The sequence below is a fragment of the Rhinolophus ferrumequinum genome, chromosome 28 (assembly GCF_004115265.2).
Source record: "Rhinolophus ferrumequinum isolate MPI-CBG mRhiFer1 chromosome 28, mRhiFer1_v1.p, whole genome shotgun sequence".
Lineage (NCBI taxonomy): Eukaryota > Metazoa > Chordata > Mammalia > Chiroptera > Rhinolophidae > Rhinolophus > Rhinolophus ferrumequinum.
Window position 1 is genome coordinate 7,737,897 of NC_046311.1, and position 144,179 is coordinate 7,882,075.

The window sequence follows — 144,179 nt, forward strand, 5'->3', positions numbered from 1 at the left end:
AAAGGTGCTGACCTCCAAACCCCAACTTTGTCAGCTATGAGCAAACCAATGCAGTTACTGCCCTATGTCCAGGAGAACTCTGGTATTGAAGGTGTATTAGCACTGAGGATTGATTTAAAAGTGTGTGTCTATCTGTTTGTCTGTCTGTCTGTCTCCTTACCTTACACAAACACATGATCAGGTCAGGATTAGAAGAAATAAGAAGGTAGAGAGAAACCAGGTCAGCAGCTCCCCATTTTTCCTGCACTTAGTCTCCCCCAGTTTCTGTTTGTTTTGTCCTAACCTAAGCATGGACCTCCTTCGGGTTTGAGATCAAGACTGAAATATATAGGGAGGCAGGAGCGCGAATTGAGGATTGCAACCAAGCCCAGTTTAACTCTGGTTCTAGCTGTGAAGCAGGGTGGTGGCCAGTGTCTGGGAGTCTTTTGTGAATTAGAAAGGCACCCTCGGGGCACCGTTTGACAAACAGAGCATAGCTAGATCTCAGCCCACATTTGTCCACTTGGCCAAGAGCCCTGATGCAGGGTACAAACTGCAGGACTGTAAAAGGTGTCCAGCTGTGAAAAGGGACTTCCCCTCAGGAGCCCTGGGTTTTTCTTCCTTCTGATAGGATGGTAGGCCGAAGCCCCGGGGTTGTTGGGCAGATTACATGAGATAAACCATATACAGTAACTAGCCCGTGGTTGGTACCCAACCGGTGTCAGTTTCCTTCCAGATTTCCTTTTCAATCAGTGAGGGTGGCCGAATGGGTGAAGCCTCTTGGGCTGCCAGGGAGTCATCTGCCTCTCCAAATCTTGGCACAGTTGCCACTGCTTGGCGTTTGCAGCGGCATGCCTGCCGCCTCTCCGCCAGCGTCTCATTGTCTGCCACAAGGAAACTGTGCCCGGCTCCTGCTGCAACGTGGAGGGCAGCAAACAGACCAGCTGAGCTCCGCGGCCAGCCCATTAGCTGCCTTAATGATGCCAGCTTCAGGGGTCGCAGAGCCCGATTGCAAGTCTGGAATCCCAGTGACTTCCCTCCCTTTTCATTAATTTCCGAAGCTCCAATACCACAGATGCAATGCCCTTCCAGGTGCCAAGCGCTTCTCTAAACCACTTTGCTCACCCACCCAACTCACCGCGGGGGCCCTGGGCAGCTTGCTCAGGTGCTGGAGAGGCCAGAAAGGGCAGGGACATCTTTTGAGCAAGTCCTGTAGGTGTGAGGTGATGTGGAGGGCTTTAGCGCTGATGGCTGTTTCTAAAGGGCCCAGCCAAGAGGCAGAAGCGCCAAATCCCAATTAAATCACAAACGAAATGGGAGTAGCCTGAGGATGAGTGGGGCGCTGGAGAGAAGGATGCTGATTCTCTGAGGGCCACTCACTCCCCTTGCCTCTGGCTGAACGAGAATGGCTGGCTGGGGACTCTGCTCAGCCCGTGCATTAGTGTCACAAATGCTGAACAGTCCGGAGGTGAATAAGCGCACAGTTTTGTCAGGGAGCCAGACCATGGCCGGCCATATGACACGTGCTCTAATAGAGATCACACTGGGCGTCATGAGTGCACAGAGGACGGGATGTCTAACTCTGCCTTGTGCTAGAGGGGAAGCCTCAGAAAGAAAGGGGCATTGGAGCTGGTGCAAGAAGGATGGGTAGAAACTGGCCAGGCAGAGGAGACGGGAACGGCGTTCCAGGGCCAGGGGCAGCAAGGGGCAAGCGCCGAGGCGGGAAACGTGGTGCAGGGCACTGAGGCCAGAGGGGCTGCGTAATGAGACAGAGAAGGTCCTGTACCTGACAGTCTTGTCGGAGCGTGGGGTGAGGGGCAAAGGTGGAAGAAGGCTTGGAGACCGACCAGCAAAGAGGAAACTCTTGAAACTGTTTTGTCACACACTGTACACGCACACTTTTCCCCGCCACGTTTTGTGGGCTAGGGAAGGGCAGGCAGTTGGCATGAAGACATTCTAGGCAGTGGGTGCCTGATAAGCTGTCCAGGCTATCAAGAGGCAGGGGATAAATCCTAAACTCTGAGATGAAGGAATATTTTGCCAGTGCTCCAGTATCTGAACCACTGGGGAAGGAGACTGCGTTAATATTCACCCAGGTTGCCCCAGACCAGTCATACCAATGGTTCAAATGTTAAAAATTGAACTGTTAAAATATTTCTATTCCAGTTGGTCAATAACTCCTGTCCTCAAGCGTCCAAGTGCCACTCTTCTATGCCTCCTTGTGATTGGTTGATACCCAAGCCTTACTCATTGACAAAATATATTTAATATACCCCTAGAAGAAGAAAAAGAAGTTTCACAATACTAGGATGGACATAGACGTTTAACTGCTACCTCAAGCTACTGATGGTTCCGTAAAATAATAGTCATTTTCTGTAACATTAGTGAGACGACTTGCATGAAAGCACAGAACGGAATGCCTAACACACAGCAGGTGTTCACTAAACATTAGCTGAACTATCATCTAAGTTTTGTTACTAAAAGTGTCCCCTGAGGGAGAGTTTGGAGCCCAACAATTCTCAGAGTTGATAGAGCTGACGCATATCCCTCTAGGAGGCAACAGGAGAGAAATTTCCATTGAAGTCCCTGAAGCGCAGCTATGAATCAGACATGGCGAGAACTGCAGCATCTGGACAAGCTACAAAGCAACTGCCTGGCCATCGGAACCACTAGACCTGAAGGGGCTCTAGCTGACAGGCAAACGCAAAGTGAAATAGGAAAGACGTCTCTGCCAACAACGCGAGCCAGCTGTACTCACCACCACGTCTTCCCCATGGACACCTGTTGGGGACCGACATTTACTGAGCGCTTTACCCTCCCTGAATCCACAAACCCACTATAGACAGGGGGACAACATTCCCACTTTTGATGTTTGGAAACTGGAATTCAGAGAGGGCTGGTAACTTGTCCAAAGTGCACAACTATCGAGACACGGAGTCAAGAATCCCATCCATTCTCTCTGGTTCTAAGGCAGTTAGTCTCTTCCCTCCGCCATGGGCCCAGATGTTTCCCTTTATACGCTGCAGTGGTTTGTTTTAACAGACCCTTTACAAGGAAATCACCACAGTAATGGTTCAAACACTCACATATTTCAAATTAGGTATGTTTTTAATAGGACCCACCCACAATCCAGAGAGGCCAGCAAGGTCTGTGATGACGGGAAGACAAAGTAGTGAGATGCTAAGAACAGACAACACAGCCACACACCTACAACTGCCAAAGGAAGCCCGAGAAGGTGGACGGTAGCAGTTGACAAGACTAGTGACAATCAAAGCCTCTTAAGTGACCGCATTGTGGGGCGGAGAACTGAGTGCCGCCCAGGATACACTTTGTCAGTCAGCGACGGCCCCGGCTAAGCGGACTCGGCCTTGGCTTGCATGGAAAGGAGCTGTGAACCATGAGGCACATGAATGAACTCGGTGAGCCTGGTGGCTGGATTGGTGCCACAGGAGCCCACGTCCCTGGACGCTGCATATTTACAACTGGCATCAGCACAAAGGGGGTGGGCTGGGTGCAGACCCAGGAGGAACTGCAGCCTGGAGTCCGTCTGTGCGCTCCCACAGCATCTCTACCTACCGTCCAGCCTGTGCTAATCTTTGAATACACAGCTCTCCTCATGGATTTCAAAATCGGTCTCTCAGATGGGATGGCTTTTTAATTAGATGAGGATTTTTGAAGACTCTCTGATAATGTGGGTCACTGGAGCCCAGTCTTTTCATTAGGAGACAAATGAGTGAGGTTTCTCTTCTTCCCTTCCCCTCCGCCCAGTAGAATTAGCTACTTTCTAACTGGTCTCCGGCTTGACATCACCGTGTCCGTCCTTGAATCCACTGCCTGAGATACCTTCAGAAACGCAGACCTGACTGTTTGTAGCACGCTGCTCAGAAATGCTCTGAGGGTCTCCACGGCCTGCTCGAGTCTACCCTGAGGTGAATTTCTGAGCATGGAAACGGTGCCAAATAAGTTTGGGAGATGCCGCAAACCAAATTCTCCCCTTTTGTTTCCCAATGTGTGTTAATACAGCATATTAAAGAGAGTACGTGGAGCTGTTTTTCTGCAGTTTGGGGAAGGGGTGTTCTCAACGAATTGGGCTCTAGCAATGGACTTCCTTGGCCCTCTGAAACATCTGCTGAAATCTAAAGACTGTACCTCAGAAAACACGTTTTGGAAAAGGCCTGCTTAAAAGATAATATCCAGACGCTTTAACTTGACATTCAAAATCCTGACCTAATATTCTTCTCCAATAGTGGGAAGAGTTCAGGCTCAAGAATCAGATAAATCCCACTGTTGGCATTTAATCGTACGTAACTGTGGCCTTAGTTACTCTCCCATTCTGGGCGGCAGACTCCGTATAAATGGCATTGCCTGCCCCTATCTTCCAAAGGATGGCATAAGATAATGAGAATGTAAAGCCCATTGTAGAATATCTGGCCTACAGAAAAGAGCTGGATCAATTTCTATTATGAATATCTTTTGAGGTCCCTTTGCCAACCCGCTGTGACTCACTCCAAGCAATCTGCTTGCCTTTCCCCAAATACTGCCTGGTAGTTCCAAATGTCTTTTGCCTGGAGTTTCCAGGTAGAAGGCCCTCTCTTCCCCATGTCCACGAATCAAAACTCCTTCCCATTTTTCAAAGCACAGGCAAAGGGCAACCATGCATGCAGCTCCCTACTGTGACACACATGCCTTCCACACCGGATTTCTTTATCTTTGAGGGGACTTAATCCTTCCTACCAGTGTGGCGTTTAGAGCCACACTTTGTCCCCTGCTCGAGAGGCTTGAGGAGGCCTTGCGATGTGGTGAGATGGGCTCACACTTGGCAGCCAGACAGGACTGAACCCCTCTCCCCCGAAGGGCTGGCTCTGCCACACTAGATAAGTATATTTCCCCATCTACACATGGAATGATGATGCTGGTAGAATTGCTACAAAGACTGCAAGAGACAACATGTGACACATCTAGCATTAGCGTTATTAACTTGTGTGACCTTCCCTCAGCATTCAACATCACCCCCTCCTGCAATTGTGCACATAAACCAGCACATGTGAGGGGTTCAAGGAATACTGAGCTGACTGGGCAAGCAGCCTTCCTAAATCAATAGTATCTTTTAAATCCATGTGGATGAACACATCTATTTGTCTAGTCTCTCGTTTACTTGCTTTGAATGAGACCCTTTCTGAGCACACAGTACCTGGCTTCCCCGTAAAACGTCTACAGAAGCAAAGAATCAAAGACCCCTGATTCAAGCCACTGTCCACCTCCCAATGGCTCTGGGCTTGTCTGGCACCTGTGCCTAGACACCCCAAAACTATGAAGGCAGGAGAGGGGGTCCTGGCCTGCTTGACTTGGGCTGCGTTCCTGGTGGTTTTAGGAAGAAAGCATCTACCCATCCAATCCGGCTTCTTAGCCTGCTGCTAGCAAATGCTTGCCATGCCCAGGCTCTTTGCAGCCTTTCCAGGCGAGTTTTCAAACCTAATTAAGCTTAGCATTATCATTGTTTTTATCACATTAAGTTCCCACTTGGCCCTCAGCAGCAGAGACCACAAAGTCAGCACTGCATCTTTAAACAGAAACAACAGATTTTGGTTCAATTAAAAATTCATTAAAATGCAAATTAGTTTGTAAATTTCTCCCCCCCTCCTTCCGATGATTCCTCAACATGGCTTTTTAATCATAGCTGGCACTGAAGGAAAGCTGAACCTGTGGCTAGGAAGGAATAGCGAAGACGAGCCAGAATGCTAGGGGCCGCTCACTGCTGCAGGATGAATGACGTCCCAACGGCCTTACTCTTTCTTCATCCCTCCAACAAGCCGTTTCCTGTCCAGAGGGGACTGGTTTCATTCTCATTATTCCCCAGTGCTTGACTGATAAACTCAATCCTTTTTTCTGATCTCAGTCTCACTGTACCACGTTATCTAACGGCAAACACCAAGATAAAATGAATAATTAACCTTATCCACCTACATTCCCTGGCCATCCTGTAATATTTTGATAGTGCTTTCAGAGAGCTTTCTCCACTAACAAGACACTGAAATTTGACTAGGGGCTCCTGCAATGATTTCCAATGACAATTAACGTCCCTCCCCCAAGTGCTTAGCCAGGTAACCTCTTTGCTGAAATCCTTCAAAATCCCAGAGCCGAACGAGAAACATCTAGAAACTAATAACAGTGTGTACTATGCACAGGACCTGGAAGGTTTTACCCTACTCTCACCGATCTACCCAGGAACCTTGATGAGCTCCCTATTTGTTTTTATGCCTAGGATAGGAATGGGGAAACTGAGGCTCGGAGATTTGGGAGATATTTGCCTAAAGTCATATCACTACTGTGTTTCCCCGAAAAGAAGACCTAGCCAGACCATCAGCTCTAATGCGTCTTTTGGAGCAAAAATTAATATAAGACCCGGTCTTATTTTACTATAATATAAGACCAGGTCTTATATAATAAATATAATATAATATAATATAATATAATATAATATAATATAATATAATAATATCATATCATGTAATACCGGGTCTTATATTAATTTTTGCTCCAAAAGATGCATTAGAGCTGATTGTCCAACTAGGTCTTATTTTCGGGGGAAACGGTAGGAAGCAATAGTCAAGACCTAAACCCATGTCCCTTGGACACCAAAGCCATTACTCTTTCCAGGACACTAATTCTTGGCGTCTGCTTTCAAAGAACTGGTCCAGCTCATTGATTCAGTGGTCGACCAGCTCTCACATTTAGTCTATCCTAAGACAGGTTGGGCGTATACAGGGACACTAGCTTTCAAGAAGACAATGCCATGCGGCCTCAGATACAAGGGGGAATGTTCTCATCCTGCTGCTTGCTGCTGCTGTGGGAAGAGGCAAGCAGCTCCTGCAAGTTCTCAGATGCCCCCAATGGCTGGGAACACATTCAGGAAGGACGGTAAATGCAGCTTAATTGAGAAAGAACTGACGCGTTGTAGTTATCTTGTTACACGGCAATAAAATGTCTAAATATTCTTTTCTTCTCAGATAAAGGAATGAACAAAAAGAAAATCGGTGATGAAACTGGGTCTCCAAGTAAAAGAATTCCGGTAGTTGGCCTTGGATAGGTGTCAGCCCTGCAGGGGCAGCCATGGGACCGTGTGGTGCTAAAGAACCAGTCAAACTCATTAACGCCAGTTTAAAGGGAGACGTTCAAAGGCAGTGGGCACATTTGGACTTTCAGAGGAACTCTCCATTAAATCTGCTGTAAAATGGGATTTGGCCTCAAAAGCCCCAAGAGGCAGGACCTGGCAAGGCCTGTGCCTACTGCTCGGCCTCTCTCTAGCTATTTAAGTTTGGGCTTTGTATCCCGTTGTTTGCTTCTAATCTGCCCTTTTCTATGACAATCCAGAGAAGCCTTCCACCTAACTGCATGCTGTTATCGGGAGCATTTTGCCAGGCAAAGCTCAGTGTCAGCTCAGCTCCCAAGCCATCTTTCCCTCTTAATCTGTTTTCAATGGCAGTGTTGTTTAACCCTCTCCTCTGCCGACTTTCCAGAAGCTCTTCCAAGAAGAGAGTGGAGGAGCTGAGAGGTGCCTCCACGGAAGACCAGGAGAAAAATGGAAAGCTTATTCTTTTTTATAAGTCCCTTCATAGCACTTGCCATTCAGCCCTGATGTTTCTTTCTAAATTATGTCTACTTAAATGACAGCAAAGAGCAAATTCTGTTTGTTCCTGTCAGAAACTAAACTCAATATCCCGGCAGAAGAGGGCGTGGGAACCCGTCCTCACGGCTCGTCACTGGCGGAAGTGATGGGCCAGGGAGTCTGAGCGGCCTTACTGAGACGGGTTGGCGTCGTATGCGGAAAGGACGTACCTGGTTTTTCACCTCAATGAAAAGCAGGCACGGCTGCTTGGAAATGCTCCACTTGACCCCCTCAACCTGAACAGTTTGACACCTAGTGCCCTTTCCAGATCTTTCTGGCTCCCTGTCTCGCTGGAAAATGTCCCAACCACATCGTTCCCAAGGCTTTTCCATTCTTCCTTTCTCCCAGCCAATGCTTATTCCCTGTTTGGGGGGTTATCGTGCGAACATACTTGCAAGCATTTCTAGAAATGAGAAAGAAGAGAGAGAATGGGAGGGAAGTGAGAAGGCTGAAGGCCCATTGTCTAAGGGGTTCTGCTTACCTGGTCTGCCCCCAGGCTGGCCATCCAAACCCCTCAGTCCAGGTACGTCTCTAGGCAAGAACCTGGTGGAATTCTTTCATGCTGGCCTTCGTGAAGACAACTAACGAATTCATTGCAAATGCTGAGCCCACCCTGCAGAGTGAAAAATGATAAACCACTTATTCTACAGTCAGTTTCGGAAATGGTGCATACAGCCAACTATAAATAACACACAATGAGATTCTGATATGAATTTCCAATTTCTTCTCACTACAGCACCCGTCCTGAGTATCACTAGAAGCTTGCGTGCCATCTGATTTATCTGGGTTTTGTGGCATTGCTTTCACTGCCCAGCTAGGTTGGGCTGCTTTATTTCCACAGAGCCTCGAATCCCTTTCTTGTTCCATCTCAGTCTGTGCTGGGACGTGACTTCTCTGTTAGGAAGTCCTTGCTCCCTCCGCTTTGCAGAAAACACTCGATCTCTGCTGATGCATTTGTTCAAAGTTCACTTTAAGTACAGAGTATTTGTCAACTGTATTGCTCTGCAAAGCGCCTGCCGCGGGTTACTCGTTACGGGGAATGGCTTCGCTTCCTATTTTGCATGGCCCTGCAGCTTTCTGTCTGTGTCTCTCCAATTTGAATGCTCAGTTTTCTTTGGCCAGCTGTGTCTGTTGTCATCCTGCCACCTGATGATCGGTGGCAACTTTCAAACTCTACTGCTTGAGGGTGGGGAAGGTAGCTCCCAGTTTGGGACTGACACTGAAAGTGCTCTGTGATTACATGAAAACATGGTTGTTCTGTTAAAATTATCCTGGTGGAAACAGGCCTCTGCTGATGGAGGTTTAACCAAAGCTTTGGGGATGTGGATAGAGGCAGGGGCCCCAGGGAGGTGTCGTTTCTGCCAGAGAGTGGTTCTCTCCGCCCTGGGTAATGACCCATGCAATCCCCTGCGGAGCATTTGAAAATTCTGTGCCCCACCCCAGAGATGCTGGTTGAATGATTGGGGAAGTGGGAGCCTGAACCAAGGTTTTTTCAAGTTCCCCCAAGTGAGACTGAGAACCACTGGATTTGAGCCAAGCCAGAGTAAGCAAGAAAAAGCTGGGCTTCAAATTCAGGGGAGAGCAAGTCTCAACCCCAAGTCCCAAGGGCCAGCACTGGAGTCCAGACTGCAAAGCCGAGAGTTCAAAGTGCGGCAGCGATGGAGCAAGTGTAATAAAGCCGAGCAGACAAGAGCCACAAGGATTCAGAGTGACCTCTGCAAGGGCTGTGGCCTGACGGGGCCCACAGCTCCACCTTGAAGGTCAAGGTGTCTGGAGAGCCAGCCGGTCAGCTCAGCCTAATGTCTGAGGCAGCATCCATAGGGGTCTGTGATTTCCTGCTTCCGGTGCTTAGGCAGCATTCTGCAGACAGCAGCTGAGTGTTGAACCTCTTCAGACCATCGCTACACAGATTATAATGACAAATACGATTATGTAAAATCACAGAGTGTTCACGCTGGAGGAAATAATGGAGTCCAACCTCCTCCATTACATCAAAATCTGAACAGAGCCGGTTTCTCCTGCCCCAGACCTCCCAATAAAGACTTAAAACACCAACGTGAGATGCTCATAGAGACAAGCAGAAACGGTCGGAAATTTGAGCAAGAATGTTTCAATCATCATTAACAGGGCGATGGGAAATGGGAGAGAATTCCTCCCTCAGCCTTTCCCAAACTTCAGTGTGCTTGCCAAGAGCCTGAGGCGGGAGGGTGGAAAAAATGCAGTCCTGGGCCCTCTCCAAAAAATCTGACTCAGTGGATCTGGGATGAGGCCTGGGAATCTGCATTCGTAGCACGTGAGATGCTCTGCTCCCCCAGGCATTCTGACGTGGGTGGTTCCAAAGCCAGGTTTTCAGAAATGCCAGTTCAAGAAGTGATACCATCATCTGACTCCCGGGCAGAAAAGCAATATTCCAAATTGGCAGGTATCCACCCCTGGCTGCACGTTAGAATTAGCCGGGCAGCACTTTGAAAGATCCGAATGCTTGGACCTCAACTCAAACCAAATAAACCCAAATGTGTTACGGCTGAGGCCTTGTAAGAGTTAGATATTGCAGTCATGATGCGGCGTAGCCAACATCTCAGAACTCAGGGGCTTGAAACAAGCATGTATTTCTGATTCACAAGTCTGTGGGTGGACAGCCGCTGGGCTCAGCTGGGGAAACCCTCCAGACGGCAGGTGGTGTTCAGGTCCGCTTCATGTATGTTTCCTTCTCCTCAGGCCAGTGGCTACCTCGGGGATGTTCTTCTCGTGACAAATCACTGGAGTGAGAGAGACAAGCCAAACTAAGCACCTGTAAGGCTTCAGCGGACGTCATGTCCGACAACAACCCATTCACCGAAGCAAATCCCATGGCCAAGTCCGAAATCAACAGGATGGGAAAAAAATACTCTGCTCAGTGGTCCAAACCACCACAGGGCTCCTTCCCAAACTGATTAAAGAAAAATGTCTGGGGTGGGGGATGGGCACTGACAAAGCCCCTACAGGGTGCGGCTAGGGTTGGGACTCCTCCTTCTAAAAGATGACTTCGGTTCCAAGCCAACCATTGGAGAGGCCATTCGCCCTGCATGAAGGAATGTCAGGGCTACGTACGTAGAATAAAACATAAAGTGGCACTGTGGCAAGAGGAGTATCAACTGAAGGTAGAGAAAGTGATAAAAATCAAGCTAAGTGCATTATTTGTTCACGTCGGGCCCTCTTGTGTTCTGCACCGCTGACCTCTAGCACCTTGAACTCTTCAAAATGTGGGTTCCATGGCTTGTTGTCCACAGGCCACGCTTCAGGTCCCCTCACCATCTGGTCTCACTGTCATACAAATGCACTCTATGTATTTTATGTGCACCCCATAAATCTGTCCCCCCCGAATATCCCTCAGTGCTCCTTAACCCGAGGGGAATAAAATCACGTCTCTTGTCCTTTTGTCCTTGAAACCAAATTCCTGTGAATTCAGCCCAAGTTTACCCACCAGGAAGGGGGCAGCACCTGCACACCCAGCTCAGATGCAGTGTTGCTGACCAATTTCTCAGCCAGTGCCCTTCTTTTGGGGTCTGTTCCCGGCTCCCCTGAATTTCCTCGGACAAGTCACTTCTTCCTCTCTTGGTTCCAGTTTCCTCATCTGGAAAAAGAGGGCTCTGGAGACAGCCACACCCTCCCCCTCTGACCGGGACAGGTGTGGGATTGGCCCAAAAAGCAGCTCTGTCATAGTCAGGGGTCCTGAAAGAAGCCCAGACGCTTAGTTGGGATTAGTTCCCAAAAGCACGCTGGTGAAATGCTCAGGCTCATGCAGCTCCAGAAAAATTAATTGCTTTGTTGCTGCTAATGGAACCACCCACTAACCACACTCTCCCGCGTGTGCGATGGCAGGGCTCCCAGCCGTGGAGGTGGTTAAGGAAGCGCCTTCACACAGCCAGCCCATGGGGGCCATCGAGGATGCGGTTGCCGTGGCTTTGTCCCCACCTGCTACAGCGTCAGGAGCGCTCGCAGGCTTCACTCCCTTTGGCAGGACAGCCCTGCCCCTGTAGGTATCGCTCCCTGCCTTCCTCATCTCCTTGCATCTGAACAGGTAAAGACCATTCATGCAACTGTCCAACAAGGCCCTGCGTGGCCTGGCCCAGCCTCCCTTCCGTGCCTGTCTCCTCTCTCCCCCGCTCTACCATATGCCTGTCACATGGGCCTCCTGGACCTTCCCAAAACACACCAGGCTCTTTCCCTCTTACCAGCCTTTGCACCTGCTGTTTCCTCTGCCTGGGACACTCTTACGGAGGGGACCAATCATCCCAGTGTGCCGAAAACTGTCCTGGTTTTAGCACTGAAAGTCCTACTTCCCAGTTAACGGCTCAGTCTTGGGCACACAGGAGTGTTGATAACATGGCTGGTCCCTTTATGTCCTCAGGCTCTGCTTCGATGTCACATCCCTTAGAAAGGTCTCCCTACACCCTTTATAAAACGGCCCACCTAACTTCCTGTTACTTCTCAGCACTTACCGCAGGCTAAACTGGACTGACACGTATTTATGGTCTGTCTGCCCGCCTCCTCCATATAGTGAGTGGGGACCTACTCTTATTGCCCATTTAGAGGATAGTCTGGCCCATCGAAGGTATTCTGTAAGTATTTTCTGTTGGACCGCTTTTAGGTCAATTGAACTGATGTCTTTTGGTTCTTCAGTCACAGAATCAGAGTCCAGAGGCACTGGCGTCAATGTCACACTTTCCTAGGACATTTCAGGAGGCCGACTGGCCCTTGATTTCCCAGATCTTGGACCTCTAATCACATGGTGACGTGTTTAAGTACAGCCCAGGCTGCCCAGAGATGCAGTGGCCATGGCAGCAAACAAGGCCACGAGCTCTTTAAACCTGCAGCAAAGTTTCCCGGAGAAACATGGGATCTGCCATACCCCGATTTAAAGCCGAGAGTTACAGGGTGCCCAAGAATGGGAGAACAGCTCAGGACCACGCATCCGCTCTGGAGTCATCGCAAAGATGGAGTGTCAGCCCTTCACGCACGTTCCCTTGTTTAACTGTCGCATACCTCTATGAGAGGTAGATGATATTACTTTGTTTTAGAAATGAGAAAACTGAAGCACAGAGAGAACAAGTAAATCACGTCAGCTGGTAAGGGGCAGCAGACATTGGAAGACAAGTTTGTCTGCTTCTAAAGCCTTCAGTCTTCTCTCCATACTAGACTGCCTCCTCACGTTACTAGCTGTGCAGTAATTTTAAGCTAGAGTGTGATGCTGCCGTAATAGTTTGGAGAATTCTATGCTGTCACCAAAAATTCAGATACCAACACGTATGCACACTTTCTTAATATTTATATTTTACATTGTTTACATAGGAAAAGGTATTAAGCTAAACCAAAGTGACATAGTGGTTGCATTGAGTGATTTTTAAGTAAATTTTAAAAGAATTTCCAAGTATGTATTACTTACATACTTTTTTTAAAAAAAGAAATCAATGTGTTTATTCAGAGGGAAAGTTATCAACACCCTGTTTACCTGAGAAGAAGCCGGAGAGAGCTCTGGAGGTCTCAGATGTATAATTTCATTTGGTTTCACGATGGCTGGAGGGCAAAAGTGAGGATGGAAGAAAAGGTCTTTCAAGCAAGAAGCTGGAACAGAGAAAGGTCGATAGGACTGGACAATGTCTTGTTTGGCACCAAAACTAAGACGGGGTTTCACTGACAAGGACTGAAGACCCCGGTGGCCAGGATACCCTGAATTACTGCACAAGGGCAAGACCACCGACAGGTGCAGGCTCAAACCAAGAACATGCCAGAGGGAAGGTGCTCGGCGCCCTTTCACTTACAGGCGGAGAAAATCAGAAGGAATCTGCTTTTTGGAGAGGTGTTTGGACCTGATCAGTTCCCTGAGAAGCTCTCCCTGTGTCGCCGCCTTTAGATGTTCTGACAAAATGTAAGATCAACCCTGAAGAAGCCTGGTGTGTACTTTCAACCAAGTCTATTTTTCAGAGGCAAAAAATGGGGAATAGCGAAAAGAAAGACTTCTCTGTACGGGGAAATTCTGTTGTTTAGGATGTTTCAATAATTTCCATGAGAAGTTTTATAGAATCCAGGACCAGGTGTGATAGGTGGCCTTCTGTGGATGAAAGAACTATTGATTATGAACTCCTGTCTTTCGAAGGAAGGGAATTAAATGAAACATTCAGTCCATAATACCCAACCTCACCAAGCCACATAAGCTTTCTGAGTCTCAATTTTGTCACCTGGAACACGAGAGACTCGTCGGCTAGTGGTCAAGTTGAAGCGAGCGAAGGTACATGAAGAGCTCGACTGTCCATGGCATAGGAGCCTCCTTAGAAGCACCCCAAATATGTTACTGGCAGCAGAATACTATTCTTCATAAACAGAAGTAGGATCTAATCAGATAGCCAGGGCAGAGGTGCTTCCGCTAAGACATCCCTTCCCCTGCAGTCCCACACGAGGACCCAGACTTCACAGAACACTGGTTTAAAACCATTCATCTGGCACGACGCCACACATGTGCTGGGTGGAGAGCCCATGCTCGCTTCCAGGCATGCTAAATAGAAAACACACATGCATGGGAAGACACTGTCAGCTCCAGCTAGACGGGACTCCGGCCACATCCACACCCTCGGAACTGCTCTCCGCCTCTGAACCTGCATCTCATACCAGTGCCTCATGTTTCCTCTTCATTGTCAGTGCCATGCCCCCCTCTCCAAGCGTGGGCTTAGAGGGAACCCCAATCCCCTTTCAACAGAACCTGGATGGAACCACCCCGCATCCACACACAAAAGGAAAAGGAATCCAAAAGACCGATTTATTTCGCGCTCTGGGTTAATAATTTGGAACAGCACAGTGTGTGTATGCACCCACAGGTCTCAGTTTAGACAAACTTACTAGATCTAGGAGTCTTATTTTCTGTTAAGGAGCCAGACAGCACGTTAAAAAGTGTATGATTCATAAGTTTTGCATTCATTAGTATCATTGCCTTGCTGCCAAATGCGTCATTGTGACTCACAGCTCCCAATGAACCTATAAGCCAGAGGATTTATTTTATCGTTTCATTTTATTCATCGCTTTTCCTTCCCTTTCAGTGCTTCCCTGGGACTGTCTCATGGGCAAACTTTCACCTGTGATTCTATCCGGGATTATAGTGGTAGGAGCTGGGGATGTAGGGACCGGCCTCCCACGGGCTGCCCACAGCTGGGTGGGATGTTTTTCAGGAGGGTCGAGACCCCAGCCAAGAGGGTTCTTAGCCAGGACAGAGGAAAGCCTTAGTTTCCAGAAAAAGTCACACCGCTGATGCCAGTGTCTAAACCTTAGCCCCAAGGTAGAACCTCCTCCCTAATATTTTGTGATTTTGCTCAGTAGCGTAGACGACATATTTTGTCTTTAACCTGACTACCCTAAAATTCTTAAGTGGTCCTCATCACGAACAGGCACTTTATAGAAAAAGCATAAGAAGAGATGTTTGCTCTCACATATAATGAAATAATTTGCATTTAAAACAACAAAATACCAATTTCTTCACCACCTAACAGATGGCAAAGATCAACAGCATTGCTACGATGCTGTATTAGCAGGTGTGGAAAAAGATTTTGAAGGGAGAGTGCATTTGCATCATCCCACTGGCAATAGCCACCACAGTGTAAAAGGTATACGATCCCTGATTCAGCAATTCCACTCCCAGGCCTCGATCCCTGAGTGACAACGGCCCACGTGAACACTGCTGAGGAAACAGCCAGGCCTGTGCACGCTGGGCTCGCTCTCAATTTAACCTCAGCTCTCCCACAGGCAGCAATTCTACCACCCTCCTCTAGTCAAATGACTTTCTGCTCCTCTAAACGACCTGTCACACAGGCCCCGCACTTCGGAAACCTCCAGCTTCTCGGCTGGAGATCCCTCCTCGGTCTTCGTGGAGAAAGAGAGGCAGAAACAAACTTGTTTTCCCAATTGAAGAACTGTGGCAGGTCTACCACAGGGAGGGAAGATAGCACAGATTTGACAGCAGCCTCAGAGGTAAATGGATTTAAATGTCACACAGGAGCAAGAGACGTTAAATGTCACATTGGGGCAAGTCATATAAACTCTCTAAAACTCAGGCTCTTCGTTTACGTGATGAAGATCCTGGCCCCAGCCATGAAGAAAACAGAAGAATCAAAAACGGCTCCTAGGCTTTTGGCCTAAGCAATTGTATAGATGGCGGCACCATGAACTGAGATGGTGAAGGGTTAGATCGATGGTTCTCAAAGGGTGGCCCCACGGCCAACAGCACGGTATCACCTCACCTCCACCCCAGACCTGCTGGAAGTATGTCGTTACAGAAGATGATAAGAGACTCAGAACCGTGCCCTGGTTGGCCAGAGGAGGGGGAAACAGTCAAAAGCAAGAGAAGAGAGGGCCACCCAGGAGATGGTTCTGTCCAGAAGCCTAGAGGTGGAAGTCATTGAAGTGGAAGGGGGTGCTGACCGAGTCAGAGGCTGCCGGGCGGTCTGGTGAGATGGAGCTAGGAAATGGACCTCCAATTGGCAAGACGGAGGCCACTGGCGAGGTAGGTAAGAGCTGCTTCAGAGGAACGGGGGGCAAACGACTGCCTGGCGTTGGCTGAGGAGGGACTAAGAAAAAAGGAAATAGAGACAGAGAATTGACAGCCCATTCAAGGACATTTTTCTATGAACGGGGACAGAGAAATGGGCCACTGCCAAGATCTTCATTATTTATAGGAAGAAACTGAATTTCCGAGAGTTTATATGACTTGATCCGAAGTCTCATATGAAAAGGTAGCATTTAAACCCACTTACCCTTGAGGCTGACTGTCACCAAAATCTATGCTATCTTCCTTCCCCAGACAGACCCGCCATAATTTTTCAGGTTGTTTTTTTCTTCTCTGGGTTGTTTTCCCGTAGATATTGGAAAGAAACGAAGTTCCCCAGTTACTCCTCCAAGCCTCTTGTCAGGCGGTGACTTGTTTTTATTATTATTGGAAAAGAGATCTTAGTAGACAGAAGCAGGGGTGAGGCCCCAGGCCGGTCTTCGTACCTTCAAAAGCAAAGGCCTCCTACTCATTCTCCCCCATAAGAACTTTCACAGAAGGAGAACATTCAAAGAGATAACAAGGAGAAGAAAGATCGACCCTCCCTGCCTTTGATTGTTTCAAATTAACAAACCAGTACTTCCTTGTACAAATGGATTGACTCTGACGGCCTCGCGAATCTGCGGCAGCCGAGGAAGATAACCCCCAAATGAGCACAGCATGGACAACTCAATGCGACCCTGAGATGGGGTCATGACTGGCCTGTCACTCACTGTCTTCCTAAGGACATCAGATGGTGTTCCCTCCCAGCGTCTGGGCCATCAGATGGGATATTAAATCTGAATTCATCCTGTGTGGATGCAAAAGGCACTTGATGTAGTCAACCCAAGAGAGGCTGAGAGCCAGCAGTGGATGCCAAATGAGGTATTAAAATTATCTCCTGATCAACAGGTTTGGCTGATTTTACCCCTTTCGAACCAGATGTTTGGAATCTTGATTGTACAATGCTACTTTACACCCTTGAAATTATAACCAAATGACTTGAAACAAATAATCAAACTAATGAAACATAATCAAATAACCATGAAACAATCAAACTAGGAAAAGGAGATCTGATTTGATTTGCACCCTGAAATTAAAAATAAATGTTGTCTGATGTTCTTTCTTTCGTTGCAAAAATAACACATGAACGTTGTAGAAAAACAATGAGGAATCCCATTTCAGCAGTGTGGCAGACATGGAGATATCCCGCCCTCCCACCCCCCAAGTCCTGTTCCAGGAAAGACTTGCTGTCCCTCTGGGATGTGATCAGCAGAAGGTTCCAGATGTCAGACCCAGCTCGTTTGCCTCAGTTCGAGTGCTCTCTTGCCCAGGATCACGCTCTCCCCAGGGAAGCCCATGGCCAGAGACTCATCACTGATGCCAGGGCCATTTTGGCCCAACAGGGGACAACTGTGATGGGCCATGCATGCTTCAGAGCTCTCTGGGGGTCGGCCAGGGCCAGTGTTACTCTTTGCTTTGCCTCTCACAGGTCTGGGAGCCCCACAAAACTCCCATCTCAGCGTCTGCTTCCAGAGAACCTAAGCTGGGATAATCAGCACTGAGTGTGGTCCAAGAAAACAAGCGATAAGACGGAAGGTCACTGGATGACTGGTTGGCAACGAGGGCGCCATCACCGGCAGTAGGTGGAGTGCAGGCAGTTTTGTTGCTAAAATTCTCACCTTTGATGAACTGGGTTGGTGAACCAGCTGAAGGGAATACCTTAGCTAGTGTGACATATCAGAAGAGTGTACCAGGGTGGGGGTAGGGGACAGGAACTACAAAGACAGTGGACTGGATGACTATTACGCACCACTGATATCCTAAACATGTCAAAGGAGAAGGTGCTCACCCATCCTCAGTGAGGGACACACACCTGGGTTCTTTTTCCTAATAACAATGTGGGTTTCATGTCGCTCCACTTCTTAGATGCCCCTGCAGCTTGGCAGGGATCACGAGTGTGTAAGTCAGACTAGATGTAAAGCAACAGGGAGGGCTGGACCCTGTTGAGAGCCGGACAGTGTGTGTGGCCTTCCGGCTCAGAAGCATTTATAAACACTTTGCTGGCCCAGGAAAATATTTGGGGGGATTGCATCAAAATTGGGCTATGAGTTTATGTGCCATGATTTATACTGGAGCAGCAGCTGGTGAAAAATAGTTATTGCCTCCAAATATGGGGGGGGAAAAGCACTCTGTAGGCAAAACCAACTACCTGATACAGTGACCTACAAGCGGTAAGTCTTTACTACAAAAAAAAAATCAGATGAAATGGGCTAGCAGGAAACTCCGAGATGGACCAAGTGCACAAAATTTAATCAGCGTTCCCTTCTTGGGAAGCAAAACAAGCTGTCTTCAAAAGCATACATGAATGAACAAATGAGGACAGCTTCTGGGTCCAGGGTTTGCTTTCTCCTTACGTGCTACAGGAGTAGAGCGCTCTCACTTTCAGAGCCTGGGAGTAATCAGAGATGCATTTATAAATACACCCACACTTGCTGTAAATCTCAGAAGCTCCACTCCCCAGCCCTGGAGGGCTGACTATAGGAATCCATTAAGTTAATGAGGGACTGGGTGCAGCCATGTCTGTGCAATGCGTTCCAAGCTTCAGCCCATAACTGAATCGGGAATCGTTTGCAAAGCTCTTGCTTTTATTTCTTAAGTATCGGAGCCCTGCACACAGAGCTGGGCATATAGGACAAGGTATTTAATATCTTGCATGAGCCGTGAGGACACAAATGCTGTACTAACGTCACCCTCGTCCTCTTCTCCAAGGAAGTGGACTTGCTGTTTTGTACACCATCTGCTTCTTGGTCTACTTGTATCAGGATAACTAAGGAAAGGGGACATTTCATAACTTTTGGATTCAAATCGCTAGAAGTGTGCATCTACTTTGGCTGTGCCCAAATCAGGCACAGTGCAAGGTGTTGATCTGTCACTGATTTCTATTACTCATTACCTGAAGAACTGCTCAAATTTCATTTCTTCACCAAGTCTAGAAGGGGCGTTAAGAAAAGGACCTTTAAAAAAAAAAAAAAAGACGACGACGATGAAGAAAAAGACAAGCACCCTCTGCAGGGGTAACTTGGATTTTCCAACCATCTTTCGGTGAGCCGTGTCCATCTCCCTTCAGTGTGTTTGTCTTTCATACTGATTGCCAGAGATACTGTCTACTTTTCAGCTCAATTCCAATTATGTGGTGATTGAAACTGGCTTCTGTTGAGTCTCCCCAGGTCAATGAGGAAAATGCAAGAGTGTTGCAATTCCTGTTCTCATCATCTCACTTGGACCCTCAGGGCTGACGTAGCCCAATAATTCCACTTTATTTTCACACCTCTCTCTCGCACAGTGCCACCTGGTGGCTCCCCTTAGCTATTACAGCAGGCCAAAAAAAAAAAAAAAAAAAGCATGGACTAGCCTACCAAACCAGCGAAAATAAAACACTGGGGATTGACCACACAAAAGAAATCAAATGATTGAGAGAGAGAGAGAGAAAGAAAAAATCTCCTTTCGTGGAACAGCCCATAAATTCACAAGTTGTGTGAAAGCAGAACAAGGATTGATTCTGCGCAGAGTGGAGACTATTTTACAAACATCAAAACCATATTATTCCTATCCAGGTATTCTCTGAAAATACCTTTTATATTGTATTTTGTCAATGGATGAAGATGACCTTTGAATGGTTAACCATTCTCTGTGGAAGCCCTCTCTTTACCAGCTTCTGAAAGCAAGACTGTACAATGGTTTGCGATTATCTAGCAAATTATGATGAATCATCAATATTATTGATACTTAAGGGTTTATCCTTTCAAATAGCTGCAGGGACCTCAGAACCGCAATTGTTGTTTCACACAAAACGTTTTGCTCTCTCTCACAATGGCTAGCTGTGAACAGTAGTCTTGGGTCCTGGCTGGTGTTTTGCCATGTGAAAGGAAAAAAAAAAACACAACAAAGTGGCAATTATCTATTTTAGCAGTTATCTTCTTTTAGCTGAAAATGTTGAAAATGACAACAAAATGTTTCGCGCGTGTGATTTTTAAATTTCTCTATTTTTTTTTTAAATTGGTACTGCTTAGTGATTTCCATCCCATCGCTATTTGCAGTCAATTCCTTTCTAGAAAGGGAGAAAAAGAGTTCTTTTCCTGCCAGCTTCATCTCTCCCATTGATTTCCTCACCCAACACATGCCCCTAATGGAGCTTGAAATGAAGGCAGCTTTGCTTTTGCTTTCGTCCTCTGTCAGCACACCTCTGCTAGAGGCCAGCTATGGTCTGAGCCCTGGACACTCATCCGGCAGGAAGGGCATCTGTCCCTCCCAGATGCTGGCAAACAGAAGGTAAGGCAGGGGAGGGGGAAATGCATTCCCCCTTTGCTAGGCCTGGAACCATAAGAGAACATGATCCTTTGAAATGAGCTGCACTACAGAAAATGAAAAGCTTTATAAAATTGGTGAGAGCTGGCAAGTTAGCTATCCAGGTGGAAAAGGAGAATGACGAGGCTGGGAAAATGGAAGGTCCTTATAAAAGGCCAGATAAAAGTCCCTTATACCTTACAAAACTGCAAAATAAGCATTACAAAACACACCCGAAATGGTCCAAATGGGGATGATTCACACAGAGAACAAAGAGAAAGGAAGGACGGCTGCGAAGGAAGCCTTCCAAGTGGTTCTCCCTTCCTTTCCGACCTTCCCTCACACACTTAGAAACCACAATCTACACTAACAGCTGAGACCGTGGGCTTGAGCCAGTGAGTCCCTCCGGTAAAATTTAGAGTTTGGCTGAGGATCTTATGGACACTTAGAGAGATATAATATCCCGCCATGAATCTTCCCAGGTCTGAGACCCTGGCTGTTTCCCTTTGAAAGAAAACAAAAAATTCAAGCTGGCCTTCCTAATCTCTCTGGGACCTGGGCACTGCTATATTGGGAAAAATCACGAGGCATTTCTGTGACTCACTCTGTGAGTAGCTTAAGTGCTCACAGGGGTTGCCATTATGTGCCATTCTACCTCCCCCTGATGTCAGCCGGCTGGAAGCCACCATGGCTCCCGGGGCCACTCAGGAAAATTTACAAAACTGCTCTCAGACCAAGAGTGACCCAGCACTCATTTGTCATCTCAATGAATTTCCAGAAACCTGCAAAACAGGCTATATTTACTCCATTGGATCAAGGCAATCGTGGGGGGGTTCTGTGACTGACCAAGGACTTGGAAGCAAACAAATCGTAGCTATAACCAATAATCTGTTGACAGAAAGGCAGGTATACAGCTACAAATCTCTATAGTCATTTAGGATTGTCAAAATTATCTCCCTGTTGGTAAACATTTACGCTAAGCTTCAGTTATCCATGGGATTCTAATGTACCATAGAGAACATTTGTAAAAGGAAAACATGCAACCCTACTAGGTCGTAAACACAGTATTTCAAAAAAAAAAAATGCTAACTCTAATGAATGTTAAGTAGTAGTAATGCCCTTTTAGACTTTGGAAGAATTAGAGATAATGTGGATTTCATAAATCTCTCTAAAAGAAACAAAAAGCTGTCTGGAGAAACTTAAATCACTGCCTTCTTTTCCATCTCAGTAAATTTCCTCCTGCAAAAAAAAAGAAAAAAAGAAAAAGAAAAAGAATATCCCGAAATATGTAGTGGTCACATAGCTGCCCTCCAAGAGAGGACGATTCTCCTGAAAAAGAGCAGTGCATGATGGGATGCCTTGAATTCCTAGCCAAGGCCTTTATTTGTGAAGATTTGATCCTCGCGTTTGCGTTCCCCCTTCACCCGTCACTTTACTATATCGTCGGTTTTGTTGCCTGCACAAAACCACGGCACCAGAGTTTGAGCAATGGGACAGCAGAGAGGGGAAGTGACCGGCAGGACGTGGGGTGTCCTGTGGGCATGAAGCCACCTCCTCTCCCTGCACACGGCTCTCTGAACTGCCCCTTTACTCCAGAAGCTGGGGTTTGGCTGTCACCCAAAGCAATCAACGGAGAAGCCCAGGTTAGGTGATGACCAGGTGACATCAGGTGAGAAGAATATGAGAGCGAAGGATCGCCAGTGCCACCAGGGCAAAGCAGTGCCGACTGTGGGGTTTTTTCCCCCCATCGGAAATTGCAATCTGAATATTAGGTAGATACTTACAAAACATCAAAGAAAGCTAGGAAATTGTGTGCAAAACCAATTTTCTTTACTAAATATGTGTGTGTTTATATTGGGTTGTTGAGAAAGAATATTAAAACCTGGCAGGAAAAAAAAATTCAGCGCAAATAGGCACAACAAATTTTAATGACTTTTTTTTCCCTGATTACAGAGTAATTTATGATCATTGTAGAAAATTTATAAAATGGAGAAAAGTATGGAGAAAAATAAAGAATCACCCCATTTCACCACCTCAAGAGAACTACTGCTTGCACTTTGTATATGCCCTTTCCATTTTTCCATTGTTCTAAATAATAAATAAAAGTCGATATGGAATGATCGCTAACTTTATGCGAGCATTCTGCTAAGGACTTGAGGTACCATTAGTTCATTCCTAACTGAAACTTGCAAGTTAAGTACGATTATCTTCTCCATTTACTGTCAGGAAATTGAAAGGCAGAGATGTCAAGATCACACAAAAAGCTGAATTCTGAACAATGATCGCAAAATCACCTCTAAACCACTCCTACTCAAAGTGGGATCGATGGCCCAGCACTGGTCTTTGAACAGTATGTTACTGGCCCACGCTGAGATGCCATGGAACTTGAAGACAAGCAGTGAGAAACTGTTATTTTGTGACATCTGTGTGTGTGACCCCTCTTGATGAAGAGGGCTTGCGGGCCTAACATACGAGTGGCACAGGGTGTGAATTGCGTACTGGCCGTGCGGGGGCATATATCCTGGTGGGCAATCGATGAGACATTTAAAAACAAACAAAAACCCTGGCCCTGCGCCACAAATATTTTGAGATGCACTGCTCTAAATCATGTTTTTAAATATAGGTATTGTCAATATTCAGCTATGGTGACCAGCCAGTGGGTCAGGAGACAACTGCCACTGAAAAGATAGTTTGTTGCCCACAGGGGCGGGCACACCATGCCAGGCAGCCACAGGAGGAAGCACCTGGGTTGTCAGGAGGCAGAGGGAGGGGAAAGGAAACATGGGAAAGAAGCTTTGTTGTGGTTTCCGTGAAAAGGAACAGGTGACACGGGGTAAACGCCTTAGGATTGGCTGGTTTGCATAATTTCAGTGGGCTCTGGGGCTTGGGGCTGTTCCTGGTCGTCTGGTACCTGGCCTTAGGGTGATTTGTCCAATCTAGCGGGGGATAGTGGCCCAGAGCCCATAAAGGAAGTGGGGGGTGTGGGCTCTGGGTTGGTTGGTTTGTATCTGAAAGGCACACTCCCAGGCAAATCCTGTACTGTCTGTGGGAACTGACTAGTTCTGGGAGGAGTACTTTCCGGGGTCAGAAAAGTCCTACATGTCAAAGCATTAGAATCAAAAGAGCCGCTTAATCAAACTCCACTGCCTCCCTAGGGTGATAACAATGAAATGAATGCAGCAAAGGAGGGTGCTAAGAAACAGAAAGTCGCAACAGTCTGCAACTCAGCTGCAGAAACAGCTCTGTTGCCCACACACTACATGATTTCTGGTCAGTGACTAGGCAAGCCCTCGCTCCACACAGTCATCTTAAAGGGGCGGATAAGGACGCGTGTGCAGAGCTGGAGACCGACACAAGAGAAAAACCTGCCGTGTTCCTTCCCACTCCCATTGTGGCAAAGCCTGCCAGTTGTCCCCATGTCTGCCCTTCCCTCTTCCGTAGTAGACTTCTTCCTGAGCACACAGAAGGCCAGAATGAAGACTTGTTGCACGCTTCCCTTGCAGCTAGGTGTGGCCAAGTGACAGTGTTCTGGATAAAAGGGAGTAAGCAGGAGGACTGTGTGGCAGCTTTCAGGAACTTTCCTCTCTTCTTTAGCTCTTCCTCCGTTCTATTGCTTGGAACCTGGATGTGATGGGCTATGAAGAGAGGGCTTCCACATGGGGACGGTGGAGAGGAAAGCAGGGAAGACAGGAATCCTTAAGGACTGGGGACCACATGGCCAAACCAGCCTGGCTGGGGGAACTGTACGTGAGACAGACATCAACTTCTGTCTTGAATAAGCCATTGGCATTTGGGGTTTACTGCTGCTGCTGGTAGCTAAACCTAATCCAAACTAATGCACTCATGCAGCCAAAAACACTGGTCTCTTGATCCTCCCCCAGTGTTTCCAGTCTGCTTTGTCCAATCTGACTGGGGGAACTGGGAGGAGAGAATGCACAACCAGAAAGACTCCATTTGAGGCAGGGGAGAGGTAGCAAAAGACACCCAGCGGGGCCTTTTATAAGAAACCCACTTGGGGCCGATGGGCACCCTGCTTGGACCTGTGTTTTGTGCTAAGATCCCAGCAGGCAGACATTCTGGGGAATGCAGGCAGGATCTGGGACACGATCCCACCTGGAGATCACTTAGAAATGGGATTTCACCAGCACACTCACCAAGGTGACCGTGACCTTCGCAACTTCTTGTTACCACTGGTCACCAGGGTTGTGCTGCAGAGGACTGATGCTGGTTGTTCGCAAAACCCTTACCGAAAATGACAACATACACACTTACAATTCAATAGACTGGACTAAAAACAAAGGCAACACATACTTAGAACTCATCACTTCCTAGTTTTAGTTTCTGCCTTTTACTATGGGTAATAGTAATCACCTATTACTATTAATAGCTAATAGTAATTAATAGTACTATAGGTAAGATCTTTTACATAAATGTGCTCTTGACCTTATTTCACTTATTGCATGTATGTGGTAGGAACACTCTGGCTAACTGTATCAGTGCACACCTCTTTTCAACGTCAGCTTCAGTTACGTGATGATGGTGGCTGGAAATTGGCCGTAGCTGGAACAGGCATAGAATGGGTTTCTATTAGGTTGGTGCAAAAATAACTGCGGTTTAAAAGGTTAAAAACTGCAAAATCTGCAATTACTTTTGTACCAACCTAATACTCTTCTAGACAATGTGGGACCAGAAGAGGAATAAAGGTCCCCACCCCGTGGGAGTTTCTAATCTCATTGAAATGTCATGACAAACAAAATAAAACAGTGTATGTGCCAGAGAACTAGCACTGAACCTAAGCAGGAGGCGGGAGAGCTCAAATCTGTTCTCAGCTCTGAAACTAGCAGCGGGCCTTGTGGGCAATTCTCTGGGTCTCTGGGTCCCCAAGGTTTCCATCTGTAGGATCCCACAGGAATCTAAGCTCCACAGCGGAACCATGCCTGTTGACTCACGCCTGCATCCCAGCCCTCTAGCATAATTCCAGACACACAGCAGGTGAAGCAACAACAGGTGTTACGTGACTGAATGGACAGGAATGCATTATCTCCACCCAACCCTTCCAACTCTAAGAATGGAGAGGCCTGTGGTCCACAGAGAGGCTAAGAGAAGTGACTCAAATCTGACACGTAGGGATGACTGACACCAGCCAGCTTCCTGGGATGCCTCATGAGAAGGCGGGGTCATGCTAGACTCAGACAAAGCTGGGTGAGCTGATGGAGAGGAATCTGATGCAGACATCACAGTGACAAGTCCACTGACGCACTGTGGGGGGAATCGTGAGAGGACGCCCCTTTTTCTTTATCTCTGCCTTCTGGTACCTGACTTTGCGCTTTGGTTCAAAACCATTTTTAGTCCCAACCAAAGAGTCTGGAAAAATCCCAGCAAAAAAATGGAATCATCCCCCATCTCCACTATCACCTCACCTCCACCTCCAGCTGCTGCCCGGGTCCATCCGAGATCTCTTGCTGATAATCCCAGAAACATTTACAGCGCTCGCTTGGGTGCATTTCTTTTCTTTCTTTGGTTAATACACAATTTTGCTATTTACAAAAGCTACAAATGGAATGCAAATGTGCCCATTTACTTTTCTACCTTGTTACCACTAGGATTTTGATTCTGAATGGGAGAATGTTGCATTTTCGAGAACATTCAAATTTAGTGTAAATTTTAAGAGAAGGCAGATTTTCTCAGTTATCGGAGGTGCAGAAACACAATAGCCTATTAATCTATTCTGACTATGATATTCTATCTCTTTACACCCCCACTACACACACCTCTTCCCCCCACAAAGAGCTGTTCACAGGTCCTCCTTCACAGATGATGGAAAACAAGGCCATTACCACTTTGTACTTAACATTCTAAACTGCTTTTTGAGCGAGTGCAAGGGTGTTAGGTGCTAGATCAGAATTTTAGATAATAAAATTATTTATTGACTATTATTATTTTAGGTTGGATTGACTGAAAGTACCAGTCTCTTCCACGTGGAAAGGTGAAAATTGAGATTTATGATTACGGTCTCACCAATGATGAAGGGTGTTCACTGAGCAAAGATAAATTTGTTCCCTAAATCCTGACATCCTGGAACTAAGAGGATTCAGTCAAACTCAAAGATGGTGTCTGTTTACAAATCCATCTAGAACTGCCCGAAGAGCTGGCCGGGTCCTTGGCCAACCTGTGATCCCAGAAGTCGCTGAGACCAGGGGAGGCCGACAGAATTAAAATTCCCTCTCTGACAACTGAGCCATCTGGGGCAATGTAGCCTCTTTTAAGCCTCAGTTTCCACAGATGTAAAATGAAGACAATGGAAGCCCTGTGAAATACTGCCAGGAGGATTCTTTATTACCCCCAGGAAGGAGTTCAGGTGAAAACTCCACATACCTGGGGCTGAGAGTTGGGTGTGTGTGTATAGTTTAGTTAGATGTGCAAACAGTAGATACAGTGTTGGGGTTTTCCAATTTGAGCTCTGGGCGGCAGTCCTCACTGGGGCTTGGTAGCTGGAAGGAGAAGCATGCGTGCCTTAGCCAGTGTCCAGATAAGGAAGGGCCGTCTGGCTGCTGACCCCATTCATGGTGTGACCCCATTACGCCCCCTCAGGCCTCTGCAGAGTGGCGCCTCTACCCCGCCTGGATATGCACTTCCCGCAGCATTATTAATTGTCTGATTAGCTAATATACGCTAGTAATTGAGTTAAAATGTTAATGAATGGTAACGACTTTTAATTGGCTGCCACTCCTGTATTACACTCCTCTGTCTTAACCCAAACATTCGGTGATGTAGCCTACAGCAGTGATTACGCGGGATCTTCTGGTATCTTGGAGAAACCAAGGCAGAAAAAATAGGACTTGCTTTGACAGAGGGATCAGACGGAGAGGAAGGAAGGGTCGGGGTGGCCAAGCCAAGCGCGTGCCCATGTGGCCGCTTACCCAGCATCAGCACACATGACACTTGGCTGCCAATCTCATCAGGCGTCCTCCTCCTTCCAGATACCAGTACAAGCTGTGTTCGGAGCCAGCCGCTCAGATCACCGTTAAAGCAGCTAGCCCACGTGGACTCAAACCTTAAGTGCCCATAGGAAGTATTTCACGGTCAACTATCACAAGGAGGCCTGAATACCCCGAGGAGAAGCCCATCTCAAGTACTCTCGGTGCGAGAGTAGCCTTTACATTACCAAGCTCGCTCTATTTCCCAGCAGATGGATTGAGGGACGTCGCTCTGTGCGTCTGGCAATGAGGCTTGCTCCCTAAAGGGTGGAATTGCTCAGAAAGATTCCACTTTTCCTGGCTGCTCTTAATGACTCTTCTCAAGTGGATCCAAAGGAGGAAGGCTCTGAGCCTGGGATGATAACGTGGGCCATCTAACAGGAAAGGGAAATCAACGCTGATGGAACAGAGCCTGTAGCAATGAGATGTACCTGACCTGGAATGAATTTAGGATCACGGCAATCTCCCCGTGAGGTACAGGACAGTCAGAGTGTAATTGGTAGAGAAGCAAAGAGCAGAGGAGAGAGGGGCCAGCCAATTTCTTTTTTGCTCTCTTGGGTGATCTTATTAATCAATTATAAGCTACTCCAGGGACCCTAGTTCTGTTGTAGCTCACAATCTCACACCTTCATTGTGCACTTGGACATCTGTCTTCCTTCTGAACCATGAGCCACTAGAGGGCAGGAAATGTGTGTCTCTCTCCTTTTAGTATCTCTGGTCCCTAGCTCAGAGCCTGGCACAGGGCAAGTGCACAATAAACATTGCTGAGTGATGAAGTGAATGAATGAGTGACTGAAATACTATGCAGGGTAACAGCTGTACCCTGTTCTTACCTCTCCTTATTCAGATAACCCCAACCATTCATCTCAGAAAAACAAGACAAAACAATGATAAATACAGCTCCACAACTCTTAAACCACCTATCAAGCAAGACAGAGGGAAAGATCTAGGCACTCAGAAAACTCAGAGGCAGGATGGTTAGACCACGTGGCCTAACCGCGGCAGGCAGGTGCAGCTGGGCAACCATCTTTTGATGTCTGCTACCACCTTTACAGGACAGGGAATGTGACACGCAATACTGCGCTCAGCTTCAGAAAGTCCCACTCTAAGGCAACTACGTGGTGTTCCAGAGAAGCTCACTGAACCGGGAGCAGAGGTGCATGAATCCTGCAAGGGACTGAGGGAAAAAATGAAATGCTCTCAAGGGACTTGGTACACCCTTCCTCTGGGGAAGGCACATGTGCTCCCACACACTCTCCAGTTTCTCCTGCTGCTTCCTTCTCCTGTTCCTCCTGCAGGCTGTCCAGCAGCCACCTAGCTGGACAACCTCCCGCCTGCCCCTCCTTTCTACACACTACGAGGCAGAAGGACCCAGGGCACAGGCAGTGCTTTGGTGGGGAAATCAAAAAGGGCCTCTTCCCTTCCCAGCGTCCCCCTGAAGTTTTACCACTGCCAGCCCCTCCCCACGACCCTCTCAGGCCTGGCTCTGTAGGGGTGGCCCTGGGGGCACAGCCAATCTGCCCCGCTCATTCATTTGGGAGTGCTTTCCAGGCAGTTAGGACATTCCATATAAGCTTTTTCAACAGGACTCTTTTTCCCCAAACTCAAATCCCAGGCACCCTTTCAAAAACCAGACGATCATTTCTGGAGAACTACATTTTCTGATTTCAGGATTGGTACAATGAACGCAAAAAAAAATAATTATCTAATTCCAGTAAAACTTAATGGGGCCCTTCCCACTAAGGATTGGTGCAAAATGTAATTTGAGTTAAACTGCCTAAGGCTGGGAAAGCCTAAGGTATTTGGGCATGGGGGCAGGGGGCCTTGTGGGAGCCATGTTTTCCAGCAGACCTTTACATCAAGATAGGACTGGGGCAGGAGGCAGGGGGGATTGCTTTTGCCAGGAGAGGGCTAGAGCTGGGGAAATGAAGCCCAGCCGTAGGTACCGGGAGGGCCAGGCTGGGGCAGGCGCTGAGTCTGCCACTGTGGGTAGGGCAGCCACTCCAGGAGGCGCCAAGGGTTCCAGCCACGGCTGCGAGACCTGGGGTTCCAGCCAAGGGTTCCAGCCACGGCTGCGAGGGGATCCCCGGGCTGAGGAACTCAGAGAGGCTCTCTGAACCCAGTCTGTCCTACCAATGGAGACAAAGATGACCGCCTGCAGGGGGTGGCTTCTCGCGGCTCAGCACCGTGCCCACAAATTGCAAACTGGACCTATGCCAAAGTTGGCCTGTCTTGGATATTTCTTCTCCCCTCCCCTTCCCCCAACCTCCCCTCCTAACTCATCGATTGCTGAAACAGCTGCCTGGCAGAAACCACCTCCTCGCCGCACTCTGGGGCTGTCCCGAGGTGTTGGTCTTTGTGTTGGGAAAACTTTGCAAGAAAGCGAAGGCGCTGGACAAAGAGCGAGCGAGCGAGGGCGTTTGCCAGCCGGCAGGGTACCGGGCGGTGCGCGCTCTTCCCTGAGCTCAGCTCGGTACTCGGACGCGCGCGGTGCCCAGAGCTCAGCCGCCCTAGGCAGGGAGTGGCAGACTCCGGCCACATCCCAGAGCCCTCGGGAGCTACAAGAAGGCAGGCGGGAGAAGCCAAGGCGGGTGGCTGGACATTGGAGTTGTCCTGAGGTGGGAGGAGGCGAGCAGAGGCACGGAGCAAAGCTGTCAAACTGCGTGCGGAACCCCACGCGGGGCGGGGAAAGGGAGGGGAGGGGAGGAGAGAGGAGGGGTGGGCGGGAGCCGAGAGGGAGCGAACGGGCTCGTTGCGCCTGAGCAACCCCTGTCTGCCGCTGTCGCCGCCGCCGCCACCACCACCGCTGGCCCGGACTCGCCCAGGGTGCAGGGTGTGTGCCCCGCTGCGCGCCGCGCGCGGAGGCTCCAACGCCTGCCGCTGCGCCCTCCAGCCCCGCTCCTCGCGCCGGCCCGTGCGGGTCCCGGCGGGCGCGAGGCCACCATGCAGCTGCAGTTCCGGAGCTGGATGCTGGCTGCGCTCACGCTGCTCGTGGTCTTCCTCATCTTCGCAGACATCTCGGAGATCGAAGAAGAAATCGGGTAAATAGCTGCGCCCGGGCCCGTGCTGAGCCCTGGCGGGATCTCTCCGTCCTCCATACTCTCCGCCCCCCCCAGCCCGCTTTGTGTGCGCCGCACCCCCCTATTTCTCCCCGGGAGAGGTGGGGGACTGTTGCGGCCGGGGGTGGCGGTGCCGGGGGCCCGGGACGGTTTGGCGAGCGGAGGGTGGGGGCGCGGCTGTCGTGGGGTGTCTCCCAGCGGGGAGCATGGGCAGCTTCCATCTGACCCTCGTCAGGGAGCAGACTCACCCACCCGGCCCCCGCTTCCCCAGAGTGTCCGCGCACGACGTCGCGGGGGTTGAGGGAGGGCGCCGGGGAGTGTCTGGAACAGGCGGAGGGGCCGAGAGTGGAGGAGGCAGGAGTTTCTTTGTCTTCAGCTCGGCCGCTTTCTCGCCTTGGCAAAGTGGGCAGGGGACGCGCGGGGATCTCTGCGCTGGGGGAGGGGATCCCCGGGCCGAGCAGAGGGCGGGGGCTCTGCATGGGCTCCCGGGAAGGGGTGTGTCCGCAGTACACAGAGACACGCACACGCGCCTCTCGTGGACCCGGGAGCCCGGCACTGGGGCGCGCGCTGGAACCACTAGAGGTGGAGCGCGCGGGGCTTGGCTGAGATCCCCGCCCTCGCCTGGCTTTGGACACTCAGCTAAGCCTGCGGGCGCTCTTTGAGCCCCCAGGTTCCCGTGAGCTCTCTGCACGGAGACAGAGACCTTTCCGGAAAGTCTGTACCGCTGCCCAGTGGTCTTCAGGGCCCCCTGGCGTGAGGTCTCGCCCTTGCTTTTCTCCGGATGGCTCCAGAGGTGGGGCTGGACCGCGAGCCCTTGCCCTGGCGCGGGACTTCCGGGAGCGCGCACTCGCAGCGCGGGACGCACCCGCTGTGGGTCCGGGAGGCTGGTACTCACGCCCCGCCCGGCAGCCTCACGCAAGCTGGGCTAGCTCCTCTCCGCTTCGGCGCCACAAAGAGCCTCCACCCCGCGGCGGGCAGTTGGGGAGGCAGCGAGGGTGTGGAGGGGCCGGGAGGAGAGAGCTTCCTGGCCCCGGGCAGGGAGCAGGTGGGGTCTCAGAGTGGGCAGAAGGTCCCTTCCTGCGTGGGGGCTCTGCCAAGCTAGGCGCTCTGCACGAGTCCCGCGCCACGCGTGCCCATCCTTTGTCCCGTTTGTTATTTCATTTCATCAGCACGAGTTGAGGCACATACTACATTGGCCGTCCCCTCGAAAGGGAAATGCCAGCCCTGGGCCCGGGATGCCCAGGTCCTAGGGACCCAAACCTGGCTCACTTCCTGCTCTCTCCTTTTCTCCCGGCCCCTTCTCGTCTGCACAACCCTCGAATTCCCTCTGGAACTCACCCCACTTCAAGAACCCTTCTCTCTGCCTCTTCTCCTCATGCTCGGTTTCCCCAAGCGCTCCGAAAACTTTTACAAATACTGCTGAGTTAATACACGATGTGCCTGCCACCAGCTCCCACGTGGAGATAGAGAAACACGCTCCTTTCTGTAGCTGTTCAGCTCAAAACCGCGGGTAGGAAAGGAACGGCTGCGAGCCAAGCCTTGGGTATGGAGGCCGCAGCGCAGAGGGCCGTCCTCAGACTGCCCCTCTTCTCCCAGGTGAGGGCTCTGCCTGGCCCAGACCACTTGCTGACCTTGACATGTGGGAGGGGAGGACGGGCAGCTGTCCACTCTTCTGCTCTAAAATCCTAACAAGGGCTGTGCTCATTCCGGTTTCCCTGGTCCATCCATTCACCGAAGTTTAACTGAATACCTACTACATGCCAGGGACTTTTCATTTTGAGCATGCAACCAGGAAACCACCTTGCACAGAAGGCTGCACTTGCCCACCAAGTGCATTGTCAAGCCCCCCACTCCCACATCGCATTGTTTCAACAGGGCGCCCAGGCATATATCTGTATTTAAAACCCAGGGCTCTTGTGCCCGTGGGACATGTTTCCCTGGGGGTCCCTGCCTGGGCTGACCCTGGGAAAACTGTCAAGTTGGTGAAATGTGTTCTCTTCCATGACACTGTCCTTCGCTCTGATGACCCTGTCCTCAGGCTGACCAGTCCCCACCTGAGACACCCGCCTTCCCCAGTACCCCCAGGTCTGCCCCCCACATGTGTAACGCAGAGGAGTGAAGGCCTATGTGGGACTGGCCATGGCGGGGGGAGGAAGGATAGGGGCAGAGGATGGGGACCTCAGCAGCCTGTGGTATCTACTCAGAAGCCAGGTTTCAAGCTCGGTCACTTATTTAATCCTTGGAGCAGCCAGAGGGGGCTCTGCGTGGCAAACGCCCTGGCATAGTGACCAGTGAGGGGTGCCAGCTCTGTCTTCCTCACCACACGCCTTTCAGGAGACCTTGAGGCCCTGCCCACTCATCCCCTACTCCATCCCAACCTGTGCTAGGGAGGCTTAGAAATCACCTGCCTGCGGCACTCCCTGGGAGAGCACCGTGGGTCTATAAGACAATGGCCGTTTTGGAAGACAATGAACAGTGGGCTCCTGTTAGAAAGGAAGGAAGGAACCTCTTTGGGGAGTAAATTTTGCAAAGATTAAGGAATGAGACGGGGAAAGAGGAAAGAGAATTACACCGGCATTGTCTGGAGGAACAAGACAGAGATACACTTTTCTTAGCTCTTCTTTCCCTGTCTTAGAAAAGGAGGCTTTTGATGAGATGGTCTCAGAGGTCCGGCCCTGCCCCCGGCATCACAGGTGCTGTTAGGAGCATCCAGGCTTTCTTCCAGGACATTTTTCTGAGAGACACCGCTCTTCTCCTAAGTGGTGATTTTCAAAGTTACGTTTCTAACACACTTACTCCTGGAAATGCCTCTCTGGGGCTGAATGAGAAAAAGGGAATGTAGAAAGACGAGTTCTCTGCTAAGCTCCCCAAAAATAAGTAAGTTGAAATCCTAAATCAGAGGTTGGGTGGGGCTTTGGAGAAATGGCCCCGATTAACTGATGGAGCACCCCAAGTTTTAGCACTCATTGGGCCAAGTTCAAAGCTAAAATCATTTTGTGATTGTTCCCTGGACTTTAGTTTTGAGGGTAACCCCAAGTTGGTGTCTTGCCCACTGCGATGACCCCAGAACCTGGTGCTCAGAAGGCATTCAATAAACACCTGTTGGATGAATATCCTTCCTGGGCCTGGCCCAGTGATGGACACTCACCAGCCTTGGGCAAGGCTGAGACTCACAGACCCTCAGGCCAGGAAAGGAGTATCGGGCTCCCTCTAAGAAACGTCCTCTCCTTTAACAATTAGGGTCAAGTTGACCCTGAAAAGCAACATCACGGCCAAAATCACACCAAGCGAGCTAAGGACAGGGCCGGCCTGCCCAGGTCCCCTCATCGTAAGGCAGGGCCCTCGCCCCCAGAGGAGCTTCTGTAACCCTAAGGGAGCACAGAATTCTGGTGAAGAGGAGGTAACTAGTCTCAGTGGTAGATAAAGGTAAAGATGGCGGTGATGATGGCTGTTATCACCGACTGATTGAACGTGCGTGCTGTGAGCCAAGAGCTATTCCACGTGCTTTACACACATCAGCATGTCATCCCCATGCCCATCCGGCGGTCACCTACCAGTGACACCGAGAGGTGCTGTTTGCTGAGCTCTGTATGCCAGGTACGGTGCCACCTGCTTTGAAGCGCTAGTTCACTCAATCCTCACCATCCTCTCTAAGCTACGTACTGGGGCTGTGTTCCGCTTATCAGTGAGGAAACTGAGGCATAGAGAGGTTCTGTAACTTGCTGGTGATGAAGCAAGAGACTTGACTTCTCCCAGAAGTCCAAGCCCAGGCCCCTGACCGCCAGGCTAGACTGCCCTGAGCCCAGAATTCCTTGCCTCTCCTGCGGTAATATTACAGAAGCCGTCTCAGAACGAGCCTTCCCGACGCATTCCCCAGGCTTCTTCCAAAGGCTCAGCGGTTTCTAAGCGCCTGGTCTGGCCTGAGTAGCTTCCCCACAGTGGTTTGGAAAGACGGAAGGTGAACGAAGAGGACGGGAGAGGGACTCAATTCAGTGTGACTCGACAGCACTATTCTCTGGCTTTCCACACAAGGTCACCTGCCATGGGCATCGCAGACTTTCAGGGGAGTCCCGGGGCTGCCTGGAGAAGGAAAACCCCCCAGGAAAATTCCATCACAACCCTGACTCTGCTGTCAACTGACGGCACCTTCCCCTCGGCCACACACCGTGTGATGGCATCTGGGGGTCTGGAGCAGAGGTGACAGTACAGATTTTCAACAAGCGGTCCCTCTTGCACATTGACTCGTCAGCATGGACATCCAAGTGGTCAGAACATGTGTCACCTGGTACACCGTGGCCCGGGGTCCTGCTGCACCCCAGCCAACGTCACTTGTCTGGGTAAGTACCAGACGAGATGGAGCCAGCTGTATCATCAGCCGTGACAGGAGACCTGAGAAGGTACCAGTTTCTCCCATCTGCCAAGAATGAGGGGAACCACCTCTCGGTGGCAGTGTCCAGCTGTATGTGACAGAAAATGACCTATTCTTTGAGCTGTTACAGTCAGGCACTCTGAAAGGAGCATACATCCTTGTTTGAGACAATGCAACCTTTTTTTTTAAGCCTATCTTTCTCTTCAGTCCTGGGAACTCCACTCAAGTATAAACATGATTAGAGAATAAAATAGGAAAGAAAGAGGCTCTGGTTTTTAACTCATTTGTTCCAAATCCTTGTTACCAACTGTTCCTAGCACCAAATTTAAATTGTAAATAGATATCCATCTTAGAAACCAATTCACCACTCAGGGCCTTTCTCCTGGTATAAAGCAGGGTTGCTAGGTTTTAATACTGCTTCGCTTTTAAACAGTGGGGACGTCACAAATTGCAAATTATAACTACTTCTCAGAGAGAGTGGGATTCTCTGTGGGCTCCCACTGCTTTTATCGTGGCACCCAGGTAAAACATAACCTGGCCCCTGCAGCCCCTCTTCAGCCTCCCTGGGCTCCAGCCATTCTGGAATGCACCGTGACCTCACGCCTTTGCACATGTCTTCCTCCTCGATGCACACACCAGCCCTCCTGACTCCCACTCATCCTGCTGTCAACTGACAGCACCTTCCCCACGGCCAAACGCCGTGTGATGGCATCTGGGGGTCTGGAGCAGTGGTGACAGTACAGTCAGACCTCCTGAAGGTCTGGTATCACCTTTCCAAAGCATTTCCAGACCCTGAGCCGCCTGGGACAGTCTGGGGCAGCTGCCCCTGCTGTGTGTACCCGTAGCATGCCACCATGCCAGTATCCTATGGAAATGGACTCAATAATTATGTTTTGGGTTTTTCTTCCTTATCCCCAGCCCTTGGTGATAAGTATATGGGTCAAGGAAACGAAGCCCATAAAATATTTCTTGAATGAACTCAGGCCTAGGACACGAGAAAAAATAAGCATTCAGTCTTTCTTCCCCCAAAGGTCGATCCGACTCTGGTAACAAGCACACAGCCTCCACTTGCGCAGAAAGCCCACTGCTTTTCCCAACGGGGCGGGCACAGCTCAGGCAAGGGCATCGTTCATCGTCTTAGAAGGTTGGGGAGCAAGCCAATGGAAACAGAATGCCCTTTCTAGTTTGTAAAAGAGGAGGACCCAGAGGTACATATCCCGCTGCCAGTTCAGATAAAAAGCAGATGTACGGGCCCACCTCCAAGCCTCTGTCCAGCTCTTTATTTTCCAAGAGCCCTTTCTAGTCCTGCCACTGCCCCCTACCAGCCTCCTGCCAGGACAGGCAGTGAGTGCCAGCTCTGTTCATCTTTAACGCCTTAAAGGCTTCCATACGGGCATTAAGACCAGACTTAACTTGGGGCCAACTCTTTCCCTTGCAAGCGCTGGTCCCCAGAAGGGATACTTGACGTGGAGTGCTAGAAACACTGAAGGAGTAAGAAATGCGAGGTCAGGTCCATGTGTGTCGTCTCTAAGGTGTCCTTTGTTAAGCGCTTTTGAGCGGTGTTTGGATTTTCAAACATGGGGGTTGGATGGATCTGTCAAGACTTGTGGCAGCTGCATGGGCCCTAAATAAGCTGAGGAGCCTCGTATCTCCCAGCTGTCTCAGCAAAAGCCGTTAGAAAGACAGAAAGATCGGTGAAAATGACTGAGGGAGGGGCAGGAACATGGTGGGGGGGCATGCATCAGGTGACATCTGCCAGGATATGGAGACAGGCCCATGTCCCCCAAGAGAAGCACTGGGGTGAGACGCTTAGGTGCCATCTGTGCCCAGGGAAACGATCCCCTGTGTCTGAATGACTGCCGGTCTGGGCCTTGTCCTTAAGTGTTGAGATTAGTCACTCTCCTGGGTGGCAGCTGGGCTGGTTTTAAATTCTCCCCAGTCGCCTGCAATTTGTCACTCGGCTAGGAAGCTGCCTGGTGTCCTGATGGGACCTGTTTGTCCCAGCATTTTGTCAGCTTCAGCTGTCACAGACTTTGCAGTGGCAAAAGGAACCGTTCCACCTGGGGAAAGAGCAGTGGGCCCGACAAGACTTGTATCTGTATTTATAGGTCGGCAGGGGGCAGTTCCTCTCGACGTGTCTACACTGGGAATCTGACTCGCTGCTCTTGGAAATCCAGTATCCCGCCTTGCTGTGTGGGTGTGTGTTTGCGTTCCAAAATTGCTCTGTGAGAAGGAAGCTCTGGGCTCTGTCAGAGAGTTTCCCGAGCACTTTTTTTGTTATTATTGGAGGAACAAGGATACAGTCAGCTTTGCTTCCTGGTCCCCTTTTAAGGCTCAGGGCTACAGTTTCTCCTCTTCCTCTAGCCTCTTCGTCAATGGCGGGAGGTTGAAATGACTCTTAGGTCAGGGGTTCCCAAATGCTGATCCAAAAAGAAATGGAAAAGTAAAAAGAAAAATGCAGCCAATGACAATTATGTTCACTTCAAGTTGCCAGCTGTCATTGCCTGAGAACTTTTCTATATTCTGAGATGTTCTTTTTTTTCTTTGGGGAATTGAGGTTCTTTGTTTCCAGAAAGAGGGTGATGGTGGATCGCACTTGCCATCACGAGCGATGACAAGCATCTTGTGATACTTCCTAGCTGAAGAGCGTGGTTACTCTATGACGCCCCAACCCCAATTTTCTGGAAATGCGACTCATCCCTGAACTCTAGTAGCCGGGGTCTGAGTTTCCCTCAAAGAGTAAACAGAGGCATCGCTTCTGGAAACACAGCCTCACTCCTTGCACGTCTTTTCCCTGTGGAAGCTGATGTCATCAGAGAATTACAAGTCATTTTTTTTTTTTGCGTGTGTACCAGATAATACCCTACACCCCTCAGCTTATATTTGCACCCGTCATCTTCCCAACAACCCTATAAGGTCTGTGTGACTGTTATCTCCATTTCACAGACGAGGAAGCTGAGGCTCAGAGCAGTTAAGTAACACAGCCAAAGTCACATAGCTAGTAAAGAAGGAAGGAAGGAAGGAAGGAAGGAAGGAAGGAAGGAAGGAAGGAAGGAAGGAAAGAAGGAAGGAAGGAAGGAAGGAGTCGGGGACAGCATGGACTTCTGCGGGGAGACCACACAGGTGCAGGGAGCCCCATTTCCCAGGGGTTGACGCCGTGCCCGCCGTCCTGCTGAGAGCTCCATGGGTCACTTGTTTAACCTTCATAACTGTCCTACTTGCCCATTTGCAGAGGCTCAGAGAGGCTCCAGGATTGGCTGAGGTCACACAGCTTGGAAACAAGGAGCTGAGATTACAACCTGGTTTGCCTGACTCCACAACCGACACTGTTCTCAGCTCCCTTGGTGCATGGGCGTCACTGGGCTGCCGGCCTGTGAGCCACCTGCTGCCCGGGGGCCCCCATGCTCTCAGTCCCGTTTTCTGCACCACACAGAGAGTTTGGGACGGGAAGCTGGAAACACTTGAGACTATGGGGAAGGCTCACGCAGGTCACAGGAGCCTTCCAACCATGACGGTGGCCATCGCCTTGGGGCCTGCCGTCGCTGCAGATGGAAGGGGAGGCCACGCTTGGACTCTGCCCGGAGAGCTGTGGGCGTCTGCTGTTTCGTTTATCCAGCTCCAATTTCAAGAACAAGAATTTTGGCTGTGCTCTGAGGAGCGATCCCTAGGATTAATTCACACCTTCTTTCTCAGTAAATGCCAGCAGAGCTTAAATAATGAAGGGAGAAGGCATAAGATATCCGGAGAAAATGAGCTGGTAAATTGACAAGGTGGGTGACTTTCGTTTGCTCTTCTCCTGGAAGCAGCAAAAGAAAAGCCTTTCTACTGCATCTGGAGGTCCCAGAAGTTTGGGGATTGACTTTATCCCCCTAATCAGTATGCTTAGCTCCCAGGAGCAGCAAAGACAAGGGCAAGAGAGAAACCACCTGTCCTGGCCTGGGCAGGGAGCCGGTTAGGCTGCTATACACAAGGTACGCTGACAAATGGCCTCCCAGAGAAAGTCCAGCCTTGGGGATGGAGCCGGCTAAGGCGCCACAACCCCTTCCCCAGCCTGCTAGTACTGCCCACCAAAGCGCTAACCTCCAGCGCTGTCTGAATGACTCACTTAGGTCTTCACTGTAAACCTCTCCCAGGTGCCCAGCTGGGGCCTCCCTCTTCTCCTGTCTAGGACCGACGTCCTTCCTAAGAGCCAGACTCACAGCTCATACCTGCGGACACTGGACCACATTGGAAGACTGAGGCTCTATTCTCTGGTGAAACACTTACTACCTATGTGACCTTGGGCAGGTGACCTCACCTCTCTGAGCCTTAATTTCCTAATCTGTATAATGGGGTTAATAATATCCAATTCACAGTGTTCTAAGGATTAAATAAAAACAGAAATGATGGAAATGTAAAATGGTGCAGCTGCGGTGGAAAATAGTATGGTGTTTCTCAAAAAATTAAACAAAGAAGTCCCATCTGCTTCAGCAATTCCACTTCTGGGTATAGACCCAAAAGAACTGAAAGGAGGGACTTGAACAGACATATGTACACCCGTGTTTATAGCAGTATTATTCATGATAGCCAAAAGACGTCCAGCGATGGATGAATGGATAATCAAAATATGGTCTAGACATATAATGAATGGAATGGTACTTGTCTGAAAAAGGAAGGACATTCTGACACATGCTACAAGATAGATGAAACTTGAGGACACTATGCTAAGTGAAATAAGCCAGCCACAAAAGAACAAATATTGTATGATTCCACATACATGAGGGACCTAGAGTAGTCAAATTCATCGAGACAAAAAGTAGAATGGGGGTTACCAACAGCTGGAGGGCTGATTACTACTGAAAGGCATAGTTTCAGTTTTGCAAGGTGAGGAGCATTCTGGAGACTGGCTGCACAACGAGGTGAATGAACTTCCCACTACTGCACTGTACAGTGAAAAATGGTGAAGACGGTCAATTTGGTGTTATGTGCACTTTACCACAATTGAAAACACACATATACACAAATGAAAGCAGCCAGAAGGTACCCAGCAGGTGCTCAAGACACACTCATGTAAGAGCGTTAATGGTGGTTTTAACAAAACGACATCAATGTATTATTTATTTCAAAATATAACATAGTACCCAAAACAAGAATGGAGAGAGAGAAAGGGGGAAGGACGCAGACCTAGAATTAGAGAAATACGAACCATTTTTTGTTAGGAGTATATTTGGACACGCCTGCTGGAAGTGGCCCAAGTGCCCAAGCCCTGGAAGTTAGGGCTGGGGAACGCGCACTTTTTGGGGGGCACTGTCAATGCTCGTTAGCCTGCCTGCTTGTCTGCATTCAGTGGAGGCGCTCGTACGTTCTCCGGAAAGCCTAAACCGCATGGATGGGAAGCTCAGGGTGGTAGGGGAAGGAGGCAGGGGGCAGGGAGGCTGGAGGCCCAGGGCGCACACAGCCCAGACGACCCCTCCCTCCCAGATCCAGGTTCTTAGCTGCCCCTTTCCCTACCACCTGCATTAAAGTAGCCTCTTTTCCTGTTTAGTTCAAGGGTGAATCTGAAAAGAGAAGAGGGTCCCAAAATGCTGATCCTGAGACGTGGCTCCTGCTGGGGTGGAAACTGCTGAGAGATGGCCGTCTCCTCCCTTTTAGGCTCATGCCCCTCACTTCCCATAAGACAACCGGAAGGAGCGAGTGCTGTGGATTCCAGGGGCAGGAAGTGCCAGAGCTGTGGTTCGGTACCACCTAAGGGTTGTCAGAAACGGTGCTGGCTTCGCCCAGAGTTTCTGGTTCAGCAGGTCTGCATAGGGTCTGAGCCTTTGCAGCACCACGTTCCAGTTGCTGCTGCTACCTTTTGGCCTTCTGAGGAAAACACCCAGAGACCACAGGGCGACAGCCTTGTCACTCAAAGTGTGGGGTCCGTGGTCCAGCAATATGGACGTTATTGGGGGGGTAGGGGGGTGGTAGCAATTCAAAATCTCCGGCCTCACCCTAGAACCAGACCTAATGAAACAGAATCTGCATAGTAATAAGACCCCAGGTCATTTGTATGCACACTCCCTCCATGGGTGGGAATAACTGATTTCCCAGCTTTCCGCAGAGCTCCACCCCAAGTGTGACCTCGGCCCTTCAAACCAGCGGAAACTTCCCGGTTGCCCATCATAGACTAGAGTGACCCTTAAAGGGACGTCAGAAAAATAAAGAATTATTATTATATAATGGAGATAAGATGCATGCTGAACAAAAGGGACTACTGTATATATGAAACTTTCTTTTACATAACGTTAATGGTAACCACTCCAAAAAAAAAAAAAATCCAGAACTGAGACACAGGACATAAAAAAAGGGAAACAATCATAGAATACCACCAAACTAAAATAACAGAAACACAAAGGCAGAGAAGCAGTGGAGACACTGAACTACCAGAAAACAAAAGGTAAAATGGCTATAGGAAATCCTTATGTATCAATAATCACCCTAAATGTAAATGGACTGAACTCACCAATAAAAAGGCACAGAGTAGCAGAATGGACCAAAAAACAAAACCCAACCATATGCTAACTCCAAGAGACACATCTCAGATGCAATGACAAATATAGACTCAAAGTGAAAGGGTGGAAAACAATACTCCAAGTGAATGGGATCCAGAAAAAGCAGGTGTAGCCATGCTTCCAGCTGACGAAACAGACTTCAGGATAAAAAAGGTAACGAGACAAAAGTGGACATTTTATAATGATAAAGGGGACAACACAACAGGAAGACGTAACCCTTAGCAATATATATGCTCCCAATCAGGGAGCACCATATTATATAAAGCAACTACTAACAGAACTAAAGGGAGAAATTGGCAAAGACACAATTATAATGGGAGGCCTAAATACACCATTGACAGCCATGGATAGGTCCTCCAAAGAGAAAATCAATAAGGAAATATCAGCCTTAAATGACACGTTAGACCAAATGGACATAATTGACATTTGCAGAGCTTCTCATTCCAGAACCTCAGACTATACATTCTTTTCTAGTGTACATGGAACATTCTCAAGAATAGACCATATGTTGGGATGCAAAACTAGCCTCAGCACATTTAAGAAGATTTAAATCATACCAAGCATATTCTCCGACTTTGAAATTAAAGGTCAACTGCAAAAGGAAAGCAGGAAAAACTACAAATAGGTGGAGTATAAACAACATACTATTCAAGAATGACAAGGTCAAAGAAGAAATAAAAGGAGAGATCAAAAGATACATAGAAACAAATGAGAATGAAAATAAATTATATTAAAATTATTGGGATGCTGCAAAACCAGGATTAAGAGAGAAGTTTATTAAATTACAGGTCTATCTCAAGAAACAAGAAAAATCTCAAATAAACAACCTAATATTACATTTTAAAGAACTAGGAAAAAAGAACAAATGAAACCCAAAATCAACAGAAAGAAGGAAATAATAAAAATTAGAGCAGAATTAAGTGAAATAGAGAATAAAAAGACAATAGGGAAAAAAAGTCAGTGCAACAAAGAGCTGGTTCTTTGAAAAGATAATAAAATTGGCAACCCCCTGGCTAGACTCACTAAAAAAAGAGAGAGAAAAGACACAAATAAAATCAGAAACGAAAGAGAAGTTACGACGAATACCAAAGAAATACAAAGCATCACATAATACTATGAAGGACTACATGCCACCAAATTCAATAACCTGGAAGAAATGGACAAGTTCTTAGAAATATATAACCTCCCTAGACTGAATCACGAAGAACTGGAAAATCTGAATAGACCAATCAACAGTAAGGAAATTGAAACAATCATCCAAAACCTCCCGAAAAGCAGAAGTCCAAGACTAGATGGCTTCACTAGTGAATTCTGCCAAACATTCAAAGATGATTGAATAACCGTCCTCCTCAAACTCTTCCAAAAAATTGCAGAAAAGGTAATGCTTTCTTACTTATTTTATGAGGCCAACATTACCCTGATACCAAAACCTGGTAAGGATAATACAGAAAAAGAAAGCTACAGACCAATATCTCCGAAGAATACAGGCGCAAAAGTCCTAAACAAAATACTAGCAAATCGAATACAATAATGCATTAAAAAGATTGTACATCACGATCAAGTGGTGTTCATCCCAGGGGCACAAGGATGGTTCAACATACGCAAATGGATTAATGTGATACATTACATAAAAATAAAGAATAAAAATCATACGATCACATCAATAGATGCAGAAAAAGCATTTGACAATTACAACATCCATTTATGATTAAAACACTTAATAAAATCGATATAGAAGAAAAGTACCTCAACATAATAAAGGCCATATACGACAAACCCTCAGCTAACATCATACATAATGGTAAAAAACTGAAAGCTTTTCCTCTGCAATCAGGAACAAGACAGCGATGCCCCATCTCACCACTGTTATTCAGCATAGGATTGGAAGTCCTCACCAGAGCAATTAGGCAAGAGAAAGAAATAAAAGACATCCAAATTGGGAATGAAGAAGTTAAATTGTCACATTTTGCAGAGGACATGATTCTTTATATGTAAAACCCTAAAGACTCCACTAAAAAATTATTAGAAACAATAAACAAATACAGTAAATTTGCAGGATACAAAATCAATGTACAAAAACCCATTGTGTTCCTATATACTAACAATGCAATTTCAGAAAATGAAAAAAAAAATTCCTTTTTCAATTGCAACAAAAAGAATAAAATACCTAGAAATAAACTTAACAAAGGATGTGAAGGACCTATATACTGGAAACTATATGACATTATTAAAATAAATTGAAGATACAAAGAAAGGATATTCTGTGTTCATGGATTAGAAGAATCAACATAGTTAAAATAGCTATATTGCCCAAAGAAATATACATATTTAATGCAATCACCATCAAAATCCCAATAGCATTTTTAAAAGAAGTAGAACAAAAGAAATCACCAGATTTGTATGGAACCACAAAAGACCCTGCATAGCCAAAGCAATCCTGAGAAAAAAGATCAAGGCTGGAGGTATCACACTCCCTGACTTCAATTTATACTACAAAGTGACAATAATCAAAACAGCATTGTATTGGCAGAAAACCTACAGACCAATAAAATAGAATTGAGAACCTAGAAATAAACCCACGTATATATGGGCAGATAATTTTTGACAAAGGAGCCCAAAACATATAATGGAGAAAAGAAAGCCTCTTCCATAAATGGTGCTGGGAAAATTGGAAAGCCATGTGCTAAAGAATGAAACTAGGCCACTATCTGTCACTGTACCAAAATTAACTCAAAGTGCATCAGAGACCTAAACATAAGACTTGAAAGAATAAATTGCATAGGAAAAAGCATAGGTACTAAACTTATGGACTTTGCGTTCAGAGAGGATTTTATGAATTGACTTCAAAGGCAAGGGAAGTAAAAGCAAAAATAAATGAATTGGACTATATCAAACTAAAAAGCTTCTGCATAGCAAAAGAAACCATCAACAAAACAAAGAGGCAACCCAACTGAATGGGAGAAGATATTTGCAAACAGCACCTCCAATAAGGGGCAAATATCCAAAATGTATAATGAACTCACGCAATTTAACAACAACAAAAAACAAATAATCCAATTAAAAATGCACAGAGGACCTGAACAGATACTCCTCCCAAGAAGACAAATAGCCAACAGATACATGAAAAAAAAATGCTAAACTTCACTAGCTATTAGGGAAATGCAAGTCAAAACCGCAATGAGCTATCACCTCACACCTGTTAGAACAGCTATCATCAACAAGACAAGTAACAGCAAGTGTTGGAGAAGCTGTGGAGAAAAAGGACCCCTCATACACGGCTGGTGGGAACGTAAATCGGTGCAGCCACTATGGAAAACAGTATGGAGATTCCTAAAAAAATTAAGAATAAAATTACCATATGACCCAGCAATCCCTCTTCTGGGTATTTACTCCAAAACTGTGAAAACCTTTATCCATAAAGATGTATGTACCCCTACGTTTATTGCAGCATTATTCACAGTGACGAAGACATATGGAAAACAACCAAAGTGTCCTTCAACAGATGATCGGATAAAGAAGATGTGGTCTATATACACAATGGATTACTACTCGGCCAGAAGAAAAGATGAAATAGTGCCATTTATAACAACCTGGATGGGTTCTGAGATTACTATACTAAGCCAAGTAAGTCAGACAGAAAGCAGAGAACCATATGACTTCACTCATGTGTGAGATATAAAACTGAAAGCAACAAAGAAAAAACTCATAGACCCAGACAACAGTTCAGTGGTTACCAGAGGGAGAGGGGATGGGGGTTGGTAGATGAGGGGAAAGGGGGTCAAATATATGGTGATGGAAGGAGAACTGACTCTGGGTGGTGAACACACAGTACAGTATATAGATGATGGATTATAGAATTGTACACTTGAAGCCTATATCATTTTACCAACCAATATATTTAATACGTTTTTTTTAAAAAAAAGAATTATTAGAGCCACTAGCTGGAGGCTTATGTGGGCACCAAGAGTTTTTCATACCTCGTTTCACACCTTTATTCCAAAACCCTTGCAAAACCCGTTTTATGGACAAGTCAATTGAGACTTAGGCAAGGTAACTGCTTAATAAGTACAGAGAAAAGCACTGAGTTTTATCAAGGTCTAGCCAGCCGTTTTCTGGGGGCCAGGGTTTAGCCCTGGGGACCAGGCTGCTACTCTCCCTGTGTCCCACTCCCAAATGAGGCCCAAGGCATAAGTCAGGCAAGGAGACGTGTTGACCAAGGGTTGAACTGACTATTACATGAGTTGAAAGAGGCTGCGATGTGTCTATACCAGAAACAATTCTGACTCCAGGCTGGAACGTGTGACAGAAATTGTCACAGCAGCTGGTCAGCAAAACACTTTTTGGCTCCGTCCTTAAGCCCGTCAAGAGCTTGGCTAAGACGTGTTCATTCACACAGCCAATGACTTCACTTCACAGCCAGCACATGCAGTAAGAGTTCCCTGGAGTTCTTGGGGTTCCTGAGTGGTTTTGGTGGGCAGCCCAGCCTGCCATCTAATTCCACATTGCCCTCAGTGATGAGAAAATGGAGAAATTTGAGGCTGGGCGGCCTCCAGGGGTGATGGAAGGTAAATATGGGGGGAGCCTTTTAGAACCAATCTGCTCGGTCAGATAAAGACAGCCTTTTGGCAGGCTGGAAGCCAAGAATGCAATTGTATTTATTTCTGCCACTACTTTCTATGTAGGGTAAGGGATAGTGGAATTCTATTTCTGTTGGTGATATAAAGATGCCTTTTATGATAAACTCATTTAAGTTTTTTTAAGTGAGTCAATTTAAAGAAAAGTATTAAGTCAATAAGGTGAAGTTAGCCAAACACAGGAAGATCGACCCAGAAAATCATTCAAGTCTATGCAGTGATGACCTGTTACCTCACTTCCTCCCTGTGGCCATTACCTGCCCCCACGGTAGCAAAGCTGGGACAACTCCTTGCAAAACACATCTGTAGACAGTGAGTTAATCGTCCACAAAAGTGCCTATCACAGATTCGATTTCTCACTGTATCTGGGAAATTGCCTCGTGCACAAAGCATCGTCCAGTGAAACGATATTGTCGGTGACTCAACAGGCAAGGATGGTTTAGACCCCCGAACCCCCCAACCCCACCCCAGGAACCACTAGGTTAGCCCCCCGTCCTGCAGCCCCCTGGCTCACTCTGCTCCTCTTTTGCACCTCTCCCCACACTTCCTGGTTCTTGAACGGTGCCTTTCTCGCCTGTTAGACTGTCGCCCTAAGAGGGCCAGCCTGGGCCACGTCAGGTCTGGGCTGCGTTGGGCCTCCAGCTTCTTGCATGGTGCCTGGCAGACCGAGTAAGTGCTGGCGTGGAGAACGAAGGAAGGGAAGGAGGGAGGGCAGAAAAAAGGTTGTTAATTCCTTGAGGTTCAGAAAAGGCCGCTGCCACCTACATTCTGCAATCACTTATATACAGTTGACCCCTGAACTCAGGGGTTAGGGGCACCGAATCCCTGTGCAGGTAAAAATTGACGTCTAACTTTTGACTCCCCCAAAAAACTTAACTAATACCCTACTGTTGACCAGAATCCTTACTGATAACAGTCAATAAACATATATTTTGTATGTTGCACATGTATTATATATTGTATTCTTACAATAAACTAAGTGAGAGAAAAGAAAATGTTATTAAGAAAATCATAAGGAAGAGAAAATACACTTACAGTATTTATTGAAAAAAAAATCCACAGATAAGTGGACTCACGTAGTTCAAACCTGTGTTATTCAAGGGGTCAACTGTACTTCCCTCCTTGGCCAAAGGAGAGAAAATGGTGGGTTATATGAGCTCCCTTCATGATTGTCTGGTTTGAAACCCACTGAGTTCCATCTTACTTTGAAGCCACTTTCCTTTTTGTTCCATTCCACGAAGAAAGACCAGCCCACGGTTAAAATAAGAATTGTGAGCAGGGTGATTCATGTGTCTCTACAGCCTCCATGGCCTGGCACACAGAAGCCAGCGGACTGGCAGGATGTGGATAGAATTGGGCATCGGTGAGCTGCTTCCTGGCAGTTCTGCGACCAAGCTGATAACAAGGAGATTAATAACCGTTTACAACCTCCCCATACTATAGCGTCAAGGAGGGTTTTTAAATCAATGCCTGCCTGGCTGGCTTAATGGCACCTAATCTTACATTTTGAAGCTGGAACATTTGAGAGTTGAGATCAATTGAGATAAAATAAAGTAAAATGTATTGACTTTTGGATTTGGGGTCTGTATCAGAGCCCCATTGTGTAGTGTTGCTTTTTATTTTCTGTCTTGGAAATAGGTGGACATTAGCCACTGGAGAGGATTGTTCGGGCCGGACGAGGAGGTAGTCTATTTACTTTTCTTCTAAATTTTTTTTTTCATCTTCCACAAGATGATTTTCCATGAGGGAAGGGTCTGTATCTGTCTCAGTACACGGCGCCTGGCAAATGCTCAATAACTATCAGAAAAAGGCAGCGTTTCAGCATGACCAGCACACACTATCTGCTGGGGGCCAGTCTGCTGGAAAAGTCCATTTGTTCGCAAAGCGGTGCAGAAACAGCAGCCTTACAAGGCACACACCGCACGCCTGGAGAAGAGCCTCAGGATGGCTCCCTGGTACGTGGAGCCGGTGGCCCTTCCCGTGAGCTTGTGCGGTTGTCACCAAGCCACGTGTGTAAAACCCCTCCGATTCACTGTACACAGGATATATGCTGGATGCCAGGGACGTGCACAGATGCACACAGCACAGAGAATGTGCTCGAGGGGCTGGTGGGAAGACAGTTCATGGGTGGTGATGAGATGTGTCTGGAATCAGAGCTCAGAGAACTGGGCATGGTTGTGGATTTGCTGCCAGCAGGCCATCACTTTAAGGGAAGGCTCTAGGCTCTCTGGGCCTCAGTTTCCCCATCTTGGACAAACGCACGGGTCTTCTCCAGCTCTAAAGCATCACAACTTGGGCGCCTCTCTCCATGCGTGTCCCTGTTGCATAGAGTCCAGCTTCACTGGACATAGCTCATCTTTTTGCTGTGCCTCTGAATTCCTTGCCCTAAAAGTTTAGATCAGTGCAATAAATAGGTGCTGATCTATTTTCACCCACCACCCGCTCTACATTAAAAAGAAAAGAAAAAAGGCCACTTAAAAGAAGAGGAAGGCAAACTAACATCGGCTCGCCCCAGGCACTGTAGTGGATGCTTTCACAAGTCACCGGGCCTCTTGATAAACTCCCTGCCTCTTGGCACCACTTGGAGAATCACTGTATTAAAGCAGGGTTGGTGTTCTAGATAAATTATGCTCCACACCCACATTCTAGATAAGCACGTGTAAGTGTGTAATAAAATACAGAACAGTTATTATCAACCACAGCTAGGTTGGGGGATTTGGGAAGCCGTCTTCCTTGGGTTATCAGGAAGATTTCTTACAACCAACAAGCATCTTGTGTGTATAATATATCGGCCTGGTGGTGGTCCCTGGTCTCAGGGGTGAGCCCTGCCACATAATAAGAACAAAAGTGATAAAATTGTGCTAACGGTACTGGTGATTCGTACTCTAGGAGCTCCAAAGAGTGAGTCCCCACAAAGGATTGTGGACCAGAGAGGCGTTTTCTGGAAGAAGCAGGATCAGGGTAGGACTTGCAGAAAGGGTCCCAGGACTTAGCTGGAAAAAGAATGACGCTGGAGACCCAGATGGGGAGAATGGCGGAAGCCAAAGAAGGTCTGAGTACACAAGGAGCTGTTCTTGTTTTTGCGGCTTGGCTGGAGTGGAGGCAGATGAGCTCAGACAGCAGACCCAGAGCAGACTGTCTGGGGCTCAGGAACTCACACGTGATTCTTTGGGGGTTGCTTTGGTTCAACCCGGGGTCCAAAGACCTCTAAAGAGTCTGTGGTGGGTTTCAGGAGATCCATGGCTCTCTTGACACGTTAGGCATCTTATGGGCGAAGGATCCAGACCTTTTCAAGGATTCTCAAAGGGGTACACGATACTGAGTAGGAGCTGCTATGGCAGTTGGGCCCCTGGAAGTGTTTTGAGCAGGAATGTGCAGGCATACGTAAGTCGCTCAGAGAGACCAGGAGCTGGGACGACGACTCAAGCCATCCACAGGAGTAGCATCTAGGCTTGGGTGGTCCAAATGGAAAGGAAGAGAGAGAGAGGTGGTCGTGGTTACAGGAAGAAACGGCAGCCATGCCGGGGACAGTGGCTGAGCCTGCTGGGTGTAGGAACCCAACGGGGAAGCTGTGTCTTAAGGTCCGATGGTGAGTTTGGGTTCAAACATGATGATTTTAAGAGAACAGAGTTCCTGTATGTGGGAATGAAGACATTTAAAAGTCACTGAATCACCAATTGTTGGAGTGTGAGGACAAAAAAGGCCAGCCTGCCCGTGCCTCATTATTTTATCTGCACAGGGACAAAAGCCCTGAGATGAGAAGCAACTGGTCACCTAGAGGGAGGGCAACCGGGATGCATTTGTAAGAGAATGACATTTAGGAGAGTGGCCAGAGGTGGAGATGGCAGGTAAAGCCATGAGTGTAGATGAAGTCCCGACAGTGCATAGTCCCCAAGACTAAGCCTTGGTCTTTGCCCTCGTTTACAGAGTTAGAAGGAGAAACTAAGATAGCAAAAGCCATGGACAAAGACTTTCAAAGTGGTGAGAGGTGAACCAAGAGACCAAAGCAGAGCAGGAGAGGCCAGCGGGGATGAAGACGCTCAAGGGCCCAGGATAGATGTCATCAGTGGGTCCCTGGTGACTTCTGAGACCTCGTTCCTTACAATGGTGAGGTGATGGAAGATCTCAAAGAGCGGTCCCTGAGAAAAGGGGGTCGTGACCACAGTCTGGCCTTTCTGGAAGTCTGAGAAGGGAGGGGAAGCAGTCAGGACTGGAGATCAGGCAAGAGAAGAATGTTTTACAAATACAAGAGTGTATTTGTAAAAGTAAGGCAAAGAAACAATGAGAGGAGAGCAGGTCAGGGAGAGAGGTTATATGAAAAAGCCACAACCTTGGGGGAAAATGGGACCAATAGACAGAACTGGGGAGGGGAAGAAAAGAGAAGGGGTGAAGACTCAGAGACCTTCTGGGGGGAGGAGGGTTCCGAAACATCATGAATTTTAAATGAGGGAAGACTGGGGACCCACTAACCCATCTTCTTGCCTCAGGGCTGTGGCCCGTGCAGACCCCTCTGCCTGACGCTCTCCCCACAGCCCTTTGTGAGACTGGCTCCGCCTCGTATTTTAGGGTTCTGACAACATGCCATCCCCCCAAACAGCTCTTCCCTGTCCATTCCTGAGTCTACCCTCAGTCTGTAAACCTGCCACCAGTCATCTTGTGTCCCTTAGTGCCAGCAACGCCCAGGCAGGTATCCATGACTCTGTTCCTTGGCTGGGCTGTGTGTCTTTCTTGTGTGTGAGGGTTTCCTGTCTCCAAACTTCGATGTTAAGCAGCTTCCCAAGGGAGACTGTCTGTCTCCGCCCCCACTGTGACCCCCTCTGCCCCACTCACCGAGCCCAGCTCAGGGCCTATCATACAGCAGGTGCTCAATAAACACATCAGTGAAGCAGCAGCCATGGGAATCATGGTTCTGCCTGGCTCACGTACTCCATTTGCTTCCATCCGCCGCTCCTTCGTTCTCCCTCATTTCCCAGGGGTCTCGGCAGAGTCCACGGTTAATAGCCAGCACCCTAACTAACAACACTGCGACTGCCATTCACGTCTATCCAGTGCTTCTCATTGGAATCCCACTTTCCAGGGAAAGACTTCAAGACCTAGAAAGGTCTGGGAGTGCGAAGCTAGAACCCCCAGGAGCCAGGACCCGGTCCCCTCACGGATGGTCCCGGCTGCCCTCCTCCCAGAAGACACCTCTGGGCAGGGGAGTGGACACTGATCCAGGACCAGGCAGGACGGGGAAGGGGACATATCAAACACCCAGGAGAAAAGCATCATCAAAGGCCTCCCCAGGCTGGCTGCCCTCCAGGGCTTCTCTCAGGAAAGGCTGCAGCTGACGGTAATGCGGACGCTGCTCTGAACGTGGTCTGTCGAGAAATGAACAAAGAGAGGGAAGAAAGGCCACTGAAGGCAGAGAGGACTTTCAAGCCCCGGCGAGGTGGGTTCACGAGTGGCACCCAGCACGTAGGACTGGCAGTCGGGCGTTCGTTCTGTTTCCCTTTAAACAGCACAGATTGAGCCACAGGAATGAGATGAGATTTTAGGGCTGCCGACCTCTAGATTAAGGTTTTGCAGTAATATATTTTTAATACAACAGAAAAGCGGAAACGATGGCCAGAACTAGTCCTGTGTCTGCAGCAGGAGGCCCAGGAACTACCAAAAATGGACACTAAGCAACCGGCCCATAGAGGAGCAATGATGTGAACGCTTGGGTCCCCCTAAATTCACATGTTGGAATGATTTAAATCATGGATTTCGGAGCCAGAGGAAATCTTACAGATACCCCATCTCTTCACTTGGGACCACTTATGTCTGTTCCCAGTAGCGTATTTTTTTTTAGAAGGAGAAGGTCTGCCCAGGGCCACCCTGTGGTCAGACCCCGCTTTATATAGTCAAGAGGGAATGGAAGTGGCTGCTGTCGTCAGACAGTGACAGGGTTCCGATAAGATGGGAATGGAGAAATGTGCATTGCCAGGTGTTCACACAAGAGCTCTCTTGATAGAGGGATGGGACATAAGCCAGATTGGAGTGGCACCAGGAGAGGGTGGCGTGAGGAAACAGAGATAGTGGAGACGAGTCTTTGAAGAAATTTGCAAAGTGCTCGCGAGAAATACAAAAGTAGCTGAGGGGAATGTGGAATTATGTTGGGTTGTTTATTTAAGATGAGACAAGCAAACATATATACCACGGGTGCCCAAAAAAATGTCTACACATGATTGTATTCATCTTTTGTTATCGGTATATATTGAGTATTACAATTTTAATACAGTTTTTTCCTTTCTTGAAATGTGTATACGTTTTTTTGGCACCCTCTGTATATAAATGCTAGTTGGTGAGAGGTGGCGACGTGGCACAGCAATTAGGAGCTGGGCTCCTGAGCCAGTCTGCGGGTTCAAATCCTGATGTCCCTACTTAGCTGTGCAACCCTAGGCAAGTTTTCTGTCTTCTCTGTGCCTCAGTTTTTTCTCATGTAGAGATGGATATCTATGTCTGCCTGATACGGCTATGTGAAGCTTATGAACAATATAAAATTTATGGCACAGAGCTCAGCATATACTAGGTCCAAGGTAAATACCAGAATGATTACACCATTGAAAGGAAACTTTTGAGTATATGGAAGAAAAAAGAAACGGCTCACAGAAAAGTATGACTCACAGGTCAAATCTAGCCAGCTACCTGTTATCATGTGGCCCTCGAGCCAAGATGATTTTACACGTCTCAATGGTTGAAATAAATAAGAAGAACATTAACACTGAATGCTTTGTAGTATGTCATGCACTGTTCTAAATCTTTGCATTCATTCTCTCACGCAATCTTTACAACCACCCCATGAAGTAGATACCGTTACTCATTTTACAGCTGAGGAAACAAAACGGAAGCTTCTAGATAGGTTAAGTATAATAGTAGTCAGAGATCACACAGCTAACGATGAGTTCGACTAGAATTCAGACCCAGGGAGTCTTATCTCAGAGCTTGTACTCTTAGCCCACGTCCCCACACAAAGCTCTCCAACCCTGTAAGGGGAGACAGAGTGGAAGCCCAGCTTCAGGTAGCACATCCTGGGGAATTCACGGGAGGGACGATGAGTGTTTCACAGAAGCAGGGAAAGGCTTGTGGAAGAATGAGGCCACCTTTCTCTCATGACAGGAAAACTAACTTTGAACCTCAATTAAGCAAAATCTTATCCCCCCAGAAAGAATTACATTCTTCTCGTTAATAAACCTAATACTAAAAAACATACTCTACTACCGTGTTTCCCCGAAAATAAGACCTAGCTGGACAATCAGCTCTAATGCGTCTTTTGGAGCAAAAATTAATATAAGACCCGGTCTTATTTCACTACAATATAAGACCAGGTCTTACATAATATAATATAATATAATATAATATAATATAATATAATATAAAATAAAATATTGGGTCTTATATTAATTTTTGCTCCAAATAATGCAGTAGAGCTGATTGTCTGGGTAGGTCTTATTTTTGTGGAAACACGGTATTATTATTATTATATTTTTAATTTCATCAATAAAAAATTTGTGGAAATTTGTTTTCTCTCTTGTTGCTTAAGTATCTGCATCTGCATAAGTTCAATATTTCCTCTTGGCCACAAAGCCTAAAATATTTGCTGCCTGGTCCTTTCAAGGAAATGTTTGCCAGCTCGTATCCTAGAGGACACAGAATCCTGGAGTTGCTGTGGAATGTGATTGGAAAGGCTGGCTCTACTTAAAAGGCAGTGAACGGCATGGATGTTCTCAGAGTTTGGAAGGTATGACCTTGAACTCTGGGTCTCCTGATGACCCCAGCCATGACATCAAGGACCGCCCACCTTAGACCAGGATGACCGGAAGGGTTGGAAGGAGTTCTTCACCAGTGCAGGTGGTCCCCGGGTGGTAGGAGTGGCCTCAAGGTGATGAAGCGTACGGACAAGAAGTCTGCAAGTGCCTCCTGCTCAGAGTGACTCCGAGAGACCTGTGGTGGAGTCTTTTCAGGAACGCACACTGACTCAGTCCAAAGACGGTGCGCCCTGTTTCCCACTGTGCTAGTGAAAATGAAGACACTTTGATTGCCAGCCTCATGGTGAGGTTCCGCCCTGGATCTACCAAGACCTGGGCCCCTTGGGCAAGTGCAACCAGCTCCTCCGATGGAGGAGCTGGACGGCAAAGCTCAGTTTGCCAGCAGTGACTTGAGGAAGCTCCTCGCCAAGTACGCTTTGGGCAGCAGAGCCCCTTTCGGGCACTGGTCACTGGTGGACTGCTCCGGGCTCCAGACACAACACTTGGGAGGGGCCTTTCCTTCTCTTGTCTCTCTGATGCTCTGCCTCCTTAGAACCGCACATCGAAAGCCAGGCTTCTGATCGTTGCTACTACTACGTGGGTGAACTCTGATGACATTACACCACGTGCAAGAAGCCAGACACAAAAGGCAAATATTGGTTGAGCCCACTTACATAAAAATATCTAGAATGGGCAAATTCATAGAGACAGAAAGGAGAAGAGAGTTTACCAAAGGCTGTGGGGAGAAGGGATTAGGGAAGTTACTGTTTAACGGGTATAGAGTTACCGTTTTGGGGGATAAAAATCTTTCGGAGCCAGGAGCTACGTAATGGTGACGGCTACACAACACTACGAATATACTGTGCCACTGCACTGTACACTTAAAAAGAGTTAAAATGGCTTAAAGTGAGATCTACACTCATATCCTGTTATGTTCTGTTATGACAATTGTTATCATGGCAATGTCCACTTAAATACATGTGAACGATGAATAAATTACTACTTACACACGCGAAACGGGGTTAAAATGGAAATTCCATGTTATGTATATTTTATCACAATAAAAAAGCCGTATCCCTGAACCCTGTTGGAAGCCTCTGTTTACATGACTGCCCCCAAAGAAATCACCCTTCCCTTGCTTTTCTGCCCATGCTGTGTCTGTGGGGCCACATACTTATACTGTGTCCCTTGGGGGTCAACAGGTAGGAACCCCAGGGGTTTATGCACACATGGGGGGAAAAAGCATTTGGTGTTATCCCCAAACCATAAAGGAAGAACGGCCTATAAATGCATGAACTGTACTTTAGTTTAATCTTCTATTCTCAAGAATAATCAACTGTTTAAGTTGGGTCTAGATGCTTAATTAAAGCTGTCAATGCTGAGAGTTCATTTACTGAGCCTGACTCTCCAGTAAGACACCGAAACCTGGGAGATTGTAACGGAGCTGTGAGGCCCAGTACGCTGCACATGACCTACCTATAAACCAATGGCCTTGGGTGAAGAGGGCAAACAGAAATGCAGCTTCCAAGTTTACTCATTGCTTTCTACTAAAAACAGATCCAGCTGTGCATGGTGTGTGTGTTTTGTTAACATACCATTTTTATGTATTGTCTTAGCATACTGTGTACACTCTACTTGGACAAAGGACCATGTTGGTGGTGGAAAGGAAAGTGACATCCTAAAATGTGGAACTTTCAAGTAGTCAATTTATCATCACTCTGGCTGAGAGTCAAATGGACAGTGGTTATTACCAATGTTATACCTTGTTTTATATAGAGTTCTTTATAGTATAGAAAGTGCTTTCCCATGTATTTTCTCATTCGGATGGTCTAAGTATCTATGTTTCTGTGATTTCAGCATGTTTAGGAATAACCTTTAGCAATTTTTTCTCACTTAATCATCGTCTTCTGTCACTCAACCAAGCAGGTATCAGCATTCCCCTACCACAAGGAATGTAAGCTTATTTTAATGACACTGGAGGCAAAACCTAATTAGGGGGGAAAAATCCCTGCCAATTCATGTGATTCATTGTGAGCCAAACATCTGCAGGCAGTCTGAGAGTCTTTGGATGACGATCTGCCCTATTCTGTGGATATCTGAGACGGAGAACTGTGTCCTGCACAGGTATAAATAATATGCAGGAGTACAGCATGCAAACAGCATGCAAAAAGCGGGGAAGACTTGGGAAGGCAAGTGCCATGCATTGTTGAAGTTAGACTGGATTCGCTGAGCCCCAGTTGGGCAAGACACCGTGCCGGCCTCAGAAAGTGAAGGAGACCCCTTGTTCTAGTATCGGTTTAATTATTATTTAAGTATGGCCAGGCCAGCGGATTAGGAGATGACTGCCACTGAAAAGATAGTTGTTATACGACTAGATCACAAGAGGAGGGGCGCGTGCCACCCTATACAGGGCCACCTGGAGAAGCACCAGGTCCCTCGGGAGGCAGAGGGAGGGGGGCGACGACTGGCAAGAGGCTCTACTGTGGTTTCCATGGGGAGGAAGGGTGAGGCAGGGTAAGCAGGTTTAGGGTTAGCTAGCTTGAATAATTTCAGGGGGCTTTGAGGCACAGGGGCTGCCCCTAGTTGTCTAGTGCCTGGATCTGGGCTGATTGGGGCAGGGGGATATTGGCCCAGCGTGTGACCCCAATAAAGGAGATGGCAGGGGTGTGGGCTCTAGATTGGCTGGTTTGCACTGGAAAGGGGGCACTGCAAAGCCCACTGTTTACTATCGTTAGGCATTGGTTAACCCCAGTTACAGGAAGCCAGACAGACACACGCATGCAGGGCTGCCCTCACCTGAGGCTCTCTTAGATTTCGTGAAAGACACTAAACAGGGTTTGCTGAGGTTTGCTTTTTGTATAAGCAGAGTTTAAAATTTTTATGACGCCAAATCCATCTACATTTTCTCTTACATGTCTGAATTGAAAAAGGCCCTCACACACATTCCTCCTATCTCATTAAAGATTTGATAAATATTCTCTTCCATTTTCTTACCAGTTTCTTAGGGTTGCCTTCTTTAATATTTTTATTTATGATTTTTATAATTTAAATAAATTATTTTTATTTATAAATCTGTTATTATATTAATATATATAATGCATCATATTCTACATTATATATCATTTGCAATATTGGTATATATCAATTTGGTATATTATCATTTTTTTATTTACAAGTTTTTCATTTATAATTTAAATATTGTTTAACTCAGTCTTTCCCAGAGGGTACTATAAGTATTCTTGGTCATAATGTAAGATGATTTTAGGAATTCCATTGATAAATATTTTTCTGTTAATGATTCTGTGGTTTTTTTGAAATGAGTATATATAATCATGGTACAAACCTGTATTTCCATAGATGGCACTGCTCAGGATAGGGATTTGTTTTTAAAGCTAAGTCAGTTTTAAAACTTAAGTAGATAATAGTGTGGGTGACTGACAAATACAGCAAACGGATGATAGGGCAATGAGAATTACTGAAGCTTGGGAACACTAGTTAAATCCCCTTAAATGTTATTTTGCTGTTTAGAGTAGGGTAACACTCAACTGCTTCTCCCCAACACGCCTCCAGATTGTAACCCAACTACTCCCAACCATTTACTCAACTTCTCGTTGATAATACTTTATTTAAAAAAAAAATCATATATCAATTCTTCTGTGCAGCATTTCTGGATAACCTTTTTTGTTCCAGTAAACTTTCATTAGTCTTGAGCTCTTACCACGCTTTTAATGACTGTGCTTGACTTAATGTCTGGCCCAGCAGGTCTTGTCTCCCCACAAGGAGTGCTGCCTTTGAGGGCTGCAGTCGGGGTAGGAGATGTCAAAGGTCAGTGACATGTGGACAGCATCAAGCCCAGGAAAGCCTCTGGGGTCTGGCCCAAGTGGATTGTGGTTACGGGGCCAGAGCCGGCCACATATTTCCACGCCTCCACTTAGAAGTCAAAAGCTCCGCCATCCCAAGGAGGGTCAGAAAGAAATATTAGGCATTGATTTGAAGTGTGAAGAATCAATGCTGCTCTGTGTAATTAAGAACTAGACTGGGAGTGATGAAATTTGAGACCCAAAGGGAGCCCTGGGAAGAGACAGTGGGCAAGTCATACATCCTTCCTGTTGTCTGGTCGTCTGGCTATGAAATGAGAGAATATTGCCTGCTCCAAATAATGTTTAAAAGACATTTCAGTCTATCAGAAAAAGACATGTGTACGTGCTTACACACACACACGCACGCACGCACTGTTTTATCTATGTTGTCCATAAGTATACTAATCCTAAAGAAAGCCAATAGAAAAATCCAGACTTAAGACCAGTGTGGAGTTAGACGTTAACTACCCCTAGAGTTCTCATTAAATCACATTATTCCCTCAAACACACAGCTTTCTGAGGAATTTTAATTGTTTCTTTGCCGTGCACCAACACCTTGACTGAAACTTTAAAAAAGCTTGATGGAACTTTAAAAAAAATTTAAAAACCAGAAAAGTATGAAGAAATACTTCCTGAAACCACACATCCTATAATGAGTAGGAAAAAATGATTTAACATAGTCAAAATAATTAGTCTCCCATACAACTTTTTAAAAACGCTACATAGGGCACGAAGTGGGCTACGTACCAGGGGAAGATGGATTCATCTCTCCTCTGCCCAGCGTGACAGCAAAGCTGACCCCACAGCCCAGGTCCAGAATGGAATTTGACCGGACTGAATGGATGGTGGGGCTGGAAAGGGCCTAGGAATGCTTTTACTCCAAATATTTATTCTCCAGAGGAAGGAATAAAGGACCCCACTCGTCACTCATCTCCCGCTCCCCCACTGAGTGACACCACTTAATATAATTTCTCCTGCCACCAAAAAACAAATCGTCATCGTATCTGGTTGACGACACTGTTGAGTCAATCTTGCTGCCACTGTTGAGCTCCTGGTTTGGAGAGAATGTGACGAACGTGTGAACACGTGTGAGTGAAAGCAAGAGGACCCAGGGAGCAGATGCTGTCACACTATCCTATGAGATTAGCCAGGGAAGATGAATCCCAAAGGACTTTGTTTCAACACTCAGATGGAAGTCTCAAGTGGAAACCAGGTACAAATTGAATCCATGTTCAAGTGGGAGGCAAGGGAGGAGCTGCGAGGTCTCCTTCCCTGTAAAAAGCTCGGGTTTGTGGCTGGGTCAGGATGTGGCCCATTCTGGAGGCCAGCGTAAGATCTCAACCGCCCTCTGTAGTTCTCCAAAGCCCACTGCGGGATCTCCTGACTAATTGAAGAGGGCTTTGCAAAGAAGAGCTGGGTTTATAAATAATGCATTTCCTTTGTCTTGCAGGAATTCTGGAGGCAGAGGTACAATCAGATCGGCTGTGAACAGCTTACATAGCAAATCTAATAGGTTTGTAAATTAGATTTTGTGTTCATTTGTTTTTGCTGTAAGGTAGCGATTAATCTGCTTCTCCTCTTTGCTGGATGGTGCCCTTCTTACTTAGCAAATAGATCTGTTTTGTTTCACTTTGGCTTTGCATTTCCCTAATCACTTGTTTTGGAGGGGAGCCGTCTATAGAAGAGTCCATGAAAGGGTCCAAGGTCTAGAGGTGGCAGAGATGGAAAACTCAGATGCTAAGAGTTACTTTCTGAAAAAGAGTCCACCCACTTAGAAGCACTTGAGCCACCAGTGAGCTCATGCGGAACTTGCATTTTGCTGAGCCGCGGAGACTGAAGGGAATCAGGATGTTCCCCCAATTTCACTGTGGCAGATGGCTTGTCCAGGAAGTGGAGAGGAACATAAAGCATTCAGAAACTTTGCTCAGACCTCTTAAACTAGGGAGTCAACTCAGTCATGGTAACCTTTATAATTGAAGGCGCACTCCAAATTCTGAGTGTTCCTTCGTGTGACAGTCCTTGGCCAGGGGACGGCTTGATGCAGGCGAGTGAGCAAACACTTTGGAAGCCAACAGACCCAGGTTTACTGCCACTGGCTATGGCTGGAATATGCCTCTGAGTTCCCATTCTCCACCAGTGGCAGCTGCCCCACTGCTCTCATCTACAGTCTATACGTCCAAGCTTAAGGAGCAGTGGGAGGAAAAAGAGAATGCCAGGTTATCTGATAAACAAAGGCCACTACTCAAAATGAAGGACTTGCTTTACTTTCTCGATGCCCTTTTTGGTCAGTCTGGGATTAAGAGGACCAAACTCTTGAGAATAAGGTCTGCTATTCGCCCTTCCGTGTTTTTTTTTAGTTCTCTTCGCCATGTGAGACCTGTCAAGGGTGTCCGTTCCTAACCCTATAGTACTGACTCAGGAAACGGACCCCTCTGGCCTTGACATCATTGCTTCTAGATCTCTCATGACCTCTGAACCACCTGGGAGCTCAAATGAGCTTATGCTGCCGTGTTTCCCCAAAAATAAGACCTAACCGGGAAATAAGCGGTAGCATGATTTTTCAGGATGCTCGTAATATAAAATAAGCCCTAATGCGTCTTTTGGAGCAAAAATTAATATAAGACCCGGTCTTATTTTCGGGGAAATACGGTTGGGCTTATTTTACCTTACGAGCATCCTGAAAAATCATGCTAGGGCTTACTTTCCGGTTAGGTCTTATTTTCGGGAAAACACAGTCTATTCCTAGAGAAATACAGCTATACCATGTGTCTTCGACACCCTCTTTCTATAAATGGGGAAACTGAGGCTCAGAGGCAACTTGATTCACCCACTGTCACACAGCTTGTGAAATCTTTTCACTACATTCTCTGCTTCTTTTCATGAAGGCAGCGAAGAGCCCAAAGGGACAGGTCTTCTGCCCCTCCCACAGGCTGCCCTTACGCCTGTGTGCCGGGGAGCCCATCCGCCTTACTCAGAACGCTCTGCTTTTCTATCCCCTGCAAAAGTTACAGAGACTGAAATCCAAGACAAGTGATACCATCTCTAGGAGTCAGGAATATTGAGGAATGGAGGTGTATTGTGAGAACATGAGGAGACAATGTGCACCCCCAAATGAATTTCTTCTTTACCTACAAAAAGCAAAATAGAGCACTGGGTTTAGAACCCCCGCTTATGAGGATATTATTTTTAACTTGACTGTTCCAAGATAAATGCAACGGACATAGGTGTTTGATTTGGACTCTTTAAAGGTCCAGAATTGGGCATCACAAATCCAGGTACCCCTGGAACTGGAAGAATCTGCTGTCGGCGCAGACAAAGGCAGCTTCTGATGCGTGCGGCCATCTGAGGCAGGCCACTCCCGCCTTTCGAGACGTGACTGTAACCTAGTTTCTTAGAAACCTACTAGCATAGATTTCAAGCCTCTGAATTCCAGTAGATCCTAGAATGCCTGGGATTCTGAGCTGGGTGGAAAGACGCTGTGCACGCAGAATTGTGATCTGCCCCAGCAATACAGAGCCAGCCAGCTCCTGCATCCACCCAGCCTCCCCCAGGACAAAATTCAAATTCGAATTCAGCAAACACTTCCTTACTGAGCACCTGCTACGTAGACATTTGGGAATACAGAAACAAGTGAGGGTGCCCCCCCCCCCCCCCGAGCCACCGCTTATAGCTTAGTGGGAGAGAGAGACACGGCACCAACAATTCTGGAACAAGACTGGACTTTATGTCTCAGGTGCAAAGGAGGGAGTGATGGGATTGGGCGAGCAGGGAGACGTGCAGGCTGCATCACCCTGCCCTGATAGGAGATTTTGTTCTCTCGTTATTAAGTTTGTAAACCATCACCTGATAACCTGCCTGCTAACGCAACTCCCTATGTGGAGTTTTGTGGAAGTAACTTGGGGGAGTATTATTATTCTGATGGTGAGGGCTGGGCTTCCCTGGGAGGAAACACAGGGAGCAGGTGGGAGAGGGGAGAAAGAGTTTTATCAGCCCCGTTCTCGGCTCCAGGAATGTATGTAGGTTGTATCGCAGGGAGAGAGCTTGTGCGTTCTAGAAGATAAATAGACTTCCTTCCCTTCTCAGGTAATAACTGCAATTTCGCTCTTCTGAAGAAGTTTACATTCGAGCCCCAGCAAAAACAAAACCATTAGACTTGTCACTGGCACGCTAACGGATCATGTCTCCCCTCGTCCTCTCTTTTTTTTCACCCCTTCCAGAGTTGAAGTTGTAATAAATGGCTCCTCGTCACCAGCTGTTGTTGACAGAAGCAATGAAAGCATTAAGCACAACATCCAGCCAGCCTCAGCCAAGTGGAAGCACAACCAGACGCTCTCTCTGAGGATCAGGTAGTGGTAATTACCTCTAGGACGAGAGAGGGCTTGGCCTCCTTCAGCACAGCCCGCAAATTGCCGTTCTCCATCATCGAAGGAAGTCAGGATAGAAATAAAATGTCTACCTCCCACCGAGGCAGGTTTCATCCCTAAGCAATCAATTGGAAACCAAAACCCACGGCAGGCCGGGGCCCAGCCTGTGTGTGTGTGTGCGGGGAGGGGGACAGGAGCTCCCTGCTGAAGTCCTGGGGTCGGAAGGAGTGAGGCTCTCAGGTCAGCAGCAGCGAGAGCCCGGGCGGTGGAGCCACAGGTGGCTTCTCCCAGAGGACCAGGGAAGCAGCCCTTCCCTGGCGTTAGGCGATGCTTCCTGCTTGGGCCTGCTTGGCACTGATCAGTGCCCCCATTTGGAGAGTCTTTGGAGAGCTGACCCCTCCCCGCCTCACACACACACAGTCCTTATGGCTTGAGTAGGCTGCCCTTCCTCGAAAACATGAAAACGAAAAGCCATAGCTGGGCATCCAGTGACCCAGGAGGTGGCATGACACCTGACTGCTGAGGGAGAGCTCTGCAGCTATTGTTGGGTGGCAGGGAGGGGGAAGTGCAGAGGAGGAAGTACAACTTCAGGACTTGGCCAGTTTCCTTGGATAGAGCCGTCACTGACCCAGCAAAGACTGGTCAGTATAATCCAACCATTCATTTCTAGGCGTGGTGCCAGGGACCCCGGGTGCTGACAGGAGTCAGGCATGTCACAATATAAGCAGAGAGGACAGTGCACTGTGATATACACACTAGGCGGTGTTGCATCTCGTAAATAGGTGAGGATGAAGAGAGCAATGAGGAGAGAGTACTTCACTTTGCAAGGGGACCAGGAGGGCTGGCCAGGAAAGGACGAATGGGTTTTGAAGGATGAGTAGGAGTTTGCCAGGCCTACCACGCTACGTGGCGCTTGCAGGCAGTCTGACGTTTGCTGTTTGTGTTCAGTGCTGCTGGAGCACGAAGCAGGAGGTAGGGAAGGGGGTGAACAGGTTGGCGCAGTGGCCAGGATCGGTGGGGAGAGCCTTCATTACGGCAGCCCCTACTCCCAGGCCATCACCACGGAGAGGATGCAGAGAAGGGGGGCAAGGGCGCCGTGATCTTCCTCGCCCACAGCTACCCAAAGTGTCACCACACAGAGCTGGGAGCTGTCCCTTCCAGGTAGGCTGACTGTCAAAATGGAAATGCTTGCACCCCCCGGTTCTCGAGGCTTAGTTTTGGGACATGAGCGGGTGCAGGGGATAGAGAGGTAGGAGATCTGGGACCTGGCAGCTGAGACCCCCAGAACAGCTGTCACCCCCATTCTGCCACCCCTCACTGAGTGCCTCTTCCGAGGCCCCCTGGGTGGGCCCTCTGCCCTGGTCCTGCTGCCCTAACAACTGCCGGTCTGCGTTCCTGACCCATTCATCAGCGTCACTTTGGAATCAGTGAGATTATCTGCACGAGTTTCCTGCGGCCGCCCTAACAATTCCCCACCAACTTGGTGGCTTAAGACAACAAGTGTGTTCTCTCTCGGTTCTAGGGACCAGAATTCTAAGCCCTCCCTCTGAAGGCTCTAGGGGAATCTTTCCTTGCCCCTTCCAGCTTCTGGGGGCCGCGTGTGGCCTCGCCTTGTGGCATCACTCGAGTCTCTGCCTCTGCGGTCACGTGGCCTTCTCCTCTTGCTCTGTGTACCCCCTTTCCTGTCTCTTATAAGGACACTGGTCCTTGTAAGATTTGGGACCCAGCCAGGTAATCCTGGATGATCTAATCTCAAGACCCTTCATTTAGTAACATCTGCAAAGATGCTTTTTCCAAATAAAGCCACATCACAGGTTCCAGGGGTTAGGAGGTGGACATGTATTTGTGGGGCGAGGGGGCACTATTCACCCCACTATCCCACCTATCACTCACCTGTGAGTGAAATCCTCCACCAGCCTACCTGCAGTCCCCACTGGCCTTTCTCCTGCCATTGGGTGGAGAAATGGACATCCCCCCCCTTTCAGAGCAGAGCAGACTGCGGCCTTCCTAGGGCACCTGGGAATACACAGCCACCCGGGCATCTCATAGGGGAAAAGAATTCCCTTCAACTTCCTTCAATTAACCAAATTGAAGCCAAATTATTCATAATAAAAGATTCTGTAAATGATTTGGAGTGATGTTTAATAACTGATAGCAGTTCCTCACCATTACTTAGAAGTTAATCCACTCACAGAAGTGTTTATTGATGGGCTTTCTGGGGGCTCTCTTTGCTTTTAAATACTTTGGGGTAAGTCATTGCAAAGGTTTTAGCAACGTCCAAACGGTATTAGCTTGTCAGATTATATAATCCTAGGTAAAGTGCAGTTATTAAATGCCTCTGTTTTCCGTCAAGAGGTACAAATGACCTGGCAGCACGGGGCTTCCCCAGCATGATAGCAAGGGATCCAAGTTATTGATAAGACTGATGGAAGACAAGCATGGTGCCCTGCCAAGTCTTCGAGCTGCCCCTCACCTAACCAGAGGCTCTCAAACCCGGACACCCATTAGAGCCACCGGTGGAGTTTCTGAAAGCGTGCTGAGAGAGCTGGGACAATCTCAGAATCAGGCTTTCTCAGGAGTCAGACTGGAACGTCTGAATTCTTTGAATGTGCAGGAACTAGTAGGAACTAGGCTACACCATAGGTGTGAACATCTGAAATCCCACAGGTGCTCAGGCTGCAGTGTTACCATCTGTACAGTGGGCTAACTGGCCTGCACGTTCTCTTGTCTGCCAAGTGCGTGAAGATTCCTTTGTCCCTCTAGGGCTCTCCAGAAAAGCAGACTGGAGTCATTGGATCTATTTTAGATGGGGGCTCACTGCAGGAAATGAAATTCATTTCAGCCGATCTGGGTACCCAATTTCTTTCTCTGACTTGAATCGCTTCTAAAGATCTTTTGGGTGATTTAGAAAGTTCTTTAAGTAAAACCCCCAGCTAGGATCTTCAGATTCTTGGGGGCCAGGCCTGTGTGGTTTGAGTAAAATTCCCCTGTTGATTCCTCAGGACTATAGGAATGTGACTATCCCCGATCCCATCTGCGTGCTTTGCTAGATGATTCTAGAACATTCCCCCTAAATCAAAGTCACCCTAGAGCCTAGAGAGCTGTCCTTTGATCACCTATGTTTTGAAACAACACAAACGAACCCTGCTCTGTGGGGCCACAGAGGTATCCCTCTTTACAAACCCCAAAGCAGGCAGCAGTTAGGGGGCCGGCAGAACACACTCCACAAAACAGACCAGCGCACTCGCAAAGGCAGAGTGGTGGACACACCTCACGGTCCCCACACCCACACTCTCCTTCACCCCCTGCGAGACCCCTGGGCCCAGAGAAGGCTTCCATGGAAGAAAGCAGACCAGTGAGGAATAAGGGACACGTGTCATTCTGGTTGCCTGCTGCTAGTTCAGGACTCCCTATCCGCTGATGGCTCTGAATCCCGCTAAGAGAGGGGAGAGGGATGTAGGGTGACCACTGTCTGGGTTCGCCCAAGACGGAAGGGTTTCCTGGGAAATGCTAAAACCAGGCGGTGCTGAGAAAACCAGGATGGTGGGTCACCCCTCCTTCCAGGGCCCTCTGTGCTGAGCTCACTTCCTGTCCTAATGAAGTCATTACCCAGGGCAGTGTGCAAATCTCTGAGGACAAAGGCAGCCAGATTGGCCACTGTCATCGCTGCCTCGAGGCCATTCCTGACAGTCCCTGCCTGGAACCTCGGAGGGTGACATACGACAGGAAAAGCTGGGTTGGCCAAGGGCAGCTGGCAACCGGCCGACTTATCCTCATGTGTGTTTGGTTTTTGCAGGAAACAAATCTTGAAGTTCTTGGATGCTGAGAAGGACATTTCTGTCCTTAAGGGGACCCTGAAGCCTGGAGACATTATTCATTACATCTTCGACCGAGACAGCACAATGAACGTGTCCCAGAACCTCTACGAGCTCCTCCCGAGGACCTCCCCTCTGAAGAACAAGCACTTCCGGACTTGTGCCATTGTGGGCAACTCGGGGGTCTTGCTGAACAGCGGCTGCGGGCAGGAAATCGACACCCACAGCTTTGTCATAAGGTAACCATGGCAGGGACTCTGGGTCCAGGGCAGAGGCCGATTGAAGGGGAGCATCGCCCGTTGTCCCAAGAGGTTGAAACAAGATGGCACATTAGAATCGCCTGGGGAGTTTTTAAAAGTCCCAGTGTCCAGGCTGAGTCCCAGACTAGTCAGATCAACCTGAGGGTGAGGGGGCATGTGGCCCAGGGAGCCAGGCGATTCTGGTGTACAGCTAAGGTTGAGAATTGCTGGTCCACTGCGCAGGTGGGCAGACTATGGCCCACAGCCTGGTTTTGTCAATAAAGTTTTATTGGCACACAGCCACACCCATGCATTTTCATATAATCAGTGGCTGCTTTGTCACTACCACGTATTGTTGAGTAGTTGGGCAGAGTTGAAGAGTTGCCACAGAGAGAGCATCTCTAGCCCAAATATTTACTATCTGACCCTTTACAGAAAACGTTTACGGACCCCTAGACAGAGCCTCTGTGAGAGGTTAATAAGAAAATCTCCTGGGCTGGCCAGAGAGTTTACAAAACTCTTTTCAGTGTTCTGGAAGGTCATACTCTACTAGTAACTTTATATCCCGGAGTCAAAATCTGGGAAGCGAGAGAGCAACAGAGAAACGGGTTTTGTACTTGACTGTCATTCTCGCTGAAATGTCATCTCATTTTTCAGTCACCTGGACACAGTTACCCTGACACCTGACCCCCCACCCCAGACAGCCTCAGAAACAAGGCCTTGCTGTCCCCTCATCAAAAGTAGGGCATACAGAGCTTCGAGTTTCATCCCAAACAGCGCCCCAGACCCGGCAGAACCCAATACCGCATCTCACGTTTCTGCTGGGACTGTGCGATGCAAAGAGAGCCTTGTCCTGGGGCTTTGGGAAGTGGCCTTATCCTAGAGCTCCCTGGACCTCAGGACATGGGACCGGACACTGTGTTTACTCCTCTGTGCGCTGGGATGGACGAGCCCCTGCAGCCTGGCAGCCACGCTTGTTTTTAGTTTTGTCAGCTTCTGCCAGGTTCTGTCTGTGCCTGGCCTGTCCACTGGCTCAGCCCCCACTTCCCAAAGCTCTCCAGGCTAAAGATTGGGGGAGGGAGGAAGAAAGGGGAAGAAGGTGTAGCAGGTTTGTCTGATTGGAATCCAGAGAAGGGCTGAGGGTGGGGTGGGGTGCACATTAAAGATTAAAGGTCGAGGAGGAAGGCAAAAGCTGCCTCCAGATGGGGTCAGATCACCTCTTCGGGTGCCAGGCAGCATCGAGGGGTGGCCTTTCGGACCTGGTGTTATACACATAAGCAGTGAGCTTTCCATGGTCCACCCGGCCCTGCCCCAGGAATTTTCAGTCAACAGCAGATTCTGGCCGGCACTTGCTTTTATGGACAGTTAACACAGCAAGGCAAGCAGTACAGCGTCCAGAGTCCACTCTTGGCTCTGGGGCCCATTTGTCATGTGACGTGGCATGTGTCACTCCCCTTTAGGGGCCTCGATTTCATCATCTGTAAAATGGGCGGGTTGGACTGGCTGTCTTTGAGGCCCTTCCATTTTGAAGGCTGTTGGTGCTCCAGCCCAGTGCCTTGAGAACTTTAATGAGCATATGAACCGCCTGAACTTATTAACATGCAGCATCTTCCAGTCTGGAGTGGGGCCGGAGACTCTGCATTCTAAGGCCCTGGCTACTGGTGTGCGAACCCTGCTTTGACAGGCACGGCCATAGCTGGCTTTGCCTCTCTGCTGGGGGTCATGTCCACAGACTTAGAAAAGAGGGACCTGAAATGCCAGGAGAGACCTGCTCAGAACAAAGTGCAGTTGCCCTTGGACCTTTAGGTCTGGCCCTCCCGGATCTGCATGTCTGTGGGGTTTGACTTGGTGTTTTAGGACAAGATTCCGCAGCCCCACTGTGTGCAGCCCTCACGTTTCACATTTATATAAGACCCGGTCTTATATCATATCAAATCATATCATATCAGACCTGGTATTATATTTTATATTTATTATATTGTATTATTATTATATTATATAAGACCCGGTCTTATAGTATAGTAAAATAAGACCGGGTCTTATATTAATTTTTGCTCCAAAAAACGCATTAGAGCTGATGGTCTGGCTAGGCCTTATTTTCGGGGAAACACGCTCTGAGAGCTGCATGAGACAGCGTGTGTGTGTGCTCAGGACAGTGTCTCCACAACAAGGCATATGAAGTATTTGTTCCCCCCGCCGCATCCTTCCCGAGGGTGCGTGGAGGTCACCCCATGATTCAGCACCACGTCTCCTGTACCACTTGCCTTTCTGAATGGTAGCTGTCCATGAACCCCGTGTGCCCACTGCACCCACCGCACCCTGGCAAAGCAGAGCGGCTGTGGCCACCTCCGGACCCCAGTCCACGCTGGGCCCAGCACAGCAGAGGGGCTCTGCGAGGCTCCGCTGGGACAACGGACTCCAGGAAGGTCCTGACAGGAAGCTCCCGGTCTCTGTCAACCCGAGTCTTCACTCAGCTCGCCTTGCTCTGGGTTTACTGGGCCCCTTCTCTGTGTGGGAGATACGTGAGACCTCACCCCCAGCTCAGAAAACTCTGCATGTGAATCGTTGTAGGGCACACCACATGCAAAACACAATGAGCCTGCAAAAAACGTGCGACCCCCAATCCCCTGGGGAGTTTAGGGCAGGCTTCGGGAGGAAGCACCATTCACGTTGGCAACGGTGAGGTGAGGAGAAGGAAAGAACAGGAGGGGGCATGGAAACAAGAAGGTAGATTCATGGATCATGGAGCCCAGCCCCTGACCACACACAAGGGACAGCTGGGAAGTGAGGCCACACAGGGTGTCTGGTCCCACAGGCCCCCGGAGCCGGCAACGCCAAGCTGGGGGTACTGCACAACTCAGGGGCATACATGTGCAGAGTCAACTCCCAGATGTTTGGGGATGAAAACTTCAGTGGGTACAACCACACTCCACTCACACACACACACACACACACACACACACACACACACCCCTTTCATAGGGACAATCCTATGAACAAATGCCCTTCCACAGACAAATCATCACCTCTGCTTAACAGGACTAGGAAGTTAGCAGGTACCAGGTGCACTTCTACACACGTCATGTTTATTAACTCACTTAATTCTCACAACAATCCTGTCAGGAATATCCAGTTTTGCCCTGCCTTTTGCGATGAGGAAACTGAGTGACAAAGAGTCAGAGATCCCAAGTGTAGTTCGGCCCAGGGTCAGGCCACGGACGCAAGCTGCCTCTCCTCCCCAACAGACTTGCCCTCCGATACCCATTTCCACGTCCGCCAACACATACTACAACTTCATCTTATTGTTGCCTAAAATGCAAATCTGTCCGTGTCACTCTCCTGCTCAAGAACCTTCAGTGGCTCCCTATTGCCTTTGGAACCAAGTCACGGACAGACGGACAGCAGGATAGCTCTCCTGCCCATCTCCTCCACACAATCGGCTCCAATCAGACCAAATCACTTGCCTTCCCCTAAATACTCACAGTCTTTCCCACCTCTGTGCCCTTGGACACATTTCTTGTGCCTAAAATACTACAGTATGATGTTTCCTAAACTGCCTGGTTATAAGACTGACCTAAAGAACTCATAAAAACAGACATCAATTCCTGGGACCATCTGTTGACTCTGGATCTCTAGGTGACAGACCTGGGGAATCTGTACTTTTGGCCTGAAGTGATTCTTCTCATCTGGCAAGCTGGAGAAATGCTGTCCTAATGTGTCTTTTCCACTAACGGACTTCTGTTCATCCATCCTGCTAGACTTCCCTCCAGGGTCACCACCTCCAGGAAGACCACCTGATGCCTCTCCTTCCCATAATAATGATGACAGTAGTCACATTTATTGAGCTCTTACTGTGCTCCAGCAGTGCTCTAAGGACTGGGTGTGTGGTCGCTCCTTTAATTCCTGGGAAGGATGCCGCTTTGATCGCCATCAGAGCTAAAGAAACTGTTGTGGCTTTTCCTTAGCCATGGGGAAGCTCTCAGGAAGGACAGAGGTGGAGCAGGTTGCCCAGAATCACACAGGCAGGAAGTATCAGGGTGAATTCTGAAGCCAGGGGTGATGTGGCCCAGTCACTCCTACCAAAGCGTGGTCATCTCGTGTGCTGACGGCTGGCTTACTTGCCTCCTTCCTCTTCTCCTACATACTGCATTGCAGAAGGCTGGTGTTGGACGTGCCCAGGTGCAGCAAATTCCCCGTATGTGCTAAGAGCCTAGTCAATACGTGTGGCAGGAGAAGGAGGAGAAGGGATGAGAGGAGGGGCCGCTGAGTGCAGGAAGATGCCCTCGGTCTTTGTTTTGGGAGGAGGAGGCAGCGAGGAGAGGCAAAGGATGGATACCGTGAAATAGAAGCCCCTTCCCCCAAGGACCATGTTGCCTTCTTCCCTCCGGCAGGTGCAACCTGGCGCCAGTGCAGGAGTACGCGCGGGACGTGGGGCTCAAGACAGACCTGGTGACCATGAACCCTTCGGTCATCCAGCGGGCCTTCGAGGACCTGGTCAACGCCACGTGGCGGGAGAAGCTGCTGCAGCGACTGCACAGCCTCAACGGCAGCATACTGTGGATCCCGGCGTTCACCGCCAGGGGCGGCAAGGAGCGCGTGGAGTGGGTCAACGAGCTCATCCTGAAGCACCGCGTCAACGTGCGCACCGCCTACCCCTCTCTGCGCCTGCTGCACGCCGTCCGCGGGTGAGCGGCCCCTCGGGGGGAAGGTGCTTGGGGGGCAAGAGTCCTTTCCCGGGTGCACTGCCATCCCCGCTCTCCCACCCACTAGCTGGACGACCTCCGCCAGTCACCTGACCTTTCTGAGCCTCCCTTTCTGGTGAGAAGAAGGGGGCTTGGCAGGTGGGTTTTACCTGGCAGGGCAATTTTGACCAACTGGTCGCGCCTGCCTGGAGAGCTGTGCTGAGAACAAACCATAAGGGGCAAGAACGGAAGCGGGCATATTTGCCGGGGAGCTATTGTAAGAGTCCGGGTAGGAAATACACGTGGCTTAGGCCAGGACGGTGGTAGTGGATAGGCTACAGTTTTGTCAGATTTGCTATAAAATTTGGAGGAGAGGCAGCAGGGTTGGCTGATGGATTCTACTGAAGGAACTCATGGGAGAGAAAGAGAAAAAGTCAGATGACTGTTAGTGCTAGAGCGTGAGCATGGAGGGACAGTGGTGCCGTTTTTTGTGACAGGAGGAGCCTGGGAGAAGCCCGTGCATGTCTGGCATATTGAGGAAGAGACTTCTTTCTTGGGAATCTTAAGTGTGAGATGCCTGTTACAAATATACCCCCCCCCCCCTGGCCTCGCCGCTTGGGCCCAGGCTCTGCGTCCACCCACATGGCGGTTCCCAGTCCTGCTCCAGGAACACGACAGAGCCCATAGCACAGCTTCCCCTGACCAAGGGACGTTGGCACGCTCTTTAAGGGGGCCTTCACATAACTCGGTGTGCCCTGCGAAGCCCTCGGAACCACGCACAAAGGATTCTGGATTCTGGTCCTCGTTAGGGTGGGGATGCACACGGACACCCAGTGCCACGAAGAAAGACCTAGCGATACGTTCAGTAAAAGGCAGCCACACTCGTGGCTGACCGAGACCTCACCGCGGCCACATGCCTCATCCCGAAGTGTGACCTGTCAGGATTTCCTTCAGCGTCCTTTACTTCGTCCCTGTCACAGAGTGGGGCTCTGCAGCAACCCCCACCTCCCAGACTTAGGATACAGTCCTTAAATGTTGTTTCTTCCTGGAAGGAGGAAACTCTGCGTGGTTTGGAGGTCAGAGGGGGGAAGAGAAAGAGAAAGACTGTCCTTTGGGAAAGCGAGAAAGGGTCCCGTGATGGGGAATGGGCAACCACCTGGCAGAAACGCAGGCAGCCAGAGCTATTTCCAGCTATAATTGACTCACTTTTATCTGTCAAAATAGCATTAAGCACCAGTAACAAGCCCTTTAAACAAACAGGCTGTTAATCCTGAGATCACAACATCTTCCTTTGCAGAAACTCCCCAGAGGAAGTACTGCAGGAAAGGCGGGTGGGGCGGGACTCCGCTTTTAGCAAGGGGAAGAGGTGGGGGGCATGGATTGGATTGGACTGGACGTCACGGGCCTCGGAGTGGATTTCTGCTGATGGCCCTCTCCCTCTCCTTCTATAGGGCCACTGGGCCTTGTAGGGTGCAGGGTCCAGCAGGACTTCAGAACTGAATCAAAATTTCTTTCGACAGGCTGACGCAATGAGCTAATCTAAGAGGGAGCACTTTAGTATGGACAGAGCCAAGGTCCTGTACTTAGGTTCTAAAGAATTGTACAGAACGATGATCCGCACCAGCCATCAGCCGGCGTGTGGCTGCTCAGAGGGACGGGATCTTAGATTGCAGCAATGGATGCAGCACATCTTTGAGAGGCAGGGAGGTCAGCAATGGCCTTGATTTACTCCCTCTGGTCAAATCCCACGTGGAGAATCACATTCAGTGTTGGGTACCGAGGTAGAGAAGGACCATGGTGGCAGAGAAATTCGGAAGATGAAAGGTTTGGGGCATGAGCACAATCTTTATTCTTTCAGCAAATACTCACAGGCTCCGGGGCTGTGCAAAAATCAATAAAACAACACCTCTACTCTGGAGGGGCTCACAGATGTGGCCGGTGAGGCATTAGGTGTAGAACTAGGGCTGGGAGAGGATCCAGAGAGAGTCAGCTTTCATCTGGATGCTGGAAAGAACCTTCCAACAAATAAAGATCATCTGAAAGGAGCGTGGCTGCCTCCCAGGAGGTGGTGAATCCAGCCTCCGTGGGGATGTTCCAGCAGCAGTGAATGCCCCCTAGTGGGCCGTGGGGAGGGAACTGCACACCTCCCCAAGTCGCTGTCTGAGCGTGGTAGGGCCGCTGAGATCAAGTACCCCAGGCTGGCTGGCCTAAACAACGGAATCAGTTGTCTCGGTTCTGGAGGTGACGAGTCTGAAATCAAGGTGTCAGCAGGACTGGTTCCTTCTGAGGCCGTCAGTCGGGGAAGGCTGTCCAGGCCTCGCTCTTTAGCTCGTCAGGGACCATCTTCATGTTCACACGGCCTTCTCCCTGTGTGCATGTCTTCTCCCAGTGTCCCATTTTTAAGGACTTCAGTCAGATTGGATTAGGGGCACCTTAACGACTTCTGTTTAACTTGATGACCACTGCAAAGACCCCTTCTGCCCAAATAAGGTCACATTCTGAGGTTCTGGAAGTTATGACTTTAACATAGGGATTCTGAGAGGACACAATGCAACCCGTAAGACTTGGGCGAGCTGGCCGCCCTTCCACTCAGGTTCTCTGCTTCAGTGCACCTGTACTAGGAGAGTCTCTAACCACCATGTGCTCTCAAGCTTCTTGCCCACCTGAGACTGTGCTCGGGCCCGGGCATTGCAGGGAGTTGGCACGTGGTACAGAGACCCTGTGTGGAAGGCCTGCCCTTCAACTCTGAGCACCCGATGCCCCAGCCTGAGCAGCTCTCCCAGGCGACTTCTGGCTCTGCCTGCCTGCAGAGTGGCACAGTGCCCCGCCGGCTGTTGGCAAGGGCAGTGAGCAAGCGAGGGGGAGGACACCCAGGCAACTGAGCACGGCCGCGGGGGGGCGGGAAACTGTGGTCGGCAGCTGGCAGTGAATGGGTCTAATTCAATTACAACGATGGGGAAGGCTGGGACCCACAGAGAGGGCGGCCCTTGGACAGGAAAGCAGGCCCATTCAGCCGCCCAGCCCACATGCCTGGTGCAGAAGACGCCTGTGAATTGGCACTTCATTAGGCATCAGGAGTGCTGAGCCAAGGCTCCAGGATGGCACCGACCCAGTGGGCATCCCCTCAGGGCCGGAGGAGTGGATCAGCAAAGCAGACCCTGTTGCCTGTCGGGGGGTGGCAGAAACTGAGGGCCAGAGGGCAGGCCCAGGGGTGAGCGCACGCATAGCGTGGAGACTAAGGTGAGAGACGCCTGCGAGTGGGAGCTATCGCTTCCCAGACATGCCCGTCACACTGCAGAGAGCGTAGCCCCCGACCGACCGCCCGTCACACTGCAGAGAGCGTAGCCCTCGGACCGGTCACAGGAGCTGAGTCCCCATTTCCTCCAGTGGACACGCAGTCTGGAAGTGTGTTCCACAGAGAAGAAAAGGAGGGAAGTCTGTGGTATTCAGACACAGATGGCTACCCGTAGTTGGTCATTTTTTTATGGATTGTTTTTCCATGTTTTTACAAACAAACAAAAAAAAAACAGCAATGCACATAGTAAACAGAAAAATCCATGGAGTATCAGAGGATTTAAAGCGGAAAACGAGCCCTCCTCCTCAGATGCAGCCTGTTAAACTGGTTTTCTGTGTCTCCCGCCAGAAAAAAAAACCCTTGTACACATAAGGGGGCATGTTTTAAGCCCCCGGCCTTGCTAAATCCTGGAAATTATTCCATATTGACAGCCATCACCCGTTGCCCTTCACAGCTGCCTAGCCTTGCGCTGTGTCTGGACCACAGTTCAGTAAGCAGAAGCCACCGGGGGGGCAGGGCGGGGGGCATAGCAGGGGTTTCAATCTTTTGCTCGTGTAACCAGGGCTACAGTGACCGGCTCGTACTGATCCCTGCACACATATGCACATCTGTCTATAGGCCTGCTTTGTAGAAGCGTCGCTGCTAAAACGAGACGGATATATGCCTTGTTAACTTTTATAGATATTGCCAAGTTCCACTCCCACCTACAATCACTGAAAATGCCTGTTTTCCCCTAATCTCACCACCACGGTGTATTATCAACATTTGTTATCTTTGCCTATCCAGTGGAAGATGGCATCTGATTGTTGCTTGAAATTGGATCCCTTCAATTATGAATGAGGTTGAATATAATTTTTCTGTTGGAGGTGGCATTAAATTCCACAATCCAGCCAGGAGGTGTAAGCCCCCAAGAAATGCTCTTGCCGGGTCCCTGCTGGGCCCCTAGCGCCAGGGGTGATACCCGTGGGTGAACAACCATCTTTTGACTCCCTGAGGGAACCAGCTCAAGCAGCCGGCATCATGTTTTTCTTTTTTTCTTTTGACAACATGCCGTCCAGGATGCTGTTAGCCTGCCTTTCTCATGTGCAAACCTGGTAGCTGCCTAGAAGCGTTTAGAGTGAGGCGGACTCCTTCACCTGTCCTGCCAGCGTCCCCAAAGGGTACCAGTAGCCTCTGCTAGCTCGTTTTCCTTCGTTGCTTCATGGAATAAAGATCTGTGAAGCTGCCCACACTTTGTGCATACGCTCTGCTAGGATCTGAAGTTATACAGAAGCCAATCCACTTGCTCAGAGAATTTTAAATTGCAGGGGAGGAGAAAGACAAATCAACGAGCAATTACATTGTAGCATGAGAAGCACTGTGAGAGGGAAAGGACAACATCCGGGACACAAAACCCTCCTGCAGCGAAGCTGAGACCAGAAGAAGGGGTTGCCAGCCCGGAGACAGGGGAGGTTATGGTGTCCTGGGAGAAAAGAAACCAAGTTCTACATGGCGGTGTGGCAGACTTCAGGCCCAGATCATAAGGGTTTCCCAAGCCTGGCTGAGGCCATCGGATGCTATCCTGTGGACTCCCAGTCATTGGAGGGATTTTGGTGGCCTGGTCAGACGCGGTCAGCAGGTTTGAGTGGGAGCATGGGCTTGGGTGAGCACAGAAGCCTGGGGACCAATAATTGCCCTCAGGCACCCCCAAGGCTTGGCCAGCTCTGTGCTCCAGCCCCAGACTCCGAGATAAAACCCATTAAACCCAGCTCTCCATTCCCTCAAAGCCCGGCCTCCTCGGCCTGAGATGTCCCCTGGATAACCAAGTCCTGACAGCACAGGAATGGGCTGTGGGGCCCCAGACCAGGGACAGGCTGCTAATGTGGGTGACGGGAGACCAGAAGACTGTGCACCACGTGTCCCGTGACAAACACCTGAGAGGCATTCCTGCTCTGTAAGGACAAAATGAGCTACAGCCACAAAGTGCTTTTGTAGCTTCTTAGAGAAAGTCCTTTTGGTCTTTTTTCCCAACATTGGCAGCCACCATTCTTGCCACATACCAAGCCCAGGAATCCAGGGAGAAGGACAGATATGCTTTCAAGATGATTTTGGCAATCCTCATGTACTGCTGTCCATGCTCATAAAATACAGTGCTTAACCGCCTTGGCAATTGGGGTAACCAATTTGAAAAATAATTACTGCCTTCTTTGAGATTACTCTGCCTTCTAATTAAAATCTCAAGACTGGGATATTAAAGGTGCATTGTCAATACAGTGTCCCAGATGCACCCAGCTAACCTCATTTGGGAAGGCGAAATTAATTAGTTAGTGTTTACCACCCAGCTGTTCTCCTAAGGAAAGAAATCGTCTACACGTCGGCCAGGCACACAGTCTCTAAATTGGCCAGAGCGATTGAGGAGATATACAGGAAATCGCGAGTGATTTGTTCCTGCATAACTCAGTCAGCCTGTTACAAGCTTTAAATGGTGCCCCTGTTACAAGCATTAAATGGTGCCCCTGTGTCCCTGTGAGATATCTCTCAGGAGTTCTGGTTTACCCGTGCAAGCAGAATAGGAAATAAGTGAGTGCCTCCACGCCACTGAGTTCTCAGCTCATCCTGGAGCCTCATTTGCTGTTAACACCTTTCCCACGAGTGACTCAGGGTGAAAAGCCTGGCACCATATCTGAGAGTTTGGGCGTTGCTATTCCTGTCCCCGCTGGCCACTGTTACAAAGCTGCGTGCTCTGCTCGCTTCCTCCTTTCTCCTTTTCTATTTCTTCCCATTTTTCAATTCCACTTGAGTCAAACGTTTGCTGAGCTCAACAGAAGTCAGGATAATCAATTCGAAGCTATACTACAATAACAAACCCCAGAACCCTTGTGGTTTACACAAACAGAAGCTCATTTCTCGTTTGTGCAAACTAATGAAGGTTGGCAGGGGCTCTCTCCTAACCAGTGATTCAGGGACCTAGGACTCTTCCATCTTAGGCCGACACCATCTTTACAGGAGGCTTTGAAGTTCCCCAAGGCAGGGGAAGAGAAAGCGGGACAACCAACGTCAGCTCAGAAGGGACACAGTTCCTGTCAAAGCCTGTTGGCCAGACCTGGTCACATGACCCCAGCCCCAGGACAAGGGATACTGGGAGATGTAGGAGGGCACATAGAGTGTTTGTTGAATGCTTGTCTCTGCCGTGGAGCCGTGGCTGCACCAGGCCCTGCGTCAGGTGCCTTTGAACCCCCTGCACAGGAGCATAAGGCCTGGCCCCTGCGCTTGAGTAGATCACAGCACAGTTTTGTGTGGGAGACCCACCCACACAGTAATGGATTGTCAGCCCGGACTGATCAGCACGCAGGGAGAAGTGGAAACAAAGCTCATGATAATAAGGTGGAAGTGATTAAGTCAGTGTGAGCTGGGGAGAAGAAGGTGGAACAAAGGGAACATTTCTAGGAAGACATGATGCGTATGATTAATTTGGGGAGGAAAACAGAGAGTTCACCAAGAGGACACGTGTGGGGAAAGGCAGCTCTTTGGGGAGGGCACAGCACGTGCCTGTGTGACCTCAGATCCACCTATGAGCTCCCTGGATGTTCCACCGCTGATTAAATTCTTCCCTCCCCCTGACAGCCAGCCAAGAAATTCATTTCTGAACATCTTCCCCTGCTAAGAACTTCCTATCAAAAAATAAGCAAACCACAAATCCCTGATATGGCATGTGGCCGGTGTTAGGACTTGAATTGGCTCAGGGAGTGACCAGTCAGGGAGATGCAATCATGCAGGGACACTGCCGGTGGCTCGCGTGTCCCTGGATGGTGTCAAGAGTGGCTGTAGCCAGCTCACTCCCAGCTCTGATTCTCCCAGAATCACCACGGAGTGAAAGAGATCCAAGAAGGACATGGACAGGCTGCATTTCACCTGAGCTCTATGTGACCAGCGGCCTGAGGAGTTTGCCCCCACTCAGGCAAGTCACCCTGGAATCCCACATCTTCCTCTGTTATCGGAAAGAGGACAGGTTCAATCCAGGAGACCCATGGGTGAGCGACCCATAGACCTGGACTGTTTGACTCACCCAACAGGGCTTCATGTGGTGTTTCCTAGAACATTTAAAAATCAGTTGCCAACATTTAAAATTTTGGCAAACTTGCATAAAAATCCAGCTATCTGATACTCTTGAAAAAAATCTGAAACTCTGCCACCACCACACTGGACAACAATAAAACGGCCACCCTTCTAGATGCCGCAGTCGCCACCACTCCCTACTGCCTGGCAACACTGAGGCCAGGTGTCATTTTCCTTACACATGTCCCGACTCCCAGCTCACTCAGTTACACCCGGGCAAGGCCACTGGGCCACATGAGCTCTCCGGGCCCGTTGTCCTCAACACACTAGGACTAGGCCACATGCTCACTGTTTTTCCCTCTTTTTTATCTAAATATGTCTCATTCTTTTGGCAGAACCACCTACCTACCAGTGAGAGCAAGGCTCCACAGGCTTGGCTAAATATTTGCATTACTAGGGGAGGTTTTAAAACTCTGTGTGCAGGCTGCCCCTGGAGGTGGCACCCAGGCCCCAGTCCTCTTAAAGCTCCAGGCAATTTCAGTGTACAGCCCAGGTTGACAACCCTGAGTTAGAGCTGAAAATGCAATGGCCCCGCTCGGGAGGGGGTGAGCTCCCCGTCATTGGAGGTGGTTAAGCCAGTGGATGAGTACTTTGCCAGGATGTGTGGGAGGGTCCTAACAGCAGCTGCTACTCTTCTGGGGTCCTCCTCCTCCTTGCACACTCCCTGCCTTTGCCCCCCAGGGTCCTCCCACGCCCAGCTCAGCCCCAGTGAGTGCAGAGAGTATTGAGGGCGTCTAAGGAAGGCTCAGCATCAAGCACCCTCCCTGCCTTCCCAGCTAGCACCGTGCCTCCTACATGTGAGCTGGGACTAAGCAGGTGGTGACATGAGGCGCTCTTGTACAGTTGGTCAGACCAGCCACAATCCACGGCTGCCCTGTGTCAGCGTGGCCTTGGCATCAGAAGGCCTGGAAGGGAGTCCTGGTTCCTGTACTTTGCCAGCTTGGGGTCACCTCGGTGACCTTGGGCACGTCACTTGTCGTCTCTGAGCCTCATTTCTGCATCCGTATCTACTGCGAGGCTTGTCTTATTTCCATTAAATCATGTGTGTGAAAGCTCGCAGCATACGGGGCAGCGCCACTGCTCAGTAAGTGGTGGCTGTCAGTCCTCTGTGAAGGGAACCGGGAGTCAGTCACTCGATCGGTCTCTGCAGTTCCTGGAGTGGCAAGAGGCAGGCTGGGGGCAGGATACAATGTTCCTCTTCCCACTAAGGCAAACTCACAACCCACGTTTCTTTTTCGTTTCCTTTGTCGCTTTTCCCCCTTTCTCAGATACTGGCTAACCAACAGAGTCCATATCAAGAGACCCACCACCGGCCTCTTGATGTACACCCTGGCCACGCGCTTCTGCAACCAGATCTACCTGTACGGCTTCTGGCCCTTTCCACTTGATCAGAACCAGAACCCCGTCAAGTACCACTATTACGACAGCCTCAAGTACGGCTACACCTCCCAGGCCAGCCCCCACACCATGCCCTTGGAATTCAAGGCCCTCAAGAGCCTGCACGAGCAGGGGGCTTTGAAACTGACTGTCGGCCAGTGTGACGGGGCCACGTAAGTGGATGCCCGGCAGGATTCAGTGGCTCACATTTCCTGCCAGCGACACCACGGGCAGAGGGGAGTCGGGGCGGCACAAACTATAGAACAAGCTGGCTAGTGGTTTTCTTTGTTCCAGTGTAAAACAGTGACCAGAATATATATAGCTATACCTGCATATATATATTGACCTGAGTATTTATAACTGTGTGGTGTTCATCTAGCGTTAGGCAGATAAGCCACAGGAAGAAGGTGAGGTGTGGAGAACCCACCAGAATTCAGACTCGGTCCATCGTTGGGGCGGAAGGACTCGCCATGAAAAGGTGCCAGTACCATGACTTTGGATGACAAACTGCCTCCTGGGTTGGAGGGATCTTTGGGCTCTTGGATGAATGGAGAGCCAGCCACCTGCTGGCAGCTGCCCCAGGCCTCTGAGAAATGTGGAATTCTGGGCCAGCCAAGACCCAGAGGGGACCCTTTGACCCAAGTCCAAAACGGTGCTGTTCCCAGAGGAGAGGGAGGTTGGAGCGTTCGGCTGAGCAAAGGCGCACAGGGACACCAAGAAGCAGAGGCCACATCAGAGCCGAGGGCCTTTCCACGAACTTAGAGCTTAACCGCCCCAGGGATGAACCACGGTTGACCCATCTGTCCCAGAAGGGCCGCCACAGCTCCGGAGAGAAAGCTAGAAAAGACACAATGGACAGTTCCTATTCTGGCTCAGCAAGAACCACCAAGAACCTGGGACGGAGCAGGCGGATGACAGTGAAGAGCTAGGGTGTTCCAAATTGCGTTTTTGAAAAATTGCACCCTCCTGCTAAGGATTGGCACTCCACCCCAAAACAAAACAGGAGAGCATCCAAAATGTGGTTGTGTGGTTCTGTAAAGCGACTTGAGTCCACCAAGGAGGAAGGGAGCCGGGGATGTCACCCGCAGGGTTAGGCTCCTTGCTGCCCTGTTCGAATGTCACACAATGGACTGCACTGTCCCACTTGTGCTACCGGGGAATCTGCAGCGAATGCCTGAAAAGGCACCGCCAAGATAAATGTCATTCTTTTCTAAAATACATATGACTGCCTTTCTGGGTGCCTCCAGAGCCCCAGAGTGGGAGACCTAAAAGAATGTGAACCGTTTAGCTCCATTTCTCTGCAGCCACTCTCTTTGTTTGCTTTCTGCATGGTACATCTACCCGGCCTCTGCAGCCAGACTTCTGTGCTAACGTCACTTTCTTGTCACTCTCCTCTCCTGATGGTCAGACTAGCCGGCGCTGAGCTCCAACACTGAGGTTTTCAACTCTGCAGGGAGAGTTTCCAATTTCCCCTCCAGCCCTTCCCTCCAGAGGCAATGATTTTAGAATTTTGCAAAATTCATTTTCCCCCCTATTAAGATAAATAGTTGAGACTTTTTTTTAACTCGAAGCCAAATGCAGTATCCAAATACTGGACATAGTCTCCCCGGGGGGAAATCTGGGCTTGATGCCAATATCTTAGGGGCAGGAATCACAGGTCACATACAGACAAGCATCAGCTGGCTTCATTTGTTACATGTATGTATTCCCTTGCCTGATAAATAACAGTGTTTTAAAACATATTTGAAAGATAAGTAGAAAACCATTATCTTGACGGTGAAGAGAGTTAAGAAAAGTCATCAAGATCTGCTCCCAAGCATATGAGACTGGACATAATTAATCAACGGCAATTCAGAGCAGGGCATTTGGTCTGAAGTAATGGCTGACAGGAAGCCAGTGGACGTGCTGAAAGGATATTCAGAACCATGAACCCCACATGCAGACGCTCCAGCTCCAAACCATGATTACAATTCTACATCTCTGTGTTTCTTTCCTGTTGTTCTTGCTGTGGATGCTTGAAGCCTGGGATCTGGGATTTGCATTATAAAATGAATATTTTAAAAAGCAACAGCCCTTACAGCCTCTGTGGGAACGGAGTGGTTTGGACTCGTCATGAGAAGTGGAAATAATTAGGATCATATTTTACACTTCTCCGGGGCCTTTCATCTTGAGGATCTCAGAGGCCCTGGGAGACATTTAATTTCTGAAGCTTGCAGTGCCCTGGGAAATGGGCAGGACTGCCAGCGGGGCCTCGGTGGACGAGCCAAGGCTTTGGATTCTAGGACATTCCAGTGGTGAGTCCTGAGGGGAGCCCTGATGGCAGGTCCTGGAGTTGGCTTTGCACTCCGTCTACCCGCCAGCACCTTCTCTGGGGAGTTTTAAGGGCCAGAGCTCTTTGGAAAACATGGTTTTCTTTCTGTCCTATCTTGGTTTCTGAAACTGAAATTGATGGGAGTTGAAGTAAAACAGCCCTTACATCGTGCCTCTGGGTTCCCTCCGGAGAAAGACTGGGTACCCAAGACAATCCACATGTCACTGTCCCCCAACTCTTGGGTCCTCTTTATAGCTCCGTTTGAGTGAGTTCCCACTGCAGCCTCCGGCATAAGCCAGCTAGTCTGGGGGATGGGGGACCAAAGGAGTCCCGGCCTGTCCCTGGTACCCCGACCTGTTGTCTTGTAATTCCAGTGCTCACAGCCACCCCGGGGGGAAGGTGCTCAATTAGCCGCAGCCAGGTGACCCTTCAGTCACTTCCTGTGGACTGCCAGGCGGTCCCCAGTCATCCTGCCATCAGCCCCCCCGAAGCCCCTCTCACCTTCCCATTGGCCTCAAGTCCTTGAACAACCCCCACCCTCTGCCCCGCCTTTTGCTGAAGAGACGGAGCCGGCTGAAAGGAGGTCTCACCTCAAAATCTCTTGCTCTCTCCCCTTCCCTTTCACCTTCTTCCTCCCACTTCTGAGGAAGCAACACCTGTCGTCTTGCCGGTGACGCTCTTCCTGACACCCTCAGCCACTCCTCTGCCGCCTCTGTCCTCTCTGCCCACCAACACGTGCTCTCCCCATCCATCCTGGCTTCTCCCCTTCACCACCAGACCTGGGAAGGGGGCTCCGGGCTTGCACTGCCATCCCTCCTGACCCCCACCAGCCTCCACGTCCTTGGAACCAGCGACTCCACACTCTCCACGTTGCCACCCTCAACGGCAATTTCTCATCACCAAGCTCTCCCATCGTTTGGCTCTACGGCGACCCCTGCTGGTCCCTGCCTGTCCCCTTGGTGCCCTGGATGCCGGATTCCTGTGGTTTTCCTCCTCCCTTCCCAGTACTTCTTCCTCATGTATTTATGTATTTATATATTTATTTATGTATTTATGATTTATTTATTGACGCCCTTACCTTGATCTGAAAAGGAGCTGGGGTAGATCTGACTGTCATTGCTCTCACCCCCTTTGCCCATAACTCAGACGTCCCCCACACTGGCCACCTTTCCTCAGCTCACTTCTGGACCTGCCCGCTCTCTCCACCAGCAACCTCACGCCTTCCTTCGGGCCCTCTGTCCACACTCCCCTGCAGCCCAGCCCCTCCCCTGGATTCCAGGCTCAGGTTGCACACTGCTCCTTGGACATTCACCCCACCTCCTCTGGCAGCGCCCTAAACGCAACACATGCGACGTCAAGTTTATCGTCTCTGCCGCTCCTTCCTCCACGATTCCCTCCTTTTTCTGTTAGAAGGCCCATGATCCTCTCAGCCACCCAGTTCTGGACCCTAACGTTCTCTTTGACTCTTCACCAAGTATTTCCTCGCGACTCCTTCCCCCCAGTGCTACTCTGGCCTTCTTATCCCGCGGGCGATTTCAGCCGCGATCTTCTTCCCCAGATTTCCTCTGGGTGTGCTTGCACCTTCTCCAGTCCACCTTGAATACGCATAGCGACTTTCATCTCCAGCCATTCGCAACCTTTTAAAGGGTCCCTTGGCCCACAAAATGACGCCTGTCTTCATCCTGACAGTCCAGACCCCCCAATAAGGCCCCATTCTTCCTTTGCGCCCTGCTGTCACTCCTGGAAGGGGTGCCCGGTTTTCCTGTCTGTGCCTTCGGTCTTGCTGTTCTCGTCCCCTGGAATGTGCTCACCTCCTGGAATGCTCTCTTTTGTTTACTTCAAGGCCCATGCAGAAACCACATCTTTCATGAAGCCCTCCCTGATCTACCAACCACTGGGATGTCTCCTTCCGCTGAACCACCGTAGCACTTTATTTGTACCTTTCTCATGGCACTTACCATATTCTGCCTTGTATTATAGTTACTGTGCACTTGTCCTATGACCGTTCTTAGACTGTACGCTCGCTAAGGGCAGGGCCTGTGTTTTATTCATCTGTGTTCATCACAGCACCACAGGCGGTGCGTAGCACACAGCAGCTGCTCAATAAATGTTTGTTGGATTAAATCCTGAATGCCTGCCAAGGGCGGTATAATTAATGAAATCATTTTGTACATATGATGTCATAAGAACCCCCAAAAAACCACGTGAGTTGGGCAGACGCAGAAATCATTATTCCCGTTGTATAGGTCATAAAACTGAGGCCAAAAGACGCTATGAAGCCACATAGCTCACCAGCAGAATTTGCATCTAGGTCTCCTTACTCCCCACTCCAGGGCTTTTCTTTGTTCGTCCTTGGGTCAGTGTAAACTGAAAAGTGACCCCGTCCTGGCTGCATGGGTCGGGCATCGCCTTCACAGAGTCAGAAGAACCTCAGCATGAACCCCAGCTCGTGTGCCCATCAACACAGGCCAAATGTTGCTCCTTCTGAGGGAGGACAAACGCCATTCAGGTTTCACCAGGCCCAGGGGGTGGAGCTGTGGGACCTCATCCATCATTCCCACTGTTGTTGTCACGGGGTAGGGAACCGTCTGTCCAGATGGCAAAGACACCCACAGCTCCGAGGGCTGCCGCGTGATAAATCTCTTCATGCCCAATTAAGGCTCCCCTCCCAAAATGAATGGAGCAGGAACAGGAATGAATGATGCCGGTCAGATGGAGCTCCAGACGTGTGAGTCGCCTCCTGAATGCCCTTGATAGCAGCTCCAATGACACCGACAGCCTGCCCCCACCCTCCTGTCTCTCACCAGAGCTGCCGGATGTCACCATCGCTTCCCATCTTCATTCCATCTTTTCGCTTTCCCTCTCCAGGGCTCTTTCCCTGGGCATCCACCAAGGGCCGGCTGAGCCCCGAGAATGGCAGCTCCTCTTGGGTACCTGAGCCCTGACCTGGGGCAATGCAGTGAGGTGGTAAGAAGAGAGGGGGTGGGGAGCACTCTATGCCACCCCACCCCCCCCCAGGAAGCAAAAAACAAGAGGCTTTGTTCTGATGGTGGGCCATCCACCACAGTGGGAGGTTTCCATGGTTACTTACTGCTTCCAAGCAATGTTTTTGTTTTTGTCGCCTTGGGCTTTGTGATGAGGGTAGGAGTTGCATTTCCACCATTAGTAGTCCAGGTGGCGGGGCCAGTTTCCACATACAGTGCATCGAGCCTTCCAGCCCCAGACCAGCCAGTTCGTCTAGAATCACCCCAGTTGTCTTCAGCCAAAACCCAACAGAACCATCCAACGGGGACACTAAAGGTCCCCTATAGCCTTTCTCCGCCTTCCTCACCACTTCCTCAGCCACCCCACCTCCCCCGAGAACCTGGGGTGGGGTATGGGGCTCCCAAGGGGTTCTAGGAACTGTGTCAAGAAAAAGCCAAATGCTCCAGCCATGACAACATGTTCAAACACTGAAGAGGCTTCTCCAAAACTGACCTAGCACCAGCTCTGAGCAACCGGTCCTCGGCAGTCACAGAAAATGAGGCGATGACAGCCAAGCAGGGGGAACCGGCCCTGTGGCGCACGTGGACCCCAGCAGGGCAGGCCCCGCCAACAAGGAGTGCAGATTCCAGTACCAAATATGGGGGTGAGCCAAGGGGGCTTGGCGCCGCACAACACTGCTTCAGTTTCGTTCACGGAGCCGAGTTGTCGCTGTGGAGCAGCTGGACAGAGTCTGAAGGGGTGACTGGGTGTCAACATAGCGCTTCATGGGAGTCGGATGGTGCAAAGAAGACCACTCTGGGGTGATTGTTTTGCTCAAGAAAAGCCAAGAGTGTGCTTTCTTCCTCTTCCAGCAGCCGGGGGTGGGGATGGCGAGAAGGCAACTGGCTGTAATAACAGCTGTTTCTCGTGCTCCTGAGCGTGTCTGGCCAAGAGCTCTGGGACGGGCACCAAGTGATCCAGAAGCCTGCCACTCAAGAGCCCAGCGGGCGTGGGTGAGCCACCTCTCAAGCGCAAAATGGAGAAGACACCTACCTGCCTCCTTCATGGAGTTACTGCGAAAACGCAAATAAAGGATGGGGGAGAAGGTAGGGAAGGTGGGGATCCGTGCTGGAGAGCAAATGAAATACGTGCAGCTGTGTTTCCCAGATTGTGCTCGTGTAACTGCTCTGCTTACACCTGCCAGTGGCTCTCCTTCACCCTTGGAGGACGATGCCACACATCTTACTGCCTCTTACAAGGTCCTCAAGCCTCCTCCCCACGGGCTCACCACATCCCAGCAACAAGCTTTGTGCTTCTCCTAGAACTTTCCAGACCCATTCCAGGCGCAGGGCCTTTGCACTTACGCTTTCCCCGAACTGGAAAGCTTCTTCCCCCGCTGCCGCCGCCTCATATTTCAAATCTCAGCTTGAATGTCGCCTCCTGGGAATCTGTGCCGGGTCACCCTCAGCTAGTCACTTTCTACTGCTGTCACATTACCCTGAGAGGTGGTCTTTTATAAACTGTCTGAATTACCTCATTCATTTCGTGGTCCTCAACCCTGAGAAACTTCATGGAAGATCGCAGTGTCCAAGCCACAAGGGGGATAAGCTTAAGGAAAATCTCTGGAAACCATCAGGGACATGAGTATTTTTTAAAAGCCTCTTTCTAGTGCACAGCCAGCATCTCAGCTGCTCCCTTGTTTATTGTCTGCCTAACCTTTTAGAATGTTCAGTGGGGACCTGTTTCCAGAGCAGTGTCCTGTGTCCTGGCTGGTGGAAGTGGCCACCCTCCGGGTCTATGGCTACTGTCTCTGCTTGGGATGCCGGCACCAGGCTGGCAATGTCACCACTTCCCTGGCACTCTCAGGACGCACAGGTCAGCTGTGAATTCTCATGGGTCATCCTTTGTCCCCTGGGGCCCCAGTAGACAGCCCACATTTTACCGCTTTAGCTGAGCTGGTGGGTAGAGTTCTCCCTGTGCCTGTTTCACCGACTCAGGGAATGTCATGACTCTTGCCTTACACGGGAGGTTCAGCAGGGACTGGAACCTCAGTCCCCACGCCAAAGACCTTGGCCAGCTCGGCTTCAGTGGAGCCACTAGGGGAGCTCTAAAACGCACTATCCCTAGTGGGATATCCCAGCACGCCAGGGATTCTGATGTGATTAGTCTGGGGTGTGGCCTGGCATCTCTGGAAGCATCCCCAGAAGGTGCTGAGTTGCAGCCCCAGCTGGGAAGCTCTGCCCCAGGCCCAGCTCAGGCCTCTGGTTGGAGGTCACTTTTTTATTCGTGGCCTCTGAGGGTTCCTTCCAGGATTTCAGGCTTGGCTTTGTTCTGTCTGGCGGGCTGTGTTGTGCTGCTGTTGTATCAGCTACCACCATGACTCGGGATTGCTGAGTGCTTGCAGCAGGAGGACAGACCTGGCTGCTTCAAAGGAAAACTTGCACCCCGTTACCCACCACCATGGGGAGAAGTCCCATCTAATGCAAAGAACACCAGGGCCTCCTCAAAAGAAGCAAGGATTGCTCCCACTACCTCAGCTAAGCCCTGCGTTCTGGGCCCGGTACGAGATGCTTTCCGTGGCGCTTATCCTTACAGGGCCTTGTACGTTTTACTTCTCCCATTCTACAGATTAGATCACCAAGGCTCTCAGAGGTTAAAAATTCATTCAAGATCCCGAAGCTCATGAGTGGAGGGATTGGTGCCCAAGCTGACACCATCAGCACCAGCCCCTCCCCCGTGCTAGCAGCTCAAGGCCACTTAGCTCTCTCAACCCCCCACCATGCGGCCATGAGGGGAGGACAACAGGACCCACCTTCCCCCACCCAGGCTTCTCGGCAGACCTGCTATACAGCCAGAACACACCTGTGCAAGCATGTCAGTTGTTGAAATACCTCCCTCCTTCCTTGCCAGCTGGTGAAGAGCTCTACCACCCTGAGCCCGCCAAGCACCCCACATGCCAGCACGATGGCGAGAGTCTTTTCTGATTCCTCAGGGTCCTGTGAGTTGTTAAATGCTTTGCCTGTCACCTCTGCTCCCAGACCCTCTAGGCAAGACCCCAGGGGCAGGAGGGCTGTGTGAGCACTCGGACAGCCGGGCAGGACAGCAGACTCCCCTCACTGGTGTTTCCGTGGTGGCCAAGCCTGGAAAAGCAGCAGGCATTTTGCCTCTTTTCGTGTTTTCCCTTTTTGACCTGGAGCAGATGTTCTGTGTAGCTCATGTGACATAGATTGCAAATTAAGTTGCGAAGCATCGAGAGGCACAGGAAGGAGGAGAGGAATCTTCGGACACTTAGCCAGGGCCAGTAACGGAAAATCATCACCTTGAATAATACCTACGCAGCACAAGTGAATAGTGGGAGGGAGAGCAGGGCCAGAGGGAGAGGCAGCAGACCAGAAAAGAGCAGATGATGTGTACTGAGCACTGAGTAAATGCTTTCCACGGACTAATTCATTTAATCCTCACAGCCACCCACCCCTTTGAGGCAGATGCTATTACGATTCCCACTTCACAGATGAGGAAACTGAGGTGAAGAGGTTAAGGTAAAAAAGCTAGGAAGTGGTTGAGCTGGGATTTGAACCCAAGTCGTCGGGTTCCAAACTGGCGCAGGAAACCCCAAGCTTCACTTTGATCAGCGCACCCCAAGGCCCTGGGGCTGTGTCAGCCTGGCCGGTGAGTGACCATGCTGGGTCCCACACATGCAGTTCCCACACCAGTCTCGGGTGCCAGTTCCTCCCCACCCCCAGCTGTCACCCGCTGAGTGGAAATACTCACTAGGACAGTGACAGTCACAATCTCTGGCTGCACAGCCTCAGGCCCCGTGGATGCAGCTGCTGCCTTTTGAACTTGGTGGGAAGTGGGGACTAGACATTTCCCCCTGCACACACTGGGCCACGTGGCTCAGTGTCTGGGGATGAGATGGGGACAGCCAAACTGCAAGCTGCTAAAAAAAACATGGAATCGCCCACTGACAGAGGCCACCCTGGAACCAAGAAATCAAACCAACAATGCAGAGGACAGAAGCGAATGAGCGAAGAGTGAGGGCATGACAGACATACAGTGGGAAAGGCCATGGTGCTTTCCTGTGAACTCTGCAAGATGTCACCTGCTGTCCTAGGCAGGACCCTGGCTCCAAAGGCCTGCCTGGAAATCAGGTATTCACAGCAGGCTGGGTTGTAGCAGAGAAGGGGCCTCGAGCCGCTTCTGCAGTGTTGGGGCAACCGGAGGTCTCACGTGGCCTCAGTCCCCAACGTGGCCTTCCCCGTGTCCCGCCTGAGCAGCGCAGGTCCAGCCACTTTACCTCCCATCGCAGTTCTCTCATCAGTAAACTAAGAAAAGAAAACCTGCCTGGCTCAGACACTCTTCTGATGAAGCCAGAGATGGCGTGTTGAACCCTTCACCCACAAAAGTCAGTCGACGCATGTCAACTCATTGCCCTCTTCTCCTGGCCCATTTCCCAGACCAAGGGGCACAGATGAGTTTGTGGCGAGTTCTGCTCAGTTCCCGCCCAGCTCAGCCCACCTACTTGGCTGTTGTGGGCAGGGCCTGGCCTGCAGTAGGTGCCCAATGAATGACTGCCTGTTGAATGAATGAATGATGAATGAATGAATGAATGAATGCTTCCCAGTTTCCTGAAACCATTTCTCTCTGTTAACCCAACAGATGGGCTCCCCAGATCTCAGTTTCCATATCTGAACAAAATGGGTGTTTGTCTCTGCCTCCCTCTACCTGAGAGCTACAGCTATGATCATAGTAATGCAGCAGATAGCTATGGGCTTTGAATGCCAGTTGGCACCCCTGATTTACCGTCAGCACCCCTAAGTTCCCTACACATTGCATACCAGAAGAGGCACTTTTTTCCCAAAGGGCATGGTGTCCCAGCAACACCTTGAGTCAAAACAGCCTTAGTATCTTCCGTTTGTTGAGTGCCTGTCACGCGCCAGCCACTGCATTGGGCACTGTGCCTAGACTGTCCCCTTCCTCCGTCAGCCCCCTAAGACAGTATTATTTACCCCCATTGTATGGACCAGACACGGCTTGTCAGACAGCTAGTAAGGGGCAGAGCTGGGATCTAACCCAGGCCGAGAATTCCTTCCACGAATCTCTGCCTCCCTAACCTGCACAGCAGTTGAAGCCTAGTCATTTTTCATTCATGCACTCATTCGTTCATCTCTTCACCCATTTCAGAAACATCAGGGAGTTCGCACGGGGTGACATGGCCCATGAACACCCTGTCCTAGCTCCCGAGGGGCTCACAGTCCAGTGGTGGGGCTGGGGGAGGGAGGAAGGTCACGTTGTACAGCACTGCAAGAGCTGATGTAAGAGGAATACGCAGATTGCAGCGTGGGCGGTTGGGGGACAGAAGGAAAGGAGCAAGGAACTCTGCTTGAAGGAGGGAAACCCAGGGAGGAGGACACTTCACGGGGGGGGGGGGGGGGGGGGGGGGGGGGGCCTTCACAGAGGAGGAGGCATTTGCATTCCTACAGTAAGTGAGTCTTTCCCTTGCAGCTAGTTCCACAATTCACCCCTGCCGGCTCCTTCCTCCTCAACTAGGCCATTCTCTGTGATTCCTACTGAAGGGAGCAGAGCTCTGAACAAGCCCTAGAGACTGCGTCCACACGCCTGTGAAGAGAGCTCTCCTTTCCTCTACAGATACATGGGCCGCAAGGACCAGTGAGGGCTGGGATACTCTGGCCCCTATCTCCTGTACCCCCGAAGCTTAGTGACCCTTCAGCGAGGGGCTGTGCGGTGTAGTCCTCTTACATAGTAAACAACCCCCACCCATGAACCACCCCACAGAGCTCACCAACCCACAGAGCTCAGAAAAGGAGAGGGCTCCATGTGCGTGCCCACGCATGTCTGCTTCCAGCCACTCACTGAATGTCACAGACACGCTGAGAGCCAGCAGTGCACTCGCCCTGCTCCAGGCTCTGTGGGAGACCCCGGGCCTGCCTCTGGGGGGTGCAGGACTGATGGGAGCAACAATTCTGCAGGTGCGGCTAGTAAGACCTCAGTGCTTCACGTCTAATAACGTATCCTTGGTTTATGTCTAGCTCTTTCTCTCATTCCTCACTATACAAGACCTGCTCCCTTGACACTTTTAATTCTATCAGTGTAACAACAGGCAGGCTACGCCCACACATTCATATGGGCAACGCTATGCCTTTACAAACCCCCTTAATACGAGTACTTTCTAAACAAATATACCATCAACTTGTTCATTATTTATCCAATGTGTGCTTCCTCCAAAACCATAGATGACCTAATCAAATCTACCCAAACGCAGAAAAAGCTGGAGCTGAAGCCAGACCCCTTCATCCATCCCCCACAGTCTGACACGCAAATTGAAGCTTCCATGGGAAAGAAAGATGCCCAAGCTCCCAACCACAAACTCCTGTGATTACGCCCAGGATGAGAGCGCGCGGAGCCTGCTCCCTCTCTGTCCTGGGCATGGGGTCACCATGCCCAGCCTTCAGACGCAGCATTGTCATGCGCTTGCTTCCCTTGGGCCCAACCTGCCCCGTGCTCCCCTGGTTCATGTCCATCCACCCCTGCGCTCCTCCATCTGACCCAGCACCCTGAGTGGACCCCAGACTGACCGAACCCTTGACTCATCTCAGGGTCTCTCCAAAGAAATCTCTCCTTGAGCAGCCCAGGTGGGCAGAAATTTCCTGGACCCCACACCCTAGGCACTCCACCCCCAGCTGGCCAGCTGTTAGCACAGGAGGAAACTGCATTCAAGCCTCAGAGGAAAACAGAAGCTCAAATAGGAGGGACCATCTGGACCCCAGGGAAGCGCGGAAATTGCTCCTCTCAACCCCAACCTGGTGTGGGCAGCCATCAGCCCTGGCACTTGCTGAGTCTCCCTGTGTGTTTACTCCCTGATCTGGATTGATTTTGTTGTGGAAAACAAGATAACAGACTCCGAGTTTAAAATAAGGCTTTGTCTTTTAACTGAAACCCGCATGGAAGAAATAGGGAAGGATGTGCTCACACACAGAAGCAGAGGGAGGACCACACCTCCCCTGCCAAATGCATCCAAATTACAGGCTTTCTGTTCTACCAGGAGAGAACCCGAGATCCCCTCGAAGTGCCTGTGGGCTGCTGCGGGGGCGGGGCTCCATGTGGCTCCTCAGATGAGAGGAAGACACATCTTACAATTTCACCAGCTCCAAAAGGGCTATTGGAGTGGGCTGTGATGACATTCATTTAAAAGGGGTCGGAAGGTTTGTCCAGTAAAACATTAAAGAGATATCATTTCCTGGTGATTATAGATGTCTTCCTGTCACTACAGGTTATGTGGGGGTACCTCTGTCGATTGCGGAGTACATCTCTTATTTTAGTCATCTCTTCCCCGCCTACAGGGTCCTATGCATCAGTATTAGGAAGATTAGTTTTTCCATTCTGGTTACATTTTTCATTGTTCAATTGATTCTGCTTTAGATCATTCTGCTGTCAAGAATTCCTTGTCCAGTGGCAGGGGAAGGGAAATTATTTTGAAATCTCACTTCTTACCCAAATGCCTATGACTTCCTTATTCTCTCTTCCTCAAGCTCTCCAGGCTAAACCTGAGCCAAGTTTTTCCCAAATCCCCAGTCAAGCCCAATTATTACCGTTCAAGCCCTCAGAGTTTATCTTTCCAGTTTGCAAATGTCCCTCTTTCTTCCTAAGAAAACATAAGACCATTCATTCTCACCAATGTTTCTGTATTTTTTAAAACTCAGATTTTGGTAGTAATATATTCAGCCAGGAAAACCAGAAACCTCTCTAGATGTTTCTAGTAGGAAGGGATTTTAAAGCAGGAATTTGAGCCTTAGAACACTAGTGCAAGTCAGGGGAAAGTAACAAATAACTGTCCAGAAATTAGAAAGTACAGGGACCCCAGAAATTGCCACCGGTGATCTTGGGCCGCCCATTGCGCCCCAAAGTGAATAAACTGCAGGGGAGGTTCCAGAAGCCATTGGCCAAACCTCATGCCTACTGTCTCCTGAAGTTCGTGTGACATCCACCAAGTCGTAGGAACACTAGTGAATTCTGTTTCTCTTCTACTCCCAAATCATACCCGAATGCCTGCCACTGGTGGAATCTAAATCAGGATCCTAGTGGTAAGAGATGCTGGCAAATATAGTTCCCAGAATTCCAACCACACAAATACAGCAGAGTTAGTTTAGAAGGGAGTTGGGATGAAAGCTAGCTTCCCAAATCCAACACATCGAGTGTCTACAATTCTCCAAGCACCATATTAGCGGCTTTTTACCTATATCATCCATATTTTCCATATGAGGAAATGGAGTTCAGACTTATTAGGTAATTTGTCCAAGGACAGACACCCAACACGTGATAACCGATCCCACGTCTGAGCCCATGCTCTTTGCACAACACTCTCCTGCTTCATACAACGTTAGGACACACACTTTCATAATCTATATTGTCCTTCATATAGCACACCTGCAGAAACTTGCCAGGAACAAATCTTTCCCAGTCTAGAGGCCGGCAGTTTGGGGTCCTTATTTTATACCTTTTCCCTGCAGCTCTGTCTCCCCCTCTCCAGTGGTCTTCTGCCTCCAGATAGTCCAGATACTGGCTATCTATGCCTCCTCTACCAGCTCCAACCGAAACCTCGCTGTCTGGGGAATGCCCACTTTCAGCGTGGCAGTGTGAGTTTCCAAACTGGCACACACAGGAGCCCGCACGCTGACCTGCCAGGCGCCCTGAAGGGCTGCGAGCTGCAGTCCAGTCTTTCGGGAAACACTACGGAGTGGCCCAGGATGACTGTCAACAGCGGAGGCCACTCAGGTGCTGCTCAGCTTTCTCCTGGTCTTTCTCAGAGACAATGGAAGTTTCCAGCACTTTCTAATGCGAGTCAAACTGGACAGAGAAGGGAAATTGCGAAGAAAAGCAGTGGCAGCTTCACACATCGCTGAGCTGGGTTAGCAGAACCCTGCACTTTTTCTCCTGCTCCCAGGAGAGAAAAGGTCCTTTCTTGGACCTGAGCAGCAGGGTCTCGGCCCCTAATGATGGCTGTCAGTCAGGATCCCACAAAGGTCACCATCGTCTCCAGGAGACTCGACTTCCCATCCTGAACAAGGGCATTATCCGCTCCCTGTCCAGGGCATAAAGGATGTATGACGAGGTCCTAAATCAGGGACACCCCACCCCTTACAAGAGGAAGAGAGAAATGACAGCAATAAATGCAACATGGTAAAGAGCAGGGTGCTCCACAATTTCTTTCCTCAGTTAAAAAGAAAGGTGTGGGCACTAACAAGAGGATCTGCCCTGAATCATATGAATCATATCTGGAGGTGGGGTTAGAAGACAGAAGAGAAACATATTCTACAAGGTGGTGCCTTTTAGAAAACATTTAAGGTCAGAGGCTGACATGACAATCATTAAGCCTGATGAAAAGACGTCGGAGGAAACAAGGCGGAATCAAGACATAGAGATGCATAGTTAAGTGGTGGCGCTTTTCTGGTGTTTGTTACCTCACGCCAACAACGGCGATGCCCACTCAGGAGTTTCCGCCTGAGTCACTCGCGGGTGGAGACACCAGCTACACGTCTGCCTACAGCAGATGGGGACTTTGAACTCAGCCCATTTACAACAGCCGTGCACGATGTGGAATCGAGCCTTGCTCGAGAGCCAGGGCACGAAGAGAAGCCCAGGCTGCTTTTGATTCTGGCACTGTCCTCGCCCATCCTCACAGAGAATTTAAGAGCAGTGTGAGTTCCATTATGGAACTGCAATGAGATTCCCAAGGAAGCATTAAGTCATGGGCTAGATTCCAGCCAAACGTTTCCTCCTTTGTGGGCCTGGCTGGCGTGGAGGAATCTGGCTCTGTAATTCTGGCCCCTGGCTCCTACGCGTTACACTAGGCAGCTGCCACCACAGCTCAATTCAGAAGGGCCTTGGCTCTGCCCCGAGGGACTAGATAACGTCAAACGTTTACAGGCAAACCTGTGCATAGTCATTCCCAAGATGACTGACTCATAGGCACCCAGAGGAAATTTCAAAGCAGTGTTGATTACCTGAGTCCCAATAATCTTATAGACACCACACCAGGGGGCAGAAACCAAACGCCAAGTACAGAGCATTTGTGTGTCGTCCGTTTGGAAAGCACAAACAATGGCCCTTTTCTACTGGCGACAAAATAAAGCCTGTGAGAGCCTCTTCCAGGCTGCAGCTTCGACTACTTTCCCCATGACCCACATACTCCAGGCCCCAAGTCTCCCTTCATTCTGTCATATTCTCCACATGGGAAAAAACAGCTCAATTACAGTGTGGTTCTGGGTATCAAGTCTTTTATGATGCCCTATAAAGAGAACAAAGTTGGGCTTTCGTCAAGCTTTAAATAAGCCATTAAATAAACTCTCAAAACATTAAAAGACACTATGCCTCTTCTAAGTTGAAAAAATCTATGATAAAGCAACAATATAATGTCCGCTCACTCTGAAGGTTCACAGTACGAGTCACAGCACAACAGCTTTCAGTCTTGAGGGTATATTCAGAGGATGAATCTGTGTGCTGGATGATAGGAAAGAAAAGTCCCTTTCTACAGTCAATGGTCCTATTCTACCAGGCTTCCCTGAATTAACCATGGTCTGTCATCTACAAAAATGCTCCAAAGCTAAGAAATCTATTTATCACCCTTGACAAAGGAGAGGAAGACGGTGAGTAAAATGCCCTTTTGTGTGTCATGAATGGCAGTGGGACAGAGCTGCCCCGAGTTCCAATGAAAACAATCGGAAATGATCAGGTTTTATGTAAGATACCAGAAACAGTCATCCAACAAGAAAGGGAGTTTTCTAAAAATTGCGAGAACCGGTCTCCTACCTAAAGATGGGGATTAAAAATATCCATTTACCTCTACTTCCTGCAGTAACCCTATTAAAATGATAAAAAGGGACACAAAATCCACTGGCACATAAAGAACAAGAGAAATTTGGAAGATGAAAAGCAGATGGATGAATGGGGACCGACTTGGCTGCACTGGAAGCTGGCAGCAGAAAAGGTGGGACCAGGTGCCCATGAATGTGGGAATAAAGATGAGTCTGAAAACAGGAAAGCTGGTAAAAAGTCTTTAAAGCAACAATTAGATCTGATTTCCTCTCCCCTCTGGGAAACTGGATATGGCTCCTCACACACCTAACCCTGCAGAAGATAAAAGCAAAGAACTGTGGACCCCGGTCACAGGTCCAGGACCTAGGGGACTCTCTGCAAATGGGATGCTAGAACCCCCACTCCAGTCCAGCCTTCTTCCCTCTTCCAAAACACTGGTGAATAGGCCTCACTCTCTATGTAAGAGATGAGAAGAGACTTTTGGAATCTGAGCAGCTTGTGAGAAAAAACCAGAAAGACACTGAGCTCAGGAGCTGGTCAGATCACTGTCCACCGGAGGCCACAGTCAAGAAGCCTGTGTCAAAGGCAGCAATGGTCAACAAGCATTCCACCTGCTCTCCCACTCTCCCCAACACCTTTTGGTTAGGCAGGGCCTCAGCGTGACTAGATCTGGGCAACTGACTGCAGGCAGACGTGGCATGGCATTTCTGGAATAAAATATGTGAGAACCATCACACAACCGTCTGGCTGTCTAGTCCCCTACTGAGGTGCCCAAAGATAGAGCCTGACCCAGATGAAACAGCCAGAGAGTGAAGGAAGCTCCATCAATCTGGCTCCCTGAGTGTGGAGCAGAGTTCTGGAGCAACCGTCACGGCGTATGTTGTGTGCAAAAGTAACCTCTATCGGGGTACGCCGCTGAGAACTGGAGATTATTTCAAAATATTGCCTAGTGTCTCCTGACTAACACAAAGACACACACACACCCAGAGTTTTCAAACACCATTTTGGTGCACAGTGCTAAAACGCAAGCACTAAGGATCTGGTCCACCACTGGCCTTCCCACTGTACCTCTTAAATTAGGTCCCTTTCAAGGACTCTCCAGGCCAAACCACCTCCTCACGTCCATTTGATTCATGGGAAATTCACGACATTGCCTCTCAGCAGCCCGGGTCTTTCCAACTCTGGTACCTTAATTTCTAACTCAGATATATGTCAGGGCACAGGCCACTGTGCCCCCAATTCTAGGGAAGAGTAGCTTTCCAGGTGGTCCTCCAGATGGCTTCTCTTACTTCTGCCTCCTTGTCCCTCCAGTGTGTGGACGGGGATATGGGGCGGGTCACGTGACATATCAACTCTCCCCCCAAGTATCTCCTCTTTCCAACGGCCACTTTTCAATGGTTTTATACCCTGGAGATGCACGACGTTATGAGTAAGGGTCAGGACACTGGTGTCAGGTCCACCCCCTTTGCAAGTCCTGCCTGGATGTCCAGCTCCCGGCTTTGGAATGTGAGGGTGCTTAGCAACTCTTTTGTTTTGTTCTTGGCCTGTGACATCTCAGCTAAAAAAGAGGAAGAAAGTCCTGTTTTAAGATGCTGTTGCAGGTAAGAGTCCAGGCAGCTTGCTTGAAAGGCCATCCTACAGGGTCAGGCAATTTCAGGGGCCTACATTTCTTAGACTTAATCTCTAAAGACCCAGAAAATAGACAGCCGGTAACTCAAGGGCCATGATTATGGCTGATTGAAACTTAAAGAACTGCAAGGCGATGGGCAATCTGAAACAAGACGAAATTCCCTTATCTGCCCCTCGCCTCTGGTTTAGCCGCACTAAAATCAGAATTCCAGACTAGCTGTATCTGGTTTCCATGACATCAAATGGTCTGTTGCCATAACTGTTCCCTAGCCAGGAAGTAAAACTCCACAGCAATGGGCAGCGGACGCAGGAGTTTGTACAGAGGCTCTCCGGGTGTCAGAGAACGGTTTAGAAGTCGAAGTGCCCATCTTCAGTCACTGTGAGGTTTCCAAATGATGCCCAGGCTTCTCAAGGTCAATGGCTGAAGAGACTGAATCAGAGTTGTGCAACGTTATTGCTGGAAGGAACCTTGGAGACGTGCAAGTCTGAATCAAATAAACAGCAAGCACGCTCGCGCTTAGATCCCGAGCTCACATCTAATTCATCTCACCGCCCCACCAGCTAAGCTCAGCGCCAGCCCCAGCCAATACCCATTAATGCAAGATGGCATGAGACATGACATCTATTTGCCATCACCAGTTCTACTTAATTCCCTTATTTCATAGGTGAGAAATATCGTCCTAACACCTGCTCAAGGTCGCATGGCCAGTCAAGAGCAGAGCAAAGACCAAACTCCCTGCTCAAGGTTCTTTCGACCACTCCAACCTGGATAAATGGGAAAATAAGCTGTTCCCTCTTATTTACCTTTGGTCCACCCCTCCCATCAAGTCTCTCCAAACACTCAAGGCTTATTCTCGTTGTAGATATGATCCAGATTCCATATTTACCCGTCTCTTCTGAGCCATAGCCCGTCTGCTTTTTCATTCTGAGATCCCCCAAGAAGCATCAAAATTAAGTTTAAATGTGTTTAAATGGACCAGAACCACTCAACTCATTATTTGTAGAGCCTCCTGACCTTAACAAAAAGTCAAATGCTATGCTTTCAAGTTAAAGGGCGTAATGTATTCCTGAGAAAGTGAAAACGGGATACTTCTGAGTGCCGTATCACAGATGCACTGAACTCTTGGAACTGATTGCATTGCAGATCTGGAGTCTGGAAGGTGGCAGAGAAAACAAAATTGTCCCTTCGACTCTCAGCATCTTTCTGAATCTTTCCCAGATGAACTTTGCCTACCTCCATCCAGAAGGGAAAGTGCTTGTGGGTTAGAGGTGACCAGAAATGCAGATGTAGACAAATGATGCGTTCTATTCTTGGACGGCATGTTACTGTCCCATATGGGGGGTGAGCCAAAACATATGGCGGTCCATCTGCGAGATGAGGCTGGCTGGGTCCCATAAACGGCTTTTAATGCAAGTAGATTCAGCCGGATTTGGTCTGCCTCCAGAGGAGAAGAAAAGCCAGTGATTCAAATATTGTGTAAAACCATTGAAATTAATGGCACAAAACGAGACTCATTTGTATTCCGCCTAATTTAAAAGATGTCTGCTTGGTGTAAAGTACTGAATTAGTTACGGGGGTGTTGACTGAGTGTTCAACATTCTCCTTGAAAGAACAAAATGCCTTTTTTTTCCTTCTCTGAAGCCACTCTCTGTTACTTTGTGCCATTTCCCCCAAGGAAACCCACTAAGCGTTTTGGCTTCTGTCACAGGCCCGATTTTACCAAGTGCACTAGGCATGGCTGATCCTACTTCAGCTCCCCGAGACCAGGCTGGGAGGCAGGTTCAGGAAGATGCTCTTTTGAAAGCTGCCAAATGGAGTCATCTTATTCATGCCCCTCCAGTAAATCTCCAAGGACCACTTGTCATCAGCAGACCCAGCAGGAGAGAACTTGGAGCTCGTCCCTGAATGACTGCACTGTGCTTCCATCTCACACACCCCGCTGGAATGTCTCAGAGGTGTCACGGCAGCCCCAGCACGGGCAGAGTCACTGAAAGGGTGAGTTCTGGAGCTGGGTGATCAATTCAAATTCTTGCCAGAACTTAACCCAGCAGGGGGACCTGGGCCTCTCGAAGCTCCCACTTATCCTAAGTGGATGGGGGCCTCAAGAACTGGACACGAACAGCTGTGAAATTGTCCGCATAGTGTCTGGTGCATGGGGAAAGCTCACGACGCGGAGCATTCAGCGAATTCCACCTTCACAACCACAAGCCTCTCGCCCAGCCCATCCCCTCACCGCTCTTCCTGGGCAGGCAGGCCTAGGGGAGCGTTCCCCAAGCCTCCCTCCCCTCCTGCCAGGAGAGGGACATGGGCATCCCTGTCCCGGTCCCCGGGGAAGTCCTGTTTTTGTGACTTGACCCGGTGGGCCCTAATTCTGTCCTGGGTTTGGGGAGTGATGGGAAGGGATGGAAGGAGCAATGACCACCAGCGCTGAGTATGGCACCCTCTCTTCCTCTCCACCCCACTTCGCCTGTCAGTGGGACATGCCCTGGGCTGCCCATTTCTGCACCAGCCACTCCGCACTGGGCAATCTTACTGCCCTTCACCATCAGGTGAGCCTTCCGGGCCAACCTACTGTCTCTTAATGTCCCAGAGTATCACCTTGGCCCGAGTTTATAGGTAAAGAGATCCACAAAACAAGGATCTCAGACACCGAACCCCAATACTTCTGAGGCACGAAGGGCTAGAAGCCAGAGTCTGGAGCATTCAGTTCTAATGGCTTTAGAACAGAAGCTGTGGTTTTTCTTTGGGGCAGGCTCTCCCTGCTGCTGGGAAAAACCAGGCCGGTGGCTCGTCTATAGGACAAGTCCCCGTGTACGTGTCCTGAGCCAGGTGTGCTGAGTCCGGTGAACAATCCGATGCAAACACTCCCGCTGGGATGAGGCGCTCCAGGTGTGGTGATGGAGCAGGGCACTCGCAGGAGTTAGGGGGTACCTCTCCAAAGATGATTTGGATGCTAGCTAATTTTTACTGGCTCCAACCCGGCTGGCGGGGGGCTGGGAGGCTCTGGACAGAGGGTGGGCGTCGGGGAATGCCGGACTGACTCAGAAGTGGAAAGAGAGGACTCATACCTTGGCGGCAGGCCGGGGGCTCAGCAACAAAATGGCTGAGGGGAGGGGAAAGCGCGGAGGCTGGAGCCCCATGAGACCTCGGGGTGATGGGCTTTGAAGGAAGTGAAACCCCAGGATCAGATTTAAGGTTTTATTTTCTTTAGTGTGATTCCTTCAAGCCTTGGTGAAGTTTTTCTAACAGATCAAAGTTTATGTTAGTCCCTTAGAAAATAAAGGGAAGGAGCAGCTTTTAACTCGGCTGGAGGCAGGCTGCTGGAGGAGGTGGGGACCCCTCTCCAGTGGAGCTCCCCCACCCCCCGCCCCACTGCAACTCCTGTGAGTGGATTTTCTAGGTGTGCACGGGAGTTGGTCACTGACTCTCCAGAGAAGCCTCTGATGCACTGGTCATTCATTTTCTAAAAGAGGGAGAAAAGAATGTATAACCATCCAGGCACTCACGGTTTATTTTTAAGCACACACTGTGTACCGGGTCCTGTACGAGGTGGTCAGGACACAGAGTGGAGAAAACAGTCGTGGTTCTTGCCCGGGTGGAGCGTCCATCCAAATGGATGAAAACTGAACTATTAATTCTACAAGCAGTGTATTAATTAGGGCTCTCCTGAGGGCAAGGAAAGAGAAGAACACGCAGCTGTGAGAGAACATAACGAGCGACCTAACCTACAACTTTGATTATTTCATTGGAGTGGTGTATTTTTAACAGCAGATTATTGTATTATTTAAACATCAAATTTTATTGGCATTCCATCAAAATGACAACTGACCTCTAGTGAAAATGAGGTTCCAGACACTGTTCTCATTTGCCAGCTTCTGAGACAAGCTTCCAGAGCAGAATTTTAGCTGTTCCCCCCACATACTCAGCCAGGGGCAAGACTGGCCTGGAACGAGGGCTGTCAGGAGCAGGTGGCATGATGGGCTGACCTGTGTCCCACCAAGATTCGAATGTCCCAATGCTACGCACCAGCACCTCAGCATGTGACTGTGTCCGGAGACAGGGTCTGTAAAGAGGTGATAGGGTCATAGGAAAGCAGGTCATAGGGTGGGCCCTGGACCACTGTGACTGGGGTCCCTATGAGGAGAAGAGAGAGCCAGACACGCACAGAAGGGAGGCCGTGTGAGGACACCGGGAGAAGGCGGCCGTCTGCAAGCCGAGGCGAGAGGCCTCAGAAGGAACCCGCCCCGCGGACACCCTGGTCTCAGACTCCCAGCCGCCAAAGCGGGGAGGAAACAAACATCAGTTGGGAGCGGCCTAGCCTGTGGTATTTGGTTATGGCCACCCCAGCCCTCTCCTACCCCGGGGAAGACCTTCAGGAAGCAGGCGAGGACCCCGCACCCAGGCAGCAGAGCTCGTCTGCCTGTCCAGCATCGGCACCACTCTTCTGAGTGCTGGCCAGAGGGTCAGGCCTCCCCTCCTCTCAGAGAGGATGTGGGGTCTCTGCTTCTAAAGGCGGGGGACTCCGGGACTGCGGGCAGCACCTGCCCTGTCCAAGAGCTGCCTTTATCCTCCACGATGCCCAATCGCCCCTTTGCCAGATGGACTGTTGGCAAAGGGCTGAGAGGCTGATCTAGCCCCTGCAGACTCTGGGAGCGTCACACTTTTGTTTTGTTTTTTGCCTTCTCCCCTCTTTTAACCATGCGGTGAACACACAAGCACCTCTTGAAAGTTCCCAGCGCAATTGTGCATTTCAGCTCCTTTCCCGGGACATGGAGCATGAATTTGCAGTTTAAAGGAAATTATCTTCTCAGATGTAATGAGCCCCATTGTGAAAACAGAGTCCCCAGTAAATGGAGGGGAAATGCCACAATAAAGAATAAGAAAGAGTGTCCATCAAATGAGTGTCTCTACCAAGGCCTCCTTTGTGTCCACTCCTGACAGTTGCCAGTGGTGTGAGGTTTGAGCTGCAGAAATGTCTGGTGAAAGGCAGTGACAGTCGCCAGGACCGTCCCCATCCCTTCACCCCCTAAGATGTAAGCATTTACCCCAACAGCTGGGATTAAAAAAGGAAAAGAGGGGTGATTACTGAGCTCATGGCGAGCTCGTGGCGGAGGAGGAGAGGTGGGTGATCAGGGAGGGACAACGGCGAGAGAACATCAGAGGAGCGTGTGAACGACCCGCACCTTCCGTGTCTCCGTGTGATTTCCTTTTTAGGGAACATTTAATAAGATACAGAAGCCAGATTTGGTTGAGCTGAATGCGGGATCGCCATGGCAACCTTCCTTTGGAGGTTATCCAAGTCAGGTAGTGACAGCAACAGCTGAGTTAAAGGTCACCCCTGCCGAGAGAGATGGGCACTGATAAAGTATTTTAACAAGACCCAGAGGAGCTGGTATTTGAAAGCTACCTACAGAGGATGGCCAGGGACTAGGCATGGGAGGCGAGTGGCAGCAGAGAGGGGTGGGGGCGCCCTGGAGAGGGTTCCACAGGAGCCCCAGGGCCTGGAGCTGGAAATACCAGCCTACAGAGAGGACCAGTGTCCACCACAGGCTCGGACTTGACACAATTCATAATTGTTCAATGGAAGGGTTCGCAACCGTTTTAAACGTGCTCTGGCCACTCTGCGCCCAAGACACGCCTTCCTGAAAAGTATGAAAAGCCAAATCTTTGCAAATGGAACAGCACTGACTTGTTCATCACTCCAGAAATGCTGTATTTCATCTCTTTTCTATCAGAACATCGCTTTAAAATCCTGAAATGGAGAAGGCCTTTCATTCATGATGAGGAAGCCAGAAAGCTTTATGAGGAACCCACATAAATGCAAACGTCTGTGTGACTGGGCCCTCAAAAGACGTAAAAATGAATTTTAAACGTAAGAAAATATGAAAAGGTAATCCAACTTTCCTCACAAATAAGCAAATGCAAATTTAAGTGAGCAATAAAATGTACATTAAAATACTATCTTTTGCTTATCAGATAAGCAAAAATCTAGAAGTACGCTAATACCCAGAGTTGGTAGGGGCGTGGGTCCCATACATTGTTGGTAGGAATATAAATTGATGCCACTCCAGTGGGGGATAATTTAAAAATACCTATCAGAATTTACAATGGAAAATTGTACAAAATTTTACAAAAATTTTGTACAAAAAATACAAAATTTTACAAAGGAAAATTGAGCTGGAAATTTCACTTGTTCTCACGCAAAGATATGTGGACACAGGTGTTGCTGATACTTTGAAAGATGAAGTAGAAACATGGAAAGATCTGAGGCCTAGATCTGCTAGACTTCCTTCTATATGAACCAATACATCTGATTATGGCGTAAGCCCCTCAGTGTTTTGCCTTTTGTTACCTGCAGACAAATACGTCAGCACTGACACAAGCCTAGAAGACAGTATTCTAAAATGTTTAAAGTTAAAATGATTTTTTTTTCCTTTATGGCAACATGCCATAAACTTAGTACAAAGACTAATCACAGATTAAGGAAACTATTTGACAAAAGCACGTCACGTGCCTCATCTCCGTTAATCCCTGGTCAAGTGAGCCTTCCTGCTCTCTTGAAATCCAGTGTCACACGGAGGTAAAGACTAAAGAAATGCAGTTCTGAATCAAAGCTCAGAAAATGAATTTTACTTAAGAAATAGCTCCGGGCGAGGAGGAGAGGGAATCAGAGCACCAGAGTCTGCAAAGGAAAGGTTACAGCACCCAGAAAAACTTCCTTTAAAAGAAAATGTTTAGCCTATTTATCTTCCCACATCCCACACAGTGGAACAGCTGCCCCACTTTTCTCCATCCGTCCTTCAAAACGTCGCCTGGTTCTTCTCTTTTGACCCCTGCCCTCTCTGGCTATGTCCCTGTTATGTAAAGAGATGCAGTAAGTACTCTTGGCTCCTGCCAATGCCACATCTCCCAGTTTTCCCTGGGCGGTGTAGCTGGTGGAAGGGAAGAGGAGAAGAGTGCTATTTCGTACCTGCGGAGAAGTGACAACGGAGTTTAAGTACCTTAATCTAAAGTCACATCTGGAAGAGTTAGGCTCTCAACCACTAGGCTAATCTGACATCAACGAAGGATTGTGATCCCTGATTTAAAAATATCTCTCACAAATCAAAGAAGAGGAAAAAACCAGCCTAATGGAAAATTTGGCTAAGAACATGCATAGGCAAATTAAAGAAGAAAAACAAATCGAAAAGGATGCCCAAGCTCACTAGCAATGAAATGAACGGAAATTAAAACAATATTTCAGCTAGTAGATGAGCAAAGACTTTTTTCAAGTTAATTATAGCCAGTGCGAGCTGGGTATGGAGGAAAGGGAACTCCTACACTCCGCTGAGGAGAGAGTAACCGAAAAAAAATTAGGTCATACCTCTCCAAATTTACAATCAGCATACATTTGACCCAGCGATTCTACTGCTAATAACTTATCCCAACGAGTTCATCAGATAAGCAGGATAGAAATATGTACAAGCATGTTTACAAAGCCTGCGTTTTAACAGTAAAACACGGGAACAACTTAATGACCACCCATAGGGGATGTAACACTACATGAGAGTGAAGGAGAGAGAACGAGATACTCCCTGCAGCCTGCCCAATACAGAAGCCACGACTGACCGCCTTGCCTACTCGATCACAGGCGACGCTGGACCAACACAGGCCCCCTCAACAAGGCTAGATCCAGGCCCTGTAAAACCCCAGCAGGGGAGCCCCAGGGCAGAAGAGAAGCTCTCTGCGCACCTCGGGACAGTGCGTGTGCTGAGCTTCCCAGCCTGAGCTGCTTCTCCAAGCCCTGGATTCTTCTTCCGTCTTCAGAGGATTGAGTGGGGCTTTCTTTAGAGAAAGGCTAGAGTGTTACTCTAATGAAGGAAACATAAAGACGGGAGAAGGAAGATTCCCCCTGCCCCAACCCTAAAATACTTCTACCTTCACAGAAGACAGTCTAGAGATGAGTGTCAGAAAGGGCGGCGCGGTTATCCCTGTGAGAGGGTAATGTCAGACGCGTGGCTGCCTACTGCAGAAAGAGAAGGAAGGAAACTGCCGTCTTCTGTACCCCTACTCTGTGCTAGGCTGCGCAGCTCAGCGGCCTGGCCTCAGTGTGTGTAAGTTGGGACACTCAGGATGATTCCCAGTGTGACAACAGCCAGGATCCTCACACTGGTGTCCCCGTGGGAGAGGCAGGAAGCAGGCGAGGGTCCGAGTCAGCAGGCCTGAGCCGCCTGTGTGAGATGCAAGGGGAGCCCATGGAAGGCAGGGGTTTCGGAGGGTTTGGCCCCAGCCAGCAGCCAGATGGAAAGTGTGGGGAGACTCAAGTTCTTCAAGGCCAACAAGAATCTAGATGGGGCCTAGCCAGCGGGGGTCGGGGGAGAGCCTCTGACAGACGGAAGCTACAGCTGCAAGTAAGATCTCCAGCGAGCAGTCAGGACAAAGACCTTCTCCAGGGAGTCACCAAGAATCCAGAGGACAGCACAAGGACCTCTCCAGGACCCAGCCACCCTCCTCTCTGCCATGAAATCACATGCACCTGTAACTATACCCAAACACCATCTTGAAAAGATGGAGAGAGTAGAGAAAGCACCTGACTAAAGAAAAACTGGCCCAGTAGAGGTTTGGACATTGAATTGAATTGTATGTTTACAGATGTGAGTTAGAACTAACTTATGAGAACTGTTACAAGACTACAAAAGACTGTGCAAAAATTAAATAAAAACAAATTATGTCCAACGTTGACTAGGATATAGAGGAGAAAGAACTCCCACACTCTGCTAATAAGGGAGTAACCCAAGAAAAATTAGGTAATACCTCTCCAATATTAAAATCTGCATACATTTGACCCTGCAATTCCACTTCTAATAATTTATCCTAACGAGTTCATCAGACGGCAAGAAAGAAAGAAATACAAGAATGCTTACAGAGCATTGTTACAGCAAAAGTCTTCAATCTCCTGCAGTACTGGCAATAACTGACACTCCCAGGTGTGTTCTCATTTCTGAGTTACAGTGTGTTAATTTCTACCATAATATCACCATACACTAGTAATGTTAAAAAAGAAAAAGGAAAGGAATTAAATGCTTTGCTACTTGACCTCTACCAGCACACGGCAAAGAATTCAAGGACATTTCTCGAATGAGAAAATGATGTGTGAATCTGAATGCAGGAAGAGATGTATGTGTATAAGTCGTTAGAGTCAACTCACGGCGTGTCTCTCTGTAAACCTCTAATGATTTCCTTCCTACTCCTTTGCCCTTGCTTTTCCTCACTTTGGGGGGTGTTTACATTCATTACTTTGATGTGATTTTCATGTAAGATGGTGTTAGTAGTTGACCGGGTTGGTTACCTGGCCAATTTCATTTTCTTCCTGTCTTTCCCACTGGGCAAAGCAAAGCCCACAACCCCCTGAAAGTATTAATAGATTATGTAATCGGAGAACCCCCCAACAAAAAGCTGGGGCCCTAAAAGCTATCCCTCAGTGTGAGAGTAATCTAGGAATAAACTACCCCTCCAAAAACTGCAAGGAAATGACCTGTCCGAAACCTTTGTGATGAGTTAGGAGAGAAAAAATCATTTCCCCTGAGAGTTTATGATTTCAAGTCAGATTCATGCAGATTCACAGGCTGAATTCAAACTACCTGGTTAATTTGAAAAAACCTCAAGCTGAGAATTTAGTTCAAATAGTCCTGGGTTGGTAACTCCCCAGACACCTGACAGCAAGCAATACCTCCCCTATTTGAAGGAAGCATCTGCCTTCAAGTTTCCAAGCAGTATGAGCTCACAATCAACAACAAGAAACCATGACCCAGAGCCAGGTGAGAAAACAGACAGCAGAATGAGAACTAGAAACACGGTAGATGCTGGGACAACGAGACAAAGAAAGAATGTACCGTAAGTGTAAGATGTTTTTATTGACTTACTAAAGGGGAACATATCTAAAAATGATGAAACATTTCTAAAAATAACTAAGCAGATTTGAAAAGCATGAACAGAACCTCTAGGAATGAAAGATATAATAACTGAAATTTAAAATACGCTGCAGAAACACTACACACACTACAACAGTTAAACTTAAAAAGACTGGCAATACCAAGTGCTGACAAGGCTATGGAGAAAATGGAACTCTCATACATTACTAGCAGGATGCAACATAGTATGGACACTTTGGGAAAACTTCTGGTAGTGTTTTAGAAAGTTATATATACATTTACCATATGATCCAGAAATCTTACTTCTAGGCACTTACTCATAATAAATGAAACATATGTCCATACAAGAAAAAAAAAGTATTTCTAATAGTTTGTTGACACAGGGGATCTCCAAAAACCAAGTGTGAATGAATCAAAAATCAAATTTCAGCAGCACAAGCTACCAACTATAATTCTTAGGACCCGGGGACATTTAAGACATACTCATTTGAAACAAAACAAAATCCAACCCCCTATTTGGAATAATGTTCATTAAATAATGTTCCAACACTGCCCAAACTGGAAACAACGCAAATTCTATCAACTGATAAATGGATAAATAAATGGTGGTATATCTATATAATGAAATACTATTCAGCAATACAATGGAATGAACTGCTAATACATGAATTACACGATACATGAATGAATCTCAAATGCATTATGCTGAGTGAAAAAAGGCAAACACCAAAGGCTACACTTGTACTCTGTAATTCCATTTAGATGATATCCTGGGACAGGCAAAACTATAAAGACAGAAAATAAAGCAACAGTTGCCAGGAGCTTGGAAAGGATGGAATTAATTACGAAGGACCATGAGAAAAATTTTAAGGAAATTGAAATGGATTATATATTGATTGTGACGATGGTTATATTAGGGAATAATTTTGTCAAGACTGATAAAGCTATACAATTAAAAATTGTGAATTTTATTGTCTGTAAATTATATCTCAATAAACCTGCCCTGAAAAAGAAAGATAACATGGGGGGAATTTTTTTCTAAAGATATACTCAGAGGTAGAGAATCTGAAACACAGCTGAGGAAAGATTTAATTAACTAAGTTACAGCTGAATAAATTATCCAAAAGACACACATGGAAAATATATAAGACAGATTAAGAAATCTAAGATAGAGTGGTCCCACATACATCTAACCAGAGCCCAGACAGAGCTTTTACCCGTAAGACTCGTCAGCTTATCTCTACATGACCCTTCTAAGCAATAAAAAATACAATTTATTTTCTTTAAAAAAAAAAAAAAAACTTTAAATAGGTCCTTATTTTCCAAACCAATACAACTATAAAGTAGCTAAGAAAAAGCTTCACCAAGCATAGATAAGACATCTATGGAGAAACTTTAAAATTAAATAAAGAACATTTCAAAGTAGCTAATTAAATGCAGAGATATTGTTTTTTGTTTTCTTGAATGGCATCATTTAATATTATAAACATATACATTCTGCCCAAATTAAAGTACAAGTCCTATGAAATCAAAATTCTGTTTGAATTTCTTTAGGAACTCAACAAATTTACTTTAAAATGTACATACAAAAATAAAAGTTCACGAATAGGTAAGTCACCTTTTAAAAGTAAAGAAAGGGTCTTTTCTCAACATAGAGTAAAACAATCTACAAAGCCATATTTGATATGTTAATAAAAAATATTTTGGTAATAGAAAAAGAATCGATAAGTAGACCAATGGAAGAGTGGAGAGCTCAGAGCCAAACCTATAGGTTACAGCCAAACCTTTGCATACACACACGTGTGCACATACACACATAAATGCACACACACAAACACATGTGTGTATAGCAACTGAATATGTGACAAAACTGACACCATGAATCAATCGGAAAAGAATGTGTTGTTAAATCTTAATTTAAACCTGCTACTAGACACGAAGGTAGACTTATGATGGCTCAAAGACCAAAATATGAAGGTAATATAAATATTGAACTAGTCAAAGAAAATCCAGAACACTTTTGTGATTCAGGGCAATGAAAGACTTTGAAAACAAAATCTCAAAGACATAAATCATACGGCAAAACAGGATAAAATTGATTACATCAAAACGAAAGATTTCTGTTCAATGTAGGATATCAGGGACAAACTTAATAGAAAGTAGACAGGCTAGGAAAAGATACTTGCCATGACTAAAATCAATGAGGGAGTCATATCTAGAATATACAAATAACTTCTGCAAATCAATGAAAAAAAGAAACCCAATAGAAAAATATAAGCAAGCATTTACAAAAGAGAAACCAAAAAACAAACAAGTATCTGAAGAGATGCTCAACCTCATTAGGTATCGGAGAAATGCAAATTAAAATAACAATGAAATATCCATGTACACTTATTAGATTGGGGAAACGTAAGAATATGTCTAATGCCAAGTGTTGGAGGAGATGTAGAGACACACAAACACCAAGTACTACTGGCAAGAGCTGTTGTGAAGCACCGAGGGGACTATTTCATCACATCAGGAATATGCATTCCCTATGACCCACAATTCCACCCCCAATGATAGACGACCCCCAAGTATGCTCTTAACGCAGGTTGATAAGGGGGCATGTATGAAAATGTTTATTGCAGTTCTCTCTGTGCAAAGAGGTTTCCTGGGTACCCATTACTGAGCGAATGAAGAGGCAAAATATAATACCTTCACTATAAAACACTTAGAAACTACAGATTAAGTATTCACATATTGTTGAGTATAAAAAGACAAAGAATAATGCATATAACAAGACATATTTGTGTACATTAAGAACATATTCCTACAAAACAATAATATCTATCATCCAAGAATGCATACAAAGGAAAAAAATATATATTAAACATATTGACGTGTTGCCTCTGGAGTAGGGAGAGAGTAGTGGGAGGGGTGAGTGCAAGAAATGGGAGATAAATAAATGACGTTCACAGAGGTGTCTTGCGTGAATCAAATACGATGATGCACCATGAACTGAGAAGCATAATTAACTTGACCCTCTGCTCTTGGGGCCTAAAAAACAAACAAAAACAACACAAAGTAATAAAAAAAACAAAAATGTTCCTTCAAGAAAATTTTCTTCCAAAAAGAAAATAAATAAGGATTGGAAAGGAAGAAACAAAACTAACATTGTCTGCAGATTATACTATTAAGTCCATAGAAAACCCAAAAGCATCTACAGACAATTAGAATTAACAAGAGAGTTTGAGAAGGTTATTAGATACAAAATTGAAGTATAATAATGTTTTTAATTTCCATATACCAGCAAAAACTGCTCAAAATATAATTTTTAAAAGATACAGTTTAAAACAGTACACAATTTACAACAACAAATATCAACATATACACTAAGAACAAATCTAATTAAAATTGGGCAAGACCTATATTGAAAGTTATTAAGAATACCTAAATAGATCAGGGAAGCATACCATATCTATGGATTGAGAGACTTAATATCATGGAATGGTCAATTACCCCCAAGTTAACGTTCAGACTTAATAAAATTCTAATCAGAATGCCAAGAGTTTTTATTTTAATACAACTCGCTAAGCTAATTCCTGTTTGTTTATATATGGAAAAACTAAGGGCCAAGAAAAACCAAGACCTCAGTGTGAGTTGGAATAATTTGTCTTTGCAGATACCAGAAAGAACAATGGTGGACTATTGTATTGGCACAAAATGGACACACAGACCAATGAAATAGAATAGAGAGCCAGAAAGAAATCTTCTCATATATAGAAAATTGATTTATAACAGAGCTGGCATTTCAGGAGCAAAAGAAGACTAATCACTAGTAGTGTCGAGATAATTGGTTATTTATGTAGAAACAACTGAAATTGGGCTCTTCCCTAACATCATACATGAAAATAAATTCCAGGTAGATGAAACACATAAATGCAAAAAGCAAAAGTTTAAATTAAGACTCTGAGGGTACGAATGTAATTCTTATGCAAGACCTAGAATACATCAACCACAAAGAGAAAGATTCATAAACACTACTATAGCAAAGTTCTTCAAAGGGCATCAAAATGAAAGTAGAAAGTCAAGACAGAAACTAAAATCATGCATCTGTAATCAGTAAGAAAAAGATGATAGATTTGATTCTATTGATTTCAACAGAAAAAAAAATGAGCAAAGCAGATACACAGGCACTTTATAAAAGAGAAAACTGAATGACCAAGAACTCTACGGAAAGATGGTCAATCTCCGAAGGGAAAAAGGGAAATTCAATTAAAACCACAGTAAGAAAGCAGTGACACGCGCCAGGTCGGCGTAAGTTAGAAAGCCCCCCGATTTGTCTGGGTGAGGCGTCATCAGCAGAACACTTACGTTGTACCAATGGAGGGATCGATAGGAAAACAGCTTGGCAGTCACTCCTCTCTCTCCTTAGGTGCAGACTTCTGTGCTGTTTCACCCCCCAACTGGGTGTACGCCATACAAGTCTGACGTGTCAGACCAACCAGTTACTGGGGACCCCACAGGTTAAGGGCAGAGATCTCCACAAGGCAGCGCTAGGTTCAGATGCCACCCACACTTCAAACACAGGTTCAAGAATTTAGTGGAATGACTTACAGGACTCCCTGAAAGCACTGTACTTAACAATTACAGTTTTGGTTTTTGGGGGGTTTTTTTATGAAGGATACACACAGAGCAAGGCCTGGGAGGGTCCCAGACTCCGAGCTTCTCTGACCCTCCCCCATGGAGCCCCATCCTGCCTACACATCAATGTTTCCCCAACCAGGAAGCTGCACCCAGCTTCAGTGTCCAGAGTTTGGGTGGGGGTTTCATCACATAGAATTGACGGATTGATTGACTGATGGATTAAAATCATTGGCCACGTGATTGAATTAAATCTCCAATCCACCACATCTCCCCAGAGGTCAGGCAGCTAAAAAGCCCAACCCTCAAATGCATGGTCTTTCTTGGGATCAGCCCCCATCCTGAAGTTATCCAGGAGCCAGCATGAGTCTTCTCATTAGCATAAGACGCTCGTATCGTTCTGGAATATCCAGAATGTTTTAAAGACCAGAAAAATTCTTTATTACACAACAACCCTAGAGAAACTCTTACATATGTGCCCCAAGAGTTATGTTTGAAAATGTTCAAGAAGCACTTCTTGCAATAGGGAGGAAAGAAAAAAACAAACACGCTGCGTGCCCTTGAATGTATTGTGATAAATTAATATTTATTCGTATTTATCATAATACTGTGTATACAGTGCAATACTGTATACACAGTGATGATGGAGTGTGGGAACCAGGGCGTCACTGATGGGAAAAAGGAAGCTACGGAGCAGGTGCCCCTCCCCCTGCTGGAGTGACAGATCCGAAGACCCGCCCCTGCGATTAGGAGGGACTGAATACCGATCGGTGCCTTGCCCTTGATTTCCATGTCTCAAGGTAGACCGCTGTCAGGATGAGAAGGCAGACTACTCCACCTCTGTCATGATCAATCACCATTAACCCTCTGAGGGGCGAGGGCAACGTCTCAGTGGCCCCAAGGGGTCAGCTAGGGGATGAAAGGCAGCTAGCAGTGCCACATACACCAAAGGAGCAGGGGCTGCACCTCCGAGAGGGGCAGCAGGAAGCCAGCACGAAGCCAACGTGGCTCAAGGAAACCCCCATGCTCCACCGCTCCAGGACCCCACTACCAGGCTCATCTGGATGGGGGCACAGGGCGTCTCCTCCCCAGCCCAGCTGCAGGAGGCCCAGGACTAGATGTGCAGCCCCGACCTCCCCCCCAGGATGTTTCCCAGGCCCCCTACCCCAGACAGTGTCAAGGTGAAAACCTTCAGTTAACTGACATTTCCCCCCACAGATCCAGTTCAGACCAGCAATGAAGAAATGCCACGTGGTGGCAACGTTCCAGGTTGTCCGCCCTTACAGCAATGGGGGCTCCTGTTCTAAGCTGAGTTTGCATGTGGAGATGAAAGAAAATTCTTTTTTTGTACACTGAAAAACTGAATTTTATAATCTGCCCCACCTCTGAAAACAGTTACCTAATACGTGTACATATCCATGTATATATAAATATACCCACACGCACACATACGTGTATATCTTGGTTAACATTTCTGCACAGAATATGAGAACACACGAAACATACTGTTCTGCAACTTACCTCTTTCAACGTGCAGCATGGTGGGCTCTCTCTGCAGTTATTTACAAACAAACATTCCACTACATGAATGATATGGAACATATCACATACCTCGGAGCCTTGAGTCTTCTCCTGAGAGCAAACGCCTCCAGCTCCTTCCCACGTCCAGATCGGTGTTGGGCTCACTCCTGAAAACTCCCACTTGTCACCGTCGCTCTGAAAGTATACTGACCCAGGACACACCCATCAGGCCTGGAAAGTGAGCAAAGGCAGGTAAGGAGGTGAGTTTTTGTGGCAGAACTCTCAGCACCAAACCCCCGGAAAGGAGGTGGCCCTTGCCAAACCCCCTGGAAAGGATCTTTTCAAGGGGATGACAACAGTCCCATGTCCCTGTGTTCTGACCTTGCATTCTGACCACCCCACCATCCACCTGCCCAGAAGCGGCCTTCCAACTAAGACTTAACTCTTTCTGGACCAAAAACCTCAAACTCCTTGGCCTTCGCTGCTCACGGCGGCTGTGAGCTCCAGAATTCCCCCAGTGTAGTTTGCACTGGACAGCTCCCCCTCAAGTGTTGGCACCTACTTCTCAATAAACAGATAAGGGTTCAGATGGTAGATTTTCTGTTGCTGGAGCCCTCCCTCATCCATGGTTTTGCTTTCCGCAGTTTCAGTTACCCGCAGTCAACTGTGGTCTATAATATTAAGGAAAAGTTCTATAAATGAACAACCCATACGTTTTAAATTGTGCTCCATTCTGAGTAGTGCCGTGAAATCTTGCAGGACCTGCTCCATCCACCTGGATTGAGAATCATCCCTTCGTCTGGCATCTCCACGCTGATTCGATCGACTGCCGAGGTATCGCAGGGGCTGCATCCTTTTCCTTCCCTCCCTCCTTCCTTCCTTCCTTCTTCCCTTCCTCCTTCCCTCCCTGCTATCTTCTCGCCCTTTCCTTTCCTTCCTTTTTTCATTGTAAAAGAAAAAAAACCTACACAGCAGTCCAGTAGCTCCCCCTCTTACCCTCAGTGGATAAGTTCCAAGACCCCCAGTGGATGCCTGAAACCACGGACAGGTCTGAACCACAAGTGTGTGTGTGTGTGTGTGTGTGTGTGTGTGTGTGTCACGGTTTTTCTATACATACACACCTATGATAAAGTTTTTTTTATAAATTCAGCTCAGTAAGAGATTAACAACAATAACTAATAATAAAATAGAACAATAACAACATTATACTGTAATAAAAATTATGGGACTATGGTCCTCTCTCTGTCTCTCTCCCCCACCCCCAAAATATCTTACTTCCCTGGACTAACCTTCTCCTGGTGATTCTGTGCAATGATAAAGTGGCTCCATGAGACGCAGAGCGAGGTGAGTGACGCAGGCACTGTGACGCCACATTAGGCTATTACTGACCCTCTGACACTACACTGCAAACACTTCCTGCCTTCTCTCCGGCATGTCCGCAATGCCAGCATCACTACTCTCGCACTTTGAGGCTGTCATTAAATAAAGTCAGGGTTACTTGAACACAAGCAGCGTGACACAGCCAAAAGTCAGTCAAGATAGCTACCACGTGGCTAAGGGACGAGGAGTGTCTACAGCGTGGGCCGCCTCACACACAGTGAGGAGTCACGTCCCAGGCAGGACGGACCAGGTCACGCAAGATTTCATGACGCTACTCAGAACGGCCACAATTCAAAACTTGTGAATTGTTTATTTCTGGAATTTTCCATTTAATATTGTCAGGCCGTAGTTGACTTCCGGCCAATGAAACTGTGCGAAGTGGCACCACTAACAAAGGAGACACTGTCTTAGAAGGAGCCGGGGAGGAGCCCAGAATGCAGTGGGGGGAGAGGCACGGTCAGATCAGGCCTGAGAGGCCATGCCTGCGTTCTGTCTGGAAAGCAACAGGGACCCGTGAATAATTTTATGCTAAGGGGAATGTGATCAGATGCTTATTTTAAAGAGGCAGCACTCTGCCGCCAAGGAAAACAACGGAACAGAAAATGAGCAAGAACAAAATATACGGGCTGGGACATACAGCCTGCTGAAAGCAGATGTTGCCAGGAGCAGGCGGAGAAAACAGGGTGGGGTGGAAGGCAGCCCATGGGAGGACGCTCCACAGAGTGGGCTTCAGACCTGAGCTGAATCCAAGCTCTCATTGCAGAGAAAACTAGCACATTGCTTGATCTCCTTGAGCCTCAGTTTCCCTCATCCTTAAAACAGCATAGTTAGTTATTTAGAGAATTGAAATGAGTGCTGCAGAACATAAATGGCCTAGGAAACCGGACTCACTGGAGGTACTCAGAAATGAGAAACTCTCCACAGAAGACTTTTGAAGAATTTCCACACAGAGAGCAGTAGGATAGAGCAGAAGGGCTGGCAAGAAAAGTATCTATTATTGCAAAAATTTGCCAAAAGTTTTTGAGCGGAAAGGGAGCCAAAGAAGTAAATACACAGACAGGTTGGAACTTTATAAAAGTGCAGAGGCTGGGACAAGCCTGGAGGAGGCGCTATACACTCTTCTTTGATAAGATTCTAGAAACGCCTGGGAACAAACTGGAAACAGCTTTAATTCACTTGAGAGCACAGTTTTGTGACGCTTGGGAGAACCACCAAACCCTGAGGGGACAACAGTGACCCCAGCCCACCCATCCCCATCAAGAAACACACTTCCAGGCAGCCGGTTGGCTCTGTTGGTTAGAGCGCAGGGCTCGTAACACCCAGGTCGCCGGTTCGATTCCCACATGGGCCAGTGAGCTGCGCCCTCCACAACTAGATTGAAAAGGACTTGGCTTGGAGCTGATGGGTCCTGGAAAAACAAACTGTTCCCCAATACTCCCCAACAAAAAAGGAAAAAAAGAAACACACGTCCAGGACCCTGAAGTAGATCACGTTCAGGAAGTTTCCCCAAATTTGCTCCTCAGGAGCTGTTCTCACAGGGACCGTCAGAGCCTCAGATAACTGGTGAACAAAAGGGCCGTAACTTCCAGTGGGCAGGACACAGAAAACAGGACAGTTTCAAGGAAGGCGCTGGTACGAACTGGGAGTAACAATATAGACCAAAATTCAACAGCTGGGATCTGCTACTTACCCATTTTTCTTTTAAACTTCTACTTACAGAATGCCCTCATCAAGAAATAACATTCATCGTGATAGAGAATAGATAGTAAAATCCCATGAATAAAAATCAATTCATCATCACTCTGCATCCATTTAACTTGGGTCAAGTTAAGGCTTAAGGCTTCACCTGCGGTGACAATGTAGTGAGGATGTCACATGGAAACCCCTGTCACTCGGTGCTCCCTCCATGTCACTTGCATCATACGTGCCAAGCACGCATTCTCTTTTTATCCCATGGGGTGATAGCCAAGGCAAAACTCATGTAAAAGTAGTACCTTCCACGGCCACCCAATCTGGCAGTCGAGTCCTTTGCTCTGTTAGATGTAATGTCGCGTCATGCACCGTGGAGGAACGACACACACAGCACACACTCTCATCCTGCCCAAGCCCTCTGTAGACACGACAAAGCCATTCAGAGCTTAGGGATCCTGCCAGCTGAGTGCAGGGCCTTCTAAGTGTTCCTTCCTCCCAAATAACAAACTCGTTGTCCACCTTCCAGTGAGAAAACATCTGTTCCGTGCCCAAGGGCCGAAGCCCTGAGTGTACTAACCCAGTGCAATTACCCTTTCCATTTGGGAAGAACTGGCAAGGGGCGGGGTGGGGGGAGGGGGAAAGGCAGGAGCCATTCCCAGATGCCCATGCAACTGGGAGTCAGCCTAGCCTAGGGGTTAAGCGCATGGTCTAGGTTCAAATCCGACCTCCATTCTACTTACTGTGTGCCCTTGGGTATGTTACTTAACTTCTCTGGACCTTGGTTTTCTCATCTGTAAAATGGAAATAATATCTGCCTCATGGCACTGTCGTGAGATTTAAATGAGATAATCAATGAAAACCTCCCAGCATGTGCTAGGTACTCAACAAACATTACTTTTTATTGTTAGAATTCCTGTTATCAGACAGTGTGTGCTCTTGGTGTCCATGAGACAAGATTTGGGTAAAGGCATGGACTACCACGCCGTGAGTCCAGAGGACGGCAGCTCCAGGAACTGCTGGCTACATCCTGGCCGCTTGTCACCATTCTGTTCTGAATCCCCAGCAGAAGTCTGTCCTTGTCACTATTCTGCTTGTCACCATTCTGTTCTGGGCGCTTCCAGCAAAGGAGCCGGAAGGAGATGGCTGTTGGGGATGAACCAGCAGGTGTGGCTCCGACGGAATTCAATGGGGAAAGGAAGTCTTTCCATGCACGCACGGACTCCGTGTGTTTATTCTGGTTACTGAGCCACACCTGCGTACCTTCCAGACATCGTGCAACACGGGGATTCCACGTGTGGCCACCCCATCTCGTACCGGGGGCATTTCCCAGTGTCTTGTCTCTAGCGCGGCCGCTCCACTGCGTACCAAAGCCTTCAGCCGGATTGCAGCAGGTTGCTTTGCTCTTGAGTAATTAGTGCTTTGAGGCATCCACAGGGTACGATTCATCAGATGCAGGGGGCCTGGTCACCGTGAGTGGAATTTAATCTGGGAGCTACATCATGTGAAAGAAAAGCAGCCCAAAACCACGTATGTACAAATTGTGACACTGATGCAAGTTGGCAGACTATCCCTGTGTAGACTGTAAAGTGGTTCAGACGCAGAGGGGTTCCAGAAACCTTTTAAGCAACAGCGGTTTGGAAGAAATGACAGTTACTTGGAGGGAGGGAGAGAGGGGTGTGTGTATGTGTGTGTGTGTGTGTGTGTGTGTGTATGGGTGGTATGTGTGTGTATGGTGTGTTGTGTGTACGTGTGTGTCTGTGTGGTGTGTCTGTGTGTGTATGTTGTGTGTACGTGTGTGTGTGTAATCCCACAGGTTTAGGAATAAGAACCTGGGTATGTCTTCTGGCTCCCGCCACTGTGTGACCTTGGACAAGTTACTTAACTTTCCTGAAACTCAGCTCAGTTTGACTGTCTTTAAAATATTATCTACTCAGAGACTTAAGAGGAGAAGAGTCAGGTAAAACATGAATGTCGGCTGCTTGGCCTGGTGGCTGGCGCTGAGAAAACAGTCATGTAGTGGGTTGCACGGTGGCCCCCAAAAGACATGGTCACCCAAAACCTGTAAATGTGACCTTCTTTGGAAAAAGGGTCTTTGCAGATATATTTAAGAATCCTGAGATGAGGTCATCCTAGGTATCCAGGTGAAGACTCCTGACAAGTGTCCTTATAAGAGAGAGGCAAAGGGAAGTTTGAGAGGCATCAAGCACCAGGCCACGTGACCCTGGCGGCCGCCGCTGGGGTGAGGCAGACACAAGATGCTGGGAGAGGCAGGAACGGATTCTCCCCAAGAGCCTTGGAAGAGAGCTTGGCCCTAGCCTCCAAAACTGTGAGAGAAAAGAAATGCCTGTCGTTTTAAGCCACTAAGTTTGTGGTAATTTGCTACAGCGGCCCCAGGAAATGGTACCTCCCCTCATGGATGGATTCCTTGTATTCGAGGGGATGCCATGTCTGAGTTATTCCTGCTGTATCTCCAGTAACAAGCAGGTGTATCTGCTTTTTTGTTTTGCTAAGTTTTTTTTTTTGTTTTTTTTTTTGTTTTTTTTTTTAGGTGTATGACAAAAACTACAAGTGGTGTCAGTACTGCGTTGTTATGACAGCGCCTCAGTCAGGATACTTACTTACAGACCAAGCCCAAGGCTGTTACGGAAAACAATGGAAGATTATTTCTCACTCTCATTCCATGTCCAGCCTGGGATGGGCTTGGAGAAATTCTGCTCCCTGATGTTCAAGCTGACAGAGGCTGTTCCCTCTTAGGATGCTGACCTCTGTCCGAGGTGGCGGGGTCGCTGTGGCAGGGAAAGGAGGCCTGGGGATCTAACATCAGCAGTCAAGGGCTTCTGCCCATCCAGTTACTTCTGCTACATTACATGGACTCGAATGCTCAGAGAACCAGAATTAGGACAGAACTCGACAGTGGGGATATTAGGAATACCTAGTACAGATACGGGTTCATGACCACTTTGCCTCTGCTGCACTTGAGCAAGTACAGAGAACCCCAGTTGGCTGGACGATGGATAACACAGTCACAAGCCTGAGGTTTTCCGTCCAGTTATCACCCATCCAAATGTTGGCGCTGACCCCACCCCACCCCCAGGTCCCAATGAGGCAGCTATGGATAAGGAGAACCACTGGGTACCGCTGTCGTTTTGTTTTTCTTTCTCTGGACAGCCACTCAGCCCCACCACCAAGGCTCATGGATGCTCGGGCCCCAAGAGCCTATTACCCTTAGATGCTCCACAGTGTAAAGAGCCCAGATTGACGAGATCAAACGAACAGTGTCTCAGAAGTCTGTAACAGAAAGCAGACGGCTGGCGGGCAGCATGAGACACCAGCACTCGCCTTTGTGGGCGGCTGCTGGGGGCCTAGGGAAGCTGTCGTTTCTCTAACGGGCCTCAGAGTGGGAATGGATTGTTTCTCTGCTGAAGGAGCCACCAGTTAGCAAACATTGCGCTTCTAGGAAAACAAATACACAGCTGGGATACTCATCTTTTTCCCATTATTATATATTGTTAGCTCGGTTAAAAAAGATTTCAAACATGGAAATTCTGTTAAATGCCCTGCCTCCCTTCCTCTCTTTCTTCTTCCCTTTCTCCTTCACCCTGCCCTTTGATGGAGCTTCAGTGCCCGTGTGCTGCCCTAACAATATTTCACCTTAAATTTCTATAGCAGGAAATGTAGGTCACTGATTTTAGAAGTGGCCTAGTTTCCCAGCTCTAAATAGAAATCTTTCCCCAGGTTGAGGTTTGTTTTTTTTTTCCTAGGTTTGTGTCTAATAAAAGTGTAACCTGTTTGGCCAGGCCAAACAAACTGAGCTCTCCTCTCCACCCAGCTGTGGGCCTGAAGACTGGAAGTCTTGCAGCCGTAGGAGTATCCGAGGCCACAGCTTGCCCTGAAAGGGACACAGAGCCAGAAGGTGCCTCTGAGGGCACAGATGACAGGGCCTCACAAGGAGACTGTGGCAGTTCCTTCTCACCCAGGTAAAGCGAGGACAGCTAAGATCTGCCAGATGCCCACCTGTAGTGGACCCCTCTGTTCTCCACCGGCGAGGGGTTCTTCTCTTGCTTTCTTTCTTTCTTCCTTCCTCCCTCCCTCCCTCACACTCCCTCTCTCTCTCCCCGCCCCTTTCTTCTTTCCTTTTCTTTCGTTCTTTTATTTTTAATCCAAGCCCATGGTAGAAAATTGGAAAACACAGAGGGGCGAGAACAAAAGTTATCTGTACTACTACTAGAGAAAAACACCCTGCTAACATTTGTGTGTCTTTCCAGTGATTTCTCTGTACATATATACTTACATACACTTACTTTTAACAAAATTGGGATCACAGTGTTCTGGGGCCTGGCTTCCTGCCTCCCTTATGTTTCTGGTCAGTTCACGTGTGCACACGTGCACATGTGCAGTGGAGAGGGGCGATCCACGCAGATGCATTTCCCAGTCTCCCACGTCAACTAGCTTCAGCTGGATTCAGCCAAGGCGAAGCATTATGGAAGAAGTGGAAGGCCGAAGGATGGGGGAAGCCAGAGTATTTCTGCACGTCCCCGTCTGCCTTGGATGGCTTCTCTGGAATCCGCTGTCTCTCCTGCACGGCTCTACCTACCCAGACAGGCCCTGTGCTGTCTCAGCTTCCACCCGGTGCCTCAGTCTCTGGCTCTGAAACACCCCTTTTTGTCCCTCCAGCCTAGGGCTCAGGGACCTTCCTGCCGGTGCCAGTTTCCAGAGTCCATTATCATCCCATTTGGGTCTCAGCAATTCCACCCCCTGTGTAGAACCACTCCCCTGTCTCAAGTTGCCTTTGTTTCAAATATTTAGAGTGGTTTCTATTTTCCTGGCGGAACTCTGCTACACTCCTAAATACATCCAAACATCAAGCCAGGTATAAACTCTGCAAGCGTAGGGCTATAATATGACGATAGAAACAATAAACTGCAGAACAGCACTAATACAACATGATAGGCCATTCAGGCTATGTTAAACTTTGCTGAACCAAATTCCCTCTTGGAATGTGACTATAAGCCCGTCCACTAGGGCGCAGGCCACTTCTGCGTGCAGCGAGCTTATGGCAACACGTTACACAGCCTGACCTGCTTCTCCCTCTGTAGTTCTGTTTGAAGCCCTGTAAAACATGCACTTATAGGTTATCAACACTGACTGCTGGCTTGCACATCAAAAAAGCATTATAAAGATGAGCTCTGAACTCTACAGCCACACTCAGTTAATAAGATTATCATTCAGATTTTCCAAAAATTACATGTGTATACAATATTTCTATTAGTAAAATAGGGGCACGTTTAAAAATGTACAGTGAAAGAAAGGCCAGCACGGTTTCCACGTAGATACCAGCAGATGAAGAACACGGGGCCAAATTTCACAGCTCCTGGAATAACAATATTGTGATCAGACTATGTGCTAGGAACCCCCTAATTAATCCTAATGACCATCCTTCCACCCAGGTATTACAATTTTCATTTTACAGATGAGGAACCAAGCTTAAAGAAGTTAAGCAACTCGCCTAAATTCTCACATCTAGAATGAGACAGGCTCACTCACTGCAAAGCCCATGCCTACTCATTCACCTCATTCAACCAGGGGCCCTGGAATCACAACAGGTATTCATTAATTCAATAAATATTTATTGAACAGCTACTACGTACAAGGCACTGTTCTCAGCACTGGGGTGTCGGAGTGAACAAAACCGACAAAAGCCTGCCCAGTGGAGCTTCCCGTCTAGTGGAGGAACTGGGAAATGAAAACACTGACGTGTAAAACACAGGGTACGTGGATAGGGACATGTGTCAGGGAAACAGGAAAGGGAAATATGAAATGTTGCAAGGATGGATTGAAATTTTAGGATAGACTTTTGAGGGAAGGCTTTTGAGCAAAGCCCTGGAGGAAGTGAAGAAATAAGACACACAGCTGGCTATCTGGAAGAAGAGTCTTTCAGGACTTAGCCAGTGAGGGGGAGGAGGGCAGCGCAGCTGCAGGCCGGTGCGCCTGGAGCAGAGAAATTCACGGGAGTCTGAGGGGGGGTGGGGAGTCAGATACACAGGGCCCTGGAAGCCATTCGAAGGGCTCTGGTTTTTACTCCAAGTGAGACACAAGCCACTGGAAGGTTCTGAGCAGGATCACTCTGGCTGCTATGTGGAGAGGAGACTGTAGGAGCCCAGGACAGACGCCACGAGAGGAATTACAAGGCCGTTGCAATAAATCCAGGTGAGAGTTGACGATAATGGGGCCAGATGGCGGATGGCAAGAGTAATTGAATTCTAGATACATTCAGGATTTGAAATACGAACAGGCATGCCTTTGAAAGGGTAGGCAGGGTAGGTAGATAGATGACAGATAGAAATAAGCAGGAGAGGAGCCGCTGCGGCTCCTGCTTGTGTTCAGTCCTGTCCAGCCGGACTCCAGGGTTACACAAACCTCTAAACCTCTAAACCCCTGTTCTCTGGGTTGTCAGACGCCAGAGAACAGGGGACACATCCTGTTTGCCAGGATCACCAGTACCTTACTAGCCCAACAGGATTCCAGGTTTCCACATGCCCCTAAGGGATACGTTTACTCCACGCCCCCCATATCAAGGGGATGTGTTTACTCACACCCCTAAATTCAAGAAATGCATTACTAAATGCCAGAGGATCTGCGACCTCAGGGGGAGAAGGAGAGAGATGCCAAGGGAGAGGGGGCGGCAGGTCGACCCACAGAAGTAAAAGCCTTCACACCATGTGAGGCGGGGCTGCTTCCCTCCCTTGGGCCAGCCCCGCTCCCTTTCTCCTGAATGTGATCACATTTTCTAACCAACTTGCTGTTCTAGGCTGCTTCCCTCCCTTGGATCAGCCCGCTCCGTGTGTCGGAGTGTAATTGCTTTTACTAATAAACTTCTGCTGTTCGTGACGCACACATTTCTGTCTCCTGACTGAATCCACTCCTTTGAAAAGACCAAGAGACGGGCTGTTCGAGGTCATTTTCCCGGTAACACCTGAATCCGTCAGCATTCCTGGCCAATCAGCTGATAAGAACCAAAATCTGTTCATTGAGGGAACCACAAAAGGACCCTAGCACCCACGCGGTCCAGAGTGGTGCTGTCCAGAATTTTCCGCAAGGATGGACGTGTCCTGCACTGACCGCAGGCAGCTGCAAGAGCGCTTGTGACGTGGCTGGAATGGTTGACGAGCTGGATTTTTTTATTTTATTTAATTAAAGTTTTATGAAACCGTAGTGGGCAGCGCGGCCCTGAAGAACCAGTCTGGTAAATTGTGTCCCGGCAGCTCCCGCCCCTCCTTGGGACTTAGTGAGAAGACAATTGCCTGTGCTTTCAATATGTGAGCGCAAATCTCAACTCCTGTGACATGAGTCACAGTGCCTTTGAGAAATGGCTGTGATGTGAATAAAGTGCTAATTTTATCCCTGAAATGGCCCGTTAATAAATAACAAAGTGTTTATAAATATGCAAAACACACAATTAGTCAATTCCACAAAGTCTCTGTGATGGGAACATTAAAACATGTCCTAGAGTGAAGGGTCTCGGAGGAATCAAAATAAATTTTAGTTTCTCTTTATACCCTACAAGCAATGAATACTGAATAATTTACTTCTGAGAGTTGTAACACAAAAGCAAGTCACTTATTGGTTCCTCTGAGCAGGAGCCACACATTCTAACTTAATTCATATATGTGGAAACCCATTACAAGAAGTAAATGAGTTACCAGTGAGAGCAATGGCAGATGGCAGCTGTTTCTGCACTTCTTCATGGACTCTGAATTACTCTAATCATCATTTTATTTAAGCCCAGAAGGCCATAAGAAATAAGTTACTGACTCCACTGAAATATGTCTCCCTTAAACATATAAACTCCAACCTGAAATAGGTACATTAGTCAAACCATTTCTTGCAGCGACAGGCCCGTAAGCCCAAGGCAGCCCAGAATTCCTGCAGCCCTTCGCAGGCTCTGCTGAGACCCCCTTCTGAAGATCGTTTAGAAGGAACCCTCTTCAGCAAATAAGACGCTCTCTACCCCAGCAGAGTGGTTGCCTTTTTTCTAGAATCCTTGTTCACATATGTGCTGCACTCTCTCTCCCAGAAAAATGACACTGTGTTGGCCCGTTGCCCAAACCAGAAAACTGGATATTACATTTTGGGGTCCCCCATCCCCGTTTTACAGAGATATAAGTGGCGTACAGTATTAGGTAAGTTTAAGGTATACAAAGTGCTGATTTGGTACATTTATATACTGCAAAATGATTACCACCATCGCAGAGCGTTAGCTAACACCGCCATTCGGCCACATAACGACCATTTCCTTGTGGCGCTGAGAACCTTTAAGATGTCCTCTCTTAGCAACTTTCACGTATAGGACACAATGTTGTAAGGTGGAGTCACCAAGCCGAGAACTTGTTCAGCTCATGACTGGGACTTTGTATCCTTTGCCGACGTCTCCCCATCGCCCCCCACTCCTGCCCCCCGCCCCCCCCCCGCCGTCCCTGGGGCCACCACTCCGCTCTGTTTCTCTGAGCTCAGCGTCTTTTGAGATTTCACCTGTAAGTGACATCATGCAATATTTGTCTTTCTCTGTTGGACTTATCTCACTTAGCGGAATGCTGGCCATGTGGTTTACCCTTCTCCCTCCCCAATTCCAATTCACTTGATTCACTGGACTAAAAGAGACTTGCAACCGGTGTCCCTGCCCCCTGCCCTGGCTTCTTGCTCCAACCCCTTCTTCCCACAGCAGGGTGACATGTCCCTGTGCCAAGAAAGGACTCTGGCTCGTTGTAGACCTTCAACAATACGCGTGGAGCGGATGAATGAGGTCTCAGAGGCAGGCAGAGTCACGTGACAGAGGTGTTGGAAAAGAGTTTGATTCTGACTCAGAGCCAAGTATTTAGTGTAGGAAAATAGTACGACATCTGTGTCTGTAGGTCAACGTCTGCCAGCCCAAGACCGTTGGGAACCCACCTGTTGGGTTTCCTGAGCCCTTGCTGGGAGTGAGAACACACAGCATGGAACTGTGGGTACACGTCAGCTAACAAGTGTCAGAAATGACAGCATGTGCGCTTGTGCGAGGGGATTCCGGAGAAGATTCAAGGCAGTGGGGTTCACTCTGGATTTGAGGCTGTGGAGAAGCAGAAGGAATTCTGTGATGGGATCTCTTAATAAATCTTATCTCGATGGTGGCAGGCGCGGAATGAAGCTGACGCTGTGGTTGGTAAAGTCGCAGCAGTAACTCGTGTCACCCACAGGGAAGGCTCTGTGGTGCTTTTTTGTGTTTGGACACTGCTTATGTTGTCTCTGTTCGGACATGATGACAAAGCTGTCTTCTTTTTGTCTTCCTCGGTCAGGGGCACGGAGCAGCCTGCCTGTTGCTGTGGTTCTCGGACGTGCTTCTGTTGGACAGAAGAGCACACTGGCCCGGCTGCAATGGCCAGAGCAGCTCAAACCCGCCAGGGGCTGCTGCCCTCTTCCCTGGTGTTAGCGAGACACAGAGCAGGAGAAAGGAGTCTGGGTAGAGGGGTTGCAGTGGTGCAAGTGAGAGATGGTGGGGGAGTGCCTTAGGGTGGCGGCCGGGGACAAGTGACTGAATTCCGAATCCATGTGCGGTCCTGCTCCACGCTCCAACCACACTGAGCTTTCCAGCTTCTTGGAAGAACACTCACCCTTTGTGCCTCCAGGCCCTTCCTGGAACCTTTCTCAACCTCCTTTCTCATCCACTACCGCCCAAGCCCTGTTCCCAGACATTCTCCTGTTGATCCTGCTCAACTGTTACTTCCACCAAGACACCTTCCCCAAACCTCCCCGTCCCAAGTCTGGTCACCTGTCCCTCCGTGGCGCTTCCAAAGGATCTCACCGCCTCATTGTTCACTTATCTGCAGCCCCACTGAGACTGTAAGCAGCACCCAGGAAGGCCTGAAGCCTGTTCACTGTGCGCACCCAGGTCACAGCACATAACAGATGCTTAAGGAACACGTGCTAAACGACTGATACTTGGCTGATATGAACGGCTTTCTCTAGACTGGTTTCCAGCAAGTCATTGTCCAAGCCCAACTACCCAGCCGCAACGCCATCCCAGAACTAAGCGGCCTTTTCTTTCGCGCATACCCCACAAATAATAGGATATTCCTGGCACTACTGAGTCCATTCAGCGTTCCTGAAAATCACATCTATAAACCACTGAAACAGCAGACACTACTATGGGACACTGGCAGCAAGAGGCAGTGAGAGCCTAGGTTGTGAATGGTTTCGATTTAATTTGTTAGTAGAGTGGAGAGATATTTACAAGCTTTCTACCCTCTATGATTTTATAGGGCCACAAATAGAGGTTTTTTTTTGTTTTGTCCACTCTTTCAACAACTCATTTTTAAGAGCCAGTGCGAAGCATTGTCCTAGAAGCTGGAGCTACAGGAGTGGGGGGAAAAAAAAATTCTGATCCTCTGGGATTTGCGTTATAATGAATGGGAGAGACTATAAAAAAATGAAATATAGAGAAGTTAAAACAGCAGCATATGCTAATGAGAACAACAAAAGCAGCAGAGAGGGGGATAGTAAATGTTATAGGAGTTAGGGGATCTTAAGGAGAGTCTCTAGGAAAGAATTCACTGAGAATGTAGTTTGGGGGAAAGGACTGAAGTAAAGGTGCCAGACTTGTGATGCCGATGAAGGAGGCGAGGGCCAGGAATGGAGCAAAGGAAAGATGAGGAGGGGAGAAGACGTCAGAGACCGTGAAGCGACATCAGGGTGGGCCATCGAGGTGATACCAGCGATCGGCGCTTTCTCTCTGGGTGATGGGGGTACCCGCCTTTTGAGGGGCTGAGTGACTGCTGAATATTCAAAATATTATCGAGCATGAAAACACTGTCTGTTGTTTCTTAAGATTAAAAATAGAGAAAAATGTGTTGCTTTTCTTTTTTATCATTTCTCTACAGCATAGTTTTTAAATTCTTTGGTTAGTAAATAAAGTATGCTCATTATAAATGATGAAGAAAAATAGAAACTACAAACACGGTAAGCAAGAAAATTAAACACCACTGCTCTCCTACCACCCATTATTATTTGTAGTGCATTTTCTACCATTTCTCTTTATATAGTATTAAATTTTTGCTTAGAATATGTGTATGTATACATGTATGTGTATGTATACATGTATGTGTGTATACATGTATGTGCGTGTATACATGTATGTGCGTGTATACATGTATGTGCGTGTATACATATATGCATACACACATATATATGCATGTTATTTGAGCCTTTTCCCCTTATGATATTTGTAATGTCATTAAAAATGCTTTCAAACATTTTTCAGTAGCTCCAAAGTACTTCATCACATGAACCGTAACTTCCTTACTGTGCATTTCACTCCTTTTCTCTCCCAGGCAGCAGCAACTCTACTTACAAAACAGAGAAGTTTCTAGGAAAAAAAAAAAAAGAAAGAAAACGTTCCCAACTATCTTTGTTTTTCCTACTCTGAGATGACACACACGTGACAGCTTGTGTCACCGACTGGAACAGCCTGGGTGGTGCGTGGCCGTCTGTTCAGTGGGAACATGCTCCGCCTCAGGTCGGACATTCCTGGGTGGAGGGGACTCAGTGGCTGGATTCACTCAGAGGCCATTACTGTCGCTTAGAAAATACAAGCCTCGCATCCTTTCAGTGAAAGCAGTGGCGCCTCGTCCTTGCCTCGCTCCCTGCTGCCCTGAGCCACGTCAGATTTAATCCATCGGGAAGGAAGGCGGAAGTGCTGGCCTCCTGCGTGGCTCGGGGTCCCTGACACGACGCCCTACTTTCCCAGAGGCCTGCTGGTCCCCAGCCCTGCTCTGACATCCTGACAGACGACTCGCCCCCCAGGACTCAGCCAACCTCCTCTCACCCCTCTTCCTCGCAGGACTGCCAGGCTCTTTCCTTGCCACACATGGTAAAAGTTGGCAGGAAGTCTCAAGGCAGTGACCAAAGATGGATCAGGTTGTCGTGCGCAGTGCAGTAATTAACACTGAGTTCCCTAAAACGTCCCCCGATTTCAGCCCTTCCCGACCCGGTGCCTAGTGAGGCTCGTGACCATCTCCCAGCCCAGAAAGGTCAAGTCAGAGAACATGAGGCTCTCAAGGTCCCGGATCTTCTGGTCCATGAGGCAGAAACAGACCCCAGCCTCCAACCAACTCCACCCCATAATGAGAATGATCCCCACTCTTGTCTTTTCGGGGTGAGCTGGGCACAGCTGACATGGTTTAAGACAGTGGATTTCAACGCTGTCCACATGACCAGCTTGTTGGACATGGAAAATCTTTGGCCTCACTAATAATTCCGTTAATGAATCAGAACCTGCATTTAACAAGATGCCCGAGTGATTCCGGTGGACAGGAAAATGCGAGAAGCGTTGCTCTAGAGCAGTGTTGTCAAACCTGGGTAAGCGTCAGGATCACAGGAGTGCCTGTGAAAACATCGGCTGCTTAGTATTCAGCCATAAAAAGGAAATTTTGAAATATGCCATAATACCACATGGATAAACCCTGAGAACATTATTTTTGACAATAAGCCAGACACAGAAAGACAAATATCGCATGATTCCTTTTATATAAGGTGCCTAGGGGGAGAAAAAAAACTGAGAGATTTCCCAAAAAACCCCAGAAACGTCGAGAAGTCAGCAGTCCACAGAAGTTGGCTGATGACCCCATGAAGAAGACAGTTTCCACCCAGGACAATTAGAACAAGACTTTTCTAGCTACCACACGCTTCTTTATATACTCTTCTTCGTTACCCTACTGACCATCTCCTTCTGACTTAGCCTATTAGGTCCTCAGCGATGATAATGACCTTCTACCTCTAGACCTTACTACAGGTAATCGTCCGACCTCTGTAATCCAGCTCTCCTGAGCTATTACCAGTGCAGCCAACTCCTAGAAACCCCCCAATAATAGCCATACGTGCAATGTCTTACTAAAGAGACTTCTGCTCAAGGATAGTCTAGTGAAGCAAGAGCCTTAATTAGACTGATGTTTAAAAATGAACACCCGGGACAAGATACCTACGACTATGCTTCTGTAATGATCATGACTTGACCTGATCATATAACGTGGGCTGGCCCCCCTTTTATAGCTGGTAGAGCCCACCCCCTTCACAGCTGGTGATGGTACCTCCTTAGTATTAATACTTCAGATCAAGTTCCCCAATAGACAAAAATATTTAAAACCGTTACTCCTATAAATAGGCCAAAAATTACCTGACTTTACTAATAACAATAAATCCTTACAGACAATAAAGTTACTGGTGGACTAAATAGGAAGCCCCTAATCTGACCACTCATTTGGTCATAATTTTGGTGCATGACAGAAGGCACAGCTGACCTGTGATGACAGAGACCATTTGGTAAAAAGAACTGGATAGAAAACTGGACTTCACCCGAGAAAATATGAAACTGGAATCCTACCTCATAACCTACATAAAAATCAACTCAAGGTGGATGAAGGACTTCAAATATCAAGAAGTAAATTTTAGGACTTCTAGAAGAAACTAAAGAGGACATTTGATACATAAGGATTTTTTTTTAAGAAGGCAGGAAACACTCTAAAAAAGATTGAATTGTCTATATTAAGAACTTTTCCGCTTAGACAGGAGACAGAGCACCCCCTTATAACAGGCAGGAAAAGAACAAAGGTAGGTTTGTAGGTCTGATACGTGACATCGAGGGATTACCATCCTGTGACTTACTTTTCCCCTGTGACACAGGGAGTAAGTTCATGCTTGGAGTGGGAGGACGGGTAGCTGTGTCGTGGGCAAGAAGGCGGGTATGAAGGGGAGACCGAGTCGGAACTCTGAGGGGCATGGAGAGAGGACGCACGAGTCACTGAGCAGGGCAGGGGCGGGGTGCAGCAGAGAAACACCTGGTGGCCAGGCCGTGCTGAGGCCCCACCAGACCAGCGCCCCTACACGGGGCTCAGTCTGCCCACGGTGACTGCCCCGGGCAGGAGTCGGCTCCTGGAGATGAGGAATTGGTGCCCCAGCCAGTGCCCCCTCCCGGCCGTACAATCAGCACGAGCTCTGCCGGACTCATCACCGGGGGCTCATCACCAGCCTCCTCCACGGTGACACATGTTCTCATCTCTCTCCACTGCTTGTGAACGTTTCGTAGGAAGGAAAGGCAACTCTGTTAGCCAGGTGCTGTCTAAAACCGTCTCCCTCTAATTCTGCTAATCGCTCACAGTTTAACCCTCGTCTTCCATCCGCAACTGATGGAGAAGCGTCTCTGTATCAGGGCATGGCTCTAGGGGGTCAGTCCAGGGCCTGCTCATCTGTCTGCCTGGCTCAGATGCCAGCTTCTCTCTGTGGTCTCAAAATCAGGCATCAAGCTGCCAGTCAGAGACTTGAACGTTCCTTTCTAGCTACAAGTTACAACCCTCTGGTTTCTCTAGTTTGTTTTGTGTTTTTGGTTTTTTTCCTTCTCTCTCTCTCTTGAGTTCCCAACTAGAGAATAAAATTATTTACAGCCACATAAGTGCTTTCTATCAAGCATGACAGACTCTGAGGGTTTTTTCCTCATTTCCTTCTACCTGTGGTCTTCACCCATTGTGTTTCACCTCTGGAGAAGTCATCAGGCTGCCTCCATACCGACTGTGCCACGAGTTCCCTCGGGGAACAACTTGCAAACTTGCCCCTGATATAATCTATCTGAGGTCTGATACTTTACCACAGGGCATTTTAAAATAATTTAAACAGAAAACATACCGAAGTTTCCCCTAAGGATGTTCAATTTTCTCTCTCTCTCCTGTGGAGGTAGGGTAACAATTCTAGGCCTGATTTTGTCACTCATTAGTTAACTAGGTAGGCAAGTATCTCTCTGCAAGTCATTTCCTTCTCTGTGACTCTTCCTTTTCCAATATATATATAAAAAAAAAATTTTTTTTAAATGGTCATGCCGAGCTGCCTCCTTCCTCAGAGGTATTGCATGGATTAAATCTGCTAATAAATGCCCAAGTACTTTGCAAACTGCTAATCTAAGGTGTTATTAGTCCCTTGGGGAAAGTAAATAGAGGCCATGCATCTTCCCTGCAGGAGTATAAAGGTTTGGAGTTTTCATTAAAGGCAAATTCACAATATTTATTGAACACCTTCTGTTTGCACGCATTTACAGGGCCCTTGCACACAAATCGTCTCACTTTATCTTCCAAGTATGCCTACAGGCAACTAGTATCAAAACCCACTTCACAGATAAGAAAACTAAGATTCGAACAGAGTACGCAGTTCACCCCGCACCACACATCCGGCGAGCGCAGAGCGGGGACAGCGTGCTGGCCAGGAACCGCCCCTCTTCTCCACGAAACCCTCCTTCCAACCGACAACGCCGCTGTCCTCGGGGGCGGCCGTGGTCCTCACCATCGAGATGGACGGCAGCATCACACCCCCGGCAAGAGAATGAAGGAGGGGCAGAGGAGAGAGGCTAAGTCTAAAGGGACAGGTAACGCGAGAGCCCATGCGACCCTTTGCCAACATCTCTGGCCAGAATAGAGTCACGTGATGATGGCTGGTTGCTTTGCTGCAGGGACACTGACGGAGGACTTGGGCAGGGCAACTGAACAGATTCAGTAAAGGGATCACATTCAAAGGTGTGGGTACACGGACGACAAACATACAAGGCCAGCGGTGCCCACCAGGGCTAGTGTGGGGGAGGGGCTGTCCTAACGGTAGATAGGAAGGGGCTTGGGAGGGATGGTTCCGGGAGCCCAGAGAAAGCTCCAGTTGTAGCTGTAAGAAAGGGGCCCCCCAACTGAGCCGTGGCCTTTGGTAGAGGACAGCCCTCCCAAAGCCGACCTCCCTCTGCCCTCTGTGTACACCAGCCACAGACAATAAAAGCCCCAACAAAAGCCTTCAATAACCAAAGGACCCGGAGAGGGCCTGCTAACAAGACCAAAACCTTTCAGACAATAACTCCACCAGCCAGCCAAAGAGCACAGGAAAGAACTGGGGCCCCACCCCCGCCACGCCAGCCAAGGCCACAGCAGGAACCTAGTGGCCACCCTCAAAAGTCTGGAAAGAGATGCTCCACCCACCATTCCTTCCAAACCAGGTGGTAACGGAGAAGAGAAAAATAGAACTAATAAAAGTGAGCCCGAAGGGGGGCTGCCCAGGCCTGCATCCCCTTCCCCAGGAACCGCCCAGTTGACCCCTAGAGATCAATCGAGCTGTCCAAACACCCCTACAAAGAGGAGATGAGACCCAAACAGAAAAACAAGTTTTTGGTGCCCGCAGCAGACCGTTGAGGCCTGCCCCCAGCATGAACTCCAGCCTCATTATAAAATTAAAATAAAATGAACATTAAGGCTTGGCCCCCGCCCCACCCCCGTGCATTTTCTATGTGCATTCTGAGTAAAAGCACGCACGGAAAGACACTAGTTATATAACCAACATGTGTCAATCAACTGACCTCAGTCTATATGTCACATCTCCTGCTGTAAGGAAATTTACGTATCTCTTCCTACATAAGAAAAAGCTAACCTACAGTTAGGTTAGTTGTCTATTCTAAGACTCTGCCCCTGCAACCCCCGTGCTGGTGTTTCTCTCCTTACTACCCGGGGTAACCATCTTCTTTAAACATGGACAGTCTCTCTCTTCCCGACCTTCAATAAAACTTTCCTCACTCCCCTAACTTTTCTGAGTCTGTGAATTTGTTCACATTTTGAGAACAACCAGGGATTAATTCCAATGGCAAAACAGTCACTTTTTACAGCCACTACGGGAAATGCATACGCCTGGCGAACAGTTGGTAGGCAGCAAATATTTATTGCCTGAACAAACAAATAAAAGCAGAAAATGTTTCAATCATTTTGGAGTCACTGGGCTAAAATCAATGTTTCGGGATTCCGAGCCAAAGCTGGGCTCAGCAAGAAAAGACGGTGTAATAGTTGTTTAGGGATTGTACTTGTCTAGCTAGACTAGGTTAGTAACAAGTTCACCTCAAGTAAATTTCTTTGCCTCTTCCCGCTTCTGGTGTCTGTCGGCATCCCTTGGCTTGTGGTCCCATCACTCAAATCTTTGCCTTTGTGGTAACATGGCCTCCTCTTCTGTCTTTTCCTGTGTGTATCTCCCATAGTAACATCTGGCATTGGATTTAGGGCCCATCCAGATAATGCAGGATGATCTCCACATCTCAAGATCTTAATTACATCTGCAAAGACTCTTTTTTCCAAAGGAAATCACATTCACAGGTTGGTGGGATTAGGACATGGAGTTATCTTTTGGGGGGAACCACTGTTCTGCCCGTACAGCAGGCATGGTGCTAGACACTGGATGTGTAAATGGTGAACAAAACAAACAAAGCATGTGTGAAGCTTATAAACTCGTGAAGGAGAGCGCCATTAGTCACATAATTGCACGAGTAAGTGTTTAACTCAAGTGCCAGAGCAGCCCATTGGAGAGGGGAGTGGGGCTAAAACTCAGAGAGCAAGAGAAGACATGAAAGTGTAGGCCTTTCTTCTAAAAACAAAGGTGACAATAAGCAAAAGGAGTGATCGCAGAAGATTTGTGTTTTAAAACATCACTCTAGCGTGTAGGAAAATAAGGGTGGGAGTCAGGGACCAGTTAGGAAGCCACTGCGATGAGCTGAGAGATGATGGCGGGATGGAGAGATAAAAAGCCATAGTTTAGAGACATTTCGCCATTAAAATCAACGTATCTGACGATATCACTGAAAATGGAAAAGAAACTAAACAAAAAGAAATTTTAAACTAGCAAAATCTGTCAGAATCAACTTTTTCAGAACCCTGGAATCTAATCAAAAACTTATAACAACCAAGGGAATGTTAGAGATGGAGAAAGAAAGAACTAAATTTCTGTAAAAGAGCACAGTGGCACTGTAATGTGTCTACTACCTACTGTGTCCCCAGCTCATCAACTGTGTTCCCAGCTCATCAACAGCAATCGGGTTTGTGGCCCATGTGCGTGGTGTGGCTTCCGGGGGTCAGAGGGGGAAATACCGGTGTTGCCCTCCAGGAACGGTGGCGGTGTGCCTTGAGCTATCTGGTGCAGCTCTGAGGAGTTAGTCTAGGAACATCCTCAGGGCCAGGAAATCCCCCAGGGTGGTGTTTGTCAGAGGCCTTTATAGGTAAGCGTTCTCACCACAGCTGCCTGGAGCAGGGAATGGCAAACGGTGGATGGACTAAGGAACCCTGCCCAAACTGCGGATTGTCAGCCAAATAAACGACTGCTGTCACTCTAAGCGGCTCGGTTTTTGGAGGCTTTGTTACAAGACAATAGCAACTAGAACAGTGCCAGCCACGTAACTTCCAGATTTGGAAACAGAACCGCTTTCACTGCTCCCCAAGGAAGCACTGCTATTGAGTAGTGCCCTGTCACGGTTCGCCATCTCCACCGCTTCTTTTGTCAGCTATCACCCTTGGATCTGGCCCTTCCACAGCACTGGATTATTTACAAATTGTATTCACATTGCCTACTGCCTGGTTCCTTTGTCTACGATGGAGGCCTGTCCATGGCCACCATGAAGGGTATTTCCTCAGGGCTCATCCAGGCACCCTTCGTTGGAGGTCCTGGACACGCAACACAACGCCCATGAGGCAAACCACTCCTGCCTCTGGGTGGGAGAGACTTTTCACAACAGTCCTCTTTTGTGAGAGGACTTTTATCACGGAAGTCCTAGAGGAAGGACTTTTATTACGGAAGTCCTCTACCTGTGGATGATCAGGAAAGCGAGTCCCACCTACTAGCAATCCCCCTGGGGGAGGTCAGATGCGGGAGGGCCAACGGCTTCCATCAGATTCCCCAGAAGCAGAGCACACGACAAAGACGACAAAGACGGATGTGCAAACACTGTGTTGAGGAAGCGCTGCCCGGAGAAAACTCGAGGAGAATGGGGCAGACACTGAGAAGACACCCGGCAGCGGCAGCGGCAGCGGAGCAAACGCAGGCTATACCCACAGAGGGCGGCTCTCAGCGGCTCCTGCAGAGCAATTCGGGGTCCCAGCAGCAGGCAAAGGAGCTGGGCTCGCCCACTGGCTGAGGTCCTCCCAGGCCAGGGTCTGCCCTGACCCCAGGGTTTTACTCAGCAGTTCCCTTCCTGACAGATTTACCAGCTCTCTTCCTATAGCATGAAACGAATCTTCGTTTCTCATTTTCGTGATTCACCATCCTTGTTGGTTTTTATTCGGGGGCTGGCTGAGTCGAAGGGTCAAAAATTCCACCCTTTGCCTTGACCACGTGGCATTCTGGTTTGGGTTTATATATAGTTTTGAATTTTTCTTTGCTGGTTCTATTTCTATTAAAGCCCCGTTAGTGCAAAAAAAAAAAAAAAAAAGTGGGGGTCAGGTCAGGCCCTGGGTTGGGAGATTGAGGGGAGACTCCCAGGTTCACCAAAAGCACAGGACGGTGGGGAGGCTGCACAGAAACAGCCCAAGGGATCTGAGGGCACCAGGGCAGTGCGTGAGGAGCGCCCACTGCACTCAGTGTGGGTGGGGGAAGGAAGAAGGTGGTGGCCTACACCCATCAATGAATTCAGTGCCCATGGCATTTTGGAGAAGTCCGTGACATATCACAGTAGCCTGAGTTTTCCAGATATGTGACGCAACACTGGCGTCCACCTACTGGGGCACCGGTCTTGCCATGTCACCCCAATCTGCTTCCCTCGTCTTGAAGGAAAAGGCAGTCTGGGTTTGGGGTGTACCCCTTCCATCAAGCTTTCTTCAATCCCCTCTCGCTATCTATCCTCTCAAAACAAACCCACTCAGACCATCAGCTATAATCAACCTCAGAGACCTTGGAGATACCGTGCCCTGCAGCTTGACCTGTCACTTGATGAAAATGGACTTATTCTGCCTGACACTAAGGGGCCCCGCTTTCATTCAAGCGGGTTGGTCTTCCTCGTGACATACGTGCCAATAATGACTAAAGAAAGAGAAATCTTACGAAAAGGAAATAAACGTTAACATAATAAAGAAACCCAATGCCACCGGCTTCTCTTTCCTGGGATGAGGACGAGAAAAGATGTCCAGTTCTCTCAGTCTGCGTCTCTTCATGCCTGCATTCCTCAGTAGTAGACACTGTTGCAGGAGCACCCCCAAAGCCCACACTGGCTCCAAGGGGCCCTGGCAAACAGGAAGGCCTGACAACTTGCCCACAGGCCTCGAGGGAAAGGCGCCCACAGCCAAACTTTCCCAGGGCTGAACCAGGCCCAGAGCGCCTGCAGCCGCGGGAGGGTTCAGGAGACAGAAGCTGAGAGGGCCACAGACACAAGCGTCAGGGAGAAGGCCCCCCAAATTTGTCAGCATTGGGATCCAGGGAAACTAGCTCCCAAGACCACCACTTCCCCCCTCATGAACCCCCACCTTCAACATCTGGTAAGTCGCCCAGATCTTAAGATCTGGTAAGTCCCACCCAGGGGAAAGGGTGATGGGTTATGAAAGAATAAAGTTACCAAGTGCCAGGGGAGCTAAGTAAACCTAGACGGGCTGAATTATCTCCAACTAAGTTTCAACTATAGTATGAAATGGGAACCAGGATAGCAAGCAATTGCGTTACAGGAAGCATTTCATGACCTGGGGTTTGTGACCTGAGGAATCCATTCCCAAGTGGAGCACCTAGCCAGAGCCAGGGAGGAGGGAGATGACAAGCACTTAAAAACAGCAGCCATTGTTTTTAGGGAAACGTGGGCTCTGCTTCTCCAGTGGCCCCCGGGGGTGTAGGGGGGTCAAGTGGGGAAGGGAGGAGAGCCGCGTGCTGGCTTCCTTATCATTATCATTAGGATGGGACTATTGCCTGAGCCCTTTCTGGTCTCCTTTAAAATAAACAAGCCTTTCCACTCCACAGCCCTTCTTGCTTTCCCTCACAATTTCCCTCTCTTTCAATGGGAAAAAAAAAAAAAAAAAAAAAAGTACAAGACACAAACCCGGTGTATTTCTATCTCCTTCTTTTGACCTCTGTCCTCGGCACCCCTGGGTGTTGGAGGATAGACGTTCCTTCAACGCTTCTCCCTTCCCCACTACGTTTCCTACAATGTGGTGCACCTTTGGGACCACCCACCACTGCTGGGGAGCCCCCAGGCCAGATCTCAGGGAGAGAGACCCCATACCAGACTGAGCTCTCGGCCAGTTTTTGCACAGGGTCCTAGGTCATCCCCTCTCCAGCCATCAAAGGCTCAGGGCTGCACTTCTGGGAGTTCTGACAGCCCCTCCATCCACGGGAGCACCTCGCAGCCCAGGATGGTGGGGAGTGGGAAGGAGGGGCAACCTAACAGGTTGAGGTCTGGGGGTTGCAACTTGAGGACCAGCTGCAGCACCACCTCTTTTGGAGGGAGACACATGCGTTGCTCGATGCAAACACATCAAAAAGCTGTACAACCTTTAAGGTGTGTAAAGGCAACACAACATTATGCATGAGAAACACAACCCTACAGATTGCTTGTCCACTGCGATTTTAACTTTTAGAATATGTGATATCAAGTTCTGTTTATCGTGGAGGCTAATTAACCCCTTTCCGTACTTTCAAAACATTTTTACCGGCGCTATCCCATCAATTGGAAGAAACAGCCAGTGAGATGGCTACGACAGTCTTTATTATTCTCTTTTTAACAGGTATCAAGTGTCTCGACTGAAAGCTCACGGCCGGCTAGGGAGGTGCAGACCCCGGGCCAGAAGGGATGCCACTGTTTTCTTCAGCGTTCACAGGAAAGCAGGCAGGCCTCTCCCTCTTTACAGCCTCTCACAGGATGTCAAAGGAAACAGAATATAATCCACGGCAGCTTTACATTCTGCGTTATTATTATTTTTTTAATGCCAACTTCCCAGCTCTAGAGAATGCCAGGATATAAGAGGGAGGGATCTCCATGCTGGCTACTTTCCAGCGACATTTTTCCTGGACTCCGAAACCAGAATCACCCAAAAATTTGGTGGATGTACTGAAATTATCAAGCATTTCCCAAGCCCACGCTGTTGTAAAGAGCACAGGGCTTGCTGCCAGGTCTAGATGAATGATGATACTGAAAGACTCCTTTCCCATATACTGCTTTTAACATCTTTCCAGAATCATCTGTCTCAAAACACAGCCATCTTATTTCCTGGGTGTGCTGTCAGGACAGGGAAAGGAAGAACTAAATTTTCCTCCTAAAAAACATTGCAAAATCCACACAAGAGAACGACATTTTTTTTTAAGAACTGAAATACAATAAGAGAGAACCATAGTTAACACTGGAGTCCTTAGTGCTATACCAAGCACTGTTCTACATATTTTACAGCTATTAACTCATTCCATCTTCACAACAACCCTCTGAGTAAAATACTACCTTATCCCCATTTTACAGACCAGGAAACTGAGGGACAGGATTGAGGAGATTGCCCGAGGTCGCACTTGGAGGCAAGGCAGAGACCCACGGCCTGCCAGCGGCCTTGGCATCTACGTGCTCAAGCATTACCCTCTCTGCCTTTCTACAGAAGCTGCTCGGAATTGAAAATACTAGGATCCAGCAAGAGTGACCTTCTTCCTGCGTGAATCCACAGGTGGAATACAGTTACAAGCAGTGCTGATGGCCCAGTAGCGACCCTGACAGTCACACTCCTCTAGAACGACAGCCAACTAGATACATTCTGTAACTTTATATGACGATGGTCTGTTCCTACCAGATTTTCAAGCACATTACTTGATGGCCATTTCCAAACTCCTATGCTGACTGGGTGAAAAACAGAAACCTAACTGTTTTTAGAACAGAAGTTCTAGAAATGAACTCAATCTCTCCTAAGTCCTTGGTTTCCAGTATAATCGGCAGTAATGAGAATGCCGTGCCAGCCACGGGGAATTCTCAGCCAGGCCCACGGCAGCGCCCAGGCGTGCCTGGCTCCATTCATGGATCTTTGGGGCTCTCCTGGCTTCAGAGCCTACAGGACTTTCTCTGCTCAAGAGCCAGAAATTTTATTGCTCATTCCTAGGCAATGACACAATGGAGGCCACCAGGGTGCCTCTGAGAAACGCAAGCTTGGTTGCGGTTAGATGAGCCCCTTAGTCCCACACGGGGCGCCCCTTCCCCAGAGACTGCGGGCTTTCTCGAATGGGCTCCCTGCGGTGGGTGATGGCCGCTGGAGCGCTCACCCCCCAGGAAGAGGGCCACGCAGGCGGCTCCCACGGCCTAGTTTCAGGCCCAGAGATCTGGCCTCTTGTTTCTCCCTCCATTTCTGCTAGGTTCTCTTTTTCCAGTCTGTACATCTCAGAAGCTGTCAGGAGCCCAAAGAGAATACGAAAGGACCATCATGGGTCATTTTACATTTTCTAGCAGACACTGCATTCCCAAAAGAAAATCGACATTCCTCAGACTCCCCATCTTGGAACTCCTGTCAGGAGAGCCCAGGACCCAACAAGGTACCCGGTGGCTGCTTCAGAGGGCACTGGACCCCCGGGTGGCATAGGTGACAGCCAGTCCAGCTGCTCACCAGCTGGCCGCCGGCCTTTCTGTAGGTTCCCTTTCCACCACGTCCGAGAGGGCTCGTCTTCTGAAGCCCATGGAAAGCTCTGGCAGCAAGGAGCTGGGAGCCTCCCCTCAGCCACAGGACCCGGCATCTTACCTAGGTGGGAGACACCTTGCTGCCATTGTCTACCGTCCACCCCGGGCGGCCAGAGTTCTTTTCTCCACCTGTCAGTTGCTGGAGACCGAGGATAACTCTATGTTGCTATGCCGAGGTGACTTTCCCAGGCAGGTCCCAGCCACACCCTAGGGCCCCACGTGCCTCCTCCAGAGAGGCCAGAGCCTTCCTGGGCGATGCCAGCTGTCCCCTCTCAGTGCCTCATCTTCCTCCCATGACTGGCTGCATCTCAGAGTTCAGAGGAATTCTCTTTCCAAGGTCCTGGGCCCGTGTCCCCGGCCAGAGGCCAGGTTCTTGTTGGTTTCCAGCTCTAGGTACATTAGTGCCGGTGAAAGGCTGGCCAACTACACAGAATGGAGTGACATGGCAGGAGGGGACTTTGGGAATCAGACCCACTGTCTGCCCCGGGCATCTGCACCCGCAGATCATACTTTGCTCATCGCAAGTGCACAGCATCTCATGCAGCAAGTCCTCCTGTGTCCTCTCCTCTGGCCCTGCCCTTGGCAGGACACTTCTGTCGCGCCTCCTGGACCACCTGCTGCCTTAAGCTCGGACTCGGATGCCAGAATCATCAGCATCTCCTCAGAGGACACCCGGCGGCTGAACCTGTCTTGTGCCAGGAGCTGGCCCTAGTCTAACAGGGTCTCCAGACTGAGAACCCACAGCAAGTGCCCACTCAGCAAACGTCACTGTCGGCTGTGAACCTGCTGGCTAGAGCTCCCCCCACTGCTCCCCTGCTCTCCTTCGTGGACCTCCGAGGGGAGAAATCCCAGGGCTTCCGGCTCTTGGGGCCCCTGGGCACTGAGTTCAGCGTCCCCAGCTGGGCATTTGGCAGCTGGAGCTCTCAGAGGTAATACCTCTGCTGAAACAATGAGGTCCTTACGGATGGATCCAATCCATTCTCGGACCTCAGGGAAAGGCTCCTCTCCATCCAGTCTGTCCACGGGTCAGGTGTGCCCTCCAGCTGCTGACACGCCCTCAGCACCTGAGCGTGAGTGTGAGCGGGGCAGGGAAGCCACGAGGCACGGGGGTAGAAGGGAGAACTGGAGAAAGCGGAAGCCAGAGGCCGCCTGTTGACTCTTGCTTAGAGTTCAGGGTACAGGTGGTCCGGCCTCAGAGAAAATCTGCCCTCCTGCGGAGGAAACAGAATTCACAGAAACTCTGTGAGTTCGAGTTTCCTCAAGTGTAGAATGAGGACACTGGACTCTAATAAGCTCTGCGTGTCCTCTCTAGTAGATAGAACAATGCCTCCTGCCCTCCCCTCCAAAAGGGTCCCTGTCCTACGCCACAGAACCTGTGAATATGTTACGTTACATGGCAATGGGAATTGAAGCTGCAGATGGAACTGAGGCTGCTAGTCCGATTTCCTTGAGATGAGGAGGTCATCCTGCATTATGTGGATGAGCGCCCAAGAGAACCTCAAGGGTCCTTAGTGAAAGAGGGAGGCAGGCAGCCAGCGCCAGAGTCAGAGAGACACGGAAGATGCTGGCTTTGAAGATGGAGGGAGGTGCCGGGAGCCAAAGGATGCAAGTGTCCTCCAGAAATGAGAAAAGGCACGAAAACTATTCTCTCCTAGAGCCTCCTAAAGGAACACAGCTCTGCCAACACCTTGATTTTAGCCGAGTGGGACCCATTTTGAACTTCAGACCTCCACAACAGTAAGATAGTAGATTTCTGTTGTTTTAACTCCCTCATCGGGACACAGATTCTCCCTCCCTCCCAGACAGAGCCCCAGGTACCAGCATTACGATGAGTCAGAATCCCACTTCTGCCAGAACCTCATATCAAATATTTCCATGCTCTGGAGGAAAACAGGTGTATAACGGCCTACATTTACAGAGGGCCTTGCTGTTTTTAAACCACTGTCAGTCAACGAAAATAAAATGCATCTGGTCTTTTGTGCCAGTTATTGAGTTGGTTCCTGCAAAGTCAAATGGACATCATCCTTTCCCTCAAGGAATTCACTGTCTAGTTGGAAAAAAAAACACAGACGCAACTACCCAGAATTTGATGTTTCCGAAGTTGGCCTGGAGCTGGACTGACCGGGCCTCCCTCACAGGGAACAGCGAATGGCCATTAATTGGGCCACATCCCTTCCCACCCCTTAACACTGGACGATGGTGCCAGAATTGGCTGTGGAGCTTCCCTGGGCACACGGTTCCGTTTTTAAAATTGAATGACCAGTTCGAAGTGGCAGCCAGGCCACTGAGGCACTGAAAGATCTTTTCTGTGTTTTACTTTGTGTCAAACGTTCTTTGTGCTTTTGTCAGGGAAGGATGGAAAATTCTAGTCGTAAGGAGAGAAAAATCACTGCCTAAGAGCAGAATCTTGAACAATGCATCCTTCTCGTGTCTCCTCTCCCCGTCCCAATCCTTAGAGCGTTCCTAACTCGTGTGCGTTCTTTATGGAGACTGGAGACGGATAAAACGCCCTCAAACGCGAGGCATTCCTTTCTGTTTGGTTCTGTTGGGTTTTTTGTTTGAGCCTGAACAGAACTACTGTTAAGACCTGGAAATACATATGTTGCCCAGGACACTTACTAACAAAGGAAATTTGACTGAATCCTTCCTCCTATGTTAAAGCTTGACTGCTGAAATACCCAAATTGGCCACATGTCAGGAGGAAAACTGGCAAACCTTTTAGATGGAATGTCTGAGAAAATATAATTTTTACTGGAGTTGATGGTTGCCTGTTTTTACAGCAAGGTAGGTATTTCCTGCATCCAATCAGATGAGACCCCACATGTAGAGTCAGGAGTCAACTAGGCAAGGACCAGAGCTACCATTACAAGCTGTCCATAAACATTTCCACAGGCAAGCACGCTCCCTCGGGGGTGTCTCTGGCTCGAGTTTCTAAACCCACAACATGAAGGAGCATTGCCAAGACTCAGCAAGAAAGGGCCCTGGTGGCTTCAAAGATTTTGACATTGGAAACTTGTGCTGGTACATCTGAAATGCAGAATGTCGCATGTCGGGGGGCTCAGCCTGGAGCCCACACCTGGAGCACCTGCCCAGAATTCTCCTCCTGATTCTTCACTACCTCTCCACTTGTTTCCTGGGCGGGCTACTTCTTGACCCCCAAGGGCCAAGCCTGTGGGGCTCTGATGCCACTCAGGCATCATCAGATGGAAAGGTCAGAGCACACAAGGCGAGAAAGTTTAGAGGAAACCTTCCAGATGCACCAAGTCCTCCTGTGTCCCCACAGAGACACAATGCTTTGCAAGGGAGCCAGCTGCCAGTGGCGGATCACTCCCACTTAGGAGGGACGAGCAAAAGACACTAAGAGTCTTTGGAATAAAACTTGGTAATTATTTCAAGCTTTCAGAGCATCTGTTGAAGGGGGCAGTGAAAGGCGCTGTTATCTTTCCCATTCATGACACTATATGTCTCCTCTCTTACTTCCCTCCCAGCCCCTATCCCGGCCACCGCGGTGCTCATCAATTCCTCAGGGGGTACGGGAAAGGGGATCCCCCTGGATTTTGTTACAACGTTCGTTCCCTGTGGCCCTCGGCACCCAACCTTGAGGATTTGCTCCTCCTACAGTTATTCTGCCACTTCACCCTTCTTTTGAACAACCGCGGCCCTTGACGCTCAAAAGCAGCAACTATTCTCTCCTTTCCCCTCACTTCGTCTCCGCACAGGGCTCTTCACCTGCTTTTCGCCGCCCTTCGGCTGCCGGCATGGAGCGTTTCAGTCAACGCGCTGAAACGTGACAGCCTCTCAGACTCGCAGCAGCAGCAGCGTCCACCAGCATTCACCACGAAGCCACTCGGATCAGAACGCCACGGTCAAGTCTAAGGACCCACAGCAGTATAAGACACGGGAGCGTCCTTGGGTCCAAGTGCAATTCCAGGAGTGGAGAGCACCACTCCAGGAGGAGGCGTGGCGAAGAGCGTGGCATCGAGCCCCTCTGGGAGCAGAGCTGAGCCCCTCCACCTCGGCTGCCTGGAAATGTTCTCAGGAGAGAGGCAAGGGCTGACGTGACGTGGGTGTCCGAGAAGGAGAACACCTAAGCAAAGAACAGAGGACCAGGCAGGAGATGAGAGCGCTGACAACATGTTCAGCAACAGAGAAGACGTCTCCAGTGTGACGGGAGGGTGTGCGTAGGAGACTGAAGAAATGGAATGTGAAAAGATCGCTGGGACCCGGCGTGGTGCG

At 48.6% G+C, this 144,179-nt stretch overlaps 1 protein-coding gene across 1 annotated transcript; it reads left to right on the forward strand.

Moving 5' to 3' along the window:
- Positions 1 to 30,364: 30,364 nt before the first annotated feature.
- On the forward strand, positions 30,365 to 83,987 carry ST8SIA2 (ST8 alpha-N-acetyl-neuraminide alpha-2,8-sialyltransferase 2). The gene is made up of 6 exons (XM_033099949.1): positions 30,365 to 30,558; positions 59,189 to 59,251; positions 61,956 to 62,084; positions 65,899 to 66,156; positions 70,548 to 70,841; positions 79,497 to 83,987. The coding sequence occupies exons 1-6, from the start codon at positions 30,461 to 30,463 to the stop codon at positions 79,780 to 79,782; spliced, it is 1,128 nt and encodes a 375-aa protein (XP_032955840.1). The 5' UTR covers positions 30,365 to 30,460; the 3' UTR covers positions 79,783 to 83,987.
- Positions 83,988 to 144,179: the final 60,192 nt, after the last annotated feature.

Excerpts from the sequence above, each read along its gene's own strand:
- ST8SIA2 (XM_033099949.1), top strand. The coding sequence starts at position 30,461 with ATGCAGCTGCAGTTCCGGAGCTGGATGCTGGCTGCGCTCACGCTGCTC. Across the intron at positions 59,252-61,955 it reads TTACATAGCAAATCTAATAG|AGTTGAAGTTGTAATAAATG; the intron begins GTTTGTAAATTA and ends CACCCCTTCCAG. Across the intron at positions 62,085-65,898 it reads ACGCTCTCTCTGAGGATCAG|GAAACAAATCTTGAAGTTCT; the intron begins GTAGTGGTAATT and ends TGGTTTTTGCAG.